General features: G+C 38.7%; 1 protein-coding gene and 1 long non-coding RNA gene across 3 annotated transcripts; both read left to right on the forward strand.

Annotated features, from left to right (window-relative positions):
* The first annotated feature begins 7058 nt into the window (after nt 1-7058).
* Nucleotides 7059-101964, forward strand: col5a3a (collagen, type V, alpha 3a). 2 transcript variants are annotated; one of them, XM_073856982.1, is made up of 67 exons: nt 7059-7301; nt 27022-27189; nt 27313-27526; nt 29125-29287; nt 45705-45827; nt 48326-48805; nt 50647-50766; nt 50850-50975; nt 51084-51134; nt 51220-51261; nt 51453-51512; nt 52266-52343; nt 52575-52658; nt 54609-54665; nt 54788-54841; nt 54953-55006; nt 55154-55207; nt 57850-57903; nt 58067-58120; nt 58482-58526; nt 59144-59197; nt 59317-59361; nt 61009-61062; nt 61183-61227; nt 61810-61863; nt 66463-66507; nt 66958-67011; nt 67916-67960; nt 68183-68236; nt 72603-72710; nt 72796-72849; nt 73121-73174; nt 73287-73331; nt 73657-73710; nt 74747-74791; nt 74915-74968; nt 75047-75100; nt 75485-75538; nt 75635-75742; nt 75936-76025; nt 76240-76293; nt 76383-76490; nt 76585-76692; nt 76785-76838; nt 76939-76992; nt 77088-77195; nt 77449-77502; nt 87220-87273; nt 88120-88173; nt 88345-88398; nt 88482-88589; nt 88672-88725; nt 89192-89245; nt 89319-89372; nt 89454-89507; nt 89590-89697; nt 89843-89896; nt 90052-90105; nt 91426-91533; nt 91886-91939; nt 92027-92062; nt 92272-92325; nt 92405-92714; nt 94961-95073; nt 95192-95260; nt 95809-96042; nt 100876-101964. In XM_073856982.1, exons 1-67 carry the CDS (start codon nt 7241-7243, stop codon nt 101020-101022), a joined length of 5679 nt encoding a protein of 1892 aa, XP_073713083.1. In that variant the 5' UTR covers nt 7059-7240; the 3' UTR covers nt 101023-101964. The 2 variants fall into 2 exon arrangements, with proteins under 2 accessions (XP_073713083.1, XP_073713084.1); XM_073856983.1 differs by lacking the exon at nt 48326-48805.
* Nucleotides 11016-12210, forward strand: LOC129438422 (uncharacterized). The gene is made up of 4 exons (XR_012358963.1): nt 11016-11288; nt 11359-11417; nt 11484-11551; nt 11615-12210. It is a non-coding gene; the product is annotated as an uncharacterized lncRNA (long non-coding RNA).
* Nucleotides 101965-144179: the final 42215 nt, after the last annotated feature.

Here is a 144179-nt window from a genome sequence, read left to right on the forward strand (position 1 = left end):
AGTTGAAATACATTTTTACAAATCGATTTTTTACATTGAGTTTCAGACACAGCTGAGGTCTAATGCTGTGTTCACACCAGCCGCGGTAGAGGCGTCAAGCGCAAGTGATTTCATTGTTAAGTCAATGTGAAGAAGCGTTGATGCGCATCTGGAGGTCTCGCAGCGTGAATGAGGCGTTTAGCGCGGCGCGGTAGACGCAATTCCGTCTCATTCGCGCGTCTAGTTCGCCTGAATGGCGCAAATTGAGCGTCTGCCGCGGTACGCGTGAATGGTGCTTTTTGTGCATTTTGTGTTTGACACGAATTTGCAGCTAACGCCCGAGTTGAAAAATGTGAACTTTGGCGGATTTTTGCGACGCGTTAACCAATCAGGAGCCTGCTTGCTGCTGTGGTGGCAGCCCCGCCCGGAGTCACTCATTCAACCAACACTTGATATTGTCCGTAAGCAGTCACCCGGAGCTATACGACACATATTCTTATTTCTATAGAGACAGGAATAAAAAGGACCTCGCTTGGAAGAGTGTCAATGAGGACATCCTGGTAAGGTGTAAATGCACATTTCACTTTTGAGTCACGTGACGTTTATCGACCCGCGACATTCCCGCCATTTTTTTAAACTATTTTCCCCCTATAGTAAGGTTACCAAATACAAACCGGTAACTTTCTTGATGAATGCATGATCAACATCAGCCATCTTGCAAACAGACAACCGCATAGCACTTGCTCCTCCTACAGTGGATTTCGCCTCTGACGCGCGTCAAATGCTTGCTTTTTTGTGCATTCAAAATGTTAAAGCGGCAAACTAGACGTGGTAGACGTGATTTTGACACCTCAAACGTGGCTGGTGTGAACCCACAGTAACAGTTGCTGTGCTATGTTGTAAAGATAGCATGGCTGTTGATCTATCAGCATCCAGGATTGTAACTACTGCATGTATCTATTTTATAAATATCAGGATTCATTGTCTGATCTGGCTCCTCTGCTGTCAAAATAATCATCTTACTCAAAAATTGAAAAGTGAAGGTATAGTATAAACTATTCATAAAGTATAGTTGGTAAAACTCAGGGAACTACAATGAATTGGTCTGATTTAAATGGTTTTAGATGAAGTGAGAGAACTGACAGTATACAGTTTAGAGGTAGGTTACAAACTCACTGTAGGCCTATTTGGAATTTCTCACTTTGTGCTTAAATCTCCAACTTCATTCTTAGTAACTATCTGCCAAAACCACAAAGAATGCAGGTTTGATTTATAAGAGCCCAGAGTGAATTAGGGAGAAACTATGTATGTGTGTGTGTGTGTGTATAGAGTACACAACAAATCAGTTAAGACCTTCCCATGTTTGTCTGTATGCTTGCAAGGGTGGATTATCACTTCAAGTCCGTTTCTATGAGAAAAGTGTGAGAAAAATCTGAACATAGCTTTTTTCATTATATTGTGGTATTGGCATGGTGGTATTTTAGTCTGACTGAGATTCACCCACAAATTAAAACTCTGTCATTGTTTACTCACCCACATGTTCTTTCTGTATTTATTTAAAGTGGTCTGTGTGCCTCATTTGTCATATATTGATTTTGCTATGTAATGTACTGTGAATCATCTGAAATTATACACTGTCGAAATATGCTGTTGTTGGGATGTTACCCTTCAGAAAGATCCTAATATACACTGAACAAAATTATAAATGCAACACTCTTGTTTTTGCCCCTATTTTTCATGAGGGGGCGATTGGATGTACTGCCAAATTCTCTGAAACGCCTTTAGAGACGGCTTATGGTAGGGAAATGAACATTCAATTCATGGGCAACAGCTAGGGGGGGCATTTCTGCAGTCTTCATGCCAATTGCACGCTCGCTTAAAACTTGTGACATCTGTGGCATTGTGCTGTGTGATAAAACTGCACATTTTAGAGTGGCCTTTTATTGTGGCCAGCCTAAGGCACACCTGTGCAATAATCAAGCTGTCTAATTAGCATCTTTATATGTCACACCTGTGAGGTGGATGGATTACCTGGCAAAGAAGAAGTGCTCACTAACACATTTAGACAAATTTGTGAACAATATTTGACAGAAATAGGCCTTTTGTGTATATAGAAAAAAACATAGTTCACACTTTCAGTCTAAATCCGTTTTTGGTGCATATCCGATTTGACAGACTCACTGTCAACATTGTATCACAACTGTTAACATCAGATTTGTGCTGTTTAGCGGATTATCTGTTTTTTTTTGGCCATTTTTGCCTTTTTTATTTGAAAGTGATTAAGGAGAGGACAGGAAAGTACAGGGAGGAGTATGGGATCGGCAAATGACCACGAGCCAGGAATCAAACTCGGGTCGCTGAAAGTGCGAAAGCACCACATGTCGGAGCGCTGCCCACTACACCATCGGCTCCGACGGATTATCTGTTTCTATGGCAATGACGTTGCGCTGGCATGACAATCTGCCTCGACGTCTGACGTGTTTATGTTTTATGTGACGTGACAGCATGACGTAAACAAAAAGCTACACAAATGTGATCAGACTGAAATGGATTTCCGGAAATGCGATTTGAAAAGGACTTCAAACCACCTGTAGCCTGAAACGGATTAGAAAAAAAAACGTATTTAATGTGGTTTTAGGCAGGATATGGACCAAAATGGTCAGTATGAACAAGGTATTAGATCTTTGAGTTCAGCTAATGAAAAATGAGGGCAAAAACAAAAGTGTTGCGTTTATAATTTTGTTCAGTATAGGTACAGGTATACATTTGGTACCAATTTGTCCCTTAAGGTATATGAGCTGTTTAGGTGCAAAGCTGTACCTTTTGAAAGGATGTCATCGCAGTGACAGCGATTGTACTGTGTACTGTTTACGTGAGAAAAAGTTAAAATTTAAGTTGTCTTTCATGTTTATGAAGTCATATGAAGTAGCAGTGTCTGAGTTGTGAATGAATTATTTATACCAGTTATGAATGAACTGATTGATTCAACTGAACTGGATTTAATTAAGGAGCAAGTGAACAAATAAACTGAGTCAACTGGATTGAAGTGACCCAAAGATCCAATTAGAGTTGTTGTCAGTGGTCAACTTTTATTATATTTTTGTGGTGCTTTTGAACTTTTTTTTAAAAGTCTCTATTCATTGTAACTAATCAGTATTCTTTACATTTTTGTGTGATACATAGTTTTAAATGACATGACTTTTAAGCATTTAGCAGACGCTTTTTAGCAAAGTGATTCATACACTCACCTAAAGGATTATTAGGAACACCATACAAATACTGTGTTTGACCCCCTTTCGCCTTCAGAACTCCCTTAATTCTACGTGGCATTAATTCAACAAGGTGCTGAAAGCTTTTTTGAGAAATGTTGGCCCAAATTGATAGGATAGCATCTTGTAGTTAATGGAGATTTGTGGGATGGACATCAAGGGCATGAAGCTCCCGTTCCACCACATCCCAAAGATGCTCTATTGGGTTGAGATCTGGTGACTGTGGGTGCCATTTTAGTACAGTAGCCATCAGAGGATGGGTACATGGTGGTCATAAAGGGATGAACATGGTCAGAAACAATGCTCAGGTAGGCCGTGGCATTTAAACAATGCCCATTTGGCACTAAGGGGCCTTAAGTGTGCCAAGAAAACATCCCCCACACCATTACACCACCACCACCAGCCTGCACAGTGGGAACAAGGCATGATGGATCCATGTTCTCATTCTGTTTACGCCAAATTCTGACTCTCCATCTGAATGTCTCAACAGAAATCAAGACTCATCAGTTCAGTCTTCAACTGTCCAATTATGGTGAGCTCGTGCAAATTGTAGCCTCTTTTTCCTATTTGTAGTTGAGATGAGTGGTACCCGGTGGGGTCTTCTGCTGTTGTAGCCCATCTGCCTCAAGGTTGTGCGTGTTGTGGCTTCACAAATGCTTTGCTGCATACCTCGGTTGTAATGAGTGGTTATTTCAGTCAAAGTTGCTCTTCTATCAGCTTGAATTAGTCGGCCCATTCTCCTCTGACCTCTAGCATCAACAAGGCATTTTCACACACAGGACTGCCGCATACTGAATGTTTTTCCCTTTTACACCATTCTTTGTAAACCCTAGAAATGGTTGTGCGAGAAAATCCCAGTAACTGAGCAGACTGTGAAATACTCAGACTGGCCCGTCTGCCACCAACAACCATGCCATACTCAAAAATGCTTAAATCACCTTTCTTTCCCATTCTGACATTCAGTTTGGAGTTCAGGAGATTGTCTTTACCAGAACCACACCCCTAAATGCATTGAAGCAACTGCCATGTGATTGGTTGATTAGATAATTGCATTAATGAGAAATTGAACAGGTGTTCCTAATAATCCTTTAGGTGAGTGTATACTGTAGGAGGCAATAAAATGAAAAGTGCTAACATAACATTGTTGTAATGTATGTACCTGTGAAAAGTAAAAAGAGGGGAAAAAGTCTAGCTTTCTAAGCGTGAGTAAATCATGACTGTATTAATCCTTTAACTACTTTGAATGTAGATTATATGTTTATTCTCAAAAGCAATCAGAAGCTATACACAGTAACAATATGCTCTTTATGCTCATTAACTCTCTGTATTAATATAAATCAAAGAGGCCCACAAACAAGGTGACCTGACAGTAATAAGTATTAGCTGTGATGTGATATGTACAGGGACATGCTGTTAGGGGGATGCAGAGACACTGAAGAATAAAGAGATGTTATATTTGTTAGGATGTCTCAGTCCCACACTTTCCTCGTGTTGCATGTTGTGTTTTAGATCTTTTCCCTAAAGGATGAGGCTGTGAGAGGAGAGGCACGGCATCACTTTATCTGCTTAATCTTCTTTCCGTTTAAATTTAGAAGATCGCTGGCTCACGCATAAAGGCCTGTCACACGCTGGGCCATCATGATGTCAGCTCTATCAATTATTGCCGATTAGAGGAATCCGTCTCGTAAAGGCTTGTCAGTCTGCGTGTCCAAACCGCACCAGAACTTTGGCCAAGTTCTTCGTTGGGACTCCAAAGAGATATTGCGTCAAACGAAAACCCTGGTGGGCTTTCCCTTTTCGCAAATATCTTATACTCTGTTTGAACATGTGATCTGCAGGGTGGAATTTTGATATGTAAGATGGATAATGAAAGACTATGAGGGTAATATGGTCCAAATACTCTCAAGACTCATTTAGTCCAGCAAGCCTATAGGGCCACCATCCACCATCGAGCAGGAATGCTCGGGGTGCATTGTTCGTTGGAGAGGAGAGATAAGGAGATGACCTTCACTAAATTAGGCTACACATAACTACTCTTTACTGGCCTGAGGTGCTCAAGTTCTCATTCTTTTACTACTATGAAGTTCAAAGTTTGGGCACCTTTCAAAATTTCACCTGTTAATGCATTAAATATTCCAATCTTAAAGCAATGCATGTGCATGATAACATTTTATTATGTAGTCTACATTTATGCATTTGACAGACACTATTTAAAGTGATTTACTGTACATTTAAATGATATATTTATTTTATCAGTAGGAGTGAACAGGGGACAAACTAATGTGAGGTACACCGCTACTTTACATATTTATACAGGGGTGAGCAATCTGTGCCTTTGGTCATTTTCTCTTACTGTCAGAAGATGATCTCTTGTGATTTTGTGAAAAGTTTTGATGTGTTTTTGTTAAGATCTTATGTGTTAGGCATGTAATTAAATTTCTTCATCTTGTGTTTTTTTATTTCTGAGTTGGGTATGTAAGTCACCAAACCCAACCTTATATTATTTTAATCACTGTCTTGTTACCTAAAACATAACAACATTTTGAAACAAGTCAGCAACTACTTGTAACTGATAGCTGGGATTGAAAAAAAATTTACACAGTAAAAGTTACAATTAAGCCTCAGGTATACAATGATAATGAAATGAAAACAATGTAAATACTATTAATCAAGATGATAACTGATAACTGTTAAAGGTGCAGTGTGTAAATTTTAGCAGCCTCTAGTGGTGAGGTTGCAAATTGCAACCAACAGCTCAGTCCACTGCTCACCCCTTGCTTTTGAAACGCATAGAGAAGCTACGGTAGCCAACACAGGACAAACATTTCATCATTGGAGACAACTTAATAAAAAGTTTGTCTGTTAAGAGCTTTTGTAGAAACATGGGGGCACAAAATGGCGTCTTCCATGTACGGTGTATGTAGATAAAAATGTCTCATTCTAAGGTAATAAAAACATAATGGTTCATTTTGAAAGGCCTTTATACACCACTGATAATATAGTTTTGTATATTATTTTTGCATTTCTGTCAAGAGATCCTTCTAAAAATTACACTGCACCTTTAATATAATATATGGGGAAATAACTCCCAATTATGATTTTTTGTCTTAATTGTGCAAAATCTATTGATCCATGACACAAGGATGGTTAGATGAAGGATCGCAGATGGATGGATGTGTGGATATCTATCTATTATAGGCAGATATATAAACAATATCCACCTTTAGTATAAAGACAGATTTTTTTATTATTATTTGTGTTCAAACTAAATTTTCTAGCAGGTGTTACAACAAACCCTTTGTGTGTTACAATGAAGTTGAACCCCGCCTATGCGGTAAGTTGTAAAGTTTGCAGTCCTGTCACTTTCGTCGTAAATGTACGAAATTGTTTATTTGTAGCAGAGAGATGTGTATGTTGATTGTGTATTAAAAATATTTTTTGAATGATAGAGCCAAAGCCAAAAAGTGTTACTTTGTGCAACCCTCTCCCCATATGTGTGTTCCTTGGGAATGGAACCCATGACCTTAACACAATTTGAGCCACGTGATTATTAGTGAGTGAATGCTTTGGTAAACAAATTTATAAAAATATAGTTTTCTTCTCCTTTGTCAACATTAACGTGTGTATATAAAAGTATATGCGTGCGTTTAATAAACGAGAGCCTTCAAAACCGCTAATCACATCAACGTGTTTAGAGCATCATGTAATTTCTGACACGTGTCCTCTGGAGGCATCATCATCACAGTTAAGCATCACAGTCTGGAGATAAACGCACCATGGGAGGGGAGAGGAGGGGACGGGGAGAAAGTTTTGGAGGAGTGAGGAGGCAGAAACTGCATGAGAGGGAAACAGCTCGGAGGTTACTCAAGTCTCTCCATCTCGTGCAGTAGACCGGGACTCGTGCAGCATTTGCAGCTCTGCCTGTGCATATGGCTTCGGCTGTATGATATTTGTATGATAAAGCACTGAAGTGGAGATAACGGGTGAGAAACATGAACGCGCTGCGCGTTATAGTGCCGCTGTTTATTCTCTGCACCGCGACGACGCAAGCAGGTAAAGTATATTCAAAACTTTAATTTAGTTTCCCTTTTAATTAAATTGCGTATTTATAATCGAAAAAAAGAAACATTGCTTATATTTCCGCCGTGACCGATACGGTATTGAGTCAATAATACCCTAAATGTTTTAAAAGTTCAGCAAAGTTTTTTTTAAATTTCTGTTGCTTGCTGGCATTTGAGTTATTTAATCAGTTTTGTTCTTAAACATTATATAATGAAGATTTATAACTGCGGGGGATATAAATGTTTAATATTCAGTATTCCGGTTTGAACTTGTTCAGTGGTTTCATAATGGCATATAATTATACTTAAAGAGCTATGCCATATTGTTGTCAGTCATCTTTCACCTATGCTTTGCCCGATTTATTCAATTGCTTTCCAGTAATGTTAATTTTTTTCAATATATATGAGTATTTATGAATAAAATATGTAATGTGCATAGTATATATCCTTTAATGCAGCAGTATATTATCCTAACAGGCTATTATTGATCAGGTGTTATAGTTAACTTGGCTCGCATAGTTTTAATAATGGGGCGGAAGTGCTTGCACAGCAGACTATGATGTCATGTTAGAGTTTGCTCGTGACCCATGTCGGTTTGCTGTGAAACAGTTTAACATGGGTTTGAGACATAGGTGAATAGTGCTTACTGACCTACTCAACTAGATTAAAATTCCTGTCAGGCAGTTGGCCAACTTTGCTATGTTGCAATAGTGTATATTAGCCTATGTAAGGACCATAAGCCCAAAACCAGGATTTGAAATGTATGGCCAAAGTCATTTCAGTTAAAAGCCCATTGTGAGGATAGGATTATGAGTGAACCTAAACAGTAAAATAAATCAAAATGACATTTCTTATTTTGCAACAAATTCTTTAAAAGTTAATTTAACTATCAATTATAAAATAATTGACTCACTATCATACCATCCCACATGTTTATGACTTCCTTTCTTCAGTTAAACACAAATAATTTTATATAAAAATTGTCGTCATGTTATCTTCTTATATGGAGGTCAACATTGTGAAGCTCCAATGTGGCATCTCATTGGTTTGCTGAAGCAAAATGATACGCTTGTGAGAGAAAGTGATTTAAATTTTGAGCTATTAGTGATTAATACCAAAGATATTTCATATTAACAATTACATTGCTATGAATGGGGGAGAACACAGCGGTCAATATGGCTGCTCTGCAAAGACCCAGTCATCAACCATTATGATTGGGTCTTTCCATTAAAAAGACCCAGTCATCAACCATTAAAGGATGACATCATCTGGGGGAGGGGCTCTTAACAGACTCGCCTGTTTTTAGAAAAAGTCCCTGATGATTGTTTGCGCATGCGCAGTATCTGGCAGGTCTTGCTTTTAGACTTGGAGGTGTTGCAAATATGGTGGCGCAGCGACGCGACTTCCTTTATTTATCACAAAATGACGAAATGTGCATATGACAAGTAGTCACGGTAGAACCAATGAGATTTGACATGATCATTGTGCTGCCATTTGAACTTATCATGGTGATCTCTATGTTGCCATGGATACATGATGTGTCAATGGCTTAATATGATCAAAATACTAATGAATAATTTTGTCCCACTATTGTTTTGTTTCAGAATGCAAAATTTATTATGGTGTGCATCTGTTGGTATTGTTAAACAGTTATAGTGAATTATTGAATTTACAGCAAGGGGCAGTAGTTGACTCTTTACAGCTGTGTGGATGTTGTGACTTTAGCCAAAGCAAACTCCACCAGTTATCCTTGGATTTGTAGTCATTACATGATGTTACATCTGCTGGTCAGGCCAAAACAGGTCACACTTCATCTCAGTATGAAGGACATCTGCAGAGAGACACAGCTGCAATGGCATCACTCCTCTTTGGTGCGGTCATGGCTCCTGATAGTGTGTGATCAAGCAGGATGTGGTTATTTGTGTCAGCTGTTGGGTATCCGCAGGATTGCTCTGCAAAAGTCTGGCACAAGTTTTTATGTGTGTACAGTAACTGTAGGACGCTTTGTCGTCATGTTTGACGTGAGGAACAAAGAAATTTTTTCTGTTTGTGATTCTTCTGTCTGTCTTCATCCCCGTATTTATTTCCAATCTATCTTTGCCATCTTTTTCAAAGGCCTTGAGAGTTTCAGAGCTAAAGGGGAACTATGTCTGATGTTGCATCTTCTCTTTATGGTTATCATGAGTGTCTGGTCCATGCCGGCCTCCCCCTGTTCCTCGTCGTTCACACGGCCTGATGGAGACTTGTACAAAGGAGCCGCCATAGATGTTCTGTTTGATCCCAGTACAAGTAAAGAACAAACAAGCAAATGAAACAGTATGGATGAGAATAGAGGCCAGTGAGTATATTAGCTTCCCCTTCGAGCTGCTGGAGATATGAAAAGCCTTTCCCCTCTGTAAACAGAAATGCCTCCCTGCTGCTGAGGAGCAGGGCCATCAGGGCTGCTATGATCCCCTCTGAAATCTGTCATCCATCCAGTAACAATACAAGCATCTGGCTTACAGAAGTAGATTCATGTCTTTCCTTTGTGCCCATAGCATCAGTTGGGTTTATAATCATGTTTATGTTGTTTAGAACAATAGTAATGTCAGGTCTGTTGTCTTATTTTGAAATCTGAATCCGTGGTCTGAACTATTATTTTTGTATCTAGTTTTAAAAGTTAAATGTTTAATTTCACTAAAGATCTAGCAGCGATGAAAGGCAATTGGTGTGCTGCCTTGCATCGCCTATTTAGGGCAAAAAAGTTGCATCTAAACAGCTAATGCCCATAGCACGTACGTTATTTGCGTGCATGAAAGGAAAGAGCTCTCACATACCAGCAGGTGGCAGTAGTCTGAATTCGTGAACCAAAAAGCTGAGGAGTGAAAACCGCGGATATACAAACCGCAACTAAAGCTGCACATGAATACCATTTTTAGAACATAGATAAACAAATATTTTATATTATTATTATACATATAAACATATTCTTATATCTTAAATCATTAAGGCTTATTAATACACAAATATACGTCTATATATAATTCTTACATTTGTATAGGCCTATATAACTTTTCATATATTCTTGTATATATTTAAATATATACACTCACCTAAAGGATTATTAGGAACACCTGTTCAATTCTGATTAATGCAATTATCTAATTCACCAATCACATGGCAGTTGCTTCAATGCATTTAGGGGTGTGGCCCTGGTCAAGACAATCTCCTGAACTCCAAACTGAATGTCAGAATGGGAAAGAAAGGTGATTTAAGCTTTTTGAGCGTGGCGCGGTTGTTGGTGCCAGACGGGATGGTCTGAGCAGGGCCGTGCACAGACATTTTGAGGGGCAGTGGCCCAAACCAAAAAGGGGGCACAGGGGGCACAATTTATATGGTTTTAATAATATGATGTGTTATAGATTAGTATCAAATAATGTAAGTGATTATAATGGAAAATAGACTTTATAACAAGATTTAGAGTGTGACAAAACTTCTTAATATTCTATATGATTTACATGCTGAAGCTTTGAATCCATGTTTGCAATTTTGAACAGCTTTTGCAGCCTCCCTTCCAACTCTTGTCTTTTTTTTAAAAACATTGTTTTTTATTTTTTTGTCGACAAAGTGTGCCAACAACAGCAAATTTGGTGTTACTTATATTAGATCTCATCGGGTACATTACTCATTAGACAATCACTGTAATTCTAAAATGTTTGCTAATGTGGTGGTGTGTAGCCTCACCCATTGGTTTGTTTCTGTTAAATCTGTGGACCAATCGAAGCATGTTATGATTTCGTGGTTGCTCATTGGTTGGTGCTACACAAATCTACAAACCAATGGGAGCCGGGTTTGGAGGATATAAGAATCCTAGTGGTGTAGCACCTGGAAACGTTGTCATTTACGTCATGCCCTGTATGGAAGTGCTCTTTGTGAATGAGCGGAGGGCGGCGGCGCGTCATTCATTAGCCTTGGCTTTGCGTGTTGTTGTTAATGAGCGGTAAGTGATTTGGTGGTATGTAAATCATCAGTTAACTTTAAATCACTTATAATGGCATCTATTACTGCAGGATCGGCTTTTAGCTGGTTCCCAGATGGCTGTATGTTGCAGTATTCGCAGCAGCTACAGGTGGGTTATTTTGGCGTTGGGGAAACCTAATGCGTTTAAAGGGAGATTAATTGTTTGTGTGTTTAGTTTGCTGCACAGGCAAACTGGTAATACCTCATTGATTGACCGGGCATGACGGTTTCATTAACCCCTCGGTATGTATTGTTGTTTTTACTTGTTAAAATTTTCTTGTATTAAATTGTGTTTTCGTTTGGCAGTTAAATGTAAGTTCCGTTTCGGATGAGACTACATTGCTGCTTTGCCTGGAGATTGTTTCTTTCGTGTGTGTTTGTGGATTCGTCTAGTGGCACATCCTCACCCTTTATTGGACTGCATCCATTTAGGGGCTCGGGCTGGGAGGCGTATAATCTGGGTTCAGCCTTGCCCACAACGTTTATTGGCATGCAGGAGTGGATGTCGGTGTGACGTATCGACCAGTGTTAGTTATTTTTTTTGTTAAGGTTTTTATTTGTTTAATTTGGTGTTGTATTTATTCACTTCTATAAAGTGGGAGCTTGCGCCGGAATGTGTGTAGTTTACACTATTTGCTGTGAGAATTTTTGTGGTGTTTTCACGAGTGTATTTTTATATAGTGTGGGGTGACCCCTTGACTTCCTGAAGGCGAGCTCCCCTTATTGATGTGATTTTTGTATTTTTTGTTTTTGTTTACTGTCATACATGTTTTCTATTTATTATTATAATAAACAAATTATATTTTTCATAATTCATTGTTTGTATCTTTCTCACACCACCCACGACTATTGGACCTGTGTGTCTTAGTTAAAGATTTCCCGGGTTTCCCGGGTGGCGTAGTCGGAACATTGGTATCTCAAAATTGGTAATTCACCGCTCTGCTACACTAAGTTGTTAGCACTTTGAGAAGACGGAGAGCAAATCATCCACAGAAATAAAAAAACATAGGAAAGCCGAGAGAGGTCATCCATATTTTTAGTTTTCTCATGATCTCGAGATAACAAAAGTTGTTTTCTCACTATCCAGACATAATAATCTAAATGCAATAATGTAATTTCCTGTCCATAATATTTCATTTATTTTGAAGTGGACTGCTGATGCATAAGTCTTCGCCGTTACCACGCGTAGCTAATTGTCGATAGACTTAATAAATAAATAAAGTTTGATGTTCGTGAATTTGGGGACCATCTCTAAAGTGCACTGTACACGTTTCTATCTTCAATAGTATTTAACAGTTTATTTGAATAAATATTAAACATCTAAAAATGTGTGCATTATAGTTGACAACCAAGAACACTTTACAGTTGGTTTTGTGACTGTTTGTTGACTTTAAGTTATTCCATTTTAATGCTGTTTAGAGTGGAGACGTGTATGGAGTACTTTGGAGACGGTCCCTAATTTCACCGCGCTATCAAATGGTCAATTATTGGCAAATCTGTTTCATCTTGAGCGAATCCCTGATGTAAGTAAAATCTCATTTGTTCATCCATGCTAATTTGCTAAATATGCTTTTGCTGTCTAAAAATTATGTTTTATTGAGTACACGTATGCTTTAATTACATCACAAGAATACAACTTTTGTTATGTCGAGATCACAAGAAAACAAGCTGCTGTTTTCTCGAGATAACAAGAAAATTAAGTAGTGATCACTAGAACACAAGCAAGCAAAAATAAATATAGAACACGACCTCTCTCGGCTTCAATCTACCAAATTACTAATTGAGCAGGTTAACATCTGAGGTAATGTAATCTACCTGTTAATACAACAAACTGTCGTCTCCGCCCTTCAAAGAGTGGACACGACACAAAATGTGAGAGATGCTGCGGGGCGGGCGGGAAATCACGAAGTGGATTACCAGAAACAGTGGATCTTAAGACGAGCTGTAACAGAACACTTTAACTGGGGTTGGCGAGAGGGGCACCTCAGCCGATTAGGGCAGAAGGGCAGTTGCTCTAGCCACCGGGCCACCCCCCTGTGCACGGCTCTGGGTCTGAGTATTTCACAATCTGCTCAGTTACTGGGATTTTTCACGCACAACCATTTCTAGGGTTTACAAAGAATGGTGTGAAAAGGGAAAAACATCCAGTATGCGGCAGTCGTCTGGGCGAAAATGCCTTGTTGATGCTAGAGGTCAGAGGAGAATGGGCAGACTGATTCAAGCTGAAAGCAACTTTGACTGAAATAACCACTTGTTACAACCGATGTATGCAGCAAAGCATTTGTGAAGCCACAACACACACAACCTTGAGGCGGATGGGCTACAACAGCAGAAGACCCCACCGGGAACCACTCATTTCCACTACAAATAGGAAAAAGAGGCTACAATTTGCACGAGCTCACCAAAATTGGACAGTTGAAGACTGGAAAAATGTTGCCTGGTCTGATGAGTCTCGATTTCTGTTGAGACATTCAGATGGTAGAGTCAGAATTTGGCATAAACAGAATGAGAACATGGATCATTCATGACTTGTTACCACTGTGCAGGCTGGTGGTGTAATGGTGTGGGGGATGTTTTCTTGGCACACATTAGGCCCCTTAGTGCCAAATTGGGCATTGTTTAAATGCTACGGCCTACCTGAGCATTGTTTCTGACCATGTCCATCCCTTTATGACCACCATGTACTCATCTTCTGATGGCTACTTCCAGCAGGATAATGCACCATGTCACAAAGCTCAAATCATTTCAAATTAGTTTCTTGAACATGACAATGAGCGACGCATGCTGAATTGTCTAATAATCTGCATCTATTGACTGAAAATGGTGCATAACCAAGGCTCGAAAACAGCTAGATGTTTGCCAGTGTATGAATGTCGGCTCGGTGTGTCCCGGGTTTTAAACTGGTAGGGTTTGTGTGTTTAATGCGTGTATGTTTGTGGAACCATCAGTGTTAAGCTTTGGATGGAGAGATGATGCAGGTGTTTCCTTTGTAGACCCAGTTACAGTGGATGTCTCACAGTGAGTAAATATCACAGAACAAACATTACAGACTGAGGAATGCGAGAGTGATGTGTAATGATGCTCAGATCCCTGGCACAGAAGACTGTCTACTCAGCAGTTCACAGACTTTGGATACAGTATCCAACGGTGCTCAAAGGCACCATCCCAAAGTCCACCTGCTGCTCACAATACCAAAACCTTTGGTGTAGATTGCACAGTAACACATTAGAAGAACCAAATTCCCCATTTGGTTCTTCTAATGTGTTACTGCATTCACAAGCCAATGGTGCCCGAGATTTGCTTGGTTAAAGTTTTTTTTTAAATATCGTTATTTGTGTTCAGCAGAACAAGGGAATTATGGAACAACTTGAGGTTGGGTAAATGATGACAAAATTTTCATTTTTAGGTGGACTATCCCTTTCACTTTAGCAATTAAAACTGGTTGTGTGTTGTGAGAAATTAGGTCATATTAAATATATTATATGTTTTGTCTTGATCTTATAAACTTAAACTAAATTAGTTTTGTGGGAGAAATAGTTATAATTTAAATGTACAGTAATTGTTCCAACCTGTTAATTTATTTCATTACAAAATAAAAATGTTTTTAATAAATGGAGTCAGACAAAGTAACGAAGAAAAGCATCCAAAAAGAGTCCAGAATAAGCCAATAGGAGTCCTGTTTAATAAAATGACAACAGATTTTTTTTTTCTTTTTTTAAATTTTAGACAAAGGGTGACATTGTTGTGTCATTGAATAAATAACATAATTCCCATAGTTACCTTTTTGTTATTCCATATTTTTTTTTAAAATATTAATGGTAGAATTAATTAAGCGACCTTACATTTTTAAACATTGTCTACTAAACAGTATATTAAGATTGAAAAAAATTAATTTCCATTAACATTACCGGTTATCTCGAGTGTCATTCCATACAGGGCAAGAATTCACTGATAAAATTGGGAAGATTCCAGGTTCCTCATGACATGCAGCCACAATTCTGAATGACTTCAAAACATGAATTAAAGATAAGATGAAACAGATCCAACCTAAAATCTCAATCAGGTTTATAATCTAAGCTCAAAAGGTTTGTATAGGCTATCTGTTTTTTAAGGACATCAATTGGAAAGCACTCACTTAATGTCTTAAAGGCATATAATTAGCAGAATATACAATTTCTTGGGAAAGTGATGAAAGATGAAATATGTTAGGATCCAATTCAACACAACAGAAATTCAGACTTAGTAAAAGTGTTTAACTAAAGCTTAACCATGACTGAGGTTTGGCGAACTGGGAAAGTGTTTCTAGAGAGCCTTTGGGCGTGTCTAAGATGCATTGTCTCTTCTGTCCTCGCTTCATTGCGTCTGCTGTCTAAAGGGTTTGGCTCCGGGCCCCTCAAGGTCAGGGGTCAGGGCCAATGTAATTTGATTATATCCAACCTCAAGGGTGTTAAATGCTGTTTTTCGCAAATCCTACAGATATCTGATGCAATTGTTTTAAGAAGTCACAAAATACGTTTTGATTCTGTACACAACTAAAAGTTGCCAAAGAATGGTGTTAAATCTGTTAAATTGTTCTCTGATATCTACATAGAAGTTATGTGGCTTTATTAAGTGCAAAAAATATCCAGAGACGGTCCATTTACACCACTAGGATTTGCCCTTAGTCTATTACTACCTTATTTGAAGGGGTCATGAATAATAATGTTGAGCTCAGCTCTGATTGGCTGTTTCTCAGAGCAGCTCATTTCATGTGTGTAAACCATAGACTGTAAAAACAGATAGACGATGCCCGTTCGCTCCCTTCCATTGGTGAAAAATGAAGCCGTCAGAGTCCCGATATGGCGCTAACATCTTGGGTCTTGAGTCTGCGCAGTAGCGATTTCAGGACCAGTCCTGCGCAGTAGTGAGCAGGAAGTAAAGCCGCGAAAGCAAGGCCCCACCCTCACTTTCGCAGAATGCGCATATCACAGCTGTCAAATCATGACGTGACACCACAGTTTTTATAGCATTAAATATCTAACTAAAACAAACTTATTTTAAAAACAAACACTTGAATTTATATCAGCGTGATAAAAACTAAAGTAAATGACAGAAACCAGCTTCGGAAAAAAGATAATTGAAGTGTAATCAAATTGTTAAGTTGGTCTCAAGTCCCATTGAATAACATGGCGAGGCGGGTTTACTTTTCAGGGCTTGTGCGGCAGGCTTAGTGTAAACAGACCTTATCTTTGAGTCTGTATCAGATGAAGATACAGCATTTGAGGAATAATCAATTGTTTGGAGATTGTTCATGGACGTTTGTGGCTCATCAAAACGTAACTGTAACATCAATATTAGAACTTTAGTCTAAATGCTAGCATATAGCGCTAAGTCACAAGTTTGTTTTTAGTATTGTACTTAATTTAATGTGTAATTTAATGTTGGGGTCGTGACTGTAACGTCGAGCCCAGTCTCCTGAAGATGATGAAGATAAATAGCACAAAGTGTAAAACTCGTGCAATACATACGCCAAATTCCACTTTGGCGTGCATATGATACGCAAGTCCTTCCCATTCACTTCTTTTTTTGTCATTTTATTTATTGGTTTCTCAATTTTTTTGCTATTTTTACTTGGGTTTAGGGTTAGAACAACTTTTTGTTATATAAAAATGACATCCTAACCCAAACCCCAACTCTAACCCCAACTCCAAGCGACCATGGCTTAAATATGGACAAAAACATGGAGAAACCTGTATATAAAATAACCTCATTAAGCATCTTCTAAAATCTAACCCTAAACCCAAGCGAAAATGGTTTAAAAAACAGAAAAAAATTGAGAAACCATTAAATAAAACAACAAAAAAAGATGCCCCGTTTAAGTGAATGGGAAGGACTTGCGTATCATATGCACGCCAAAGTGGAATTTGGCGTATATGTATTGCACAAGTTTTACACTTTGTGCTATTTATACGCATCCTCAGGAGATTGGGTAGGTAACGTCACAGTCGGTGTTATGTTAAGATTGGCCTGTTTTTCAGTGGTCTTGCATAAGAAGGAGGAAACAATCGCACTTGAGGCTCACGATATGTCATTACCATATACAGAGCTCGTATTATTCATCTATAAATACAGTTTTACATTCTATGGCACCAAAAACATTTTGCTTTAGACTAGAGACGTGTGGTACATTTTGGTGTTGTCTTACATCTTAATTGTGGGAGGATGTGCACTGTTTTATGAACACTAAAGGGAGTTCTCTAAAATTATAGTTTATTTTACAGCTAATAATTTACCCAAACACTCATCCCCAGTAACTCAAATACCGTGAATACAGACACACAACATTATGAAATCTGTGGAAAAAGAAGGAAAACAAACTTGATTCGATTACGGCCATTGCAAACAACGCATAATTTAGAATTGTAAATATTCGAATCCCAGTGCATTCAGAGTTTAATTTGGTCGATTTTTTTATTGCTTTCCGGAAAAGCAAGCTTATAATACTCTCTCAGAAATGCTTGCAAAATGTGTTTGTAATGCAACTTGACTGCTGGACATAAATCTTTAATTCATTTAGTGGTTATTTAGGGTGATGTTGGAAAGCAGCCTCTATTGTAGATGAAGACTTCTCAGATCTGCCAGATGGCCGCACCCAGTCAGGTGTACAGTACTGTATGTGATGTAGCTACAGGATCTGGGAGAGCAGCATTTGGCTGAATAAACAGGTGAATCAAATGCACAGGTAGCACAGCCTTGGGATACAAAGTTATTGATGAATGTAATTTGTAAACTTGGCTTCGGTTTGTTGTTGGCTGATGCACAGAGTGCACAACGCATCAGCAAGTTTCTTCTGGAGCGGCTCCGGATCTTTAACATATGGCATCCAGCCATCTGCCTCAAGCTCCTTTATGATGCTGAGGAAAAAACTTTCTTTATACTTAACTTGAGGAAAGGCCCAGTTTTGTTAATTTTGTGGAGTTTATTTTGGGCACGTTGTGTCCATTTTTAGCCAACATAGTTTTTTCCCTAGAAGTAGGCTATTTGCACGCATAACAGTCGGTTTATTTCTTCAGTCACTCTTGCTTGGGTTGGGATGTTATTGGTTTAATGTCATAAATGTGGTTACATTGCAGTCTGTGTCTGGGATGCTTTGTTTTGAGAATTGACTGGGAATTGTTGAGTATCCTGGGAATGTGCTGAAGGAATTCACACTCAGAAGAGGTTTCTGTTCTCAAACTGCCATGCCATTGTTATTATCATGTGAATGTTTCTGAGGTCAGAGGGCAGATATTTTAAAGTGCTGTTCCCTCTAGAGTTTCAGTTTCTCTGTTTGGTAAACAAGTACCTGTAACAAATAACTCTGTATTATAAGTGGGTCGTTGACATGACATATACACTAATAAAGAGTGAAGTCACATTTATTTGCTTTATTTTAACAATGTTTTTAAACTTAATGTTTTTAAAGGTAAGGTAAAGAAAAAAACAGAAAGATAAATATGAATTCACAAAAACTTATAAGAATTAAACATGTTGTTAATTTTTTACTACAGTGCACCATTTCATTACATTATAATCTATTCATAAGGATTAAAGGATTAGTCCATTTTCTTAAAAGAAAAACCCAGATAATTTACTCACCACCATGTCATCCAAAATGTTGATGTCTTTCTTTGTTCAGTCGAGAAGAAATTATGTTTTTTGAGGAAAACATTGCAGGATTTTTCTAATTTTAATGGACTTTAATAGAGCCCAACATTTAATACTTAACTCAACACTTGGCAGTTTTTTTCAACGGAGTTTCAAAGGACTGTAAACGGTCCCAAACGAGGCGTGGGGGTCTTGTCTAGCGAAGCGATTGTCATTTTTGACAGTGAAAGTAACAAGTGTACACTTTTATAGCACAACTTTTCGTCATGTAGATCCGGTCGTGATGCGCCAGCTGACCCCACACAATACGTCATCACGTCAAGAGGTCACAGAGGACGAACGCGAAACTCCGCCCCAGTGTTTACAAGCATCTTGAGAGAGGACCGTTCCTACACTGTTGTATGTCAACTGATACTAATTAAGGTCTTTGTGGCAGTTTATTGTTTAAAATGGTCCGCAAATTTGCGGGTTATATATGTAACACGTGACCTCTCTACGTCACTACGCATTTACGTTAGGTCGCGCTGGACCGGATCTAGACGAAAAGTTGTGGTTTAAAAGTACATATTTTTTATTTTTTTTGTCAAAAATGACAATCGTTTGGGATAGTTTATAGTCCTTTGAAACTCCGTTGAAAAAAACTGTTAAGTGTTGAGTTAAGTATTAAATGTTGGGCTCTATTAAAGTCCATTAAAATTAGAAAAATCCTGCAATGTTTTCCTCAAAAAACATAATTTCTTCTGGACTGAACAAAGAAAGACATCAACATTTTGGATGACATGGTGGTGAGTAAATTATCTGGATTTTTCTTTTAAGAAAATGGACTAATCCTTTAAGAATTTTTGTGACTCTGTGTGACCACAATTGTGACCCTGCCTGTAAAAACCTAGTTTAAAGGGACACTTCAATTTTAAAAAAAATATGCTAATTTTCCAGCTCCCCTGGAGTTGGATATTTGATTTTTGCCGTTTTGGAGTCCATTCAGCTGATTTCCGGGGCTGGGGCTACCACTTTTGGCATGGCTTGGCGTAGTCCATTGAATCTGATTAGACCATTAACATCGCACTCAAAAATGACCAAAGAGTTTTGATATTTTTCCTATTTGAAACTTGACTCTTCTGTAGTTACATTGTGTACTAAGACTGACAGAAAATTAAAAGTTGCGATTTTCTAGGTCGATATGGTTAGGAACTATACTCTCATTCTGGCGTAATAATCAAGGACTTTGCTGCTGTAACATGGCTGCAGGAGGCGCAATAATATTACGCAGCAGCCAAAATAGTCCCCTGCTATTGAAAGTTACCAAGGGGACTATTTTTGGCCACTGGGTAATATCGAGTCAAGTTTTAAATAGAAAAATATCGTAACTCTTTGGTTATTTTGAGCGTGATGCTAATGGTCTAATCAGATTCAATTAATTATGCTAAGCTAAGCTAAAAGTGGTACCGCCAGACCCAGAGATCAGCTGAATGGATTCCAAAATTGTAAAAATCAAATATTTAACTCTAGGGGAGCTGGAAAATGAGCATATTTTACCCTTTAAGAAAGGTGAAGAAACAAACACAAAATATGAATATGAATTCACAAAAATGTATAAGGGCACAATTTCATTACATTATAATCTATTATTAAGGATTAAGAATTTTTGTGACTCTGTGTGACCACAATTGTGATCCTGCCTGTGAAAACCCAGTTAATTTTTTTTTGTGATTTACTGTTTTTCTCATCATCATGTAAAATTACAAAGTCACTACATTTGTGAAAATATAACCTTGATATCTTTAATATTGACTGATATTGACATATCAAAGATTGAAATCAATGTAAAATCAAACTTTGATGCTCCTTATCTCATCATTAGATAATGAGACTTTTATCTGGATTTCACTGACAGGGCCACAATTACTTTCCTTAATCCATATCAGTATTACTTGTCAACTCAATGTACATCTTGAATAGTTTGCTGTGCTTGCATATTGTTTTGATCACATTTAACTTTATGAGTCTTTTGTATGTAACATTGTGGTTGTCAGTACTGTATGCAATATTTGTTTTGTTAGACTTGAGTCTGGTTCTGGATTAAAGAGCAGTCATGTAATGGTTTTGGATCAGATGTGACTGACAGATGTGATGTCTGATGATAATTCAGTCTGTCCTGTCACAGATTACATGCCTGCTTTGTTTCTGCATGTGCCTATATGTGTACTGTATGTCTATGAATGTATATGTGTGCATTTAAAAACATTGTATAAAAGGTGTAAACTAGACATTGACTAACTTGATTGGCTACATATCTCTTGCTACAGTTTGCATTTGCTTACATAGAGACAAACCATTGAGGACATAATGGTCCCAAGCTGTCACTAGGGCAGTACCCTTTAAGAAGGTACTAATATGAACTCTTTAGGTACAAAGGTTTACTTTTTGCCCCAGTGACAGCTCGAGACCATTTTTTGAATTTTTTTCCTGACAGTTTATTCTACCTCATAGTGTCTGGTGGCAGCATTTACATATGTTTGTAAAAAAAATGGCCACTGAAAGGTTTATTCATTTACAGTATCTTTATAATGTATGGACGTTGAATTGACACAGCCCTGTCTAAAAAACCTTTATATGAGTATCTGAATGTTTTCTATTGTGTTTGAGTCTCGCCTGTATACCAGCGTTGTCTTTTTACAAGTCTGTTGCCATGCTTTCGCTCCGCCCAGTATAAAGGCATCTGCTAAACAAATAAATAATGCCATAAAATGCAGTATATTCTTTATTCAGCAGGCAGCTGGCTGGCACAGACAAACTCTTCCCACATGTTTAATTAACAGAAAAGAGAAAGGGCGCTGTGAAAACAGGAGGGCAATTGAAATTTAGGATCGTCGTTTCAGACCCAAATTGCTGCACATGCCAAGGGTTGTGGTTAGGTGAATCTCAGTAATTCATTCAATTCATTAGGTGAAAAGATACATCCCCCTCCGCAGTTCCTTTTTGCATCCACTGATAAATCCCGCTTTTCCAATTTATCGATTCATTAAACAGTAATTTGTTTAACTCGACAATAAATGCAGTTTATTGCTACAACTCAGAGGCAAATTCACAAAACACAAAGAACTGAAAGCAGTGGCTAATGGAATTTCATGTAACAAATGTTGTAATGGCAGCATATATTTATCACATGATGATGTAATAATAGAGAACAGATATGTAACCAATACCTGATTAATATTAATATGGACGATTTTTTACATTAAATTATCCAAAAACTACTAGCACAGTGCTAGATTTTTTTTAAATGTGTACTTACATTATCCCAAATTTTCCACATTGTTTGAATCCAGAGAATTTGCTGCTTAAAGGTTTTAGGGTTGCTTGTTAATGCTGTGTCATGTACAGGTTATCTTTTTGCAGAAGCCATAGGTGTGCTTGACCTTATGTGACACTGTGCAGAATGATGACATATGACATCAAACTTTCATGAGAATATGCTTTTTATTTAGGCCATTATTTGGGATGCACTGAAATGAAAATTCTTGGCCGAAACCGAAAACCGAAAAAGAGGAAACCAAGGCCGAAAACCGAAACACTGAAAGAAATTAGTATGGCAATTATTAGTACCACTGCATTTATGGCCATCACCATGTACTAACTTTACTAGGGGTGTGACACATCACATTACAGTTTTTGAGGCACGGATCGGATTATTTTTCGGATCAGCAAAAAGGGGTGGAAAAATCTAATAAGAAATAAAGAAATTGCAAACATTTATAAAAAAGAACAAAGTTGCACACATAAAGTAAGGTCTGAAATTAGCATTAGGTACAGCAATCGAATTACATGAATCATAAAACTGTCTTAATTGTATAAATTAAATATAATTATTATTCTTTTTAGAGCTACAGAAGTGATTTTCTCTTTGTCTTGGGTTGTTTGATTAACATTAATGACACAGATTTAAGTAGGTTAATTGAGGTTACTGCCTCTTTAAGACCAAATAAGCACAGACTGTTTTCTGACTCTAATCTATAAATACACTTAAGAGTAGGAAAACGAATACTGTGGAGATCATTCTGTTTGTATGCACCCTGTCAATAACACATAGATTTTATGTTCGCTTGCTTTTTAAAACGCGTCTCTCGTATGCACTACTGAGTGCCCTTAAACGCGCGCGCACACACAGAGACCAAGGGTGAATCCCAAACAGCGCAGCATAAACAGTCACTCCACATAAAAACGTTACATTGTTTTTCATTGCTTTATTCGCCAAATGTATGTTAATGGACTACAGTATGAGACACATTAGTGCAACTCTCTCTAAAGTTTACGCATCAAGAGTTCTGATCGATCACGTCTGACACATTCAACCGCATGTGCCTCTGTGCCTACAGAAAGCTGCTCAATTTAGCACCTTTTTGTGGTTAAATACATCCACACCACAGACATGTTGCTTCAGACAAGCACGTGCAGGTCGCGGTTTCTGTTTGCGTCATCAGAACATTTCTGCCATGTTGTTTCGGTGATAAAAGTCTTTCGGCCGAAAAAAACGAAAATGCTCTTTTGGCCCATTTTCGCAGAAATTTTCTGTGGCCGAATATTCGGTGCATCCCTAGCCATTATGGATACATTGTAAACCAGTGGTGTCCAATACGTCGATCGCGATCGACCAGTCGGTCGCAATGGCGGTAGATCGCACATAAGTTAACTGCTGCTCTACGCACGAAATTGGCATTATGGTCTTAAAATACTTGCGTGTTTCACAATTACTCTGAGTTGCTGCGACTTTCTTCTCAAATGTGTTTTTATAAATCTTATGCCAGGCCGCTGCAGCTCAGTCGTCTAACTTCCGCAAATCACCAGGATGCACATTCTTGCCTTCACCCAGGAGCTGATCCACGCGCATGGTTATATGCTTCTTATACTGTTGTCATTTTCTAGTTTGTTTCACTAAACCACATCTCCACTATTTTAAGGAATACTCAACATTTACTCAATGATTTTTTTTAACTCCTCAAAAAGAATAGAGTAATGGTAACAGCCCTAAATTCAATGTAGAGGTATAGTCCTAACAAGCATTTTAAGTATTAAATGATTTTAAAAGTAGATCGCCACACAAAAAAGTCTGGACACCCCTGTTGTAAACAATATTTAACTTTTTCCCCACCATTGACGAGTTTTTACGCCAATTCATATTTTAGCTATTATCCACTAGGCATCGATCTTACCCATCTTATAAAACACTGAAACATCCACTGTTCCAAAAAAGGCAAAAACTCTGTATGTTTTTATCGTTGTTCTGAATCGGATCTCTAACAAAAGTCCTTTACAAAAATGCAATTATCTCAGCTTTTTGTTCAACATTTGGTATTTTTGAAGAAACCTACCCATTAGTGTTGTCACGATACCAAAAATTATTGTTTCGATACCGATACCATGTCAAGGATTTCGATTCCGATACTTTTTCGATACTTTCCTGAAAAGGGAGAAACACTCTCAAATCTCATTGTTGTGCTTTATTTTATAAACGGTCTAATCATACAACACACTTACAAATGAACATATGAACAGCAGATATATTAAACATTTAAGCAAAATATGAAATATATCAAAATATAACAAATAAATTAGAGCAATGGCATTCAAGGTAAAAATGGCATTCATTATCTCAGTTTTCTCTAGTGAGCATTAGCATAGTGAAAAAAAAGATAAACAAGTACTTAAACAAATGTATTGCTTTTTGTTTGTTAATGTTAGTTAATACATAAACATTTATATGATAAACAGATTATAGTGCAAATGTGAAAATATACCTCACTGAACGACATGAGGGTTAATAAATGACATGTTTTTGTGAACTTAAAGCACAACAGTATCTGGGTTCATTTACTTTTTACCACAGTAAAAGTATTTTCTTGTCAGCTAAAATGCTGTCTAATTTCCTAAGTCTGATAACTGTGAGGCGATTGTATTAACTTGGATCATTACAGGCAAAAAACGTGACAACACGCATATCAACAACAATTTGGTAAGTCTAGAATTAATACTTTGGGATGATTAGCAATCTTTCGTCGGATTATTGGATGTTTTAAAGCTGAAGGTCTCTTCTTTGATTTGATATATTGAATGTTTATATATTTTTAAAGAAGAATGGCGAGAAAAGAGTCAAACAGCCCTTACAAATGTACAAATAACATTATGAAGTAAAAACGGAATACAATCGAATAAAGAAAGAATAAAAAAGAGTTTTTGCTTTGAATAGCTCTTGCGATAGTTTGTTGTCATAGGTTGATCGATCTGCGCAGTAGTAGTAGTTTGCATGCGGAAGTGTGTGGAAGTAACTAGAGGTCTTCTCGGGTCCAAGGAAATGTACCTGACCCGAAATGACCCGAATCACTTTTAACCCAAACCTGACATGCATAAATATTTTTTTTTTAAAGAAAGACCCGACCCGAGACAAACCCAATAAAATTAGAGACCGAGTCCAACCCGACCCAGTGGCATTTTTTAACCCGAATGTAAACAGCACCGATGTGTGTGCAGTCATCAGCTCCACACGCACCAGTAAGAAACCCCGGTGGACTCGCAACCAAATTGGCCCATTGCTCCATTTATTTATTTTTTTGTTATCTGACGACGACACCAAGGTAATCGCTAAAATGTCCATTCAAAATTGATTGACAGGTCTGGCTCAACGAAAATTAACCTACCGTCAGCCACACGATGTTCTAAGTGTTCTTGGCAAACAGATGAGGGGTTGGAAAAGGTAAATGGACTGCATTTATATAGCGCTTTCAACAGACCCATGGCCATCCAAAGCACTTTACATGTTACCTTACATTCACCCATTCACTCACACATTTATACACCAACGGCGGTGTCAGCCATGCAAGGCGCCTTCTAGCTCATCCGTAGCAGCTGGGCTTAGGTGCTTGCTTATGCACACCTCGACACTTTGTGTCAGGTGGAACCGGGGATTGAACCACCCACCTTCTGATTTGTAGACAACCTACATGAACCACTTCTGCCACTTCAGATGCACACACGCGAGACAGTTTGGGTCTTCTCTGCTCCGTCTGGCAAAAACACGTACAATTTTTAATGACCCAAGGCTGCTAATATTATACATGAGACGGCACACATGAAACTTGTCTCTTGTCTCGGGTCAGACTTGTTTCGGATCTAAGTGGACCCGTGATGACCTCTAGTAGGAACGTCTAGTGCACATCGCTCTGTTGTTAAAAAATTACTGTCGACATTGAAGGTGAAGACTACAACCCCCATTGTTCCACGCTCTTAATAACGTCTTCACGCTGCAGTCATTGTATAGCGATTTCTAACTTTGAAAGTTTCATATTATGCCTTTAAACCCACACAAACAGCTCGTAAATAAAGCTATTAGCCAGCACAATATATTCTTAGTGAACTACTCCTCAAGTGTCTTAGTTTTACAGTAACTTAACTGTGAATCCTTTTATTGTGCTTATAAACAAGAGGCAGTAAAATGAAGGTCAGAACCTTTTTGAAGAGGTGTTGGCAGGTGTCAGCTGTCAGGTGTTTGTTTAACTATCTCAGACTAGACTGTGTCATAACTCAATCCCATAATGACAGCCCGTTGATAACCACCTGTGGACTTGACTTTAACCCGGCTGCATCTTGGAGCTTTCATGCAGACATTGATGAACTGGCTTCATATCGACAACAATCAGCCAAAATCTCAGCCTGTTGTTCATTCTTGCTATAACCCAAAGGGGATTGGCTTAGTGAATAAAACAGCTGTGAAACCATCAGACTCTAGAGACTATGAATTTAATTTCCTAACTGTTCCTAACTGATATTATTTTATTAGAGAGACACAATCTTTACTAAGTAATAGTTAATTGTATGACATCAGTGTTCAGTGGAAAAGTAATGCATCACTATCCAATCTCTTTGCTATCTGTATTGACCTAAAACATAGATGTTTAAAGTTTAAAAAAGTCCATTAAGTTATTGCAAACCATTGCACTATACACACTGGCAATGCTCAATAATTTTAATATATTTTGCATCCCTAACATATAGAGCAGTAATGTATATATCAACCACCTTTCTGTTTTGTACAGCCAATGTTGTTGATGTCTTGCGGATACTGGAGCTGTCTGAAGACATGGAGGGCGTGTCGATAGAAGCCGGCTTGTGTACTCAAAGAAATGACACAGGAGAGACAGACGTGGCTTACAGGATAAACAAAAAGATTCAACTAAGTGCCCCAACCAAACAGCTTTTTCCAGGTATGGACACTTTGAAGCATGTTTACACAATCTTTCAGTCCGTAGGGTCTTCAATAGAGTGTAAATACCACAGAGACAGTGATGTATATGACGGATGACTCTTTGTTGTTGTCGTCATTGTAGATTCAGAGTTCCCGGAGAACTTCTCTCTGATGACCACGGTGAAGGCTAAGAAGAACTCGCAGTTCTTTCTGCTGTCACTGTATGATGAGCAGGGAGTTCAGCAGCTGGGTCTGGAGATGGGAAGATCACCTGTATTCCTCTATGAGGACCACGAAGGCCAACCATCTCCAGAGCTTTACCCCCTTTTTAAGAAGATTAACCTGGCTGATGGAAAGTAAGTGCTAAAGTTTTAGTAGCCTTTAAGTGGAAATCAAAATGGTGTAACGGTACACATTCACACGGGGCGAAAACGTTAACGCTTGATGGAAGGCTTGTCAATCACAGTGGCGCAACACACGCTCCGGTCTTGCATAAACGTAATTGGCTGGCTCGCACTTGGTTATTTCAGCCCAGTCTCATGAAATGACGTACCTATAGGCAAATTTTTAAATTCTTTTCCGTGATACTGTCACGAATTTCCGTGTTTTTTCTTGACCGTATCACAAATTTCTGTTTATGTGTCATTGTCACGTATTGGTTACTCAACTGTTTTTCCTATTTTCAAACCATTGTCACTTCGGTTCAGGGTTAGATTTACATAAAATGACGTCCTTTCCCAAACCCAACTCTAACCTTAACGCCAGGCGACAATGGTTTAAAATTAGAAAATATTAAAAAATATATAAAAAAATGTATAAACCAATACTTAAAGTGACATCTTAACGCAAACACCAAATCTAACCCTAAACCGAAGCGACAATGGTTTGAATATAGGAAAAACAGTTGAGTAACCAGTACGTGACAATGACACGTAAACAAAAATTTTTGATACGATCACGAAAAAACGTGGAAATTCAGCAATATCACCATAGATACGTAATTTTATGAGACTGGTTAGGTTATTTGCATAAGGTGATCTGATTGACTGACGCAAGCTTTGGCGCTTAAAAAGTTGAGATGTTCAACTTCTGCCGAGAGCAACTGCAGTGACGCGACGTTGATGGATCAATTCAGTTCAGCAACGCATGACATCACCCATTACAGGTAAATGAGAAGTGATAACGCTTACGCCCCGTGTGAATGTACCGTAAATAAACCACAGAAAACTTAAACAATAGGAATTTATAGAAGTTTACAGGAATTATGGGGATTATTTTATAATTTAGGGAAATTTAAATAAACTATATCATATACAAACATAAATAAAAATTTTATTTGGTCATAAGTAGACATGCATGCAAGGTACAAATTATAAAAATTACATCTTGACTGATTTAATTGCAAGTCGAACTTTAATTGTTTCTTTCATTGAGTAACACAAAAGCATAATAAACATTATTATGCTTGTAATAAACGTAATAACTTAACGATTGTGTGTCCAAAAAATTGGCTAGCAGAATGTAGAAGAAAGAGCATCACAGCTTGAGCTAGCTACATGATAACTAGCCTCAAAAACTCCTAGTTTATTCCCATTAATTCCCATATATTCCCATACATTCCCATTGATGCCCATAGAACGTTTCCAGCCTTGAAAATTTAACCACCCAAGTGTGTTACAATGCAATGATTGTGAGTTTGGTTTGTAATGTTTACAATACGAATGTACTGTGACCAAATGTGTATCTGTTTGATAACCTCAAACCAACCATATGTTTTATTTGATAACCACAAACCAAGTGCATAAAGATTTCAGCTCATAATCCACCTGTTCTTACCATACCCTTGAGTTACCACACTGTTCTTACCATACCCTTTGAAATAAATGTGATATTTTATGACATTAAATAAATTTGACATTTGACATTGATGAACCCTCCTGTCATCTCTTTTCAGATGGCATCGGATAGCCTACAGCGTGGAGGACAAGTCTGTAACATTATATCTGGATTGTAATAAAGTGCAGACCCTAGAGCTGATGCGAGGTGACGCACCTGTCGTCAGCACGAAAGGAGTTGTCGTGTTTGGGACTCGATTGCTAGATGAGGAAGTATTTGAGGTACGTAATATTACTATTTAGGTTTTTGAAAGAATTTGCAATGGTGTGATATGATCGGTCAGTTATTGTTCATGCATAGATTTTCCAAGGACTTAATAACAGGAGTTTGGTCACATGCACATTCATACTTTAAAATCTATATCAAGTCTTACCGATCAGGGAGCCTTCCCTGATGCCATAAACAGTGGCGCCCCCAGGATTGTTTTCATGGGGGGGCACAAAGGGGCCAGTACAAATCTTAGGGTGGCACAATTAAAAAAATTATTATGCCTGAATCTAATGGTCAACAGTTTTCCCATTGCTTTTAATGCTACTTGTACGGTATAGTTGTTCTTATTTATTACTAGTATATGATTTACTAGAGACAAATAAAAATTGCAAATAATTTAAAGATCAGATGGTGGAATAGTATTAATCTATCAAAGATGAGTATCGACCGATCATCGTTTGATTTGTGTATTTAAAATACATTATTTTATTACAATGAGTTATATCCAGTGTTATCCAGTTAACATACTGTAATTAAACGAGTGACATACTTTAGTCCTTAACACGTTTCTAGTCTTCTATAAAGTTTTCTCGACGTGGGCACCAATCTTACCTCTCTCTCTGTCTCTCTCTCTCTCTCTCACACACACACACACACACACACACACACACACACACACACACACACACACACACACATACACACACACACACACATACACATACACACAAAGACGCGTTTGAAGGGAAAAGCGCGTGTTTTCGGCAATTGCGCAGCCCAATTCGCGTCATTGGCATTTCGCATCGCCCCTTGCGAGGACGCGTCTGTCTGATTGCGTCTTTGCATTGACTTTGTATGTAATCTACTCGCGCAAATCGTTGAACTTGCGTTTGGTGAGTATGCCCCATAATGAATGGAAACACATTATTCCCTTCGCGGCACCGCAGGCAGTGAGTGCACATGCACAAGTGCAGCGGGTACACTGGCAAGAGTGGAGCGAGACCTTCAGCATATGTGCCGGGCACGGGCGTCATGCACCATTTTTTTAAGGGGGCACAGTGTGCACAGCTCACAGAAATGTGTGCATACACAGACATCAAACGAAATATTATAGATTCTTCAGTCTTTTCTATGGCACTTACATTTGTAACAAGCTGAGCGCCCCAGTCTTCATGCAAAAACCTCCAAAACAAAAGTGTTGACTAACTTTTATATCAAATACTATTCAATCGGATTAATGACATATTGGCATCATATTTACATCTGAAACGGCATGTTTTGTTTATTTACGTTTTGTTTAATGACTTCTAATTGTGTCATTAATGCATTTTGCAAAACAACTGCATTATCCTATAAAAATAATGTAATTTTAAATCCATAAAGTACATAAACAACGAAAATGACATAAGCTATAGCCACGTGATTGATTTTAATGTTCAATAACGATTTGCAACAAATTGTTTAGATAAAATTATTAGAGTAACAGACTTTTTTTTATTAAATGTTACCTCGTATGTGAGCATGTGTGATTCTGCGCCCCCGTGAACTCTGGCGAACTTTGGCGTTGTGCCAAGAAGATAAATCTGGAAATCTCTACTAATATAAAGTCCAGACGTTCACATTTTAAACTATACATTTTCTACACAGAGGAGGTTAACTGCACATTACCGTCCTGGGGTTTGGAAATGTTGTGAGCGTTTCTTAGACGTTTTAATTCCTCAGATAGCCAAATGCAACAGCAAAGCTTGTGAGCGCGCTCCGACGCTGATGAAGCCAGAATAAAGAAATTTAACAGGATCAAAGCAGCGAAAATGACAAGTGAAAATGACAATGATGCAGCACAGAATTTATAATATTGCGCATATTAAACAGATTAAAAGACAAGTAACAGATTAATGGATGCTTCTTTGATTTTGAGGTTGCATGCAAAATCCAGTTGGCTCAAAAACCGAGGATCAGTTTGAATGGGCATGACGTCTCTGGTGCCGGGGTTTAGCCCCGGGTGGCCCCAGCCCAATTTAAACCCTGACAGTGATTATCTAAGTTGAAACAATATGCTTTATATAACCTAGAATTAACTGAGTTTTACTTACTAGTTTGTGAGTTTCTTCTGTAATGCATGCAATGGCTGAACAGGAGCGAACAGGACGTCACGTGTACGTCACATGGATGGTAGTGCGGCTGCGCGTAATCGCGGGTAAAGGAGAGGGAAGGGGTTAAGGTTGTATTCTATTTAACACATTATAAAAATTTTTTTTATTTTTTTACATAGATTTTAGTGTAAATTTTAATGAATACATATTACTACTTTTATTTCAATCTAAAAATCTAAAAAAAAAAAAAAAAAAATTTTTTTTAAATCTCATTCTGTTTGGGGGGGCCAGTGGGGGGGCCAGTGACTTTTATGCCCTTGGGGGCGCCACTGGCCATAAACACAAAAGATTTTTTCCAGTTTTGTAAAAATGTCTCCACTTTTTGGTTTAGTAAAAATTTAATTTTCTCCATACTTTTCTGGCTGCATCTGGGTTCAAAGTTGCCCTGGCACACTGAACAAATGGTGGTCAACTACACACCAACTGTGACAGTCCTTTAATTAACTTTTTTATAAAATTCAATGTAAAATTCTGTAAAGCAGTAGACGGTTTCAGCTGGTACAACATAAACAAACAGCTTTTTTGGAACAAACATAACTTCCGGTAAACTCTTCTAAGAATCAATAACAACAAAGTCCTTTTAGATTAGTTTATTTCTGATAGCAAGTAGATAACCTTAGGCTATGTTTACATTAATGCGTTTACCTTAAAAAAAATCGCATTACTTTTGCCACGTTTACGCCTTTAATTTACACTACGCCACCGTTTTCGACCCTCATAAATGGAGTCGTTCGTAAACGCTGCAGACCCTGATGTTAACGTGACTGTGCATCATTTTCAGTAAAGTAAAAATTATTTTTATTCAGGTAAATGGAGGTTTGCTACAGAGGTTTTGCCAAAAAACATCTACCAACCAGCTATTACAAATGCTATATCAGATGTCCTTATAGATAAGGTTTGTTTTATATTTATGTTTGAGTATTGTTGGGTTTGAATATTGTTGTAATGTTGTTTATGTTTTGTTTAAATTTAGTTAGCTTATTACGAAAGATAGACTGTAATTTTAAACGCCATATAGGGCGTTGTAAAGGCCAATATGAAGGGAGAATTGTAATGGGTCAGACATTATTTCCGAGTTTAATTTAAGTTTTGTTTGCTACTTTAAAATAAATTTCGTTTCATATAATTTGTCTCTTAATTTGAATCGATGTTTTGTTAATATAAGTAACAAAAAACAATAAAATCAACGTCATTAATATTTAATGCTTATTAAGCCGATTGCGCTTTTTGCTATTTCTGTGTGTTGCTAGCGGAGGACGTGCACGGACCTCACACACTTTTAAAAATTAATGCAATAAGCATTTCTGTAGGCTAAAGCTATACTTCACCTCTTATTATGTTTGATTGAAGTTTGCATTTGCTGAAATTTATTTTTGCTTTAAGTTCGTATACTGTTTAGTACGGTTCACTTGAATGCTTCCTTTTTAGATCATAAAGACCTTTCTGTTTGGTTAAAACATCAAAATTAACTTATTAATCTAGAACAATATAAGACTTTCCCAAACACATTTTTATAGGTTCAAAAATAGTGTCTGTTGTAGTTGCCGGCAAAGGATACAGGTATGAACTTTTGTCAATATCGCACATCCCTAGGCTGCATAAATGCACAAAGGTAAGCTATTGTTAGAGTAATAAGTTATTTTACACTTTTATGCGCATGCCCAGTTACGTGATTGGTCATGTTTCATGCGTTTATGGTCGTGTATAGTTTGGATGAAGATTCTTTTTAAAATGGCAGTATAAACGAGGATCATTTTCTTTTTTAAATGCCGTTTTAAAACGCAAATGCTCTTATGTAAACAGGGCCTTAGTTTAAATCATAGCTAAAGCGTATCAAAAACTACACTGCGCTAATGTTACTGTGTAAAATGTGTACTATATAATGCATACAATGTTAACTACAGAGCGGCTTCCAAACCTCCCATCAAATAGGGGTAAATCATGATCGCCGTCTCCCCTCGTCTTTACGAAACCAAAACATTTGTTATTTTTGAAGAGGTATTTGTTCAAGAGTTCAGTTTAGACACTAGCCAGACCATTAACCACTTGCCTGTCACTCCACCCTTTAGAGTGGGGGGTGAAAAGTTGATGTGCAGGTTCAAATTAATATAACTTTGGCATTTTTTGGTCTAAAAGACTAATCTTGGTCTTGTTTTAAAGAAGACAATGTAAGGTTTTTCACTGATGTTTCTGGAGGTGAAAATATTTAACAGAAAAATTGTTATAGCAGTTTAAATTTATTATAATAATTAAAAATAATGCAATAACATATTAATGTGATAAATAAAATTATAAAAATGAAAATGTTTCACAAAAGTAATAATGTAAACATGAGGCCATATGTCTCAAGCAGTTGTGATCCAAATTTTAAGGTAAAATCACAAAAAATGAGGTTTGTGTAACACTTTTAGTGGTTTTACCAACAACGGCCACTAGATGTCAACGGTTTGATGCATACTCTTGTCACAAATTGATAAAATACTGTCACTGAATTATTATAACTGCTAAAACGTTTTGAAATATGAAAACTACATTCTTGGAGCTTTCCAATGATATATAGTTTGTCAACATTTTTGAAGATTTGTAATATGATATTAGAATTATGAATATATAAAATTAATATGCATTCCTATGGGGGGTGGGGTCATGTAACTAAAAACTGTCACTACATTATTTCTATCATCAGATGACCTTGAAATATAAAAACTACATTCTGAGAGCTTTCCAGTGATATATAGTTTATCAAGATTTTTTAGGTTTAGAGTAGGGGTTTAGTGTTAGACATATGTAAAAACAAATTGGGCCTACATGTTGGCCTGTGACCTTTTAGAAATTGACTCTCACTACGTCATTTCTTTCCCAAAATTTTGATGAAATATGAAAACTACACTCTAAGAGCTTTCCAAAGATATATAGTTTGACAAGATTTTTTAGGTTTAGAACAGGGTATTAGTGCTATACATATGTAAAAACAAATTGGGTCCACCTGTGGCCCGTGACGTTTTAGAAACTGACTCTCACTACGTCATAATTTTCCAAAAATTGTGATGAAATATGAAAACTACACTCTTAGAGCTTTCCAAAGATATATAGTTTGTCAAGATTTTTAGGTTTAGCATAGGGTATTAGTATTATAAATATGTAAAAACAATGTGGGCCCGCTTGAGGGCCTGTGACCTTTTAGAAAATGACTCACACTATGTCAATATTTTCCCAAAATGATGATGACAAATGAAAACTACACTCTTAGAGCTTTCCATTGATATACAGTTTGTCATGATTGGATAAGAATTCATATGCAAAACACTGAAGTAATTGTAGGCATCCCACCAGTGGGACAATGACATTTAGCAGGACATAAATGTTTTGAGGCGCACTCTCTTCATAAAGTAATCAATTACTCTCCCTACATAATTTATTTTATAAAACACTGCTGAAATATGTATTCTAGAGGCTTAGACCTTTCCAAAAATATATAGTTTGTCATGATTCAATAAACATTTACATCCAAAATATTGAAGTAAACCTAGGTGTTCCTCTACAGGAACAGTGACAGTTAAGTGGTTTTAAACAAACAGAAACCGGAAGAAAAGTTCTGACCAGATGCGTAATCGGTCTAAGTACACGATGTAACTACAGAGAGTCAAGTTTAAAAAAGGGGGGAAAAAAATCGAAACTATTTGGTCATTTTTGAGCGTGATGCTAAATGGTCTAATCAAATTCAATGGATTATGCTAAGCTATGCTAAAAGTGGAAGCGCCAGCCCCAGAAATCAGCTGAATGGATTCCAAAACTGTAAAAATCAAAGGCGCTCATCTAGAAAATGAGTGGAGTGGCCCTTTAAAGTCATTTTTGTAACAGTAGGCCAACTGACACATACAGTAATAAACTAAGCATGGAATTCCAAATCCATTTTTTTCATTATAGAAAACACTTATTGTGCAGATTCACATTTCCCCCCCTAATAAACCCTAGTGCTTATACTTCCCTGTCATTCTTCCAAAACAGCAAATAACACATTTCTCCTGGGAGGTGACAGTAACTCTCAAATCAGCATATTTTAATTTCATAGCAGATCATATGTTGTTTATGCATCTCTCGCTCTGCTGGAATGTGCAGGTGGTTTTATGTTTAATTGAACAGTTTGAAGCAGAGCGAATTGGGGTCCTGGCTCTAGAGAGGAACATTGCGCTGCCCAGACTTGTTGAGAATATTTGGAAATGGCACTCAGCTCACCTCTGAATACTTGCATTAATGTTGTCTGACTGAACACACATACATTCGCAAATATTTGGATTTTGAAAATATCCATCGAGTCTTTGTGCTGTCTAAAGAAGATGAGTTCATTGTTGGTTTATCCCAGCATCAGTGCACCTAAAGACTTCTGTCCATTATCTTCACAGCACGGGGTCAAAGGGTAAAAGTTGGTCGAGCTTCAGTTTTATTAACTTTGGGTGTTTTTTTCATTGTTCAAGGAGGATTTGGGTGCTTCCGTCTATACGATTCTGTGTGTTTATGTAACAGACTGACAATCGGTTTGAACAGGCACTCCATGATCTGTTGTTATTGCTTGTGTTTTTCTATAAAGAAATGGTTTGACCTGAAAGTCTTTTGGATTACATTTGAATGACAGTCAACTTTACCCTCAGGCTTTTTGGAGAGGTGGGTTGGCCATCAGTCCAACCTTCCAGTCATTTAGATGGACGTTTATTGTCAGGCTAATTGACATTTAAGGCTCCTCCGTCTGCTTTCAGGACAGAAACCAGATGTTTTTCCAACCAATATAGGACGTGCCACATCTCCTGCAGCCACCCACTGCAATAACCTCACACTCCCCATCTCCTCCCATTCAATTTGTTTCCCAAACCTTTTCCACCTTCAGCTTTTATTGACCCTCCCACAGACACATTATAGCTTTAGTGCCCATCCCATTATGTGTTTCGTGCAACCCCTGAAACCATTACAATATCCTATTGTTCACCGAATCCTGTTTCAAAGAATAAACTCCCATGAGTTTTCTTTACGAGGGAACTTGAAAAATGCAGCATTTTTGGGAAGTATAAGGATGTAGGAAGGCCTCAAGGCGTGTCCCAATCCAATTCTTTTGTAATACCTCTACACTAAACAAATGCAGCATGAAGTAAAACAACTTGACTTTCAAGTCAATTCCACCTACTGTTTTAAGTTTTGGCTTGTGAAAAGTTGACATAACTTATAAAATCAAGTTGAAATTGCTTAACTTAATAAAAAAGTTAAAAGCAACAAAAAATTGTTCATTTGACAAAAATTTTGTTGATTTTTTAAATGCGGCACAAGGTCTATCCTGCATGATTTATTTAATGTATGAATTGGTGTTTATATTGATGTTTAGTTTAAAAGTAACTAAGTTAAAGCCGCTCTATGCAATTCTGCGTTTTTGTCAAACAGCGACCCCTAGAGTCGCTGGAGAATACTTGCAACTGTCGTAATTTCCCACTCTAGTACTCCAAAGATAATGACCAGGTAATGTTTCACAATTTCATACAAATATTAGCCTACTGCATGTCTACTAAACTACAGATGATGGTAATAGGATAATAAGAAGTTTATTCCAAGTGTAGAGTGCATATAATAATAAAGTACCGCGTTTGCTAGCTTATAACGTTTTAACATGATTGCAGCTAAATCACAATTAAACATTACAAAATGCCATGACAAAGTTAATTGTGTACGTTGCATTATCTCATAACATTGTTCGTTATAATGTCACTATACATGATTATTGCTATTTATCATAATAGTTTGCAAATTTGCAAGTGCCGTCTCCGATCATTCTCGCAGTACTTTGACGTCATCCGGCGGTCGGTTCTTGCAGCGCCACACGAAGTCGAACAAGCCTAACGTGTGTGACGTTGTTGCCGTAAAGCAAGTCGTGATTCTCGTGAGATTTGTCAGGGGCGGTTCTCTCAAGCTTGCATTGCTGGTTTTGGTAGCGGCGTCCTCCCCGAGCTTCAACAGGAGGATGATTCGCCTTACTATGACTTTGTTTACCACCGAAATAACTTTGAAGCTGTTATATTAAGGTAAAATAACTGCATAGTGTGTCTTTAAGTAAAGTAACTAAGCACATAAATAAGACATGCTTGCCTATGTGTCGTTTTGTGCCGTTTGTTACTTATTTATAGTCATATGCGCGCAAATGTGCGGCATGCCTATAGGTACATTCACATTATAAGCGATTTTGTCGCTGTGTGTCTCTCGTCTCTTTCAAAAGAGGCGTTTCTAAATCTGGTTGTCATAAACAAAGGAGTAACGTCCACTCCAGTAACTGAGGAGAGACGGATGACGTGAACTCCACTGCTTCGTTCTCATTGGTAGCAGTGTTAATTTTGGCAGCAAATTCTGATTTAGTCTTAGTCTTTTGAATAACACACCATTTAGTTTTAGTCTTATTTTAGTCATCTGAAATCTTTTAGTCTTAGTCTAGTTTTAGTCGACTAAATATCATAAGAGTTTTAGTCTTAGTCTAGTCTTAAAGCTCCACTGTGTAGGATCTACTCCCATCAAGCGGTGAAAGTCTAGATGACAACCAACTGAATTTTACTTTCTAGCCCCCCCCATTCGGAACGCGTTTTAACTCGTACGGTGGCCCGGCCGTGTCATGCCAAGGTTAACATGGCTTCCAGTAGTTACAAAGCAAAAGCAATGAAAAAAAAAATGAACAATTTGCAATGTCATTTGCCTGTGATCAGTCAAAGCACACAGATTTATGTTTAACATGGAAAAAGTCTGATTGTCATGATATGTCCGCTTAAAATCACATACAAAAAGCAACCATAAACGTAGCTTAGACACTTCTTTTTTCATCGACGCGAGGAAAATATCACACGGGCTGTTAAACTTGGTATTAAGATGTGTTTTCATTGATCAGATCACAAGTGGACGAGAGAGACACATTACGTTTACACTTGGTGTTTAAATCCGTCTCTTTTTGTCCATTTTCGACCGCTTCTCTTCAGATTACTGAGGAGATGGTTTGTGGACGAGTCCCTCTCCTGTCATTTACTCATGAGCTGGAGTAATGACAGGTTTAAATGGACACGAACTAATATGTCAGAGTCCAATGCTTATGTTTAAGTAAACATTACATGTCTGTGTATATGTAAGAGCTTTCTCTGATATTGGTGAAATAAGATCGCTCAACTTTCACACGCTTGTAAAATGAAACGAAAGACGCGCAGATCAGACGCTTTTATCAATGAAAGGCTAAAAATAGCGCTGTACACCGTGTGTTTGTGTTAGAGGTCAGAAAAGATGAAAAACATTTATCTCAGTACCTCAGATTACATAAATGTGCGGAGAGACGGCGTGTGGCTGTTCCAAGACATTAAACCACATGCATGTTTACACTAACAAGTGTTACGCATACCCATGTTCAAGTTTACAACATAAACTGTATAGATGTAAACGAATATGCTGAATTACCTGTGGTGAAGTAACCTAGCAACTTCATTGTCCAATGAGCCCCATCTTGGAAAACTAACTCCAATATTGACTTTGGTCTTGATGTTTTTCCTGTCGCGTTGTCGTTTAAAATCCATGTTTCGCTTCCTTGGCGTCTTGTTTTAATGTCCTCGAGATTAGTTCTTCAACAGGCTTTCAAATCAAAGCATTAGATCGCAGGTTTATCACGGCGTGCGGCCGAAGGATTCAGTCTAACGCAGGTCGCATATCCGGGCTGCATACGTCATCAAGCCTGGTTTATTTAAATTAACTGAGCATTACATTCGCAAGTCATAAGCATATTACATCAATTTACAATTAACTAAGAATAAATGTCAGCTTTATAATTGTTAATATTCTGAAATAAGACTGTCTTGATGACGTATACCGCCTACACATGCAACCTCCGTAGGCTTCAGCTCGCGGCCAGCTTGAGTGTACTCTGAAAGCGCGAAAGGTGGAGCTTGAATTTCAGGAATGTCCCTCGTCGGCGAATGTATTTCAAAGATGGAGGCACAACATGGATTCAGCCAGAGAGCGACTCGATCGTATGTATTTTAAATAGCAGATTCTACACTTACGAGAATACTTTGATTAGTGGGGTGGAAGGAATTACACATGAATGAGCACATACTTTTGGAAGAAAACATGGGTTTTTGCTAAGAATTAACTAAAAAAAGTACACACTGGAGCTTTAAGTTTTTTAGTCATTGGAAGTATCCTTAGTCTGTTATGGAATGGTAAGGTTTGAATATGCAATACAGACACAGATTTAAAGGAATAGTCTACTCATTTTCAATATTAAACTATGTTATTACCTTAACTAAGCATTGTTGATACATCCCTCTATCATCTGTGTGCGTGCACGTAAGCGCTGGAGCGCGCTGCGACACTTCGATAGCCTTTAGCTTAGCCCCATTCATTCAATGGTACAATTCAGAGATAAAGTTAGAAGTGACCAAACACACCAAATTTTTCCTATTGGATTTCTTCCCAACTTGTCCCACAAAATGAGTAGCTCTGATTGGATCTCTTCTCCATTCATCCCTCCCTAACATTTTCGTCTTATTGTTATTCGTTGACTAAAGTGTCAGTTATATTTCGTTACAGTCTTTGTCATCATATCTGACTTTCATGAAGTTTTTATTTAGTTTTCGTCCGTGAAAAAGGTTCATTGACGAAAATTTTTCGTCATCGTCTTCGTCAACGAAATTAACACTGATTGGTAGTCTCTCCCAAAAGTCGCTCATAATTTGCATAAAGTTAAACATTTCTCAACTTTGTCGCGCAACTGGACATGCCCCAACAGTCACTGTCGCTCGTGTCGCCGGAAGTCGCCAAGCTTCCATTGAAATCAATGAGATCGCTCTGCTACTGCTAGTAGCTGCTAGTCTGAATGCATTAAGTGTCTTACGCTGTCCTTGCAGTTTAATTTTAATACAAGTGTACACAAGTTCGTGTCATTCCTCATCCGAACACGATTAATCCTGACAGTAAGACTTCAGATCTGCCACAGTCACACAAACATGATCTGATGAATATTCTCCAGTAATGTTCAGTATTGTCTGCTTTGTAACCTTAAAAGAACCCGCATCAAAACAGAGAAAAACAAGCGCCTACAGTGCCTCTAGTGGACACTACCAGCAACAGCGTATTTCAGGTTATGCAGAAATGTAGGCATAATTACCTTGAGCCTGTGTAGAAAATCTTTATGTCTCAGTGGTGAGTTTGTTCAGTTTGGACCCTCACTGATGGACGGGTGATTCTCACGAAAACTTGGTTTTAAAAATGTCAAGCATGAAAATGTAAAAATTGCTTAAATTTACTTTTTTTCCCACCAGACATTGAAAAACAAAGTCTGGAGTAAATTTGAACATTAATTTAAAAACTTTTACTTATCATTTAACACTTTGTAACATAATTTAAAAAATTTGTCCTAAAAAATCTCATTACCGCAACAGTCAGAAAACATCAACACTGACATATTTTCAAAATGACATGACAAACCTGAAAGAACATAATTTGGAGATTCTGCACATGCATTTAAAATCAAAGTATTATGCTTCTATTAAGTAAATTAACATTTAATAAGCATCTGTTGCGGTAATGATAATCAAAATGTCGTGTAAGCATTCTGACAAGACAATATTTCAAATTAATTAAAAAAATGATCTTACCTGGTAGCCATCTTGAAGTAACTGGTCCATGTGCTTGGTCACTCAAAATCAAACTTTATTAAAATTCTGTATGTGTGCTTAAACTGTTCTCAAAAAGTGTAGCGGAGGATGAGAACATCAGGCATGGACACATCATTTTCCAAATTTTTCTTCATTATTATTATACATGAATATTCAGTAAATATTTTTTCTGTCATCTAAAGTAGTCTTAATATTTTTGTGTTAATTTGATTAAATTACAACATAACGCATGTTCAAACACAGCCGGACACATTGCGGTAATGAGAATTTCAGCAGAAAATGAGATTAAATTTCCAATTATAAATTCTTATGTTGAAATCACACATTGTGCAAGGTAGAACACATTATTGTGTTAATTCTGATGCTTTTTAATGTTACTATATTACACATTTTAAAGCTAAAATCATTAGTGGCGTGGTGTTTCAATGGTTTCGTGAGAATCACCCGGACGCTTATGATATCCCACAATCCTGTGCTCGTAAACAGGCAGGTTGGTGGAAAAAGAGCATCTGATATTAGTCAATGTTGGCATTTTACATTTCAGTTTGATTTTTCTACCAAGACAAAGCATTTATGTTGAAAAAAAATTGCTATATTTTCAGCTCATCTGTCCATCAGCAATATGTTATTATGACTTGATACGAAAGCAGGCCTTTTTACTGGGCAGTAAGGCAGCAGCCTTTGGACCCTCCAGATGTTTAAAGTGTGACTTTTGTATATGTCCCAAAATTAAGATCCTCTACCACATGTGCTCTTGAAGATTAAATACAAAATCTAATCATCTACAGAACACACTGTCATAGCTCATGACTATATTTTTGTTTCCTCTGGGTCCACATTTAAACTCAAGGTCCTGAATGAGCTGTCCTGGGCCAGGGGTCACACTTAACTGGGTTAGGCTGGTACTGGAGTATGTGAATGTTCAACCTGATCTCAGGCCAGTTCCCAGGGCTTGGATCCGGGGGAATCCAGAGGGCTTATGTTCTGACCCAGATCCCTCAGCGTGGGAGGGCTGCTCGGGAGCATGGGGACTCCAGTCATGCATCTATTACTTCCAGATTCCTACAAATTGCTAAGAGTTGGGGAAGTTTGGGGGAACTGAATACAAACACAAAACAAACAGCAGACTTTCCGCATCTGAAGCTGTTTTGTGGCTTTAGTCAGTTGTTTTTGTTTATACAGTAAAGCACTTAGGCACAAGATTTAAAAGGATCCATCCATAACCACTGCAAGTCTGTAATGGTGGTCTGCAAACAAAACCACTGTGTTAAGTAGTTTGTTGTGTCTTGGGTTAGGCTTGTTTTAGCCAGCAGATAGGTAGTATAGATACTGAATTTCCCCCTTTATTTTCTTGTAACATCTGTCTTACTAATATGAGAAATCCTGCGGTCTGGCTGTGTTATTTGCTGTGGATCTTGGGTATTGCCAGTTCTTGACCTTATGTTATTCCACCCACTGGTGTACTGGACTGGTTCCAGTCATGAGTACAGATTGTACATTGACCCACTGATGAAAGATCTCTATAGTGGATATAAATATTCTGTGTTAATATAAAACATTAGTTTGGCGTCTAATCAAGATGTTTCACAAATATAGTAAATACACTGTTGTATTAGCTGCCTTTCAATAGGGGGCGTTCTCCTCCATGGAAATTAATCTTGTTTTTATTTAAGATGTTGTATGCATGTCTATGTGTTGCATCCTGCAGCTTATTTTTGTATTTGAAGCCATAGAAAGTAACACTTTATTTTACAGTGTTTTGTTAGACATTACATGTAATATTATTAATAACAGGAAGCTATGCATAATTACATGCAACTACAGTATTAAGAACATATTTTTAATTTTATGTATTCTGTACTTAAATGTACACTGTAAAACTTTTACTATGATCTACTCCTATCACAAAAAATTGAGTGGATGCAATTAAAAATATTAAAGCAAATAAATAGTCACTATTAGTGAAGTCCACAAAAATTTGAGTAGATATCATCAAAGATCTTAAAGTAATGCAATAGAAATTAAAGTGAAAACAATTGAGTAAATATAATTAAAAAATGTTACTTAGATGACGCTGAACATTTTGTAAATATTATTTAAGTCAATTAATTAGTTGTATTTACTTATTACATGGCTCTCTAAAATGCTAGATTCTGATTGGCCAGTTGCGACATTCCAATTTTCGTTCTTTTTAGATAACTACCTCTTAAAACTAATAACACACGGTAACCTGGATCCTGCTAATCATTTTGGCATGTACAGTTTAATATTATAAATATAAATATGTATTTTAATAACATATTCGCCATTATATTTACAAATAATTAAACTAAATAGTCTGTTTGTGACATTTGAACGCCTTGTCTCAAATTCAAGACTCAATGTAACATTGTGCAATACTGCTGCTTCATTTTTATTTAAATGTTTCAAACAGACATTTTTAGTTAGTCAGCACAAAAATTCAAAATGAAATTTAAGGTGTAACTTTGGACAATGCAGGTGCAACTTTGTGCAAATTCATGTTGCTCAGCAAGTCACTCTTTACGGCAAGTTAACGTCCGTGTTGGTATTGGATCGGATTGTACTCACCGACATCTACAATATTCGATCCAGCAATTTTCGCCAGTATCGGACTAATATCGATACGGAATATCGGAACAGCCCACCACTAGAACAAACCCGAGGTCCTGGCTCTGGACCGCCTGTCACCCTGCATTACAGACCCACTTAAACTTGTGTTTGTTATATTACCAACATAAACATACATGACTTATATAATACCATACACAGGCACGTTGTGCAGTAATAAAATGATCAGAAATGGATTCTTTTACACACATTTCAAATAGCAGAGCTGTATTACCTCTCATTTCATCACACAAGTTATTCTTCATTTTAATTTCCTGCTTTGGCTCAGCATGTTCTCGGCATATGTTAAATAAGGTTATTTGTGTTTCTCTTGAAACACCAAGAGTTTCACCAGTATGTGGATATTACACAATAAGGAAAATGGTTCATTGGGAGCTCACTGGCCTAGTCTCAAAGGTTATTTTTATTTATTACGTCTGACTTTATAAACTACTTTTCAAACATTAAGGGTCACATACTTAATCTTTATTAATTTTTTCCACATTTTAGAATCAGTAAACTATGGGATTTGTGGCACAAAAATATATCAAAACTATTGCAATGCACTTTTAAGCACACACACATTTACTGTACAGACCAGCCTGATCTCATGAATTTCAGTGTTATAGTCACAGAATATTTTGCTCATTTATCCATGTCATTGTCACAGATCTCCTCATTTTTCTGTGTCCATATCACAGACTTTCCTTTCCGTGTCAGTTTCACATATTGGTTACTCAGTTGTTTTTCCTATTTTCTTACCATTGTCGCTTGGATTTGGGGTTAGAACGACTTTCTGTTACATAAAATTACATACTAACCCAAACCCAACTCTAACCCTAACGTCAGGCGACAATTGTTTAAAAATCCGGAAATAAAATAGTATAAACCAATAGTTAAAGTGACATCCTAACCCAAACCCAAATCTAACCCAAACCAAAGCGAAAATAAAAATAGGAAAAACAGTTGAGTAACCAATACGTGAAACTGACACGGAAAAATGCGGAGATCCGTGACAATAGCCTCTTTCACACAGTAATTCTGGTTAATTACCATGAATTTACCAGAATGAATTTACCAGTAAATACAAAAATGTGCTGTTCACACACGCAGTGGCGTTCCGTTATTTTACCAGTAAGACATCATTCACACATCAGTATCAAAATACCGGTAAATTTGTTGAGAAAGCGGAAGTACCTGTAGCACGCGGCGAGCTCAGTGTTGTATTTGTAAACAATCCACGTCGTTCATAACCACGGTCCGTATTTTGTTGTTTTCACGTCTGTGGTAAACAGTCGCGAAGTTGCTCATGACCAAACAACATTGAATGAGACGACATCAAACCGAAAATGCATTTTTAACAACAGTACTGTTTGCACTTTAGGCTTCACAGAGGGCGTGCTAAGGACGTCGGCAATTCGGCGGTAAGCTGTTTTAAACAACTTTGGTGAAGAAATGTGGACGTAAACTTCAGGTGTGCTCAACTTTCAAGCAGCATGTGTGTGGAAACGTCAGTAAACACTGCGGGGGGTAAACGCGTCATCTGTATTAAAACGCTATGATTGGCCCGAAGCTGTCAGCACGGTCTGACGTCGTCCGTTCTAAATGCCGGTAATCCTATAATTTTCGTTCACACACAGCGCTTACCGGTAAATTATTGGTAATCTTACAACCTGTCTTACTGGTAAATTGGGAGCACTGATTTACCGGAAAGGTTTTGTTCACACATGACATGTTAACGGCAATTTACCAGTAAATTACCAGTAAAGACTGTATGTGTGAAAGGGACTAATGACACGGATAAATGAGCAAAATATTCTGTGACTATTACACGGAAATTTGTGAGATCAGGTTGTTACAGACACTTACACAGATAACTTAATCTTTGTTATCTGCATACACTGCTTCTGAAAACTTATTGAGAAATAGTAGATTTGTAATGTGAGGGTTATGTGTGTGTATTACAGGGTGAGATCCAGCAGCTATTGTTTGTGGATGATCCTCAGACTGCAGCCGACTATTGCCAACACTATATTCCTGATTGTGACAGTCCACTGCCATACAAAACACAGAGTCTGGAGCCTGAAGAGGTTTGTGTTTCCTCTATACATTCACCTCACACTGATAAAAACACAGATACAAACTTTTTAATTCCTTTTTAATCTCTCCTGCTCCAGACGCCTTGCGTTTCAGCATTTAAGCATCATTTGCAGGGAGACGCCTGTATATCCAGTGAACCCTGTGCGGCCCACTTCACAGTTTCCACAAAATTGCTAAACTTTATGAAGACATAATTTGTTCCAGCTTGGCCAAACATGTTTTTCTCACAGTCTCTCTCTCTCTCAGATGTGCGCTGTCGAAAAGATATTGGGTGTCTGAGCTGCGTTGGCTTTACCCATCCGCATTTACATTTATCTGTTTGCATTTATTACTATTCTGGCTTATGGGCTCTGCTCCCAGAGATCTCATTTCAGTCAGCCAATAAACAAGACAGGGGTGCAAATAAAGAAGGTGTTCATTCCCAAGCCCTGAAGCACCACCTGAATGAATGAAAAATTACTGTAGCACATGTTTGTGACCTTTATGAACCTCGTAGGGATGCGGGTTCAAGTCCAGACCCTGTTTCATCATATTACATCCTGTGAAATACAATCCAACAGATTTGAAATGTTACTTGCCAGGGCTCCAGACTGCCACCAAATGGTGGCATTTTGCCACCAACATTTGAGAATGTGGCACTGAATTTTACATCCAGTCGCACATGTGCGACCAGTAAATTTGACCTTTTTGTGATGTGACACTGAATTTGAAACAGCACATTGTACTTTCTGCTTCTATCATCAAATCAATTATTATTAATACAGTGGAAATTAGTAGAAATGTGAATATTTGGTTAGCATGTTGATTTACGGTGTGTGCCCCTAAATTTTCTGGTTGCGCCCCTAAAATTTTCAGTTGGGGGCCACTGTGCTCCTAGTGAAAAAAGTTAGTCTGGAGCCCTGCTTGCAATAGCCATGCCAGAGATTTTAAAAGTAGATCTGTTCTTTTATGTAATTTCCCCACCAGTACCAGATGAAATTGCAAAGATTTCTGTCATTGGTTAAGCAAACAGGTAGTTCCACACCAAACTTATGCTGTTGGTTGAATTAATAATGCTGCTGTACAGTATGTTGTTCAAACAGAGCAATGTTTTGTGTCTGACTCAATTTGTCCGTGAGATTTTATTGTGCGGAGAACATGTTTTTGTGATTTATATTTGTTGTGAGCGCACACATGCGAGTGAGTCAGCGCGATGAATAAGCATGTCAGTGGGTTAGCATTTTTCGCAGCCTTCTGGGAGGAACGCTTAAGGTCAGCGGTAACATTCATTTCCACACACAGCTCCCACGCCCAGTTGCATATGCGAATGCGGTGTCCGCGCAGGTCTCACTCGAACTTGGCCTCGGAAAAAGTGCGTATCGGCAGCCGCTCGGTGACAGAGCCAGTTGGCCTTCTGTTCCCACTACAGCTGAGAGAACAGGGAGTAATGGCAGAATTCATCAGCATTGCTCACATTATTGACCCATTACCATTCCTCGCACTGATCCAAATCTTTCCTGCCCGACTTGGCATTTCAATGCTTTGCTTGGTTCTCACATTATTCATATAATCTCCCTCCGACAGGCCTAATCAAGTTCATTCAGTCAGGGCGTTTGGTAATGGCGTGTAAGGAGCTCAACTCTAGCCACTTGAATTGTGCGCTGATAATGCAGCGAATATCTGAATTGTAAACAAGTTGAACTTCGACCTAATTTGCAAAGAGAATAATTCATTTTCTTGATGGAATCTGCCATTCATGTTCATTGTTAACTAGTTTCCTTTTAGGGAAGTCGTGCCACTAGGTGGCCATGTTTGTAACGCCTCCGGGCAGTTATTTTCAGTCATGCCATGTAAAGACTACCTTTCTGGACATGGACAGTATACCGTACGTTGATTTTCAATGAAGGGTCAACAAGCTCTCGGACTGGATTTTAAACGTCTTGGACTGTGTCTTACGAGTTTGGAACATTTTGGAACATTGGTGACATTGTTTTCATTTTTGGGTGAACTATCCCTTTAAAATGGTCCGCGAGTGTGTGTTTCACATATGTAACGTGAACCTTTTGTTGTGATTACGTAATGTGTAAGGTCGGCTTGGCGTGTCATATGGCTAGTGCAAGACGAGAAGTTGGATTTTAAAGTACTTAAAGTAAAACAATAATTTCGACCCTTATGTCTCGTCTGGTATCGCATGCGCACAGTGCCTAGGTGACTCAGTACAAAGCCCCTCCCCTAGAGAATTGCCAGTCTTTATCGATTGATAATTGGTTCTTTGGGTATTCTGTCACCACAGCGGCCATATTGAGTGTTGCATTGCCCCCTTTAATAGTAATAGGAGTGGTCAATCGTGGTAAATCCAATATCTTTAGTTTAACCACCACATAAAAATTATACTGAACTTGCCAGCATTAAACTTGTGTGTTGGTAGCATTTACATCTTTGTTTAATAAAGAATATCTCAAATGTTTTAATTTTGCTCACCTTTGCCCTCCTGCCCTGTCCATAAAAGGCCAATCCTATTCATAACCTTGATGGCGTCATGCAAAGCGACGAGCCTGAGGAACCAAAGAAACGCTCCAAAAAGAAGGGAAAGGGCAAAAAGAACAAGAAAAAAAGGGACAAATCTTCTAAGAAAGGGGGCAAAAAGGAATCCCGCAAGAAGAAGACCCAGTCAGAACCACTTGAAGAAGGTTTCCTCGAGGTGTCCTCTAAACTGCCCGAGTACTTGGCCCAGGAAAGTAAACGTGAAGTCTTAACAGCTACATCAGAGACGCCCACGGCACCTGCAACGGAGCAGCCCAAAGTATCAGTAGAAACTCCAGCAATAACCGTCGATCAGATGGCCTCCATTCCCGAGATGCCCACACATGAACCAGACACCTATGAGGAGCAACCCACCGGACTGCCCGTTACAGTGCCTGAGTCAAATCTTGAAGAATTTTCTGTATCACCTCCTGCACTTCCCGAGTCCCCAAAGATGGAGGTGGAGGTAGATCATAAAGTGCCAATGTGGTTCCCCATGCTTTCCCCATCCCTCCCCATCATCATCCTGATCCCCCCTCACATATTTTAACCATGAGATTGCCTCCTTCCCATCACTCATCATACTAACCCGCCTGTGCCAACTAACATAAAATTCTGTCTGTGTATGAAATGGCTCCCTATACACTTAAAAAGTGCACAGCCATTTTGTAGTGCTGTCCGAAATTATACTGGACATTATGTAGTGTACTTATTCAGTCCCATAATGCACCACAGTAATGAGTGTACAACCTAACCCCCACCCCTTCACTGTAGGCCTCATGCCAAATAAACTCTTCCGTCTCGATACAAGTTTGTGCCCGCAATGCTTTCGACACTTAGGCCGTTTCTCGATGTCAATGATACTTCACGTAAATAGAACAGGCTAGTGAGTGCACGTCATTGCGTCATTACGTTAATGAAAATGTGTGGTTTTGTCCCTGCACGCATAGGATTGTGGGTGATTTTAGCGCGCGAAGAGCGTAAAGGATACACATATGCATAATTTCCTTTATATGGGATATTTCTCGAACGAAGGACTCAGTCCATGGTTGCAATTCCAAGGATCCTCGACATTGGAACAGTCCTTCGACGGATGTCGATAACGTAGCAACTCGAAATTCTGGCTTCCGAGGATCCATCCTTGGCATTGAGAAATGGCTTTAGTGTCCGAATTCACTCACTTGTTTTTATTCACTCATTCAGGTGGACTATATTAGCACACTAATTTAGGGAATAGCGAATGAGGGTATAGGGGGTTATTTCGGACACAGCCATATTTGTGGTCACAAAAGAATTGCTAACAATTTAGTGGTACGTGTAGCTTTGGTGAGATGAGACGATGATATGTTAATGAATCTATTAATGAATGAATTATTCTGTTGATTAATCACAAATAACAATATTTACTGATAAACTGAAAATAATTCGCCATGTCGAGTTAAAATGTAATTTAAATTGAAAAAACTTTATTTTTAATGCCCCATCTAGCTAAACTGTGTCTATATAGTGAGAATAGCTCAGTAGGGTGTGATTAATACCATAGATTTTTTTTAAACTTTATTTTTATATAGTTAATCACACCAAATAAACAAGCTGAATTGACAGTCCTACTTAAAAAATGCATATGGACTATAGCTCATTTCAACAGCGGCACTTGGACGCGAATGACATCCGGGTTGACTAAGAGCTATGATTCATACAAAGTTGTGGCACAGAGTTAGTGGCCATCAAACCTCAGAGTGTACTTTTATATGCTCACTTGGCATGCTTTATAGATCGAAACTGAAAGATGCGCTCCGAGACAAAATGACAAATAGGGCCGACCCGGGCTGAGTTTTACTCCATTTTCATACATCTTTTTGATACATTAATCTACGACAGGTCTGATCGATGCAGCTTCACGCTGTGAATCACAAGCTTTCGCCGAGACAAACCTCATACGCCGATATCAGCGTGCTTCACCTTGCCCTCACGCTGTTATGGCTGCCACCAGAACATACGGCTTTCGTGCTGACATCATCATCATCATTTGTTAATAAAACCTCCTAAGCTGTTACTACCCCACACTCACCTTCCCAGCACTCCATGTTTGATTTATGAATGTTTCTATAACCCTGTGAACTCATTACGCTAACACTGTTATCCAGCAATGACCTGGAGATCTGAAGCACAGTTCATTTTTCTAAAGCTCATATGCCCGTGTTGGGCGCAGCCAGAGTAATGCAGAATGGAAATGATTGACTGTGCTTGGCATCTCCATGGTTACATTGGGGAATAACTAACTAACTCCTCTGTGTCGATGTGCAGGAGGAGAGGCCAATTAAAACGCCGGAGGTCGAGGAGTTTAGCGACGACCTTTACCGCGATCAGCACGATGAACTTTCGGTCTCCACGGTGACGGTCGGCCACAATATCACGGATTATGAGGTATGTGCCGCGGTTTTCAGACAGAGCTCAGAGTCGGCGTATTCGGACAATAACCCTGTACAATATGTTTTTTTCATTCAAAGACCTTCGAGTACGATGATTTTAAAAACGACTCGGACAGCACCGAGCGGGAATATGAGGAGTACGAGGTTTACGAGGACCGTTTTGGACCTGCACAGAGAGAGAGGGCCATTACATGGGATGGAGAGGTAGAGTTTTGCTCTGTGTTACAATCAGTTAACCACCCATAACTGAGGATTTCCTCAAACAGCTGTGACCTAGAACTGATCTTTCGCTTGTTCTTCCTCTTTTTTCAGGGCAGAAGATTCGAAAAGGGGCAGAAGGGAGAGCCAGCTGTTGTTGAACCAGTGAGTGTTGAAGTGTGAAGGCAAACACATACAACTACTAATCTGTTGTGTGGCTGATGCATATCTTTATTATGTGTTTCATAAGGGCGCATATTTTTACGGACCTATTGGCCCACCAGGACCAACAGTAAGTGGTGTTGACTATCTAATGCTATTAAGAATGTAAAACAGTCATGCTTAAAAAATGTCAGTTAGTTTTAAATGGCAAAGAACTCCAAGTCTGATGAATAATACTTTGAGAATAATTGAGGAAAATGTCTTATGTAGTATAATATTAGCTTTCTATCAGGAAATCTTAATTTTTATATCATTTCTCAGGGCCTTCCTGGCATTCCTGGCATCACAGGGCCCCCAGGACCCAGCGGAGACCCCGGTGACACGGTGAGTGTTCCCATCATCACATGACCCATTCGACCCAACATGAACTTGGAGTCGAGGACAAGCAGGACACATCCACAGGGACGTGAGAGGATATGACTGGACTCTTGCACAGATCCAATAAACTTCACATGTGATTCATAGCAGCTCCAAGGGACCACCAACCTCCTCCGGCACAGGGGAGCCGTGACTCATCTCACAGTTTGACCTAATTTGCTCTGGACAGTGTGTCTGTTCATATAGTCTGACTCGCACTTTATACACGTTCCCTTAGCGGGGTAAACAGACTGCTGACTTCCAACTGCTGTAAAGAGCCTAAATTTATCAATTACCTCTGACAGTGGGGATGAAGATAGATTTTTTGCTCTGTCTCTGTTCAGTTTAAAGCCTCTGGCCGGTTATGAATCAACTTCTTTACAGTGTCAGCTTCACAAAAGAGTTGCATTTAAGGAAAAACATCAAAGCATATCCACTTGCGATATAATCCTGCAGAGGGCTTATAACATTTTAGAAGCTGAAAGGCAAGAGAAAAGTCACAGGGTTTGAAAATTGAAGCGCTGTGCTCTTCAGATGACTGACAGCTTTTGATTTGCTGAGTTTTTAAACGTTTTACGCAGGCATGTGAGCACATTACGGTTTAATACAAAGCACAACACATTGTTAAGCATGCTGATTAAAGCAGCGCTGTTAAAAATATTAATAATGACGTTTTACTGGCACTATCAATGAATTGTGCAAATTGTCTTCTGTCATACGGGTCCTCAGGGGCGTCCAGGCCTGCCTGGTGCTGATGGGATACCAGGTCCTCCCGGCACTTTGCTGATGTTACCCGTAAGTTATTCTATCTTGTGTGGTAATGCATATGAACTACTTGCATAGGACTTGTTTGTCAGAGGAAAAACAGGCTTCAATATCTTATTTTGGCCACATGGGGGAGCTGTGATGTAATCAGACTCAATGGCATCCAATGCATGTCCATACTGTAGATTAATTTGTGTACACTGTCGTCTTAATAGCGTATTTAATATGTAGTTAAATTATAATTCTCTTGTTCTTTCACAGTTTCAGTATGGAGGAGACTCTCAGAAGGGTCCTTCGGTGTCTGCTCAAGAGGCACAAGCTCAAGCCATTTTGCAACAGACCAAAGTAAGACCCGAATTAATATTTGGAACTTCAGCTGTCACTGGGAAAAAGTCCCAATATGTAATATGTCATAATATATAGGGCTGGGTATTGGCAAGGGCCTCACAATACAATACATATCACGATACATGATGCATGATACAATTGCATGTTGCGATACAATATGCGATACATAATAATTTTTTTATCAAAAATATAAAAAATAGAGCTAAATAATAATAATAAAAAATGTTAAAGCCAAAGTGCTTCCACACGTCAGCTTTGAAAGCTGCAGGCGTTTTTACATTTTCTGCCATTTTTTCACTCCTTTTAACTTCTGAGACATTGGCCGAATGGCCGTATATGACAGACAACTGGACAGCGACAACTACAGCAGCGGCGGAGGAGGTCGTTTGACGCACACAGAGGGATTTTATGTTTTTTTTTTTTTTTAAATATCGATAGTAGAGATTGAAATATGGAAATATTATCACGATAGTTAGCTGTATCGATATTTTTGCACAGCGCTAATAATATGTGATCTTAATGGATTTTTCACACCAGAATTAAAAATTGTCATAAATCACCCACATGTCCTTCCAAACCCGTAATTCTTTAGATTGTCTTCGGATTTTATTTTTAGATAGTCTTGACGAACCAGACTGCTATTCAACGGACACTATTCAAGCCCAGACAAGAATGAAAGACATCGCAAAAAAGTGCCATTAGTGGTTTAATAAGAATATTATGAAGCGATGAGAACACTTTTATGTGCAATGAAAACAAAACTTTATTCGACTTTATTCAACTATTTGTTTTCCTCGTTCGCGTGTTCACAGGTATGCTACTAGTTCACAGTGTGACCCCTGAGGTAGTTTCTTGGCGTAAACTCGTAGTCTGCTCGTGAACGTGTGAGCGAGGGAAACAAATTGTTGAATAAAGTCTTTAGTCTTGATTTCTTTGCAGAATTACACCAGGGTAAGCGATTTATAATCAAATTTTCATTCTGGGGTGAACTATCCCTTTAACTTATAGAGGAGCCATATCTAGGGATATAAATGTCTTAGTAACTTAAAGGGGATGTGTCATGAGTGCTATAATTGGGTCCCCAGTGCTTCTATCAACCGAGAAAATGTGAATAAGATCAACCCAGTAATTTAGTTTTGGTGAGCCATTCTCTGCAGGCCTGTGAAAAAATAGGTAATTGAAATGTGGCTCCCCTTGTGATGTCAGAAGGGGATAATACGGCCTCTTAATCTGCACTATCCAACCACGGCACTGCCATTTAGTGCAGAGATCAGCTCATTTGCATTTTAAAGGACACAACCAAAAACAGCACATTTGAGCTCACACCTAAAAAGTTGCAATTTTAACATGCTATAATCAATTATCTATATGATATTTTAAGCTAAAACTTCATATACATACTCTGGGGACACCAAAGATTTAAGTCTTTTGAAATGTCTCCTTTAAGGATGTTTTTTTTTTTTTGCCAATAAGTACTGTAAGCCACACAAAACACCTTAACAACCACTGAAAATGCCTTAGCAACCACATAGCAATCAAATGAAAAGCTACTGTAATAGTGTTCCCGTAGCTCAACTGATAGAGGCTTTTGTTAGCAACACGAGGGTCATGGTTTTTTTTTCCATAAAGAACATGAATTTTACTAACTTACTGTATATAGTCTGAATGCACTGTAAGTCTCTGTGGAGTAAAGCATCTGCTAAACGCATAAAAATATTAATGTACCGTTTAAAAAAACACTTAGTATATCATAGTAACTGATTAGGTGTTGTGGTGGTTTGTTTGGCATGGCCAAGCAAATCTAATGATTAAAAAATATATAAAAATCTATTACTGAATTTACTGAATTTGAAATTAGTATAATATAAATGAACGAGTTCAAATGCATGTGTAGTTTGAGAAGTCTGAACTTTTTTTCTTGTCTTTTTCTCTCATCTTTGCTTTCAGCTATCATTGAGGGGCCCTACGGGTCCATTAGGTCTCACCGGGAGACCCGGCCCAATGGTGAGAAACCTTCTGCATTTCACTTCCAGTTTGTTTAACGTTTGCGCTCTGCTTTGAATTCAGATCGTTGGGTTCAGTGAAAAGTCGGTCTTTGAAACTGTAAAAATATGTATTTGTTCCAGGGTCTTCCAGGTCCCAGTGGGCAAAAAGGTGACAGTGGAGAAAGTGGGCCTCCGGTAAAAAAAAAAATCCTTTCATATTTCCGCTTTACATTCAGCACCCTTATAAACACTCGTAGCCAGTGTGCAATGGACAATCACCATCTTTTCTTATTTATCTTTTTTAAGGGTTCACGTGGGTTGCCAGGCCCTCCAGGTCCTAATGGGAGAACAGGAAAGATGGTGAGACTGAACAAAATTGATCTTAAATGAATAATCTTCATGAATATGAAACGCAGATCAGTTTCCTATTGAAGTGTTGTTTTTGTTTATGAATATTGCATAGGCAGTGCAATAGGTAGAATAGGCTGTCTGTTTTTCACCATACAGGGCCGGTCAGGGGCAGATGGAGGTCGAGGGGCTCCTGGAGAGACTGGAGCAAAGGTGGGTAAAAATACTCTACTACGACAAGCAATGCATCATGAAAAAAGCTGTGACTATATTTGAACATATGCAACAGTCGTCGCTGTGTTTAATGTATGATAGTTAGTAATACTTGCTATTTATCAGACTTTCACCTTGACTATGACAAAGCAGGCAAAAAACCCAAAAGAGCTAAGTCATACAGTTTTAAACTTTAATGTTGGCTCCATTCATACATGTATATATATATAACCTAGCAACCAACTAGCAATCTATAGCAATGCTCTAGCATCCACCCACAACGATGCTGAATTTTGCATGTGCAAAAAAAAGAAAAGTCCAAATATCAATTTGTGTTTGGTTAACCTGTGTGCATATGCACTCAAATCATAGATGTAACCGTCAGAGCTAGCATCTTAAATGGCAACTGCGAATTCCCATTAAAAACGCTGAATTTGAACCAAATGGTTTCCGTTGTTGAAGGAACTCGAAGGCATTGTGTGCACTGGACAATAGTGAGCATTCATCCCTGTCCAGCTGCAGGACTCGTCTGTAAATAAATCACACTGAGCTATTTAGCACAACAGCAGCGTGTTTGATGAGAAAGTGTGAGGTCTTCCCGTGGCTCTCCGAATCCCAGCTCCGGATGCAGCAGATGGGAAGGTACCTCTGAGGCGGCTTGTCAAACCTTGCCGCATGCCACACAAACACCTCTGCCATATAGTCACCGGTTGCATCTGTGTGTGCACCGCTGTATGTATTTTTACAACCCGCCTCACACCCGCGATCGTTAAATAGACATACTATGCATTGTAATGTAAATGAAAACAGGCTTTATTGCGGCCTGAAAGTGCTTGGAAACTGGCAACAACATACGCTAATGAACCATAGAACCAGCATGGTTGTATTAATAACAAGATAGGATAATGATAAACATTTTCAACATTTACAAAGCAACGTTTTATTATCTATTCATAAATTCCCAACCGAAATTAATCAAATTTTAATCACATATAAATATTTGACCTGAGAACATTGAGAAGTTATTTTTTCACATGGATTTTTAGTACACCATGAATAATGACTGAATACATGAGCTTAAGCAACAAAATATTGTTTATTTTTGTTCAACCAAGTCGCTGTACTCGGAGTCGGGCCAACGTCCACGCTAGCTGCTATATGTTTTGCATTGAGATGATACTTGAGGCTCGATGTGCTGCGGTGATATGTGAATTCCTTGTTGCATAGCTTACACACAACCATGCTCTTATCGACGCTTCCATCCGTTCGTTTTTTATAAAAAAAATTCCCATCCACGGGGCCAACCAAAGCGATCTCATCATCTTCTTCGTTCATGTTCACTGTGGTTTGTTGTTGTCTGAAGTCATGATGAATGCTAGTTGGTGCTCCAGTATATTCGGTCCGCCGAAACTCATCCAATGAGAAATGTTCCGCGGTGCAAAAATAAGTGTGATTAAAATGCGTTAAAAATGTTTAAAGCGTTATTTTTTGTGTAATTAATTAATCTTAATTAACGCGTTAAAGTCCCGGCCCTAGAAAATATATATTCCCTAATATTTAACAGTGGTGGCCGGTGACTTCTTTTTTCGAGGGCGCTCGATGCGAAGTTCGTCACAACATGTATGTAGCCCGTCATGTGTGTGGTTCGTAAGTTCAAAATATGTGTTCTGCACGTCAAGTTATCCTATGTGCATCACGTGTCCTGTCGGGGTAGGTGCCTGCTGCAGACGCGTGACACACATGACACTCCGAACACTCATTTTGAATTTGTGCCCCTCGGATGAGCCGCCACTGACATTTTATATAGGCTATAAAGAATTGTACGCAGCATACATGATTTTTTATGTTGTTTTTAATGACCCGCTTCAACCCGCCACACAAATAAAGTGACAATTTCTTTACCCACCCCAACCCGACCTGCGGGTTACGAGACAACCCGAATAAAACTACACTTCAGTGTAGTCACCCTTTTTTTATCAAGCAGCTTCTTGAGGTCTCACCATGAGATGCTTTCTATTCTGATCTGTTCTGCACTTCTATTGACAGTGTTTTGTTTATTATATTAAAGTTTAAATGAAATTGAAATTAAAAATAGAAGTCGTATCACTCGGATATACATCACGACAGGAAAAATAAGACAATCGCTACTTCCATTTCATTGTGACTTTAAAGAATGTAATACAATTTGCACAAATATATTTTTGTCTATATAAAGAAAAACACCTTCAGATTTAAAGATTTTTACTTTTCAATTGTTTCAAAACTTTTGAACAGTATTGTGTGCTGATATTCCCAAAAAACAAAGCTTTGCTCTTTATTATCCATCTGTTCTCTTTGGGACATATCGGAGATTTATTACTCGACATTTTGGCAATTCTGCGTTGTAATTTTGTGAAATGATAAATTATCATTCACATACCTCGCATTATGCTAAAATATGTGCACAAGCTGCCTTGAGTATATGGAGAAATTGATGGATCAGTGAGAGACTTGCAATAAGATCCATTATGCGTCAAAAAATCTGTATTGGTTTATGGTTGAACATCACATACGGCCTTCGAGGACAGGCCTGAGTTTAGGTGATGAAGTGTGCTGGGCCATTGTGTGTTTAAACATGGTGTCGATCTTTGTCTCTTTTGCAGGGTGACAGGGGCTTTGATGGACTACCTGGACTTCCGGGGGACAAAGGACATCGAGTGCGTAGAGAACAGAAAATTGCTTAATCGAATCATTGCTCTTGAATGTGTTTAAATGCTTTGCTTTGACTTTAAAAGATCCTGTGATCTAATCCAAACTTTATATGATGTTGTCTATCTTGTATGTAATTTATTAAAAATAAATACAATAAATATTCCACAGGGAGACAGAGGAAAACCTGGACCCCATGGTCCAGCCGGAGAGCCTGGTCAGAAGGTAAAACATTATTCGCTTTTTGTTCTTTCCTTTCTTCAGAGCTTAGTCCTAAATGACTCGTTTATCAGATTACTAATAATCCATTTTAAGATCCCCTGCACTGCCCCAGGTGCGTACTGATAAATCGCAGGAAAGAGTCAAGTCGAGCATTGGGTGGGATGTTCTCATTATGCAAAGTTGAAAAATGTATGCAGCAGCGATTCGCATTGATCACAGCTTTCAAGAATGACACAGAACGGGAATATTTTTGCATACATAACTCTCCTGACATCCCGCCTAACAGATAAAGCCTCTTTTCTCGGCAATTATATCGTGCAAGCGGTCCGACAACTACAATGCTGATTTCCCTTTTCTATAACAGGGCTCGGACGGACCCGTAGGACCGAGTGGACAAGCGGGAGAACCTGTGAGTGACACAAGCGAACCCACATACACACGCACGCACACAAACTCAAACACACATACAGGCCTTTGACATCCCATGGGCAGCTCCGTGTCCCTGCTTGGAACAGGCTGATTAACGGTGGCTCAAGCTCCATTTAAGACTCGGCAGGTGAGTTGTGATCCATCGGGGCCCCGGCTGTTTAAATGGATCACCAAGAGCTGTAAGGGACTTAGCGCGGAGTGAGCACTATTACAAAGCGGTTCCTGCAGAGCCGAGAGGGAAGAGAGAGAGAGAGAGATAAATGTGGGGATGGAGATAGATGAGCTGGGAGATTGGTGAAGGGAAAAGATGAAATTCTGGCCCGCGTGATTATATTTCCATATCAATCATCTCCCCGGAGATCACAGATGTGCCGGTGGAACAGGTGGCTTGGCCCGTGTACAAAGACCAAAGCTGAGAAAAACAAAAAACACACAAATATACCAGAGGAAAACGGATTGATGATGCAAACAACTCATATACCATCGCTAACAAAGGTCTCACCTGTAGTGGTTTACAGTTATACAGTCATTAACACTCTTGACCTTGGTTAGGTTAATGGGAGTTTAAAATGAGTTTCTGATTGTTTTTCTTTACAGGGGCCAAGAGGACTTGTGGGACCGAGGGGGCCGCCAGGTCCACCTGGGCACCAGGTAAGACAATTATTTATTCATTAAACTTTCATAATAGGTAGTTTGCATGCACGACACGCATAGAGGAGTTGTTATTTTTTCGATGCTTGATTTGTGAAAAGCTTTTCTTGTGCTTTTAGGGAGTTCAAGGCATGGATGGAATGCAAGGAGCAAAGGGCGACTTGGTGGGTCTATTGAGCTATTGAGCTTTTTATGAGATGCCAGATGTGTACTGTGTGATTTGAGCACTTATGAACACCAGCACAATGATGGTACAAATACCTGTCGAGAAACTACTTTATTTCAGTCCTGACGACTTTGTAAGTTGCCAGGTTTCAAATGAAGACTGAAGCTAATTGAGATGCAAAACCCTCCAAGTGCCTGAAATGTTTTCTTGAAAATGCACATTTTTATCAGGCTCTTATGTTTAGGTTTAGTAATTTCACTTTAATGCCAATGAAAAGTTTATTAATTAATAATTGAAATTATTTCATTGGTATTTAACACATTTTACTGTCTTTCACTGCAAAACCCTCTAATGGTGCATTCATACCAGACACAAATGAAGCGTTAAGCGCCATTGATTTACGTATGCAACTGTTGTTCCCTGAGAAGGGAGCAAGACGCTGCATCTCCCTTGCCATACTTCCTGCGTCCCTGTAAACCCGTCTTTGGCAATATTTCAGATAGCAATATACTTCCTGGCTCCCGTGTCACCTTATCTTTGTCGTTAAGCGTCACCATTGGTTGAATTTGATGTACACATTCAGACGCACTTACCCCTGGAGGCGTCCCCAAAGTGTCATCGCAGTGACCCAGCGCGAGTTCCTTCGAAAGGGAACTGTAACAATGTATCTTAAAACATAATACGATGTAACCTTGCTCTCACTTAAAATGTGTTCCCACATTTAGTCCTTGAATTTGAAGGTATTAGACCTGGAAAGTCATTGAAAGGTCCTTAAATTTGTAGTTAACTAACGTGTGGGAACCCTGATAGGTTGCGGCCACTGTGATTGGCTGATGGCCACGCTTCAGACAAGCCTTCCGTCAAGCGTTAAAGCTTTCACCCCATGTGAATGTACCGTTAAGGGGCGCTGTGATTCATATGGCAACCACATTTTCAAGTACTTTCAGGTCCAAGTACTCACAAGGGACACGGTATTGAATACATGGTAGTTTTGCGCTCCATCGCTCATCCAATTTATCTTCTGTGCACTTAGAGGACTTTGCTATAAAATTGATGTTGTGTTTAGCAGATCTTGCCAACAAAGCAGTATTTCTGGATGGCCAAAGGCTAGGATTTAAAGGGAAGGTATTTGATAAACACATAATGGTGTCGTTTAGCGGCTTTTGCATCTGAGCTCCTCAATTGTTATTGGTCACGACTACTACAAAGATTAACAACATCTAGGCCACGCTAAAAATAATTTCAAACAAACCAAAAATATGTTTACATACAGTAAAACCACTTACAGTAGGAGTTTATTGGCAAGTGTGTGGGTGCGGCGCTGCATAGGCTTCTATTGTGAGCGTGTAAATGAATTTGATGGAAAATAGCTTTGAAGCTTGCTATAATTTGCTTTTCATTTAGCTGGTTTATGAAGCGTCAGGCTTATGTGACAAAACTGTATTTCCTAGCAGTGGCAGTACAATAATGCCGAGATGTAGCATCAATTATGCACCTAATGTACATTCTTTACTCCTGATTTTGTTGTGTTAGTGCCACATTACTTCCTTTTGCCAGGATATAGAGGTATAGAGAGAAAGACATGTCCGTTTTACCCCATATCTTGATGTAAGAGTGACAACTCACATATTTCATAATTTCACAGGGACCACAAGGTGAACCTGGACCTCCGGGTCAACAGGGGAACCCAGGCGTACAGGTATACATTCATTTTTACTTCATTACAAGCTTATAAAAGCACACCAGCCAAACAGATGTACACTGTCACAGTCTCACAACCCAACACACATTCCCATCATTTTTTTATTCTTTATTTTAGGGCTTCCCTGGTCCACAAGGTCCGATAGGACTGCCAGGAGAGAAGGTAAACACATCTTTATTTTTTATATTAATGCACCGACCTGTGACCCTTTATTAGATGAACATCTAAAAGAAGTGTTGAGCGTGGCCAAGTGAGCGTCATACTCCCGGTTCTTTCATTTAGATCTCTATTGGAAGTTAGACAGATAATCAATAGTGAAACTCAGCATACACACACAGATCTTCAATTAAATGTGCGTGAGCATATTATGGATATGGATTGCAGTTAACAAGCTGGGTATGCTGGGTATAAAAGAGGCTTTGCGGCTTGGATCAGAGAGAGAAAGAGAGAGAGAGAGAGATGTCTACAATATTGGCCAAAAAGTCCTCAATATAGTGAAATATGCTGAGAACTGACTTCTGGGGATATGTAAAGAAACCCTCACTATTTGAAATGCTCGACCAAATCAAATTTTGCCTTTACAATAATCAAATAATGTCAGCGGGTTTACATGAAGGTTAGGAAATTGTTAGGGTTTAGGTATTGTAAATATCAATATTATTTTCATGAAAACCATTGCAAACCATTGCTGTATTTACTAATGTCACTTCTAAGACCTTTGTGTGTGTTTTCTTTTATAAACAGGGCCCTCAGGGGAAAGCTGGAATGCAGGGACTTCCAGGGATTGATGGTCCTCCAGTAAGTACATAAAATTTACATTTATGCACCTGGTGGATGCTTTTATCCAAAGCGACTGCACTTAAGCTATACAGTATGTGTATTTATCAGTATGTGTGTATTCCCTGAAGTCAAACCCATGATGTTTTCGCAATGCTGTACTAGCAATTAAATTACCTTTCCCTCAAAAAGTAAAGTAAGGGATTACTTTTGAAGTAATTTAACTCTTTCCCCGCCAGCGTTTAAAAAAAAGTTGCTCGTCAGCATTTATTATGATTTTCCAAAAGTTTAATGCCTTCCAGAAATTGTTCTTTAAATATATAAACAAACAATATATCAAATGAAAGAACAGACCTTTCCTTTAAAAAAAAACTTTCATCCTATCTTCATTCATTTTATCACCTCTCAAATATAGGTATGTTTTTTCAAAAATAACAAATTTTGAGCAAAAAGCTGAGATAATTGTATTTTGGTAAAGGACTTTTGTAAGAGATCAGATTCAGAATGACGATCAAAACATACACATGGTTTTTACAGTTTTTGGATCAGTGAACGATTCAGTGTTTTATAAGATGGGTAAGAGCGCCACCTAGTGGATAATATCGGAAATATGGATTGCCGTAAAAACTCGTCATTGGCAGGGAAGCGTTTTCTCTTAATTCTGATGAGGAATAAGATAATTGCAGTTCCTTATTATGTAGTGTACTTGCATTACATACAGTAGAATATGTAACAATACTTTAACAATACTATATGAAACAATATTGAATTTAAAGTCTTAATTTATGTGAGTTCGCTTTAAAATATTTTTAGTTAATTATCATCAGGTTAATCTCATTAGGTTCAATTTGATTGTCAATGTGGTGAAGATTCCTATGGATTTATCTAAACACATAGGGCTCTATCTTACACCCGGCGCAATGCAGCGCAATGCGCGACGCAAGTGTCTTTCGCTAGTTTCCACCCTTATTTTCACGTTTAGCGCCACGTTGTTTAAATAGCAAATGCATTTGCGCCCCCTTTTGCGCCCATGGGCGTTCTGGTCTAAAAACGAGGTGTGTTCAGGCGCAATGTTGGCGCGTTGCTATTTTGAGGCAACTAAAATAGACTACTCCATTGACCAACAAAAACCTGGTCTAAAGTCTAAAGTCAATGGCGCAATGTGTTTTATGTTATTTAAAGAGCGCATTAGTAATATGCGCCTATAAACGGGAGGACAACGCGGGGTTGCTTATCACAAAGTACTACATGAATGCGCAGCAGCACAAAAATGCTTTTAAATATGAACGATTAAAAGGATTGAATGTAAGAGATTATTATTGAGTCTCTTGGACATAAATGAGGACTAATTATGAGACGTTAGAAGGCGCAAAGAGCTGCTTCACCTGCAGCCTGGTAAGTAAATAAATGCTTTGCTTTAAACAAATGCATCTGTTTCTAAATGTTTTTTTTAATGCTACCTCACGGATTTATTGTATATGATGTAGCTGTGGATATGGTGAGATGAGAAACAATTTTAAGTAATGCTTAAAAAAACTCTTTGCTAAAAAAAAACCCGCTGTCCAAAGTGCTGAAACGTGAGGAGAGCCGTTTGTAAATTCTTTATGTCCTGTTTGTTACAAATAAAGTATTTTTAGAGTACAAACCTTATCTTACATACTGGTAAATTATTTTTTGATGATATTGGATAGCTATACATTTAAAGCAACTATAAGCCTGCTTTTTACTTCCATGACTAAAAGAAGAGGGGTTTTTAAGGTTTTAATAAAAAAATAACAATTTCAATACAAGTGAAAAACAACACAATTATTTAACATTAATCTTAAACTGGGGATCTTCTTCCTCCGCTTAGTTTTTCAGTTTATAAAGTCCGTCATCTAAATAGGGATTAGACATAGCGCCAGCGCAACTTGCTTTTAAAGGGGATGAGAGCTGAGACTCTCATTGGTTTATTGCACGTTACGCCCAAAATACTTAATTACAATAGGACCAACCCTTTTCGTCCATGCGCTCGACGCACAAACCATTTTTCCCGTTGTTAAATTAGCAAAAGTGGATTCGGACAGGCCCATTTAGACGTTGCGCTGTGCGCTTTAGACAATGCGCTTAGATCGTTAAAATAGAGCCCATATTGTTAAACACAATGTTGTATAATTAGTAATGAGTAATGTTTTTTTTAATAACCCAACACTGAACTACAGAGACTTTAGTGCAGGGCTAGTCAACTGGCAGCCCCCAGTCATTTTGTCTGATTTAAATCAGCGTGGTGACTTTAATCTTTCCACTGTACGTGACAAATGATGGTCGATAAACTGGAGGGAGTCAAAAAAGGGCTGCGTGGGGTGCCAATCATCTGTGGGTATATAATTATCAGATCCAATTTGAGCTTTGAAAGCATAAAAAATAAACACTGCATGCATCACGCCGACCGAAGGTGATATATTTCAGTGTGTACCAATCAAAACACTGTGTTCATGGTGAAAATTATTAAACTTTCTTTAACTTTATCAATGACATCTGAATCCTTTAAAAATGATTAATTACTGATAAGTAAATTATTAACTATAAATATATTCGTAGATTAAAGGCTCTTGAGCTTCTCACCACGTTGACACGGATTTACGATTAAACTGAAATGTCATTGCGACTGCCGCTAGGGGGCAAACTCCGACAGTCACATCCGAATGTAGTGTACAATGAAAAGCTGGTTTAGCCTATATATCTTTAAAATATTAATACTATATGTTGTGAATACTTAAAATGTAACAATTTATGAAAGTTAAACTGTTATAAACCAAAGAAGTTTAAGAGCTCTGCATTACAGTTAGTCCTATACAAAATACATGTGCTTAACTCATTCACCGCCAGCCTTTTTGAGAAAAGTTGCCCACCTGCATTTTTGTGATTTTAACAAAATTTTCACAAAATTCCTTGCAGGAAAAATTATTTTCTATAAATATATAAACATACAAATTATATCAAATTAAAGAACACACCCTCTGCTTTCAAACAAACAATAAACAAACAAACAAACAAACAAAATGGGGAAAAAACGTTTCATTATATATTTACTTTTTCTACATAATTTAACCACTGAAATATGGATATTTCTCGTCAAAAATACAACATTTTGAACAAAAAGCTTAAAAAATTGAGTTTTTGTAAAGGAATTTATGTTAGAGATCAGACTCAGAATGACTATCAAACATAAAGGCAGTTAAAATAAATCATTAAATCTTTTTAACTTCCGTTTTTGATAAATTCGTTTTATAAAAGCGGTATTACACTTTCACTTTGAAAATTGTCCGGAAAGGCATATTTATTAGTTAAATATGAACTCATAAATGACGAGATAACTCATCAATGGCGGTGAATGAGTTAAAGGCGAAGTGCACGATTTCTGAAAACGCTTTAGAAAAGGGAGTGGAGCTGACTACCAAAACACACTTGTAGCCAATCAGCAGTAAGGGGTGTGTCTACTAACCGACATCGTTGCCTGGGTTGCGTAAATATGTGGGCTGGGTTTATCAAAAGAAGGTCCAGATTCTATTGGGGTAGGGGCGTGTTTGTTTAGGTGATTTCAAATGTCAACATTTTAGAGGGCTCTATGTGGGCTTTTAGAGATCATGCACCCCACCTTTAATTTTTACACTTGCACTTTTTTGTGCAATGTTCATAGTTAAACTATTACCATTTGGCTCTTGCAATGTTAAACTGCGATTGTTTTTAAAATATTAATAAAAGAAAATATGAGTTTTCAGTAATTCAAAGGCAAAATACTGGAAACAAGATGTGTGCATTTTTTTTATTTTTTTATACAAAGCGTAACAAAAACAACATAAGTTATAACATATATAATATATATATATAATAGGTAACAGTAAAAAATATATAAAAGGTAAAAATAGGGGTAAAAAGTTGGCCCGCCTTATATTTACAATTTTAAAATCTGGCCCTCGAAGAAGAGTAGTTGAAGACCCCTGCTCTAGTGTTAAAAGTAGTGTGATGTTTTATGCAAACCAGAAGAGTATTCGTTATCCAACGACGCTAATAAACATGCACAGGCAATGTTTAAAAAATTTTAACTTGAAGTGGAAATTTGCATGATGAGTTGTAACGCAAGCCAATCAGCAAAGAGCTTATTCACATGTCCGGTTTGAAAGGAGGAGAGCACTATTGAGCATAAAGACGCAATAGAAAATGTTTCAATTATTTGCGCACATTTTTATTGCGAAAACAAGTAATCCAACGAGTAACGCGATTCGTATATTTGTTTTGCTTTTGGTGTGCACACACCCTTAAAGTCACTCTGAAATCATCACAGAACTATGGTTTTAAAGATTTTTAATCTATTTTAATTTATTCATCAGCCAGTAGAAAGCACAAGGAAGCATGTGGACATGCATGAGCCAATTTCGTTTGTGACCAACACCACAAACATTTAGAATAAAGTTTCACGGCACCATTTTTAATTGGACTTCTGTTGGAAAAGTGATAATCCAAAGTCCTTAGACCAGACTTGGCCTTCCATGTTGCCTCATTAGCTCTCTCATCGAAACAGGATGTCTCCTAATCAGCCCGCTGTCATGCTAACACCTGCTTATTCTGTTCAAATCACAGGGTCACCCAGGAAGAGAGGGACCCCCGGGAGAAAAGGGACACCAGGTGGGTTACAATCACACGCACACACACTCACACACACACTGCTGCTCCACTGACCTGAATAAGCTGTGAAAATCTGAAGAGGAAGCAGAGTGTGCCAAGACTTTAAATGCGGCAGCACGCGGAAAGCGGCGCCCTGACAGTTCCCGCCGTCTAAAGCCTTTTGTCATAGCCGCTCCAGCTGCACTCGCTGAATTATCACCGTTCACAAAGCACCACGGCGTGATTTTATGTGCCAAGCCATCGTGGTAATAGCGCACTTGAATCAAGTCGTCGGCATTGTGCGCTCATTGTTTCATTTTCCCTCACGCCACGTCATCATCACTGAGCATTCATGATAACGTATTGTTGTCGGCACTCCGTAATTGTTCAGCCGTAAACGAATAATATAGTAATTTAATGGTTTTCGCTTTACTGCGTGAACATTAAACTAACAAAATCTCTTCCATTTAGGGTTTATCGGGAGCGCAGGGGCCGGTTGGATATCCGGGGCCTCGTGGAGTTAAGGTAAGAGTGATTTGAAAATCACAGGTTGTCCGTTTTAGCTTCAAAGGCACGCAAGGACGTTTGGTCTGGTGCGGTGGACTTTTTGATTGACAGCCCGAGTGTGGGAGAATGACAGCTGACTGGCTCAGGTAGATCCGTTCAATTCTCCCTGGAAAAACCTTGACAGGGCGAGCAGCTCGTGACGGACAGTAGAAACTGTTACGAGGAGGAAACGAAACCTGTCTGGGCTTGTTTGTGTGTGGTGTCTTTGCTTGTTGGACTAAGAAGAACAACTAGCACATAAATCTAGCACGATGGTGGCCTTCGGTTTGCTGTACTGGGTTTGTTTTGATGTTCTAAGTTAATGCAAATAGTGAAATGCAACAAACCATATAATCATGCATAGTTAGGGTTATTAACTTTTTAAAGGCAGTTGGGTAAATCCCATAGTCGATTAAAATCCTGGTACCAATTCATCAGTCATTTGGTACGGATGGGTTTTATATGCACTCCTCTTGAAAAACCATTAACAAAACTAATATAAAATACAAGCCAGACTGCATTAAATACGAGTTTGCTTGCAATGGGGATAAGGATGGTTGGTGCTGACTACATGTGAATTATTGGTTAAATAAATTCGTAAATACGATCATAACATTTTTAGGACATTTTTGTTTGTTTTCGTAGAGCAAATAAATGGCGTACTGTGTCGGGTGACCGTGCAAGTGAGACATTTGGGTCCTGAAGCAAAACCCAATAAAATCCCTTGATCTATATTCTCCCTTACCTTTATTTATTCATATTTCCTCCAGCTCTTTGCAAGCGATGACTTTTATTACTTTATACAGTCGACGTCGATATCTAAAAGGGTGTTTTTCAGGTAAACATTCCTTACCTGAGGATTAAATATGTTCTTTTCTAACAGGGTGCAGATGGTGTGAGAGGACTGAAGGGTAGCAAGGGGGAAAAGGTGAGAGATAATCCTTAGGTTTTCTCATAAAAAGCCAAAGGAGAAGTCAACCCATTCATTCATCATCAGTCTGTAGACCTGGTGCTTTACTCAATGATGCCATCACAAGATGTATGCTTTTCTATAGTGCGCCTCAAGTGTATTTTCGCTTTTACCTGAGGACTGCTGCACAAATGAAGAAAAGTGTGTTTTTAGGTTAATTCAATTTACTTTTTATAACAGGGCGAAGATGGTTTCCCAGGGGCAAAGGGTGACATGGGCACCAAAGGAGACAGAGTGAGTCTTTAATGGTCCTTAACAATCCGAATAAACCTAAATAAATCATTAACAGTGGCTAGTAAGGCACACATCGCTATTGTATTTGTTTAGAGAATTGAACAAATCCCTAACCATGAATGAAATTTGGCTCATCATAACTTATCATGCACCATTTGTGTTACGGATAAGAAATACCTCACATAATGGGGTTTGTTGAGGAAGGTGTATTGCTGTTTTTCCAAGCGATCAGACTCTCAAATTACGTTTGGGGAATGATATAACTTACAAAATTTGTGACCCAAATCATTTTTTTCCACAAATGTGTCCTTGTACTAAAGTGTTCCTGTAGCTCAAATGGTAGAGCATTGGATTAACAGCACAAAAGGTCAAAGATTCGATCCCCAGGAGTAGTGCTGGGCGATAATTCGATAACGGTAATTTTGTCGATATAAATTTTTTGCGATAAAACGATAATGGCCATTCGATAATGTTTACGCACTGTGCGTAATGTTGCGCAAGCACTTCCGGATGCGGCGCGCACTCTTGGTTTACAAGCACAGTTTCAATTAGACTTGAAGGAGTGGAGTAAGATGAGGCAAGTTATTAATTTATTAGTAGAGCCCTATGATTTGCGCGATGCGGATAACGCGGACGGAGTCACGGAATCCAAATGCGTTATCCGCGTCCAACATTACACATTTTCCTTCTGTGTAATGTTGGACACGCAAAAAGGGTTCATCAAACCCCGACAGCAGACAAAATAGGTACAGTATACTGTACTTTCTTACAGCGTCCCCCTTGCGCGCGCACGTCCGCATAGCTTTAAAAGTATATTTACAGGACATTCACAAATTCAGGAATCCGAGGAAAAACAGCAGATCCACCACTGCAGTGAATAAACTGTATGAGTGTGCGCTCTCATAGCAACGTGACGCTCTTGACATCCATTTATCAGCGTGAATAGCTCGTATAACATACGCGTGATCACTGAACTAAGTTTTCTTTCTTGTTTAAGTGAACATAAACAGCTGGATGTTTATCAGTATATTGAAACTTAAAGCAGTCTGTCTTGGGTCTTAGAGTGACAGTAGCCTGCTGCTTTCTGTGTCAGAAATATGTTGGTTTCATAACAAATATATTTACATTTAATACAGATGCCTGAACATTAAAACAAGATTTTAGTATTTGTATTTGTCATGTTCTGAATAAAAAGTAGTTTAAAACCATTATTAACTGTATGGTTTTTACAACTTTCATTCAGGAGCAAAAATTTGCCTTTAAATTTGAAATAAAGATTTGTTATTTATCATGATTAACTTGTTTGACTCTGTGGACCCTGTACCGGGTCCAGAATTATCTTATTTTGACTTAATATAAAATATTCCTTTCATTTCAGGGAGCTACACTGCGACCAAAATGGTCGCATATGCGACCTTTTGAACTGCCGTTGCGACCCTAATTTTTAATGGGTCGCAAATGTGCTACCTAATGTTTTAGACAATATGCTATGATTTACTATGAGCATTTATTAAAACATAAATGTGGATTTTACGAATACGTTTTATAACGTGCTCTGAGCCATCAACACGTTGGCTTCATTTTGCGTGAAAGCACGTCGTGTCTCTCCCTATCAGTGTGCGTTTGCGTGCTCAGCTGTTTCTCAATGAATTGGGTGCGACGCGACGCAAGCGCAGTGTCTTCCATGTTTCTGAACTTGAGCAGAGGTCTTTCTTCACTGAGGACGCGGGACCCGTATGGTTCCGGGTTTATATTTTAAATGGTCTGTCGGGTCCGGTTAGGTCCTAGTTTAATTACTTTGGGTCCCAAGTCTGATTAATATTGAGTTTATAACCCGAGTCGATCGGAAAACGGCCATGAGCGCTACCGCGCTAAAGCTCGAGTGCAGTTTAGCGTGCCTTCGGTTTCTATGGCGATGGTTCTTGTTACGACCACGCGCTGCGTTTTCTTTCTCACATGTTTTTAATAATCTTATTATTAATAAACCATATATTTTCTAAAACCATATCCATATTAAGTTTGCACAGATTGTAGCAAAAAAGCAGTGCTAATGTCAAGCCCATTGCACTAAACGACCAAAGCAATGTAAAGTTTGTCACCGGGACAGCAAGTAGATTTGAAAATAAAATAAGTGGAATAATATTATTGAAATAATAAGTGGATTAAGATTTTTAAATCGGCAAGAGAGAAATAGAAAGATAGAGCAGAATCAGTAAAAGTGCCTATTTAATAGAAATTATTACCATTATAACATCAGTCATAACATCAGTCACATTTATAATCTATAGACCTGCACTGTCTATTAATATACTATACATAGTATTGTATTATATTGAGTTTGATAAAAGGGGTCTAATTGCTTCATATATCAGTGCAAAAACAGTAAGTGTTTTCGTGGTGCTTTGACAAACAGTGTCAGCTTTGTTAATGGCAAAGAAAGTTTGGAGTGTTTAGATTAATGAAATATAATGTGAAATTAATATTAATTTTCAATAAATCAAAGTATTGTGTTGTGTCACACATTATTAGTTCTTCGTCATATGTATAGTAGACCATTATTTGTCAGTGGGTAATGATTGCCCTTTTTACCGGTTACCACCACCAAGTAAATTTCAGATCTGTGGGAAACACTGACTGCAACGTTTAAGAAAACAAGGCGGCATGTGGTTTAAAAGATGGCAGGTAAAATAAAAAGCATATCTGTATGCAATACAGTTTCATTATTGTTCATTATTAACCAGAGCGCCTTAATATAACTTGAAAAAAATATGTGCGACCAAATCATATTTTGCGCCAGTGACTGAAAAAGTTGGTAGCGCAAGTGCCACCAGTGGAAAAGGTTAGTGTAGTTCCCTGCATTTTTAATGGTCTGTCGTGGACCCAGTACCACATATGAGATACTGTTTGAAAGCTTAGACTCTCTAGTTTCTGCAGATATGCATCACTTTGAGATATGTTTTACTGTAAGAAAGTTAGTTACACTTAATTTACACTATCACCCCCCCATATTTTTGAATATCATTTAATATTCACATATTTCATATTTTTCAAGTATGACAAACATGGGCAAGTCTTATATCAAATGAAAGCTCTCATTCTCAGGAATAAAACTGCAGTGTTATTTTCGTCCTATTATTATCACATATCCTACAATCGTCGAATGAATAATGAGGTAAAAAATCGTCTTTTGTAAACATATGGGAAACTTGGGTGTGGACTGCCTCAGAAAGCACATATAGCCACAAATGATACATCATCTTTTCTCTTAGGTCCTACACTAAAAAATGAGCCCATTCACAGCATTTTCTTTGTTTGTGTGCATGAATATTATAATCCCTTGCTATTTATGTGCAAAACAAAAAAATAATATTTATATGAAAAATTTATTTTCGCACCCTTCAGTAAAATGAGAATAACTTTTGAATGCAACATGCTAAAGAGTTCATTCTTTTTTTGGATGTTTACTGTCTGCTGCTGGCAACAACCAGAACTTTCTGCAGTCTGCTAGAGCACCTAGAACCAGAGTTATACACTATCAGAGACAGTATTTATGACATAAAAAAATAAAATTTGGTGTTTTATCATATGAAAAACAACATAAATAACACTATTTGTCACAAACAGCAGCTTTTTATGTAACTTCAAAGTGTTTTCTTTAAAATGATATAAAGCAATTGCATTTATTCCACTGTATGTGGTTATGGGAGCACTTCAAATGTTTTTAGGCAGAAATATATATACAAAGTATACAAAAAGCTTATTATTACTCCCATCAGTTGGAGTAAAATAACTTTTGCATTTATAATGATAGAGAAAAAATTCCTTTGTCCTCTGTAAGCTGGCAATTTCTGGAATCAAACAAAACTGTCTGCAGGTTTCGTTCCCACTCAGGGCCAGAGTTATACACTTTTAAATACAGACTTTAGAAAAAAAACACCAAAAAGCGCCTATTTATTTTTGTGTTTATTAGAGGACTGACAACACATACAACCATGTTGAGCACTTTTAACAGTGTTTTGTGTAATTTCAAAGGGTTTCCTGTAAAATGATACCAAACTTTTGTATGTGCACCTCTGCTTGTGGGTATGAGAAGCTTTTGAAATTGGGTAGGCCAAATCCATGCGAAAATCCCCAAAATAGCCTCAGAGTGTAAGAGGTTAATTATCGATATCGACTGATATGGAAAACATTTTCTTGATAATTTTTTTTGGCCATATCGCCCAGCCCTACCCAGGGGACACACATTGCCTAAAAGTGTATGACAAATGTAAATGACTTGGTCCAGCAACAACCCACAACACCCTAGCAATGTCACAGCAAGAATTGTATTTCTGAAATATTGATATTTGTGTGTGCACATGCTTAGGGTGATAATGGTCCTCCTGGAAATCGTGGTGAAGATGGGCCAGAGGGGCTGAAGGGTCAGTCAGGGCCTCTCGGAGAGGCTGGATCTGCGGGCATTGCCGGAGAAAAAGTAATTGTGACAGTCCACAGGATGTTGTTTGCATTTAGATTATTTTCGTTGTCTCATTCTCCCCGTCTTCTCATCACATTCGCAGGGAAAACTCGGCGTTCCGGGATTGCCTGGATATCCGGGCAGGCAGGGCACCAAGGTAGCGCACCATCACCAAAATAACAATAAGCTGCACTGAAATCTGAGAGCTTGAGAGTCACGGCACATTAATATTTCACTGTAAAATTTTAAATAAGGATGATTAATGGCCGTTTAGCAGCTGTTTTATTAATAGCTTATCTGAGGCTACAATTAATATTTGGCTTATTTATGGTAATGGGACTTCAGAGGTTAATTTGTGGTTAATTAAATGTAGTGGTTGATTAATGGAGGGAATGTGGTAATTGATTAGCCTTCGTGTTGGCCCGCAGGGATCGGTGGGCTTTCCTGGAACAGCTGGGTTGCCGGGAGAGAAAGGAAAGCGGGTGAGAGAACTGTGCCACAGTACATCATCTGAGGGATTACACACATCCTACTGCATGACTCTGTGTGTGTGTGTGAATACAATATGCACTCATTTCTTTGCTTTCTTTGTAGGGGCCTGCTGGACAATCTGGTCCCGAGGGTGAAAGAGGTCCAAATGTAAGTATTGCACATGCTACAGGACATGCTGGTACTGTAGGACAATAGGTTCACTGCATGCACATGCATAGAGAAACAGCCAATAATAATCGATTGGGCAATCATTTTAATTATGCATTCCTGTCAGAGCTGTGGTGCAGTGGGGAATCGAGATCAATAAAGATTTTACATATTTAACATAAAAGCTACTGTATATGACCGAATACTGTTTTGTTTTTTAGTATTGTGTTATTCCATTTGATTTAATGCGTGCACCTGTCCACACCCAGATGTTTGTTGACTCTAAATAAAGCAAAAAGTGAAATCCATGTTGTTTTACATAAAGGGTTCACGTGGAGGAAGAGGAGCCAGAGGACCAACAGGGAAGCCTGGACCCAAGGTCAGAAATCTTTCCTGTACAGTCCCTTTGACTTGATATATAATGTAGTGTTGTCAAATGCATTTCTACCTTTGTATTAACTCAATACTACTATACCAGTCAGCCTATAGTAGAGGTCTTCTCGGGTCCAAATAAATGTACCCGACCTGAAAAGACCTGAATCACTTTCTATCCGAACCCAATGTGCATAAATACATTTTTTAAAAGAAAGACCCGACACGAGACAAACTCGAGAAAATTAGACCCGAGTCCGACCTGAACCAGTGGCATTTTTTTTTACCCGACTGGTCCTGTACGACGTGTGTGCAGTTTGCAGCCCCGCATGCAGAAGTCAGACAGAAACCCCGCTGGTCTCGCAACCAATTTGGCGAGCTGCTCTATTTGTTTTACTTTGTTATCTGAAAACGACACCCAGGTAACCGCTAAAATGTATACATTTAAAATTGACGGACATGTCTGTCTCAACGAAAGTTAACCTATCACCAGCCACACAATGTTGCAAGCGCTCTTGGCAAACAGATGAGAGGTTTGAAAAGGACATTGACACACACACGCGAGGGAGATTTCGGGTTTTCGGGTACGTTCGTCAAAAACACATTAATTTTAAATTACCTGAGACCCGATGCTGCTAATATTAACCCGATCTTTGTCCAATACAAACTTTTAGACCCGACCCCGATCGGGTCTCGGGTCGGACCTCGGGTTTTCGGATCTAAGTGGACCCGTGAAGACCTCTAGCTTATAGTATGGGTGATACCTATCACAGATTTAGTCCAGTACCAGATTGCCTTTTGATTGACAGGTGGCTGCTTTCACTGCTCAGATGGAGAGCTCACCCTTTGTGATAAAGTGGCCATGAGCATGAATGTCAAATGCAACAATTCTCACTTAATGTTCTGGTCTTAAAACTGTATATTACATATAATAGAAATAATTGACGACGGGCCTTTGAATTATTCGAAAATAACTCACACCCAAGGTTTTAAAGCGTCTGCCAGATGCGTAAATGTAAAGTGTCCATTTCTCTTGTGTTTAGGGCTCTTCTGGTCATGACGGCTCACAGGGTCCTTCAGGAGAGAGGGTATGTGTAATTGTTTCCATTTTCCTCAAATTACACGGTCAATCTAACTAACTAATATGACATTTCACATTTATATTCATTGTTGGAGATAAATGAATAATAACATTTCTCTCTGTGTTTCAGGGCCCCCAAGGGCCTCAGGGACGCGAAGGGGAGGCTGGGCCAAAGGGACCAAATGTAAGTGTAATAATTGCAAAATCAATTTTCATGTACAGTAAGAACGAAAGAAAATTTAAAGTCTTGCTTTGCTTTTAGGGCCCTCCAGGAAAGGATGGGTTGCCAGGTCATCCAGGCCAGCGTGGAGAGCCAGTGAGTTGTGTTTTTGTACAAAACTAGTTCAGAGAGAGAGAGAAGCTCTGTACAGAATGGTGCCAAATGATTTGTGAAACACCTTATAAATCATTAAATGACACCTTAAGCTCTAATGGATTGCAAAGACCTGCATTAGCAAAAGACCACAAGATCGTCGGTTTTCCCATTTGTTATGCAATCACTTAGAAGGAATCTGGTGAGACAGCATCTCCTTTTGACATTGTACAGACTTCATAATGGACTGTACCTTTCCAACAACCTACAGTATGCCAAAGCGTGGACTGAAGTTTTGGGCTGATAATAGGATTTACTGTAGGACAGGACTCTTGTGAGGCAGTTTAATGTTTTGTTGTGCATTTACATTTAAGCTTTATCACATAGGGATTTCAAGGAAAGACCGGTCCTCCCGGCCCTGCTGGAGTGGTTGGACCACAGGTGAGTTGATCATAAAGGCTGGGATGATCAATGCCGGTTAAATTCTAAAATAAAAGTGTTTGATCTGACCTAATAATGCTGTCTCACATGTCACAGGGAAAAACTGGTGAAACCGGTCCCATGGGTGAAAGAGGACACCCAGGTGCCCCGGGACCCCCTGGAGAGCAAGGTCTGCCAGGATCGGCCGGCAAAGAGGGATCCAAGGTTGGATATTAGACCATCATCATCTTTTGCATCATGAAACACATTTATTTAGATACATTTCCATTACGCCCCATATGTTTCTGCTTATTCAGTATAGTATAAAGTTCCCAGCATGACTCTATGCCTATAAAGCATAATGGATGACTCTTAATGAATGGGAGAATTGTGATCCATTGTGTTTTCTGGTCTCTAGGGAGATCCGGGTCCTGCAGGGGTACCTGGGAAGAGCGGTCCTGCAGGCCGGCGTGGATTCGGAGGAGAAAGAGGCTTACCTGGCACTACGGTAACACGCATCAGCATTTCTGATTCAGCCTTCAGTGGGAATAGCTTATATCCCCTTTGCATTGACTGCAGTATTTACAGTGCTGTATAGTTGTTTTTGTATGAAAGCAACTATAAATTAAAACCTTTACAACAATATGTAGACAGCTACTGCTTTAGGCTTTTATCATATGTGGGTTTTCATACCCTCATTCTCTTTGATTGTGGTTTAATAGGGTGCTGCCGGTCTAAAGGGTGGAGAGGGCCCTCCTGGTGTTGCAGGACAGATTGTAAGTACAGTACTTTAAATTTTTTGCTGCAAATCAGAAAATAATGTAGTTCCCTTAACTATAAATCATTGCATTTCTCTTGCATACAGGGTGCCACAGGAGAGAGAGGACCCGCCGGTCCTGCAGGTGCCATTGGTCAGCCCGGTCGCGCGGGAGGCGTCGGCCCACACGGTCCAATGGGAGAGAAGGGCGAACCGGTGAGTCGATAGGACATTGTACCCTCTGAAATGAGAGTTTTTACTGCTGTGCTAGCTTCAAGAGTAATTACCAATTACCTCTGTTCCTCTTCAGGGTGAGAAAGGTCCTATTGGGCCTGCCGGAAGAGATGGAGAACAGGGACCTGTGGGATTACCTGGAGCTGCAGGACCACCTGGACCACCTGGAGAGGACGGTGATAAGGTATTACCCATCTAAGGTATTTTTTCGGCAGTTTTAAGAGTGTAGTTGCTCACGGTATTGGTTATTTATGGGCTGAGTTTTTTTTTTTCTAGGGTGAGCCTGGAGGACCAGGACAGAAAGGCAGCAAGGGAGACAAGGGAGAATTGGTGAGTATGTCTTCACACTGTATCTTGTCATAAGCACTAAATTTAGTATGAACATTTATTAGAGGTTTGAAACACTATATCTTCTTGTCTTATCTATCAGGGACCCCCAGGGCCAACCGGGATCCAAGGCCCACCCGGACAGCCAGGATTACAGGTACCGTATGTATGAGTGTGAAAAGTGAGAACATTTGAATTCTGTGCGTGCAGTGTTTCTGTGTTCACACTCCGGCACTGATTTCTTTCTTTCAGGGTCAAGATGGAGAGCCAGGGCCCCGGGGACAGCAAGGAATGTTTGGACCGAAAGGAGATGAAGGGCCACGAGGTTTTAAGGGGGCTGATGGGCCACCAGGGTTACAGGTAAACAGATACAAAAGAAGACAATGAAAAAAATCTATATCAGAAAGTTACTGTACATTTTTTACTCTAAACCCTATTTTTGAGTTTTTGCAAATATTCTTATCTGTTTACTTCATGCATGGATGCACTGTGTTTGTGAAATCTCAGTTCATCTTTATCCAGATGTTACATACTTTTCACAGTTCAATGAAGAGGTAAATCCCCCTTAATTCTGCAAAATCTGCTCTAAGTTTATATGTGTGTGTGTCTTCAGGGAATGCCAGGACCTCCTGGAGAGAAGGGAGAGAGCGGCCATGTTGGATCTTTGGTAAGCTTGTCATATTAATAGTCTGCCACTAGAATATGGTATTTCATTACAGCTGTACACAATATGTGGAGCTTTAACTAAGTCAGTTGCTACTACAATGGTTTGTACTTTATTTGAACAAACCCCTAAACCCAAGTATTGCATTCAGTTTTTGAATCAAGGAGGCTGGCCATAAGCATAGATGGACCCCCATCTACTTTTATTCTAATAAAAGTAGAATACTAGGAACTAGTTTTTGTCCAATCACTGCACTATAGTGACATTGTTTGTTATTTGTCTCAATCTCATAAAACAATTATCCAAATAAGATTTTCATTGGAAAGACAATCTTCTTCATGTTCATGACACGTGTCAAGTCATGATTATTAAGGTGACGTGTCAGTCTTATGAACATCCAAGTAAAGTAAAGTGTTACCAAAAAAGCAGTGGCCAGCTATCCCTGCAACACCCGGAGAGCAATTGGGGTTAAGGTCCCTTGCTCAAGCCCAACCTGCCAGCCATGAGACTCGATCTGGCAACTATTGGGTTACAAGCCACTAAGCTACGCCTGCCCCATATATACTTTTGGGTAGGGATGTCCCGATCAGGTTTTTTTGCCCTTGAGTCCGAGTCATTTGATTTTGAGTATCTGCCAATACCGAGTCCCGATCCGATACTTCTATAATACATAAAAACAGAATAAAAAAGAGCGAAAAACAGACCCAGCACGTTCCTTATGTCATGCCGCACACATTGCTGTTTCTGTGTGTAGTCAAAAGGGTCTAACTCGGTGCCAGCGCATAACTATTGATGTGTTTAAAACAATGAGAATATATATATAGTATATATGTTCAGGGGTTAAATTGGGGTTTGTTTTTTGGGGAGGCTCTGTTAGGAGGGAGAGTTCGAGGGGTAACATGTTTAATCCTGATGACAGCAAAGCCCCTGGTGTGTTTCAGTGACATTTTGGACCTCTGATAGGATTTTATAACTTTCAGTTTTAAAGCTGTGCCACATGTTGACCCAAACTTTAAAACCTGAACTTTAAATTATGCAAATCTATGAGTCTGACACTCTATATGCATTTGTTGCACATGTCATTATGCACTATTAATCAAACTTTGAAGGAAGTTATAAGACTCAATCTCCTTGACTAATTCTAGGCATAAGATAGGCTACCCAAAAGACTCAATTAACAAGAAAAACAACATAGGCTACTGTTTCATCAATATATCTTATAAATTAGCCATAGATATTCCCTAAGCTGGTCAACAGTTAGTTTAAAAATCACAATAGTTAGATCGTAATTGATTTGTATAATCAAAATACATTATTTTATTAAACTATACAATAAGTTGTATCCAGTTATCTAGTTAACATATTGTAATGAGATGAGTGACATGGCTATACATACTTTAATACTTTGTTTCTAGACTTTTATTAAGTTTTTTTCGACATGTGCACCATTCTTACCTCTCTCTCTCTCTCTATCTGTCATCTCTACAATGTGTAATGTGATCCTTCTGCGCAAATGCGCGTTCTTGAGGTTCTGAGTGAGACACGGAGCTGCGTACTGATGTAGATTAACTGAGCACATAGTGACAAAAACGATCGACGCGTCGTTAAAATGAGCGGTAAAAACCCGGTTTTGACGTGGGTGCACCGCAGGCACGAGTGTGTGAAGCCTATGAATGAAAACACGTAATTATTCGCAGTTCACACGCACCGGCGCAGCGCGTACATTGGCGTGGAGCAGAGCGAGACCTTCAGTATGTGTCCTGGCCCAATTTAAACCCTGCATATGTATCCGAGTCCTGATCGGAAGGTAATGTCCAATTCCGATCGAGTCTGAAACCACGTGATCGGGGCCGATTTCCGATCATGTGATCGGATCGGGACATCCCTACTTTTGGGTATATACTTTCCCCTTACCCCTTAATGTACTTTATTCAATGAACTTGTTTGTCTCACTGCAGATGGATGAAACATCATCTATGTTTATCACATGCACACTTTATTCAGATTGGAATAGATGAGATGAATGTGTTTATTGATTAAAAAGGGCATACTTCACATATTTTACTACGATTGATGCTTGTTACGATTATGAGCTTAATTGCATTTTGATTGAAGTACCGTGTTTACATGAGGTCAAGTTTTTTCAGGCAGAGCGCAGATCTTCAGTATGATATTGAATGAGTGTTTATCGTAAACTGAACTGTCACTAGGTTATTATAATTTTGATATGCAAGTAGCCTTTATCTTGTGCATTGTTATCAGACAATTGTATTTAGCCTACTAACCAACCCATTCTATATTAAACAACCATGTCATTTTAAATCTTATAACCTACTCATTCACAGTATAAATATTACTCACCTGGCTTTTTTATTTTGGAATAAAATACGGAAATATGTATCATTGTGATAATAATACAATTTTAATAAAACAAGGTGACATAAAAATGGAGATACAAATGAGATTTCCACACGAAAGATGTATTTTAGCCTGTAGTCCCCTCAGGCTCTAAGAGGGAAGAGAAAAGAGGTATCAAGTGAATTTAAATGCTTTTCTGTGCAGTTATGTAAAAAAATTCAAGATAAATTACATTTAAACCAAAATAAAATGCATGTAAATGAAAATGAATATCTGTGAGCAAGAATTTCATAAAAAAATAACATTAATATTATATTATATAATACTGAATTCAGTGTTGACATGGATTGCTTTTCTAAATATATTTACTGTAATAACAACATACCAGTGGTGGCTCATGACAATATATTTAAAATATGTGTTCGGAGTGTCATGTGTGTTGCTTATAAAATATGTGTTTGTTGTGTCATGTGAATCATCTGCATCATGTGTTTTGTCAAAATAAGTGCCTGCTGCACACGCGTCAAAACCGTTTAGGATAAAAGAGACGCTCACGTTCACAAAATACACGCAAGACACTCCCTTAACAGTAAAGTCTGATTACGATGAGATTATGCGAGTATCTGGCAAACGCGAGCGTCTCTTTTATCATAAACCCTTTAGACGCATCTGCAGCAGGCACTTATTTTGACAAGACACGTGATGCACACAGGATCGCTTGACGCGCAGAACACATATTTTGAAATTATGAACCACACACATGACGAGCTACATACATGTTGTGACGAACTAGCATCAAGTGCCCTCGAAAAAGAAGGTCACCGGCCGCCACTGCAACATAGCAGATGTTCTCTAAACAACACTATGAATATAGGATGAGGATTGGTTAGAGATAACTTTGAAAGCCTGTGTAAGACTGGAGTATTGTTTATGTGATGTATAAGTGTCAGGGCCGTGCGAGGAGAGAATGACATGAGAGAGGGAGCGTAGTGCTGGTTCTAAAGTCGAAGGCATGACAGCTGCTAATCAGATTACCGTGAGCCGGGGCTGCCTAATGAGCATGCTGCTTTGTGACAGTTTTCCAGCGGCTCCGTCAACCATGAAGGAATGCAAAACATGATTTTCAACAGCTCCACACACTTGCACGATTAGATGAAGTGCTTCAAAACTGAGAGGATACAAAGCCACGGGTCTTATCCATGTGTGAATGCATGGATCATGAGATTGCAGGACCTAATGCATAACCAGCCCATTTGCAATTTACCAGTACCAGTTTGTTTCAAAGTAATAGTCCACCAAAATAAGAACCATTCTGCCATTCTTACCCTTATACAACTACTTTTCTTTCTGCAGAACTCAAAAGGAGAACATTCAGTATTATGTTGTTAAATGAGTTAGGTACAATGGCAGTACATTATGACAACCTTAAATGCCTGATAAATCACCAAAATATGTGTTGCTCACTGATTCTTTCCCAAGTAAAATGATTAGCTGAATCTTTAAACAATTTCAAAGTAAAATCAGTGATGCATTGTTTTTGCTACATCGTGAAGCATAGCTTAATTAATGCATTGTAGCGAAAATAGAAGTGACATCATTAGGTGTCATGGTGGCTGGTAGGCATGTACATTTTTGTCAGTTTTTCATTTCAAGTACTACATAGGTCTGAAAAATTAGTACATAAATACTTGGGGGCGCGGCATGCACAGGGGGGGGGGGGGCGTACACTTCATGGAGATATTAAAGGTGCAATTTGTAAGATATTTGCAGTAAGATATCCAAAAATCACTAAGTCAGTGTGTTATATTTTGTCCAGCTGATTACTATCAATACAGTGTTGTTTTCGTTGTTTTCGTTTGCCTATTTTGCGTGAAATCTGTCTGTTTTTAGCTCAAAAGTATATGCAATGCTGCCGCTTTCTATCCTTGTCTTGGGTCAACACGGTCTCACTCACGCTCACGCCCACCACCCGGCTGCCGCCATGCCGCGCACGCGCACCAGATTTCAAACAACAAAAACAACACACCTGCGGCTGTGGCGAGTTCGAAGGACCGTAGCGGTGACGCCAATAAACGGAAACGACAAGATGATTTATGGACATACTTTCAGTATAATCCATCAGACAGAAAAACGGAATGCATATTGGGAGACGACGGTTAATGTGGCCACAAACTAGGTGGGAAGAATACCACCAATCTCAAGCGGCACCTGAAGGCTCATCACACCATGAAGGCTTGTGACACATTTCATGGTAAGCTTAAGGTTTTACATGTATCTACTTGTCAAACCTAAGCCCATTTCCAATACTTTTTGTGGTGTATTTAAATAAGCCAAGGCACGCGTTTCTCAACTTTATAAGCGAGGTCTCAGCGTAACACACAAACTCAACATGATGGTTTATTAGGCTAAACTTTTTTATTCATAACTTTTTGTTATGACATGCGCAGAAGGCACACCGACTAAAACAACGGCAAGCCCTCAGGGACAACCTTAATGCACATTTTAATTGTATTAAATACATCACACTTTTTAACCTAAATTCATTGGTTAAAAAATACTTTTTTACTAAAATTGACTTAAACTTGACTAAAACCTCTTTGCGTTTTCGTTGACTAAAACTTGACTAAAACCTTTTTGCGTTTTCGTCGACTAAAACTTGACTAAAACTATAAATTTGACAAGTGACTAAAATGTGACTAAAACTAAAAGCATTTTCGTCCAAAAGACTAAGACTAAAACGAAAACTAAAAGGGCTGCCAAAAACAACACTGTATCAATATCTATAATGTTTTCAACTACTTGTAAATCGTGAGAAAATTGCCATTCTATACAGTGACACGGGGCAGTGTAGTCTCCTGTCAACGACGTTAATATCCACGTAGTCTTCAATACTGAAGGTCTGGTGTTTTTGCGTTGCTTTTTCTGGACAAACCCGCCCACGAGCTGTTTGACCGACATGTGAAACAACCAATCACAGTTTGTTTCGTCTAGCGTCACGCTTCGGACTACCCGCAATAACGAGCCGGCTGGCAACAAGTCAGTTATTGAAATAACCAGCCGCAACCAAATAGCATCTAAATAAACAACATTACTCACCAAAGAACAACGTTGTGCACTTCATCAACACCCACACCAATGAAACGCTCCCGTTAAACATCTGTTTGAAGCATATCTCTCCACTTTTTAACACGTACAAGCAATTCAGGAGAACCAAACTTTTTGACTCCACTAACTACCTCAAGCAAAACTCTTGGACGTCTTTTAGAGAGTCTATGCTGCGAACTTTGCATATTTTTGAGAATCCAATGTTTAGCTGATCATGATACCTGCTCATTATTATCCACGTGAACACGACTGATTTTCTTCCTCAATGGAGCGTCAGAGCTTTGTATTCCAGGGACCGAAACTAATCGCGACACTCGCGTCTCCTGGAAATCCGGTTTATTTCAACCAATCAAAAGACGACTTTAGACATTCTCACAGGGTTTCCAGAAAAGTGTACGAAAAACATCAGACGTTCAGCCAACAGTTTGTGGGTGTGACGTCTGAGGCTAAGACTAATATCCACGTGACTCTTTGTTACCGCCAAAGTTTTATACCGCAAAAATTTTATACTGTAAGATTATAATAAAAAAGATTTTACATGAACAGGAATAACTCAAAAAAAGTAAACACAAGTGCTTCAGATAACCTAGATATGCAATATACTGTAAATGCTATATTACAATCTACACAAAATGCAAGAGAACTTAAACTAAGTTACATGCCGGGCAGAAAGCTTAAATACCATTGTGGATGCCCTCCATAACCAAAAACATCATTTCTAACTGACAGTAAATGATATAAGGTTCATATGGCTCTCTATCGCTTGACATATGATGTTGAAATATGATAACACATTGAAATTGTGATGCTGGTCCTCATTTTGCACCTTGTATTTTGCACCTTGTAGATTGTATTTTGATCTTATCAAAGTGTAGCCGAACAGTGAAGCGTTTCAGAGTGAGGCTTTTAAAACCATAGTGCCTCAGTAGCTAGGTTTCCAGCCCCTAAGTATTGCATATGAAACGAATGATGGAAGCACAGATTTTCGCAAAAAACGTTTTAACGTTTGCTTGAGGTGGTATTTAGCTTATGCAAAAAAAGGAAAATGCAAATAATGTATTTGCCGCATACATTCTGACTTTGCGAACATTAAACCCACGTGAATGATCGTCTAGCTGTATCAGCTGACGTTGTCTTTGCCATATATGTGGATAGACGTCATCATAATTCTGCTAAGTGCCTGCATCAAAACTTTTGCATTTCTTCTTCTGTGCAAAGCATTCAGTTTGGCAATTACAAGCTCCACTGCTAGTAAATGTATGACAAAATTTTTAAAAACCCCGAAGCTCAAAATTTATCATTGTGATTTACAAAGATACCTGGATTGTAAAAATCTGTTGAGGATTGAGAAAGAATTATAAAAAAAGAAATATAAAGGAAAAAATAAGGAAAAGGTAATATATGGATGTCAATGGAAGGTGTGTGACCGAAAATGCTGCATATTCACATGTTTTTGCTTGTAACTTTCTCATTTTATCAGATATCTGCATGAAATTTGAACAGAAGGTAGAATTTTGTTAGTTCTTTCATGAACATTGACTGTTTTAGTTGGAATGGGCCATTTAGTTGGAATAAGTTTGTCATTATTCAGACTCAGACCCATGGTTTTTAGAACGATGCCTGCAGTTCTGGTGTCCTGACAGGACGTTTGCTACTCTACCACCACAAACGTGACTACCAAATTTTCGCGATTTATTTAAATAGCTTCTCCTCCATAGGTTTCGATGAAATTTCACACCTCATGACTGAAAGCTTAAAATATCAAACGCTTCCGGTGGTTCTTCTTCACGTATTTATTGTAGTATTTAGTAAAAAAAATACTACAACCATGCGGCGAGAAGTGGATATTGCGTGAAACGCATCTTAGGCTATGTTTACATTAATGCGTTTATCCTTTAAAATGCGTGACTTTTACTACGTTTACGCCTTTCATTTACACTACACCACCTTTTCGACCCTCATAAACGGACTCGTTCGCAGACGCTGCATACCCTGTTTTAGTTTGAGAACTCAGACGTTGCGCTGCAGTGTAAATGGACGTAGACGGAGTCTTATGTAAACAAACAGCTGATGTTAACGTGACAGCGCATAATTTTCAAAGTAAAAATGATTTTTATTCATGTAAATGGAGGTTTGCAGCAGAGGTTTGCCAAAAATAGTAAACATCTAGCAACCAGCTATTATAAACGCTAGATTGTTTTAACATGTATCCTTATAGATAATGTCTGTTTTATATTTATGTTTGAGTATTGTTGGGTTTGAATATTGTTGTAATGTTGTTTATGTTTTGTTTAAATTTAGTTAATTACGAAAGATAGATAATTTTAAACGCCATATAGGGCGTTGTAAAGGCCAATATGAAGGGAGAATTGTAATGGGTCAGACATTATTTTCGAGTTTAATTTAAGTTTTGTTTGCTACTTTAAAATGAATTTCGTTTCATAATTTGTCTCTTAATTTTAATCGATGTTTTGTTGATAAGTTTTGTGAATATAAATTAATAAAAACAATAAAATCTATGTCATATTAATATTTAATGCTCGTTTAGCCGATTGCGCTTTTTGCTATTTCTGTGTTGCTAGCGGAGGACGTGCACGGACCTCGCATACTTTTAAAATTAACACCATATTAATTTTTATTAATTTATTGCACACTGAACAGCGACAGGTAAGGGAAGATAAGTTATTTGGTGTTTACCTCTTATTATGTTTGATTGAAGTTTGCATTTGCTGAAATTGATTTTTGCTTCAAGTTCGCTACTGTTTAGTACTGTTTACTTGAATGCTTGATTTTAAATCATAAAGACCTTTCTGTTTGGTTTATAACATCAACATTAACCTATTAATCATATTAATATGTTGTGGGGGGAGCTAGAACAATATAAGACTTTCCCAAACACATTTTTATAGGTTCAAAAATAGTGTTTGTTGTAGTTGCCGGCAAAGTATCCAGGTATGATTTTTTTGTCAATATCGCACACCCCTAGGCTGCATAAATGAGCAACGGTAAGCTATTATTAGAGTAATAAGTTATTTTAAATTTTTATGCGCATGCCCAGTTATGTGATTGCTCATGTTTCGTGCGTTTAAGGTCGTGTATAGAGTGGATGAAGATTCTTTTTAAAATGCCAGTATAAGCGAGGATCGTTTTCATTTTAAAATGCCGTTTTAAAAAGCAAATGCTCTTATGTAAACAGGGCCTTAAAGTAACAAGCCAGATGAAACCCAGAAGTTCGACCCAGAATTTCGACGCACGTGCCCGCGATGTCAGCATTGCTAGTCAATGTCTCTATTTTCTAAGGGCTCAGTCACACCAAAAGCGCTTTAAACGCTTGCAAACGCAAGGCGCGACGCACTGCCTTTTTTAAAAAAGAGCAGTGCAGCGCGGCTTTTCATATTGCTAAGCAACCACCGAGTCAGCTGTCTTGTCAATCAAATATTGAAGCGTCGCAGCGCGCTCCAGCGCTTACGTGCACGCACACAGATGATAGAGGGATGTATCAACAATTCTTAGTTAAGGTAATAACATATTTTAATATTGAAAATGAGTAGACTATTCCTTTAATGTAATTGAGTATTTGGGTAACTGTGTCCATTCCTAATGCTGGTACAATGTTTTGTCACTACAACAATCTGAGTACATTGATAACGATCATTAAGTTGAGTGATGTTTTACTGCCAATGTATTGAATCCACTCAATTCACAGGATATTTATTACATAATCTCTTTTTGTATCGAATCCGAAAAAAGCAATACACGTTTTGAACGACATTAGATTGTGTAAATGATGACAGAATTTTAATTTTGGGTAACCTAATCCATTGATTGATTTGGGGATTGTGGGGTGTTATTGAGATTACCCCAGCAGTCCTCTGTGTTGATTTTCACTCTTTCCATCTGGATGCCTTGCACGGCACTAATATCTCAGCGGAGACCACGTAAAGCTCGCTACCTCCACAAACATCGAGTTTTGGCCAGTTTGATTAATTGCTCGGGTTCCGCCTCACGCAACAGCTCAGGAGTTGCAAATTCATTGGGTGTAACCGGAGAATGGAGAAGTGAGATGATCCTCATTAAAACCCAGACACAGAACGCTGAAAGGAAATCAGGCCGCCCGTAATAGCCTGTCAGCGACATCAGGGATGTACAGGAAAACACCCCCACTGACACAGAGAATGGTGCTGATTGTACAAGAGGTAGAGAGAGACTACGACTAATGATCAGTGACCAATGCTTAATCTTTCTCCGTCTCATCAGGGCCCTCCAGGACAACACGGTCCACGCGGCCCCCAGGGAGCGATCGGTGGACAGGTAAGTGTCTTTATGTTTTTCCTCCTGTCTGTCAGCCTGCAGTGCCGTAGGGTTCAAGTACAGGACACTAGATTAACAATGATTAGATGCTGTGCTGTGGTTAAGCATCCCAGCACTGCTGAGTCATAATGAGAAGTGTTTGTTTCACAGCCCCAAAGGCGTCTGAGAATCTGCCAGGTATATTAACGCTTAGCCGGACTGGATCTTTTCTGTGGTCGCATGCGTACACATTTATCTTTCAGCAGTCTTTCATCTTTCACATATCTCTTTAACCTCCACCTCCTGCTGATTTTCAGCTCTAAATTATTTATAACTAGTGGGATATGATCCCACAAGAGTTATATTTACTTCTCCATAAATGATTAAGGCACATTAGACTATCATCCTTGAGTGCGAGTTATATTTACCTCCATTAATGGCCGCCTTTGAACATCTCCCATGTGTTAATAATTGAAAAAGTGGAAGGAGGCAGACAAGCACTGCGGTGACCCGAGAAGAGATGCACGTTGGGGGCCGATCATGACTTGTGGTTTTAAGAGCACAGCAGAAGTAAATGGAAAGAAGGTCTGGTATTATGTGTGCGGGTGTCATCCATGCCCTGTTACTTAAAGGCACTTTTCGGAGAAGAGGGAAGCCACTACAGAGTCACTATTAACCGTAGTATGCCTCAGCCAGGAGAAAGTGGAGCAATATGGTGTTTCAGCTTAAAGAAATGTGATTACAGTACATATACGTGGAAACCAGTAGTTTGTAATCGAATCACTAACGTCAACAGTCTGCAAGTAGAGGAGACAGTCTTGCATGCATTATATATGAAGCTGAGTTTTGTTTTGTGTGCACATACAGGGTCCTCAAGGCATGCCGGGCGGAGTAGGCCAGCCGGGAGTGGTGGGAGAAAAGGTAGACCACTCTCTCTCTCTCTATGCATTGTGTTTGTGTGATTTATGGGGAACGATTGTGTTTATTTGTTCGAGGGTGCTGCCTTTGTAACTACGCAAACATGTATGTCAAAGTAAGATAGATGATCACTTTCTTCGCTCTCAATCGCCCCCTCTCTTGTGCTCTCTTTAGGGTGAAGATGGAGAGGCAGGGAGCCCTGGAAATCCGGGCGAAACTGGTCCCCCTGTATGTACTCAAACCTTTCTTAATTCCCTCTCTTCATCATTTGCATTCACACATGCATCGCTAACCATTGCCTGTTATTTAAGGGAGGGAAAGGTGAGGTTGGGGAGAAAGGTGATACTGGTCCTCCTGGTGCCTCAGGACCACCGGGAATCCGAGGTGTACCTGGAGCGGATGGATCCAAAGGACTCCCGGTGAGTGCTGTTAAATCCCATTGCTAAAGCAGAGTTAATCTGAGGATGATTTTACTCTAACCCCACCACTTTCTGTCATCAGGGTCCCATTGGATTCCCTGGAGACCTAGGAGCCCCTGGAGAGCCGGGTGCTAATGTAAGTGGACCTAGTTTTAGGATTTAAGGGCTCGTTATAGTTGTGCGTAGGTCCTACGGCATAGGTTCTGCGTTGGTTTTCATTTATACCTTTGCGTCGTCGTCCGCGTCGACGTGCAAACACATGGCAGACCGCTGGTAGGCAGTATCCACGTGTGCAACCACAGAAGCAGCACGACCGTCAGTGAAGAAGCAGCTTGGCAAGTTAACCCACAAACGAAGAAGAAACAGCAACTTGTTGTGTATGATTTGAGAAGACCAGCAACGATGGAAGTAAATAAACAGCGACTTTTGCCTCAACTCGGCCCATCTTTGTTTTCACCGTCGCAAATGGAAATACCTATGACGAAGCATTTTTACCTGACGGGAGCACCATTCTCTAGCTACGCCGTTGAGCTTGCGCATGACTATGAATCGGGCTTAAGCCTTTCTTTATTGTAAATTTACATTATAATGGTTCTTTATAGGGTATTGATGGTGAACCTGGAGCCAAAGGAGATAATGGAGAGCCTGGTAAACCTGTAAGTAGCCTTCTAGAGTGTTCAGTGATATTGAGTTAACAACACATAAACTAACTATATTCTTTTTTAACAGGGACCCGAAGGAGCATCAGGAGAGCCTGGCCCTCCAGGACCACCTGGACGGAGAGTGCGTTTAAGAACTTTTTTGTTTCAGTCGCCAGTGTCTTTAAAGTTTATACAAATGTAACCATCTGTTGATTCCACACAGGGTCATGTAGGTCCTGAGGGAAAAGAAGGAAAACAGGGAAAGAAAGGAGCAAAGGTAAAATAATAACTTAATCCCTAACACATATTATGCGTTTACAAGTGGACAACTATCATCTCCATACATCTTTTTTCTCCAGGGTACTGGTGGTACTGAAGGTCCAATGGGTAAGACGGGACCTGTGGGGCCTCAAGGACGCCCTGGAAATGCCGGTCCAGAGGGACTACCTGGAATTCCAGGCCCTGCTGTGAGTCCAAGCAAATCTGTTCACAGTACATCACCGAGCTGTAGATAACTGATATCTAACCATGCGATCCGAATCCAGCTTATTATCGACCGTTCTGACCACTTCATTTATCTTAAACTGATTACTCCACCTGCTTCTTTTCCAGGGGGAGCAAGGGTTAAACGGGCCCCCGGGCCAAACGGGACCTCCCGGACCTATGGTAGAGTTTTCACCACTTCTTTCTCTCTCGTATTGATCTACTGTATCAAAAACACTTCTAAGAGAAGAAGATTAATGATATGGGCTTGCAAAGCGTTAAATTCAGTCTCGCAATGAAATTGGACTGACTGTTTGACGGGCTCTTCTTTTTTGTAGGGGCCAGCTGGATTACCTGGACTGAAAGGAGATCATGGCACTAAGGGGGATAAGGTATAAGAGGATAAATTTCTGATGATGTAAAGTATGATTTCTAGTATAGATTTTTAATGTAGTAAAGCAGACCTGCACATAGGGCTGTGCAATAATCATTTTTATTTTTAAAGGATTAGTTCATTTTCTTAAAAAAAAAAAATCCAGATAATTTACTCACCACAATGTCATCCAAAATGTTGGTGTCTTTCTTTGTTCCGTCGTGAGGAGGTTGTGTTTTTTTGAGGAGAACATTCCAGGATTTTTCTCGTTTTGAGGGACTTTGGTGGACCCCAACACTGAACAGTTTTAATGCAGTTTAAAATTGAAGTTTCAAAGGACTCTTAGGATAAGGGTCTTATCTAGCAAAACGATTGTCATTTTTGGCAAGGAAATAAAAATATGCACTTTTAAACCACAACTTCTCGTCTTTCTCCGGTCGTGTGACGAGCCACCGCGACCTCACATAATGCATTATCACGTCAAGAGGTCACGGATGGCATATGCGAAACTCCGCCCCAGTGTTTACAAGTGTGGAGAAAGAGGACCGTTCCGACGTTATTGTATGTGGAATGATACTAATTAACTTCTTTGTGTCAGTTTATTGTTTAAAATGGTCTGCAAATGTGCATTTCATGTAACACGTGACCTTTCGACGTCATTACGCAATTACATGAGGTCGCACTGGGGCATCACACGACCGGAGGAAGACGAGAAGTTGTGGTTTAAAAGTAAAATTTTCTTTTTCGCTAGATAAGACCAATATGCCTCGTTTGGGGTCATTTAGAGTCCTTTGAAGCTGCGTTGAAGCTGCAATTTTGAACTGAATTAAAACTGTTAAGTTTTGGGGTCCATTAGAGTCCATTAAAATGAGAAAAATCCTGGAATGTTTTCTTAAAAAAACATAATTTCTTCTTGACTGAACAAAGAAAGACATCAACATTTTGGATGACATGGTGGTGAGTAAATTGTCTGGATTTTTTGTTTAAAGAAAATTACAAATTACAAAATTACAAAAATTACAATTACAAAAACAAGATAATCGAGGTAAATCAATTATTAATGCGCAATCATAAATTGCGTGCTGCTGTACTAAAGTCACTTCACAGGCACCAAAACACTTTATTTTTAACACTAAAAGGTTAAGTAAATGCATATTTTCAAAGTCACTAAGTAATCGTGTTAAATAACCATGATAATCGAGCAGCCCTAGCTAATTTAATAAACTTGAACTAATGCTGGCAGTGACACCTTTCACTAAAACCGAGTAAAAATGTGGGTAGTAGTTGTGATGGTTCGATGCCCCGGCCATTGATCTTAACTCCTTCCTTTACTCTCCAGGGTCACGGTGGACTGATTGGATTAATTGGACATCCAGGAGAAATGGGAGAAAAAGGCGATCGGGGTCTGCCAGGACTTCAGGGAGTACAGGGCCCTAAAGGAGACGGTGTATGTTTAAGCCTATTTTATATACACTATAATCATAGGGGATGCACCAGAGGTTGCGAATGATAAATTTAGCTTGTATAACTATAAATGAATAAATGTTTAGTAGTTTTGGTTTGCTGTGTTTATCTACAGTAGTTTAGCTCTAGGTTGTTGTATATTTTTATAGGCATTTATAATGGTTGATGTAATAGGGATAATTACAACTTTCTAAGCTCTTAGATTCAATATTATCTAATCTTGCTCAATATAAATGTTTAATGGCTACACTTTTGTACTTTTCTTAAGCTAATAGAAAGTTTATAGATTTAGGAGAAAATGCACATGAATTAATGATCTTAATGAAAACTTTTAGGGTGTTTCTGGTCCTCCTGGTCCTAATGGCCCTCCTGGAACCCCTGGATTAGCTGTGAGTTGCTTTTATGTATTTCTTTTTCATCGTTTTCTCCATCATAATGTCTGTTTTTCATTGCTTATTTTTTGTATTCACTGCTAGGGTGCGATTGGTGAGAAAGGATCTAAAGGAGATGAGGTCTGGTATACTTTTCATTGCAGTCGTCTTATTTTCATCCTTTTGTGATGTTTATGTGTACTGCACGTTTTTTAATATAATAAGTGAGACCTTGCCAGTGAAATCTGCTGTACTTGGATAATCCCTGTGAATGAAGTGCTGTGCTGGCTTTGGCCTTTGAGAGAAATATCAAGCTTGGCTCTGAAGGTTTAAATCTCTCCTGTCCATAGGGAGTCGTCGGTCCGAGAGGAGATCCAGGACTTGCTGGACCACCCGGACCACCCGTGAGTTATCACTGCCTCTCCTAGTCTCTTATCATTTACCTCTTACGTCTCCTCACGTCCCATCTCTCTGTACCTTCAGGGTCCTCCAGCCACCATAATCGAACCACTGCCAATCAGAGAGGGCCGTAAAAAGCGAAGGAGAAACTCAAACAGACAGGGCGGCGGAGCCAGAGCAGAGTCCGAGGAGGAAGAAGCGGTTCAGCTGAACATGGAGGACTACCTACAGGCAGATGAACCTCTGGATGACCCAGAGGGCATGGAGGAGGTGTTCGCTTCACTCAACTCCATGAAAACAGAGGTGGAGCTCATGAGGAAACCGCTCGGCACTTTCGAGAGTCCCGCCCGCACTTGCAAAGAGCTCATGGTGTGTCATCCGGAATATAAAGATGGTGAGGATGTCTATTGTTACAAACACCATCTCGCATTATAATGAATCAGATATATACCTTTTTAATGTATATTATAATGTTATGATATATGAGTATTAGGGGCCATTCACAGGCGCGTCCACACCGCATCGAGTTGAAAACATCAGAATGCCGCAAGCGCACCGCTGGTCATGTGACAAGAACCTACGCGCTTAGCGTTTCCGACTTGTTTTAGGCACGACATGTGAACGGCCCCTTAAGTTGTTGAATTTAAAAGTATTTAAAAGGTCCCGTTCTTTCTGTGTTTTTGAAGCGTTGATTGTGTTTACAGTGCACAATATAAAAATGTGTTCATGTTTCACGTGTAAAAAAACACTGTATTTTTCACACAATTTACTTATCTGTATAGCGCTGTATTCACTGTCCTAAAAACGTGCTGATGTCTTCCTTGTTCTACGAAGTCCCTCCTTCAGAAATACGTAACAAGTTCTGATTGTGTAGTTTGTTTAGTGTGTTGTGATTCGATAGCAGCTTAGCTTGCCGTTAGCTTAGCGGGCGACTGACGTATTCCTGTGGGCGGAGTTTAGTCAAAATACTGTTCTAGTGACGTCATTAAAGCAGGAAGTAGAGGGCTGTAGTCCAAACCGGCCATTCGCTGGCCATTATAGCAACATTACACACTAACTAGTGTTTAAAAAATGTGACCTTTAAAATTAGTGGTGGGCAAAGATTAATTGCGATTAATCGCATACAAAATAAAAATGAGTTTTTGGATAATATGTGAGTTTGTGTAATTTTGTATATATAAATACACACACATTCATGAATGTATTTAAGAAACATATACATATGTATATATATTTATTTATTTGTATTTTTAGGGCTGTCAATCGATTAAAATATTTAATCTAGATTAATCACATGATTGTCATGAGTTAACTCGTGATCGCAACTTAATCGCACATTTTTATCTGTTCTACATTTACCTTAATGTAACACTTCTCAAGTTTTTAATACTCTAATCAACATTAGCATGGACACATATGGATGCTTTATGCAAATGTATGTTTATTATTAGTGAAAGGTTCCAGTTAAAGATTTTTTAAGTTTTAAAAACAAAATCACTGCATCCATTTCTTAAAAATCACTGGTGTGATTCAATCAATGAACGACCAATGTCGCACACCTGTATGTTCCGGTTAGGTGCGTTGGATAAAGAGACAATAATAGTCCACCAATATGCCTGAAGAAGATCTTACGATCGAAACGTCACAATAAATTAATTTAATATTTTGCAAGTTATTAGTGTGCGGGATATCTCTTGTGTAAACATATGCCTGAAGAAGATCTTACAATCGAAACGTCGCAATAAATTAATTTAATATTTTGCAAGTTATTAGTGGGCGGGATATCTCTTAAAAATCACTGGTAAAATTAATAGATTTGGCACACATAAAGTCAAAAACAATATCTACATATGTTAAACTTTTTTCTTTCTTTTATTATTTGATTGATAACGAGCCCCTAAGGGGACATTGAAGTAAAAAAATCTAAAGTTTAGTTTCATGTGCTCACGTAAAACTTTCGCGTGCTCACGTGAAACTTTCGCGTGCTCACGTGAAACTTTCGCGTGCTCACGTGAAACTATCATGTGCTCACGCGAAACCTTCATGTGCAGAATTTTTTTAAAGTTTAGCTTCACGTGCGCAAGTGAAACTATCGCGTGCGCACGTGAAACTATCGCGTACGCAAGTGAAACTATCACGTGCGCACGTGAAACTTTTGTGTGCGCACGTGAAACTTTCGCTTTCACGTGCGCGCACTTAAGTTTCACATGCGCATGAGAAACTAACCTTTTTTTTCCTCATGCCCCCTTAGGGGGCTCCGTAGATTGACATTGAGACACAGGCAGTTTTAAGATCTACTGTAATGCAAGGATCTAATATAATGTTACACATCAGATATTTTCCCCCAATAGTTAGAGTTAGGGTTAGACTGAATTACTCACTTTTATTTTGTATGCGATTAATCTTTGCCCACCACTTATTAAAATAGTTTTTTTTATTATGAGAAATACATCAGATATTGGCCATAACACGGAAGTAATTATTGAAACATTATTATCAGAATTGTAACATCATGCCCTAGGAAGTTGATTTTCATTTGTCGAAATATCATCCTAAAAATAGCTTACTAGTCGTTTGTGCACAACATCAGCTTTATACAGACATTAACCTTAAAGAGTTTCTACAATCCACCCCTCTTAGGTGAATATTGGATCGATCCGAATCAAGGCTGCCATCGAGACTCCATCAGGGTGTTTTGCAACTTCACCTCAGAGGGGGAGACCTGCCTGCACCCCGACAAGCGATTTGAAACGGTGAATCCTACAGCACGTTTAGAGAAACTACACACGTCTTCCTGCAGTCTCACTTCAACAGGCTTTCGGGAGTCTGGAGAAAAACATGTCTGATCTGTCTCTTCATCTCTCTGTACAGGTGAAGCTGGCTGCTTGGAACAAAGAAAAACCGGGCAGTTGGTACAGCCAGTATAGAAAGGGCAAGCAGGTGCCGTTCTCTTCAAATGCTTTCCTCTTATTTTTAATGTCTGACTGTCAACATGTCTGCACAGCTAAGTTTGGATCTTAGATCACTTTTTTGTATCGCAGCTCTTCTTTATTGTGTCTATAGTAGGTTCAAATGGGAATGTGTTGCCTGGTGCAATAAGTAGACTGGTCGTTTTACTCTTAAATTAGTGGTGAAAAGAGGTGTCAAGTGTGTCTCTGATAAAAATAAAGAAATGAATGATACGTCTTGACTAGTAAAGAGATGTGATGGAATTTATATGCGGCTCTGCGCGAGACGCCCCGGGCTAAACTCTCTTGGGTGCGTATGGGCGACCTCCATCCGTCTTGACTCATTAAGTCATGACTGAGATCAACAGCTAAGGCCCGTGTCGCAATCGTAAGGTGTGACATGTGACCTTGTTATAAAGATTCAGTCAGACAGATGTCACTCTCTCCCACCTTCATTAAATATTAAAACGGTTGTTGCATGGATGTTGTGTCCGTGAAGTCATCCTTGATTAAGTTGAATGTTTCTCCACGTTGCTGCAGTTCTCCTACATCGATGCTGACGGAAACCCTGTGCCCGTGGTCCAGCTGACCTTCCTGAAGCTCCTGAGTGCCACAGGCAGGCAGACCTTCACCTACACCTGCCAGAACTCCATCGGCTGGTACGACCTGACGAGTCACGGCCACCAGCATGCCGTACGCTTCCGTGGAAGCAACGACGAGGAGATGACGCAAGCCAAATCCCCCTTCATCACATCACTATACGATGGTTGTCAGGTAAGATGACTTCTGTATGAAATTGCGTACGTGCGCTTGATGCTCAGTTGGTTGAGCAGCTGCATTAAGAATGCAAAGGTCGATTTCCAGGAAACGCATACTGAGAAAATGTGAATGTATTGCATTTATGCATTTGACACATGCAAGCTATATATTGACTAATTCCCCGCCCGCCTTTTTTTGATAAGTTGCCCACCAGCATTTTGCCCACAAGCAAGATTCACAAAAAGGCCTTCCAGGAAAAAATTTCTTTTAAAATATATAAACATACAAATGAAAAAACAGACCCTCTGTTTCATCCTATCTATATGTTTTTATCTGCTTAAACTCTTAAAGAAATATTCAATTTTCTTAAAAGAAAAATCCAGATAATTTGGTCGCCACCATGTCATCCAGGATGTTGGTGTCTTTCTTTGTTCAGTCGAGAGGAAGTTTTGTTTTTTGAGGGGAGCATTGCGGGATTTTTCTCATTTTGATGGACTTTAATAGACACCAACAATTGACACTTAACTCAACACTTAACAGTTTTTTTCAACGGAGTTTCGGAGGACTATAAACGGTCCCGGGCGAGGCACGGGGGTCTTGTCTGGCGAAACGATTGTCATTTTTGACAATAAAAATAACAAATACTTTTAAAGCACAACTTCTCGTTTAGATCCGGTCCAGCGCAACCTAACGTAAAAGCGTAGTGACGTAGGGAGGTCACGTGTTACATATAAAACGCACATTTGCGGACCATTGTAAACAATAAACTGACACAAAGACATTAATTAGTATCATTTGACATACAACAACGTAGGAACGGTCCTCTTTCAACACACTTGTAAAAACTGAGTTTCGCGTTCGTCCTCTGTGACCTCTTGACGTGATGACGTATTGCGTGCGGTCACGCTGGCGCATCACGACCGGATCTAGACGAGAAGTTGTGCTTTAAAAGTGTATATTTGTTATTTTTCTTGTCAAAAATGACAATCGTTTTGCTAGTTAAGACCCTTATGCCTCGTTTGGAATCGTTTATAGACCTTTGAAACTCAGTTGAAAAAAACTGTTACATTTAAAGTCCATTAAAATGAGAAAAATCCTGCAATGTTTTCCTCAAAAAACATAATTTCTTCTCGACTGAACAAAGAAAGACATCAACATTTTGGATGACATGGTGGTGAGTAAATTATCTGGATTTTTCTTTTAAGAAAATGGAATATTGCTTTAAATATGTTTTTGTTTCTTCAAAAAAAAATATATATATAGCAAAAAACTGAAATAATTGAATTTTTGTAAAGGAATTTTGTTAGAAATTAGATTCAGAATGATTATCAAAACATACAAGGAGTGTACAATTAATAAAAAAAAATTGCTTCAGTTTTTTTATAAATTGGGTAAGAATATCCATCTAGTGGATAATCGTGGTATTACAGATAACCAAAAACTCATCAGAACACGGTTTTTCATGCAAATGTTTTCTTTTAATTGACGTGATAACTCGTTAATATGTACTGTACGTGATCCCTGGGAATCAAACCCACAATATTTAAGCTGTTAACGCAATGCTCTACCAACTAAACTACAGGAACACCTCATAACACTACATCATACAGGGCAGAATGATTCATTAAGTTTAGTGTAGAAGAACTTGACCGGCCTGCACAAAGCCCAGACTTGAACACCTTTGGGATGAATTGAAATGCAAACTGTGAGCCAGACCCCATCGCCCCACATCAGTGCCTGACCTCACTGATGCTCTTGTGTCTGAATGGGAACAAATGCCCACAGCAATGTTTAAATATCCAGTGGAAAGCTTTTCCAGAACAGCAAGAAGCTGTTTTGGCAGAATGACTATTATAGTCAATAGTTTTGAAAATATATACCCAACAAGCACATTTGGCAGAGATGTTTGGGTGTCCTCATATATAACGCATTAGTTTCTTATAACCACATTATTTATTTTGTAGTAAACATGGCTGTGTTCGAAATAGGCCCCTATACATGATTGGCACATGATTGAATTAAGTTTTCTTAAAATTATTTTTCTTTAAAAAAAATGTGTTGGATCTATGTAATTAAAATTATGTACACCAGTTCAACATGATTGAATCAAGTTTTCTTAAAATGGAATTAATTTTCATTAATGTTAATTTCATTTTATGAAAACATAATTTAATCATGTGCAACCAATGTCCAGAAGTTTTTTTTCAGTGTGGTTTTCAAACTTTTTAAAGAGCGACTCTAAAAAAAAGATTACGCGACCCATATAGCTTTCTCTCTCGTGCGCGCCATCGGGACGACCTGGAAAGTTCCCTCTGTTGCCCGGTGGATATTATTAAAGTTACTATTGAATTATTAAATTTGTTGTATCATCAAGCTAACGCGAGCTGCAAGACTCACAGGCAGGCCTTGACATTAACTTTTTTGCTCACCAGCCAAAGTGGCTAGTTGTTTTTTTTACTGGCCACAATTTTGCTGTTGATAAAATACATTTTATATGATTAAACCAACCCGTTGTAAACATGAATTTGGCATCCTAAAATGACTTTAATTTGAGTAATTTTACATGATTTAGCTAAATTAGATGCAGATTCACTTTCAAATGCAGTCTGACCACCCACATTAAAGGGGACAGAGAATGAAAAAACATTTTTACCTTTGTCTTTGTTGAATAATGGTAGTCTACCCACATTCACAAACATACAAAAAGTGCTAAACATGCTAAACATCTCAGTCTCATAGAAATTCCTCTTTTAGAAATGTCAGCCAGAAAACAGCCCAATCTGAAAAACTGATGCTTATGACATCACAGGCATCTCACTGGCCTTCCACTTTAAAATAATTGGCTACATTTTTTGAGTGGCAGCAAAGTCAGCCAATCAGTAATGAGATTGCAAGTTAAGCCAGTAGGGGGAGCCAAATAGGTGCAAAACCACTTGTTTAAAATTCCCTCACCCTAATAGAGCTATCTGAGAGAAGTTTTTAGGAAGCTTTTAAGGCATTACAGACCCAAACAAAAAACACTTTGTCTACATGTCACATCACAGAACAAGGATAAATACTCCATTCAATCATTCTATGTCACCTTTAAGACTACATTTATTAGCTGCTATATACACAGTATATCAGTATAGATAATAATATATATTTAGGTGCATGAAAACATGCTAGTAAGGCATAAAAAGATTAACTTCTAATGAATATATTAACTCTTTCACCGCCAGCGTTTTTTTAAGTTGCCAGCCAGCGCCAGCATTTTTCATGATTTTCATAAAAGTTTAATTCCTTCCAGAAAATGTTCTTCTTTAAATATATAAACAAACAATATATCAAATAAAAGAACAGACCCTTTGCTTAAAAAAAAGTTTAATCCTACCTTCATTAGTTTTCTTTTTATCACCTCTCAAATATGGGTAGGTTTCTTCAAAAACACCCAATTTTGAGCAAAAAGCTGCGATAATTAAATTTTTGTGACGGACTTTTGATAGAGATCAGATGCAGAACGATCTTTAAAACATACACTGAGTTGTTTCTCTTTCATGTGAGGCGTTACTTCCGGGTTGTGTAAGTTGGTGGATAATAGCTGTACTGCGGAAAGCCGAAAATTCTCATCATTGGCAGGGAAGCGTTTTCTCTTAATTGACGAGTTATCTCGTCAATAGTGGGGAAAGAGTTAAAAGTGGTGCAGGGGTATATAAGATTAACTGAAAAGATAAACATAAAAACCCTAGACAAACACTTTAATAGCCTACATTAATATGATGCACGAACCTCTTCGCTCGCAGGTTTCCCTTTACTTCGGACAAAACGGGGACGTGTGCATTCAGGTACGCGCGTCCCGTGCATTCCAAATCCATCAGCGGTCGAGCTTTCTATGGTCAATAACTCCTACTGTACGGTGCGCTGGGTGCAGGAAGTGCTCATGGGAGTTGTAGTTTCCCAGTGTCGCATTACGCATTGTTTATCATTTCGCATAACTTTTAAGAAAACTAAATAAAAATTATATTCAACCTGCCAAAGTCCCTAGTGGGATTGGCTGTCTTACCCGTAATCTACCCACATGGTTGGCGGGTGTTAATGTCAAGCCCTGCTCACAGGTAAACAAGCGTGTTGAGCACATGACTTGTGCATGGTGCACTGGCCAATCAGAATCACGTTATTACAAACAGTAGGTGCTTCTTTACGTTATAGTTTATGTGATCGACCTATGATCTCAGAGAACAATTCAAAAGCTATGACTTCATCCTGCGACCCATTTTAAAATTTTAGCGGCCCACCTGAAGGTCGTGACCCAAGTTTGAAAACCACTGCCCTTTACTATACGGCGCACTATTTGAAGGAGCAGACATTTTGTAGTGGACATTATTGAGTGCACTCGACAACAGATGTACACTCAACGGCTAGCCACTGTTAAGTGGGCTATATTAGTGAACTAATGTAGGGAATGATCGTGTAGTGGGCTATTCCGGACACAGGTCATGTATGTTTGCCGTATCCAATACCATTGCATCATTGGTTTAACTATAGTAACTATGTTAGTAAAAAAACATGGTTAATTTCGTAAGCGCCCAACACTCATGAGAAAGAACACTCACATTAAGTTTGTTTTGGTTTTAATGAATCATCCAATTAGCCAAATGTCTAAGGAGGATCAGAAAAGGGTATTTTTAAAATAGCAGCACAGTAAGCCTGCTTCAGCAGCAGTTTAATGCATTATCCAGTAGCAAAGCATCTCAGGGGATACACTCAGCAATTCATCCCACGGCAAAAATACACTATAAAAGCCTTTTCTCTCAAACTGTGTATTCAGAGCCATCAACCTTCTTTAAGCTCTTTTCTAATTTCTCACAGACGCGAAAGGGTCAAGAAAGGACAGTGCTGCAGATCGACTCTCCTCGATCAGAGCTGCTGCCGGTCGTGGATGTGGCCGTATCAGACTTTGGGAGTAACAACCAGAAATTTGGATTCCATCTTGGACCAGTGTGTTTTAATGGGTAACACCAAACACCTCATCACAGGACTGAAGAATGAAAGCCATGAGCTACAGTATATTTATTATGTATGTAATAAGTGGGTGTTTATAATGACTTTTGAACATCAAATTGAACCCACTATTAACCCACGTGGCTATTCAAGGGTGCTAGCCTCACATTTCTCAAAGGGAAGTCTTTCATCTTTTTAATTTTTCTTTTGTTATCATTTTTTTGCTTTATACTCACCTGTGGATTCATTTACGAGGCGTGAACCCACCACAGTTCAAAGAACTGCTTCGAGCACGACGTGGAAAAACACGGCGGCTCAATTTTTTTATCTGTGCTACAGACCTTTTTAGCCCACGGCGTAGTTGTTGGATTTCCACGCATATCTTGTTTATTTGTCTTATTCGATAGCGATGATTTTGAATTAATTTGCCACTCGAGGGATCGGCATCACCACTGAAGAGTAGATATTTTCTAAACCCCATTTTCCTGCCTCGACTGCAACAAGATGCCAGCGGAGGCAAACTTATACCTCTTCACCAGTTTTGACAAGAAAATACGCCCGGTCTGTTTGTAATTCTCAGCTCGAATATTTTGTGTCACATCAAACTTGCAGTGTTACTCATCTTTAATCAGTGTACGCGCATGCATAAACAATGCTAAATAAGGCCGCAGCTTCTCGAAACGCAGGACTCTAATGGAGCCCAGCTGCTTATTAATATGTAAAGTAGTGCGCTCACTTAAGCTGTTTGTCTTGTTAGCGGGCCGTCTAGTATGTTTGCTTGTCAGTAATCCATGTTTTGGTGGTGCTAGCCTATCAACTGTACTGAGTTGCTTCATATGTATCTGGTAATGAATGCGAATTACATTGTTGGATGTGAGCAACGGGTGTCATACTAACATTAGGCGCCAATCACACCAAATGCGTTTTAAACGCAGAAACTTTAAAAAGAGGACGCTTGCTCTGACCTTAATCGAGGGTGAGAGGTGCACAAACACACAGGAGAAAGCGAGTGAGTGCACTGTCCGGTTGGTCCAAACAACTTTAAACTTCTGTCACCACAACGGAAAAGCCAGCCTCTCCCTTCATTCAATTGGACAATGAAAAGACGCAAATGACGTCGGGTCGTTTTTCCGCTCTTAACGCTCCTTCAAAAACGTGTGCTACGGCAGGTAGCAAAAAACGCATGCCGTTTGGCGCACATGCACAGCACGCATAATGTTCACTGCCCATAGGAAATCATTCAAAAAAGGCGCCTGCAACTGCCTTAAACGCGTTTGGTGTGATCGGACCCTTAAACTAATGATGACCCTACTATGAAACAGCTTGAACCAGCCTAAGCTGGTTTGATTGGTCTAGCTGGTCTCCGACCCTTTTCAGACTGACCTTTTGTCAGGTTTTAAAGGGGTTTTAGGCACTTGGTAACACAACATTATTGGTAGACCAGCTGAGCCAATCTGAGTAAATCAAGCTTTATTTTTTGTACAAGCTTATTTACATGACTTCGCCATTAGTTTGAAATCTTAGGCCGGTGACACACTGGATGCGTGGCGTAAGCGTCTCAGCTGCGTGGCGTGTCCGTTTTTAATTCGGCTCCCATGCTAACAGGTTAAAGCTTGCAGACTTCCTGCGTGAGACGCGCGTCACGCGTGCTTGCTAGAAATAGAACCAACGCCTATTTTTCACGCGAGACGCAAGCGTGTTGGAAGCATTTCCAGGCAAAATAGAATAGGAAAATATGTTTATATGTCATTTTGTACACAAATACATTTAAATGAATGACATTTTGATGTTTGAAAGTCTATAGGTTGACATACATTCAGATATAAATGTAATTTAAAATATACATAAATAAATAAATAATGATCGATTTTCAAATATGCACCTGTCAAACATAGTCCATTTTGCCATCAACACTGTTGAATGTCTCCTTTATCAGCTTTATATTTATGCTATAACATGAAGTTGAAATTGTTGTTGTGAAGACAAGAGCCTGGTCTCTCGGCGGGTTCCCTCTGTGTCACCTACAGCAGCAGCAGCGCGCCGGCTCCGCGTCAGACACGGTTCTGGTGTGTAAAGTTACAGAAAACGCGATGCAGCCGCCACGCAACTGACACGCCATGCTCACGCCACGCAGCCAGTGTGTCGTCGGCCTTAGTCATTAAATCCACAATATGTAAGACTTTTGCAATAAATTTTCCAAAAAACACTTGCACGGTCTGATTTATTGAAATCAGTGACCATACGTGGCATTTTTCTGGGACGCGTCCTGGCCAGGATTTCGGGTGCTTCTTCCGGGAGTCATATTTGTTGAAGAATAAAACTACAATGATTGTTTTGCGGTCGACGGGTACAACTTCCGGGAGGACGCACCCGAAATCCTGGCCAGGAGGCAATGAGGGATGGCACATATGGTCACCCTAATATTTTATGCAGTTGTGTACATTATCCCAAAAGTTCCCAAGCGTTTGTCAATACAAACAAGTTCCTGTTGTAAATATTTTCTTTGTCCCTTGTCTTCCTTGTAATTCATTACGATGACATCAAATAATGTGATCAAACGTTCAGGTAAAAAAACATGAATTCATTACCTCATTCATTAAAATGATTATCGAACTCCATACGTCTGTGGATGGTGAAAACAACATCTCCCATTCTCTTTCATAACGCCATTAAAGGGACACTCCACTTTTTTTTGAAAATATGCTCATTTTCCAGCTCCCATAGAGTTAAACATTTGATTCTTACCGTTTTGGAATCCATTCAGCTAATCTCTGTGTCTGGCGTTACCACTTTTAGCATAGCTTAGCACAATCCATTGAATCTGATTAGACCATTAGCATCACGCTAAAAAATAACCAAAGTGTTTTGATATTTTTCCTATTTAAAACTTGACTCTTCTGTAGTTACATTGTGTACTAAGACCGACGGAAAATTAAAAGTTGTGATTTTCTAGGCAGATATGGCTAGGACTATACTCTTATACTTGCGTAATAATCAAGGACTTTGCTTCCATAGCATGGCTGCAGCAGGCGCAATGATATTACGCACTGCCTGAAAATAGTCCCTAGCTATTGAAAGTTACAAAGTTACCCGCCTTTGTTATTGTGTAATAGCGGCCTCTATAAGTGAAAATCTTACATATTGTGGCTTTAACCTCCGATTGTTCCCAATTCTGTTTTGCAGTGTACATGTGTTGATATGTTGTCTTGTTTATTGTGTTCAAAATGTGTTATATTGTGGTGCTAAAGAGATATTTTTGTGTTGCTGTGTTTATTGTTAAATTGTCTTCTCAGGAGCAGGTAAAGGGAAGAGGACACCTGTGGTGCTTAAAAGTTATACAAAACGAAAGAGAAAAACAAATGCTGTCATGTACAGCCATTATGGTGCTTATCTAGTGGTAACCGATATATCTTTCAACTAGCAAATACAATAGCACAGTAAACACAAATTGTTTCCCAATGGCAGCAGTGATGACATCAAATCTGCCATGTGGGGAGTTGTGGGCCACCCAAAAAGCCGATATATTTATATATCGGTTTATCACTAGTCTTATTTTTATATAAACTTCAATCTCTCCCGACCTCTGACCTCTCTTGTGTACAGTGTCTTTGCTACAAATTTTTACATAGTGTACAGTTATTCTAAGGTATGAATGTTAGTAATAATCTGTTGCCTGTCTATTGTATTTGTGAAAAAAGCGATGAGTGAATTAAAAAGAACAATTCTTTTAAAGAGACTTTTTTGTTGTCCTTGTGCAAGCAATTTTTCGGAGAAACCGTGTTGTCTTCCGTAAAAGCAACAGACAAGCTTGTCTCTTCATTAGGCAGAGCCCCAATCTCTCGCTCTCTCTCCGCTTGTAATCAACATCACTTCCTACCTCGCAGATGTAATCAACTCTGATTCACTCCCCAGTTCATTTATTTCAATTAACTTTTGTTTCCGTCCCCGGGAGAAGGAACCGGGCGCAGAAGAGGAAGCAGACAGCCCTTTATGTGTACGTGTGCGTGCGTGCGTGTGCGTAAATAATGAAATGACTCTGGATTAGAAAGTGAGCCAAGGAGAATTAAGCATATCTGTGGAGGGACACAATGAAATAAGGGAGGGAATTGGCAAACCCGCTCACCTCCCGTTCGTCCGTCCCCATCTGCGGCGTGTTTTGCTAATGCGCACTCCTTTTCTCCTCTCAACCTCTGCAATTATTTATGAGCACACAAACGATGGAAACCAGGAAAAGATACCGGCTCACCTCTTCAAAGTGAATAAATTGCCTTCGTGCTGTTGGCACAACAAGTGCGTCTCCGTGAAGCACCTTATTATCGCATTTGAACTACAACCGGTATTCAAAAGTAAAACGCAATTTCTCACCTGTGATTGAAAATAGAAAATAGATGGTTTTCATCTCTCGCTCAATTTTTGGGACTGGAAATTAATTTTAGGCAAATTCGTGAACGTTAACAATGCAAGTTCATTTTTTTGTGATGGTGCGTTCGTGTGTCACGTGCAGTCTAGACGCTGCACCGTTCACTGGCTTAAACAAATCTAAAGATCGTGCATGGATAACAGTGTGGCAGGAAAACTGCAGACAGTATATTGTAACATTTGAAGTGTAATATTATTTATTACTAGTGGTTTATTATTCAGCAAGGCCTTTGGCGTGACCTCATATAATGCTGCTGATATTTGTTGCAAAAAGTAATTGTAAATTTTTTAGCCTGATATGACTGCACCTTTAGACAGCAAAGCATGCATTGCATTTCAGCGGTGTGGCATAATGAACATTAGAGTAATTGTGTATTATTTAAAATTATATCAGTGGTCTCCAACAGGTTGCCCGAACAGTCTTTGAGTTGCCACAGCACATTCTATTAATAGCCTCATTTTTGATATTTATTTATTACATATTTTTGTATTAGCTTGACTTTTATGTATGTTAAGATTTTAAACAATAATAAAAACAAGTAAAAAAAAGAAAAGTAAAGTGAAAGAAAAGCGTTTTGAGTAGACTATCAAAAAAGTAGCTCTACAGATTGTTTTATCCATTATGGTAGCCCATACTCACAAAAAGGTTGAAGACCCCTGATTTATACAGTATATTACGGTAGTATTTGTCGCAATGCCGTTCATTAATGCCGAAAAATAAGAAATGCAAATATTTACTAGTAACAATCGTACACTTTATGGTAGTGGTTCTCAAACTTTTTGCCATGCGCCCCCCCCCAAAAGAAAATTCATAAAAACAATCTCAAACTCAGAATTTCAATTAAACAAAATATCAAATTATACAATGTAGTGCTTTTGTTTAGCAGTCTTATTTTTCTGATGTTTAACTACACAGAATTTCTGATAAATTCATTTATATAATAAATTGTCATAAAACTGAGCATATTGCGTCAGTTGTACGGCAATACATTGTTTTCAGGGTTTGAAATTAACTTTTTCACTCACCAGCCAATTAAAAGGCTATTCAATTTTTACGTTACCGACCATTCAGAATGTCTACTAGCCAACAAAGAGAAAGAAAATTACTATGAAAAACCAGATTAACATTTACTAAACATTTCATTATTATTTATTATAAAATCTAAATTAAAGCAGTAAGCCCTAAGAAGCAGTGGGTTACCAGTGCATTTTATAACAGCTAAGGGGCGTTGTTATAAAATGCACTGTAACACCACTGCTTCGCGGGGCTTATTGCTTTTATAAAACGGTTACTTCATATGCATAGCAGAATTTAATAAAATAAAACGCAAATAAGTTCAAATAGTACAAATATTACTCTTCCGCCAAACAAAGTAGTTTCTCAGAATCAAGTGTGGCTGAAACAGAGCGCAGTTCCCAACCAACACAGACGCAGCAAAGACACAATGAAAATATGATTTAAGGCTGTAGTGTGTATTTTCATAAATCAACATTCATATAATTTATACATTAACATTTATATCGTGCAACTGTTGAAGTGATGATCAAATATGCTTGGAAGCATGCTCAACTCTTTCCCCGTCAGCGTTTTTTTTTTTATAGTTGCCACCCAGTTTTAGTTCAATGCCTTACAGAAAAATGATCTTCTTTATATAAACATAAAACATCAAATGAAAGAACAGACCATCCGCTTTCAAACAACAGCAAAAAAAAAAAAAAACGTTTCATCCTACCTTCATTTGTTCTCTTATCACCTCTCAAATTTTCAGCTTAACGCTGAGATAATTCCATTTTTGTGAAGATCTTTTGTAAGAGATCAGATTCAGAGCCATCAAAACTTACACTGTGTTTTTAGTGTTAAGTAAATGCGTCAGTGTTTAAGTTGAGTAAGATCGCCATCTAGTGCATAATAGCGGAAATATAAATTTGAGGTAGAAACTCCTCAGGGAACGTTCTCTCTTTATTGACGAAATGACTCAACGATATTTATTGTCATTTATCTGGATATCACCATTAATTGTGCAATTGTAGACAAATTAAAATATGATTAAAGAGTGTGATGTTTATTTTCATAAATCAGTACGCAGCAACAGTGGTGCAGTAATACTTATGTAATGCGGTCTGAACCGTAAGGTTACCGGTGTATTTTATCACGGCTTAGAACGCGTTTCAACCAATCAGAATAAAGAACCAGTACGGGGCCGTTTTATAATGCATATTTTTTAAACAAAATTCTGTCATCCTGCCATCTCCTCCCTTCCTCACCCTTGTCATTTTCACCAAAACGGTCTTTTAGGTAAGTAAACAATAAACATCCAGAAACATAAAAAAAATGCCTTGAATAAAATATATTTATATACTAAATAGATTAGCTGTACTAGCACTGTCTTTGGGAACAGAAGTGGGAACTGTCTTTGGGAATACCTACAGTACAGCGTGACGGCATCTGAGTATGTATATCAAATTCAACCAATGGTTAGGTGTGACATCACAGGTGGAACCCAGAGAGCATAAAAGGACGAAAAGGAACGCCCACTATAGCTAACATATGCCGAAGTGGATGTACAGGTACAGCGTCTCGTTCCCTTCTTTGGGAACAGAGGTTACATACATAACCTGAGATGTTTTTCATACTGTTCTTTAACCATTCTTTAAAATAATTAAAAGTCATGTTGTTTCTGCATGATGGTTATACTGTAAATATCAGTGGTGATATCTTGTTTTAATAAGCACGTCACCAGAAAATAAGTCATCAAGCATCCCTATGTATAGTGAGCCAGTGTCCTAACCAGTCCCCGAGCCCCTGTACACGAGGAAGCGATTGAGACACATGGATAGATGAGCCATTCATGCCCATTTGCCACCGGGTATTAAATCTTCTGCTTTTCTTGCTTTCTTCTCTCTTGGTCGCCTTGGTTGTTTGGAGCGACTTTTCTTTTAATGCTGGGGTAAGTAATCCCAGCTAAATATTACCACATTGTTATATTCGATAACGCTGGTGACTTGACAACATTACCCACCACAGCTCCTTTTTAACCGCATTTGACAGGTGTTCATTTCAAACCTTGATTGTTTCTCTTAAAATAATAATGTTTTTGATAAAATGGCCATCTATATGTTCACTTGCATATGAACTTCCCAGTTGTTGATATATCATTCACATGCCCTCCGACTCCTCCCACTCTTTCCTTTCTCCTCATCTCTTAAGGGAAAAAGGCCACTTATCCTCATGGGACACAGCTCAAGGTCAGCATCAATAAGAGAAAACGGCTCTATTTTCTCCTCTTTTAGCTTCCCTCAATCCAATCAAATTTTAACTATCCTAAGCACTCCGCCTGCAAAAGGTCACTCCCCGCAACTGCCGTTGAATAGCGATGAAGTGGAGTTGCCTCTCCACACGATCACTTTTAGCTATGCATTAACCCGTCTGAATATGAGCACAGTATTTTAGCACAGGCTGATAGCTGGAAGACCCCTTTACGCTGTAAAAAATAATGATCACTTATCGGTGGGTGGCACGCAGTTTCTACATAGCTGATGTGCAGACCTCTGGCTCAAAGACATTATGATATTCAGTCTTGATGCTATCTCTACATCTAATGCTGTTATCATGTGGCCTCTCACTGACGTACTGTGATCTGAGCGTACGGAGATCCTCTAGTATAAATTCAGCTAATTTCTACCTTAAACCCGTTCAATGCAATGTCAGGCGCGACGCAAGTATTTTTTGCGTTATCATTTTCACTTCCCGGTGCCACGTTGTTTAAATAGAAAATGCACTTGTGCCCATCTGCTGGTCTGAAAATGAGGTGTTGGCTTATTGACACATTGCTATTTTGAGGCAACTGAAAATGATTACACCATTGACCAACTAAAACCTGGTCTAAAATCAATTGTGCAGTTTTTCTTTATTTATTTAAAAAGTGTGTTAGTAATATATGTCTAAAGGCGGGTGCACAATGCGTGTTTTATGTATTGTGTAAGATTTACATGTCATAATGGATAGTCATTGCATGTATCAAATTACCTATTGGTATCAATGCCAAATAAAATTGTTTTCCTCTTTGGACAAGTGTTCAGTATTTGCTTTTGCAAATTTCTGCCATGTATATGGCGAATCCGACATGGTGCAAGCACAACTGAATTTAAAGGTAACGGAATAAGAGACTCTGGTTTATTGCACATTACGCCCCAAACACACCCGTGTCTCATTAAGTGAATAAAATCCTTTTATGGCCTGGTATGTCGACTTTTTTCTGTCGTTAAACTAGCTTTAGACCTTGCGCTTAGGGCCCTAAGGGCCAGATTTCCCTAAAGAGGCAAATTAGCACAAGAGCGCAATTCCCAAAAACCGCAGATGGAGTGGTAATATCTGCGGGTTATTTACTGTACTAAAAAGGCACTAATTAAATAACACAGGTGCAACAGCTGATTTCTATAATGACCAACGCAATCTACTAAGAACAGCGCAAATTAGTTGAGGGTCACAAATAAGCAGAGCTGTGAAAAATTTGGGGTGTGTAATGAAGCTATCGAAGCCATAGTACACTGAAAGGAATTGGAGGACAAAAAATGAAGGTTTACAAGAAGTTTTGAAATGTCTGGTATTGTGTGACTTCTCCTAGTGACTCTTCTTTTATTTACTTCCGCAAATAATAAATAACATGGCTATTGTTTGCCAAGCAATGTTATTTATAATACATATTATGTTCCTCTGGCATTCCATATAAACTGTTATGAACCACGCAGAAAAGTGCAGCGCAAAGGAAAACCGGTATCGTGAGCACACGCTTGACTGAAACGCAGAATAAAATGAGCTTTGCAAATGATTTGGTATGTTTGAGCATTAAAAAATGTGTGAGAAAGATAAAATAGCATTATAGCTGTCATTGGTTTTTGTAATTGATTATATTTTTATTTTTGCACTACTTTATTTTATTTTGCAATTTATTATTTTTGCTTGCAAAACTTATTTTTTTCTCCTCAATGCTTTATCATATCTTTGCAATTCTTTATTTTTGTTCACGAAACATTTTTTTATTGCTCAATTCTATATGCATTAAATTGTCTCCGTAGTTATATATTAAAACAATCCTATGTATTGTATCACACATTTTTTATTGCTCAATTCATTTTTGTGCAAAACTATACGCATTAAATTGTCTCCGTAGTTATTTATTAAACCAATCCTATGCATTGTATCACGTGTTCTCTGCTCTCTGTGATGCCTCTTTTTTGCAATAATTTCAGCCATTTCAAGCACAAAGTAATTTAAGACATGTTTTTGGCGTTAAATTATCACACAAATACCAGTCATAACATGCAAACATTAGTAAATTGTGTTGCGTAAATCATTTAAATAATCACCTCCCAAAAATGTTGTGTCTGAAAGAGAAACTCCTAGAAATTCATATGCAATAAGGTCAGTCGCAAAAATAACTAGACCACACCTTTTCAGTGCTAATGATCCACTGCACGTCATTATTTAACGACAAAATGATGATTTGCGCTGGGGCAAGCTGTTAGTAAATCTGGGCCTGGAGTGTAACAATAGATAGATTGTATCAATGCCTCAGAAAAATATTGATATGAGGTATTTTGACACACTCCACGTTCACGTAACGTCTATTTATGCATTTCTGCCAAAGCAGACCTTTTTTTGTTAACTGAAAATACTGTCTGCCTGTGCGTCAGATCATGAACAAATTGGTGGTAGCAAGAAAAGACGGATGCAGAAAACATTGATTAATTTACCCCTGAATCAAAATCGTATCACAGATTTTTTTTCGAGATATTGGCCAACACCGTACACTGAAAAAATGATTCATTGAATTTAATCCATTTTTTAAGGTAAGTGGTTGCAATCAATTTATTTAAACAAAAGTTTTATATTTTATTTTACGTTACTATTACTAATCTTTTTTGTTTAAATGTAGCTTAAATAAATTGATTGCAACTGCTTACCTTAAAAAATGTATTAAATTCAATGAATAATTTTTTTCAGTGTATCGTTGGAGGAGAGTATCGATATCATATCGTATTGTGACATGATGTAATATTTACACCCCTAGAATCTGGTGACTGGCTTAAAAATCCTGAACACAGATGGCAAATATGCTTCAATTACCGAAGTGCAGTAGTTTTTTGTCAATGCAAAAATGTTGCGCTATTACCACAGAATGCATGAAGCAAATCTATTTTTTTTTGCATTGAAAGCGATACGTGTATGTTTGTGTACGTTTGTTAGCAATCATGGCAGCAGTAATTCATCAAACAGTGATCAAATGATGTAGAAGAGCGTTATAACCAGGCATATACTGTAGCCAGATGTTTGGTGTTGTTAAGCGCACTTTCAGCATTTTAAAGAGCTGATTCAAGTGCTTGGTTTGCAGTGTTGAAGCATTGTTGTACAATCTGCAACATTACACATAAATTATAACTCGGAACCATCACAGGAGATAGAAATGGCACTTTTTAATTTACCTCAACTTCGAGAGTTATCGCCAATAAACAGTAAGTTACGTTTACAATACATTTTCATGAATTCAAAATAACTTAAATGAAAAAGCACATTATATTACTATTTATTATCTGTTACTGTTTATGCCACTAGAAATGTTTTGCAATTTTGCTAAACAACTAAAGGAGCTCAAATGAAAGCTAAATATACAGAAACATAAAAAATGAAACTATAGTAACCCTAGCACTGTCTTGCAAAGTGACGTTGATTCTAATCGGACTGAACTTTTCATCATAGCACACTGAAAAATGAATGAATTAAACAGACATTTAGATTAATGAGACAGAGAGAGTTTAGGGGGTGTAGTGTTAGAAGAAGCATCTGCGGTCTGAAAAAAACCCAGAAGTTTGTCTCTCAGAACCACAGGCTCCTGTGTCACCATCAATAATAGAGGAGATTATATGTTTCTTCCACACAATTGTGTAAAGGCCTTTACAGATTTCTGAAACTGAAGAGCAATGCGTATTTATATTCAGAGCTACCGTTGCTGCTGTGGAAGGTCTCAACCCATCTGTCCAAATGGCACCGACATACTATTGCACAAGCAATTTCCATACTTGATACTGAGAAGCCAGCGGAGAACAAAAACGCATGTATTCCCTTACTGCCGTGTGCAGACTGCTACACAGCCCGGTGTATCTATTATCCTGTATTCTTTGGCGGAGAGAAATGATTTCTCTGACTTTGTGCCATGTGAAGTGATTATCAATAAACCAAACATGAGTTGAAGAGAGGAAGTGAGGTGGAGATGAAATTAGCTCCGTGACACTGGCGGATTATTACCTCTGAGAAGAGTCTGGGCGCTTGTCTGTCTATCTGAGTTCACACGGCAAGTCGTCTATGTGTCTTTTTCACTTTCTGTACTTAAACACAAAGCCTGAACGGCACAGTTTAAGTCTGTGCAGATTTCACCACGCACTCATTTATAAACTTGACATGTTGGCATGTACAGTACTGCACTGTAAAAAATGTAGTTGGTTCAACTTAACAAAGTAAGTTACCTATTTGCCTTAAAATTTGGAATTCATTCAACTTAACAATTTTTACACAACTTGTCAACTAATATTTTTAAGTTAAATGCACCTATTTTCTGATTCACAATTTTATACATCCTTTGGTGTGTAAGTGTGTATTAGTACATGTTAAAGGCGCTCTATGCAGTTTCCGTTTTTGTCAAAGAGCGACCCTTAAGGGGGTCGCACACCGGCCGCGAAGCTCAGCCCCGCGTCACATCTAGGACAACTCGGAAGTATCGTACACCGGAAGTGCACATTAAATAGCGCGAGCTTCGTCAGATAGCGTCTACTTCACAATGCAAAATATACGTTAGCAGCCAATGTTAATCATTAATGATTTGGGACAAATATGATGTTATTTAATGTTAAACTATGTGAGTGGCGCTGTGTGGCACGACAGGGATTTGAGCAACTTCCTGAGTGACAGCTGGGCGGCGCCGGTGTGCGTATACTCATAGAAAACAATGTGTTCGATTTTTTTTATAATGTCACTATACATGATTATTGCTATTTATCATAATAGTTTGCAAATTGTGCATATTTACACTATTAACAACCTCTAGGCTTATTTATGCCCTGATAATTATGTGAGATATTGACAACTGTTGTCATGATAATCGCAAGACATACTACAAGCAAGCGCAACAACATACAACATACACTGAAAAAAAATGATTCTTTGAATTTAAAGATTAGTAAAGTAAAATGAAATATAAAACTTTTATTTAAATGTAGCTTAAATAAATTGATTGCAACCACTTACCTTAAAAAAATGATTAAATTCAATGAATAATTTTTTTCAGTGTAGACCGCAAACAAGTTTACAAATAAGAGATTTACTTACTAGTCCATCAACAATCTCGCCAGATCAGCATCCCATCCAGTGCTGTCGTTTAGGTCACGCCGAGTAAAAACCTGACCGAGTGGGACTCTTGTCCGATTCCTAACAAAGTCAGATTCTCTTTTCCTTTTCCTACTCTCTTCCAAACGCGCTTTCTTAACTTTTCCATCGTTGAGCATCACTCTCAAATTCGCGCTTGCAGTTGTTGTTTATAGGCTTGTTCGACTTCATGCGGCGCTGCAAGAACCGAGAAGAACCAGCAATGCAAGCTTGAGAGGATTGCCCCTGACAAATCTCGCGAGAATCACGACTTGCTATACGGCAACGACAGGACACACGTTAGGCTTGTTCGACTTCGTGTGGCGCCGCTAGAACTGCCAGACGGATGACGTCAAAGTGCCATCTCGGTTCGAACAAGCCTCACGTGTGTCCTATCGTTGCCCTAAAGCAAGTCGTGATTCTCGCGAGATTTGTCAGGGGCGGTTCTCTCAAGCTTCCATTGCTGGTTTTCTAGCGGCGTCCTCCCCGAGCTTCAACAGGATGATTATTCGCCCTACTATGACTTTGTTTACTACCGAAATAACTTTGAAGCTGTTATATTAAGGTAAAATAACTGCATAGTGTGTCTTTAATGATATGCAAAAGTACAAATCTCAAAGTAAACGATGACCCAAGTTATCATCTCCAATTTAAATCTCTTTTCTTGGACTACAACAAACACGGATTATAGGCAACAGTTTCCTTCTTTGGCCTGTTGACGTGGACATGACGGTCATTATTATAATTCCTCCCGCTTGTACTCACAGCCTGTAAGTAGTCTATGTGTTCATATTTAAAGAATTTACTACTCACTAAACCATGATTCAAACACAAGTTTTGAGAAGTGCAGAGTAACGCTTGTTGTTTGTCGTTGCTACGATCACAAATGCAGACATGTTTTTACTGTTTTAGTAACCTTACCAATCTGTTACGTCCTGCTCAAGCCTCTCTGGTAAAGTTGATCAATCAGCTTGGTCATCTGCATTTTCTGGATCAGATTCGGCTCGTATTGATAAGAGAGTAAAGACGATATGAACTCCTGTCAGTATTGCATTGGGAGAAAATATTAGAAAATACATTAAGAAGCGTCAGATTTCCGGTGATATTCAGGCCAATCACAACCTACTGGTTAGCTGGCCAATCGGTGGACACTGCACTTTTCAAAATGATGAGCTTTGTACTAAATCAACGCGTTTCAGGGAGGCAGGGCATAGAGGAGAAACAATAATGTTGCATACGGTATGTGGAAAATAATGTTTTTTTACCACAAACCACATGAACACATTTGCATTATACATTTATTGTTTCCTAATCAAAGTTGCTTCGGACAAAAGCGTCTGCTAAATGCCTAAATGTAAATGTAATGTAAATGTATTACAGCAAATACACAAAATAATGTGTTTTTAGCAATGCACTGTAATAGGTGCTCTTTAACTCAAAATTTAAAGGCAACCAGGTAACTTACTTTTTTAAGTTGATACCAACTTTTTTTAAAGTGTGTATTAGCCAATACAGTACAACAGGGCTCCGGTGGGAAGAAATCCAGAAGTTAAGGTAAACAACAATGCTTTGGACTACCAGCCTGAAGCAGGGCCGGAGTGGGACTCATTTTCAGCCCTGGAGTTTCATGCCTTAGACCGGCCCACTTTAGTTCACGACTGAGTATTAAAATAATATCTTTAAACCCTCAGTAGTATAAGTCTGCAGTAGTGCACTGTTCTCTGCAGCCTTGCAATTCACTGTATTTTTCAAATATATAATTTCATATTCTGTGCAAATGCAGTAAACCATTATAATTTTTGCCATAATCATGCAGCCCTACCATAAGACCATAATATTACTAAAGTAAACTTATTCAAAAACTAAAGGAAACAAATGGGTTTGTGTTTTCCTCTATATTTCTATTTCTAAAAAACGGTGAGTCTTGAGATTAACTGTTGGGTTGATAACGTTTGGAAACCCCTGATATACAATACACAAGCAAGATTTATCAAGTATGCATTGGAAACAAATGGAAAAAATCTGTATCTTTTTTTAGTACTTAGATCATGTCTATTGCTAAATAACGTAGGCCTACATTGTGTTAAAAAAAAGAAAACATCATGGATATACTTTTGAAACTACTTTTTTCAAATAAACTAATGAGTTTTGCATCAAATAGATTTTTGTTCCTCTTGCAATAAACGATGAATAATGACTATTCATAGAGAATTCATCTATGACTTGGATAAAAAAACACGTTTTGTAAATTCTTTTCCTTTTAGAGGCCAGCCCGTTTGTATTAAGACGCGCTCAAGTTTATTTAAATTATAATAGACTCGCGGCCGGCAAGCGCACTCAAAAGACGCGCTCAAGTTTATTTTAAATATAGACGCGCGGCCGGCAAGCGCACTCAAAAGACGCGCTCAAGTTTATTTTAAATATAGACGCGCGGCCGGCAAGCGCACTCAATATAGACGCGTCTGAAACAAAACTCGTGTTCAAATAAGCGCTTTGAAAACCAGAAGACAGCGGCACGTCCTGCGTTTCCCATGCGTTTTAGATGTCAATGAACCCTAATGCAAGAATTCTTCCAATAAGTGGTCGGGACTCGGGACACAATCAACTTGTGCATAAAGCGGCGGGGACATCTCTCACCCGCAAATACGCGTCATCCCGGTGGCATGACAACACCGGCCCTCGTGGCCAAAAAAACAGACCGGCCCACCGACAATCCTCCCGGTTCTCCCTATGGCCAATCCGGGCCTGGCCTGAAGCTACTAATGTGATTTTTTTTATGTGAAAAAATCGTCCAGAGGAATTTTAAATCCCTATTGCTGTTTTATTTAAATACAAAAAATGCTAAATGCTTTCCTTAGTTTTCATTCAATTTCCATATCTGAGCTCCTGCGTGAGCTTTAACTGCAAGACACGGATGTGGCAATATTGCGCTGATAAAGTGTCCGCTAAAAACTGGCCTCTAAATTGGAATAAATTTAGTGAAAGTAAGCAGACTAGGAAGCGGAGCTCTGTTTTAAAGACTAACTGTGAATTGTGTCAACAGACTCAGCAATCATTAGTAATTCATTTATATGTTTCCCATTAGTGGCCATTATGAAATTTAATCCTAATTGTGTAAAGTACAGTATGTGACATGACTGTGGCTGGCGTCACACTTGTTCTCAAATCATTAAAATGTATCGAGTCGCTATGGATTGCTTAACCATCAAAAATATTACTGTATGGCCGAGGTGGTTTAGTAAAGCAACTCGTGTAATGTAGACATTTGTAGCTCAGGTTAGTAGTCCAAAGCATTGTTCTTTACAGTACCTTTACTTCGGGGTTTCTTGACACCGGAGCCTGGCTATTGATTTAAACATGGCAGTGGACTGAAATCAGTCCATAGCCGTCATTTCACCTTGTAGGTTAACTATACAGGCGATAATATGGTCAAGCTTTGAGTAACCAACTCAGTGGCGGTCGGTGACTTCTTTTTCGGAGGCGCTCTATGCGAAGTTCGTCACAACATGTATTTAGCCCGTCATGAGTGTGGCTCGTCATTTCAAAATATGCGTTCGGCCCGTTGAGTAAACCGATGTGCATTGCGTGTTTAGTCAAAATAAGTGCCTGCTGCAGACGCATCTAAAGGGTTTATGATTAAAGAGACGCTCGCGTTTGCCAGATACTCGCATAATCTCATGCGTACTGAGAGTTTACTTTTAAGGGAGTGTCTAGCGTGTATTTTGTGAACACGAGGGTCTCTTTTATCATAAACGGTTTTGAAGCGTGTGCAGCAGGCACTTATTTTGACAAAACACGTGATGCACATGGTTCACTCATGTGTCATGGTGACACTCCAAATTTGAATTTGCGCCCCTCGGATGAGCAGTCACGAGCTGCCACTGAACCAACTTCTAGCAAAAATAATTGAATTTACATGTTACATGCTTTATACAGTGCATCGTGAATGTGTTAGCATTTAGCCTAGCCCGATTCATTTATTAGGATCCAAACAGGGATGAATTTAGAAGCCACCAAACACTTCCATGTTTTCCCTATTTAAAGACTGTTAGTAGTTTCACGAGTAAGTATGGTGGCACAAAATAAAACATGGCGATTTTTTTAGGCTAATAAAAAATGAGAACTATATTGTATGGCGGAAGAGCACTTACTTTGCAGCACTTCGACCTCGGGGCATTTATATTAGGGATGTCAATTTATGCAATTCCCCATATTCGATGATTGTTTAAATTAACGATCAATCAATCTTTAACTGTAATAATGCAATAAGCCTTTACTGCAGTGGCATATAGCCAATGACATAAAAGTGTGCGTAAAAACTCCAGCTTCCTCACGCAAATTAAAATATTTTATTTTGACTTAATAACATGCTAGTGGGATTGTAAAATGAGAACATTTTAAAATGATCTCGTAATGAAATATAATGACTAATAGACACAGTGTATAACTCCGCCTCACATGCGCACTCTGCAACAGTCGCATATCCATGCGTCCATGACATGTCGAAATAAGTTTCATTATCATCAAGGGTTATTTCTTTAGTTGTTCACCTCGCTTTTGAGGTCGTTGATACACCGTTTGTTGTAATTATATCCAAGAAGCACACAAAGAGCACTTTTCCTGTCATCAACTTACCTGCAGCGTACTTTCAGCAAAGATGCTTATATTATGGAGATGGCAACCTTCCATTAAAAACACGGTCACATATGGCTAGCATGCAGCACCTCAGCCAGTCAATAATGATCAGTGTCAGTGATATATGTCTCGGGCGTTCAGAGTGTAACGACTTGCCGGAATTTAAGATTTTATTTTAATCTGTTCATTAAAACTGCTTCTGGTCTCTTTCTGCGTGTATAGCAGCGTTAGTAGCGTTGCTATGCTAATCTTGCAGGATTCCCTGAAGAGGGTCTTTGCTTTCAGTATGCTAACCGTATTTGCATTTTCTGTATCGGACCCTCTCAGATTCACTGCGGATGCCATTTCATTGCGTTGGCAGCCAGCCTCGTCTCGCATGACGTTAAAAAGCCCAGGTGTGTGTTTGGCATCAAGCATCGATGTGATCACGTGCGTTCGACAATCATGAAGGTTTATCGATTTAATTCTTATCGACAATTAATCGAATATTGATTAATTGTTAACATCCCTATTTTATATTGACAGAAGTTTGAGCGAGGGGGGAGCGTTCAGGACGGATGATGTTACTGCGCACCAAGGTCGAAGTGCTGCAAACTAAGTGCTCTTCCGCTTTTTAGATTTTATTGTGTGCCGCCATACTGGTGTAACTACTCATGTAAAATTCTTTAAATAGAGAAAACATGGAAGTGTTTAGTGGCTTCTAAATTCATCCCTGTTTGGATCCTAAGGAATGAATGGGGCTAGGCTAAATGCTAACACATTCACAACGCACTGTATAAAGATTAAGTGCATGCATTGAAAAATAATAGGTATGTATTAATTTATCTAAGTTAAGGTAAGAACATAGTAAAATATTGAAAAACTGTGGTGTTTTCCTTTAATTTTCACTGACAGCCTTATAGACTAGACGTCTGGGCTGTGTTTGGACGACTATTGGATGTCTTTTAAACCCAAAATTGCTTGCTGGGTACATGCTGGAACAGAAACGTATTTAATTTATAATTTAATTCAGGATAAATCATGTCTGTGTATCTTTAATTTCTATACAAGTACCGGACAACATTTTCTATTAGTACAACTAATGTGATAAATAGTCAAGGGTAAGGACTCGTCCATTTAGTAATGAAATGGCAAGCTGACATGTTTTCTGTAAAATGATGTGGCAACAAAATATTTAATGATAATGGATATTTCAATAATGGAGTGGAGCTTCGTTCAGAATGTTAGCATCCAGAAGATTAGCTGCACAGAAAGATGACATTTGCCCACTTACATTAAATCAGAGGTGGGAAAATGCCACAGATACACCAAAAAGCCATTTTATCTGTTTAAAAAAAAAATGTTTCTTTCGCCTCAATGTAGCTACCTCCTTATTTACCTCCATCTCACATCAAACCCATACTGTAATTTAGCCCGAACGAATGCCAACATGCGGTTTCCTATCAGAAGGAATCAGGCACGATTGCTTTTCAGGAGAACACGGACACTTCCCATAAATCATTAAATGCCAAGAAAGAGCGAGAGAGTGAGAGGGAGGCTTTGTGTCTTGGGTTACCTCTGATCTTCAGGGAGAATTTAAACTACCCACACTACTCCCTTTGATTCCCATTTACATGCGGTAAGTCATTTAATCAGAGAGATCTGCTGCGTTCGGCGCTACAGGAGGATGAAACAGACAGAATGTGGTGTGAAACAGGACGTAAATTAACTAAAATCTGTGCTTTCTGTCAGGACCAAGAAAAGACTCAACAGTGTATTAATGTCGTTTCTTCTGCTCACAATAATTGTAATGTCAACTGCAAAGGTTCAACTTGTATAACTAGATTTCGGTAAAAAACACAATTCACCCTCTACATCATAACGTTGCCCTGAGGCAAGAAATACATTTCTTGATATATTGGGATTTTATCAGAGAACTTATATTGCTTCCAATCCTTTATGTAAGAATTATTGTGAGAATGAGAAATAGTTATTAAAATGTTTAAGTTTAAAGAGTAACTAAACCCTAAACCAACTTTTTTTTAGTTAATGATCTGTAAGAATGATGCTTTATTAGTGCTGTTCATTGATTTTAGTAAGTTTTTTGACATTTGTATATAAAGTGTTTCAATACTACAATATATGGTGTAAAAACGTCTGAGTGCTGCCCTCTTCAGGTTGAACGGTGGCTACTGCAGTTGAATTTTCCTATTGGATGTTGGGTCCAAAAAATAACTCGTGACGTAAGCAGGTTCAAGCTCACCACGCCCTTGTTACGATCTTACCACACACTTGGTACAAGCTTAGATCTCCGTTGGGATCTGCCCACTTTTCTTCCATTTTTCAAATATTGCCAGTGGGTGGAGTCAGGCTCTGACCAGGGGTTTAGTTACGCTTTAAGGAACCAAGATCTGGAACAGTGTTGTTTTCGTCAACGATAACGAAATGATTTCGTTGACGCACCTGTTTTTAACGCGACGATGACTATCTAAAAATGGTTCTAAGGTGACTAAAACATGACGAGACGCTTTAGAGTTTCCGTTGACAAGACGGAACGAAAATGATTATAAGTCTGACGTTCACAATGCATGTCATTTCTGCCTATTTTGCATGAAATCTGTCTGTTTTTAGCTAAAAAGTATCAGCAATGCTGCCGCTTCCAATCCTTGTTTTGGTACGCCCACCACCCGGCTGCCGCCATGCCGAACACCAGATTTCACACAACAACAACACATCTGCGGCTGTGGCAAGTTCGAAGAACCGTGGCGGTGATGCCAATACACAGAAACAACGAGATGATTTATGGACATACTTTCAGTATAATCCATCAGAAAGAAAAACGTAATGCATATTGGGGGACGACGGTAAATGTGGCCACAAACTAGGTGGGAAGAATACCACCAACCTCAAGCGGCACCTGAAGGCTCATCACGCTGATATTTTTTTAAATGTAACTAACAAGTCACGCTGTTAACATATCATATACATTTAATTTTACTCGACAATCGGCTTGTGACACATTTCATGGTAAGCTTAAGGTTTGCAGGCTATCTACTTGTCAAACACAAGTCCATTTCCAATACTTATTAACCAAAATTAATTTATTAAAGATTACTTTTTTACTAAAATTGACTTAAACTTGACTAAAACCTTTTTGCGTTTTCATCGACTAAAACTTGACTAAAACCTTTTTGTGTTTTCGTCACCTAAAACACGACTAAAACTATCAAGTTTATAAGTCACTAAAATGTGACTAAAACTAAAAAGCATTTTTGTCCAAAAGACTAAGGGTGCGTCTCATTTCTCTGTCTTATCCCTACCCCTCGGTTTTGTGCGTTCATGTGCGGCGAAGTGGTGTCTCAGTTTGATCGAGGGCTAGGGCCAACGCGTAGGGATACATAGCCCTTGAAACGAAGTGTGATAAGGACCACACTTGAAAGAGAGGGGTAAACGTAAACGTAGGAATTTCTCAGGAGAGCCGGCATCAAGATGTTTTATGGCTAAACATTGAACTGTCAAGGAGTCGCACAAATGAAAGTAAGGTTATTTTCGGCAGTTTAATTGAGATTATATTATGACACGCATGTTTTATGATACTTGTAATAAAATGTTCAAGCGGTTTAAATTGTAATGTTTTTGTTTTTTATCGCTATAATGCGCTAGCTAGCAGCTAAGTTATGCACTATTTGTTGAGCTCAGCTCAGGCAATTGATACCACACCTGAGACGACGGTATCTTCTTTGTTTATGTCAACGCTTGTCTGTTTACGTAGCAGCCAGTTAGCGGCAAGGGAAGGTGACGCAAACGGTAATCGAGTGGTGTCTCATTTTTTAGACGAACGATCTGTCTTACCCCTTACCCTTCACTCGGTTTCGAGGGGCAAGGGTAAGACGAAGACAAAGGGGAAGGGGTAAGACAGAGAAATGAGATTGGCCCTAAGACTAACTAAAAGGGCTGCCAAAAACAACACTGATCTGGAAACTAAGCTGGTATCTAGGATGGTGTATATAAATGTCCACTGGAACCGATGCTAGCCATCCAGATATTGGCCTGGAGTCTGGATGGAGAGTACATGATAAAATAGCAGATTGAAAATGTAATTTGTAGGATGATTTTCTGTGCCTCTTTAGAGATACTGCCTTAAATGACTACACTAATGCATCATTATTACCAGGCCGCAGTGAACAGTGGATTGAATCCAAAATCTAATTTCCCCCAACTTTGTTTGTGAAAGGAGTGCATATTGGAAAATCTGCTCATATTTAGCTCAATTAATGGACGGTTGATCTTGCGGACTCATCATGCAGAACAGGTTAACTAATAAAGTTTGAAAGTGAGTATTTGAGTTCCCTACTAAAAATTAAACAGCTTTAACCTTCCTAAGCTTAATGGCTGGTTTAAGAGGGGTTTTGCTCACCTTTTTGCTGGAAGACCAGCTGACCCACTGGCTACGAGAACCAGTTTAACTACTTCCATTGTTTTAGCTGGTCTCCCAGTCTGATTTTAGCTGGTGTAGCAGGCTGGTTTTGGAGGGGCTTTGACCAGCTAAGACCCATTCGGACTTCTTTTTCGAGGGGTGCACGAATGTGAAGCTGGTCAAAACATGTATTAACCCCATCATGTGTGTGGCTCGTCATGTCAAAATATGTGTTTATTCATGTCATGAGTGTGTTGCAAGGATTTTGTCTCTTTTATCCATAGATATGTACACTAGAAGTCGCTTAGGCTACGGCAGTTCATTGGAACGAATGCGTCAAACAGACCCGCCATCTTGAAACAGGGGAGCCCTGCATCAGCATCATTGTAGGCAAAGGTGTAACGGAAATAAAATCACCATAAATCGTCATGAATCCATTTTTATTTTTTTATTTTTTTTCATTCCTATGGTCAGACATGTATTTAGCATTGAGTCCAGAGAAAATTCAAAGTTTTGATATTAAGAAAATCTACTTTTTCTAAATATAATGCATAGTGCTAGTAGGCCTTACTTCCACACGCAGCACAAAAGTCTGGCATCGTTCATGAATTCGAAGTACAGGCGGAGATAGCAGCGTTACCTAGCTACTTCCCATGACAAGACCCCTGTTCTAAGATGGCAGAGGTTTTGACACATGCTTAGAACCTCAAGGCGTTGTGTACATATCAATACATATCTATGTCTTTTATCATAAACTTTTTTATCATTTTGATGCGTGCGGAGCAGGCCCGTATTTTGACATGGCGAATGATGCATATACAGTAGGTTCACATGTCGCACCTAACACATATTTTGACATGAAGAGCCAGACACATGACATGCCGAACACATATATTGAACTCCCGCCCCTTGGCTGGTCTTAGCTGGTGGGTCAGCTGAGACCTCATTTATAAAGCATGCATATGCACAGATTTGATCGTAAAGTGTGGGTACACGGCAAACTTCATATTTATAAAAATGGTCTTTGATGTGTAAAAGTGCTTAGCGCCACATCAGGGTCTGAGCAGACGTACTTTTCCGAACTATAACTGTCAAAAGTCAAAGTGTCCGGAAGTCATTCTTTTTCAATGAGAGCTGGCGGCGAGCAGCGGCGCAGCGCGTCATGTACAGCGTGAGCGTCGAGGAGAGTTGAAATCAGCTCAACTTTATGGTAATGAGATATGACGTGGTTCGGCGGCAACCAATCGGAAGGCGGAAATATTCTGCGGCAACCAATCGGAAGGTGGAAACCTCCGCCTGAGAGGAGTTCAGAGAATGCATTCGAGCGTCAGAGCATCCACTACACCTTTTCTTTAGCGTCGTTGGCAGGGCAGCCAGAACTTTTATTGACGCTTTTGCCGCTGGCGGTCTGAATGCACAGTAAGTCACTCCGGAATGTAAGTCGCATTAGTCAAAAATGCATTTTGAAGAGGAAAAACGTATATAAGTCGCAGTGGATTATATGTCGCATTTATTTAGAACATGATTTCACAAAATCTAAGCCAAGGAACAGGCAAGTTTTTTAACTAAACAAAAGCATGGAACAGCAGGCTGAATAGATGTCCATACATGTTAAAGAAACATTAACAGTTATTTACATGATACACAACAGTATACAGAACATACCTGGGAGGCTGAATAGGCTAAATTAACATCATAAGCCAAATCAAGTTCAAAAAGGGTCCGCATAAATCAATAAAGGAGTAGCATAGAGCGGACTCTCGCAGCTGTAGACGGTAATGGTTTCTCTTGGTTCATATAAAATAATTATGACGTATGAGTTGCACCTGACTATAAGTTCCAGGACCTGCCAAACTATAAAACAGTGCCACTTATAGTCTGGAAAATACGGTACACACTTTTGCATGTCCGATTGCTGCAGGTTTTTGGAAATATAAGCCATTCTTGCTCCTGGAAAATGATTTAAACATTGACACGCGCTCTTTTAAATGTCTATGACATTAATTAGGCATCGTTTAAATGAGGAGATCTGAAACTGCTCAGCTGCACACAAGTTCAAGATCATTTGCTATTTATAAATTTCACATCTGAAAGAAAGGAGTACGCGCGTTTTCTGTACATACGTTCGGTTTATGAATCACACGTATGCATTTGTGATAAATTATCTTAAGATCAAATGTAGGATGGTTTCTACACAACATTTTATAAATGAGGCCCCTGGGGCCTCATTTATCTACATTGCGTAGAAAATGTTCTATATTTGTACCTACGAATGAAATTTAGAATGTGCCTAAGTGCAAAAAAAATCGGGATTTATCAAACGTGCGCACGTGGTTCGTACGCACATCAGTAAGTAATCCTTGATGATAAATCTCACTTGTTCTTAAGCACCATGCTCGTGCACGTTCATAGTCATTTGCATTCCGAAACGCCTCCAATGAACCATATATGGTGACAACACCTCCCGTTATATGTCACGTGGTTGTGCTTTTTCCCTCATCGCAATAAACACAAAGAAAGCGTAAAAGAGGAATTTTACAGACACAGAAATTGAGTTACTGGTGGATGAGGTTAAATCCTAATAACACATCCTGTTTGGTTTACTTAGTGCGGGAGGAATGACTAACAAAAGAAAACAAATCTACATGGGAACATGTTACCAATGTGTTTAATTCCGTTGGGTATGAGAACACTTTTAGAAATAAAAAAAGTCGTTTGACATTAAATTATCAGCAAAAAAAAAAAAAAAAAAAAGCGTCACAGCACACCGACGTGAAACGAGTGCAACTGGAGGAGGACAGACAACTTTCCACCTTGGACAGCAGCATATAAACAGCATCATTGGCGCGATCTTTGAAAACGCGCTACCGGCGGAATGGATTATTTGCCAAGTCTTCCAATAACGCAAGATAAGGCATTGCACTGTGTCAAGCATTTGACGGAGACTTCATTAATACAAATCACATGTGCTTTCACAGATACAGATACATATCACAAATAAATCATTATACTTATTTGCTGTTACCATACTGACATTAATCATTTTAACACCTGCTTGTGGATAATAAATAGACACTTCTTTATACTCACTGGAACAGGGTCCTGTGTAGTATCGCTATTCTACCACTAGATGCTCTGCGTACGCATACTCCGAGGTGTGCGTATATTTACACACATTTCTAAGTATAAGTGCAATTTGATAAATTCCACACTTTGCGTAAAACTGTTCCTACGCACACTTTACGCACACTTCTGTGCGTACGCACGCTTGATAAATGAGGCCCCTGGTCTTTCCAAAGCCAGCCTACTAAACCAGCTAAAACAATCCAGCCAGTTTAGGCAAGTTTCCCTTTTTTTGTGGGGTTGGAAAAGATGTCTATTAATTAACCCTCATAAGCCCCGATTTTCCTGTTTACATTAGAGTTCAGTGGGGGTAAAAATGACCAGAGAAATTAAAGAGTGATTACAAAAAATATATACATTTTCAATGTTACAAATAATATATATTTTTTTACTTCCCATCTATACATTAATGCTGTGTTTTGGGAGATATGAAGTACTTTTGAACCTGTTTACCACTAAAATTTTTAAAAAATTCACATAAATTATGATCTAAATTTGATTTAAATTGTTTTTAGATATTGATCTAGATGTTATGTTTCGAATTTTGCCATCAGGAGTTTAGAAAAAAAAAAACATAAAAGAACTACAGTTTAGGAAATAAATCATTTCCTCAGCAGAGGCCCATAGAGACCCATTCATTTTACTGGATGTGGCCAACTGCTCAACATCACTACAGTACTTTAGTGATACATTTTGTGAATTTATGTTTATATAAACATTAGAAAGGACATTAAAAATAAATATTATTTTAAATAGTAGAATTTTTTTGTAGTTTTTGATGCATTTTGAAATTTCTGTTTTCACAAAATGCCACAGAAATTTGACTGTATGTTAGTGTGTTTGTGTGTGTGTGTGTGTGTGTGTGTGTGTGTGTGTGTGTGTGCGTGCGTGCGTGCGTGCGTGTGTTAGGTTTTTTTATATGAATAAGGACAGATAGTCTAGAAAAGTTCTTATTCCACTGAGATGAAGGGAACCATGTTTTTAACTAAAGAAAAGTGGCTTGGGGGTAAGATTGACGGAGTAAAGAGCACATTCAATGTCAAGGTCAGCTTTATTTGTATATCACTATTCAATGTGCTTTACAACATCTCAGTATAAAAAGAAATAAATACAATATTAATAAAAAACAACAATACACACATTAAAAAAGTCAGCAAGACGGATACGCCATGGCAAACAAGTGTGTCTTAAGTTGTATTTTAAAATATGTGTAAGGTGTCAACATCCCTGACAGACATGGTTAAAGGATTAGTCAATTTTCTTAAAAGAAAAATCCAGATAATTTACTCACCACCATGTCATCCAAAATGTTGATGTCTTTCTTTGTTCAGTCGAGAAGAAATTATGTTTTTTTGAGGAAAACATTGCAGGATTTTTCTAATTTTAATGGACTTTAATAGAGCCCAACATTTAATACTTAACTCAACACATAACAGTTTTTTTTAACGGAGTTTCAAAGGACTATAAACGATCCCAAACGAGGCATAAGGGTCTTATCTAGTGAAACGATTGTCATGTAGATCCGGTCGTGATGCGCCAGCTGACCCCACGCAATACGTCATGAAGTCAAGAGGTCACAGAGGACGAACGCGAAACTCCGCCCCAGTGTTTACAAGTGGTTGAAAGTGGACCGTTCCTACGTTGTTGTATGTCAACTGATACTAATTAATGTCTTTGTATCAGTTTATTGTTTAAAATGGTCCGCAAATGTGCGTTTTATATTATGTAACACGTGACCTCCCTACGTCACTACGCATTTACGTTAGGTCGCGCTGGACCGGACCTAGACGAAAAGTTGTGGTTTAAAAGTACATATTTGTTATTTTTCTTGTCAAAAATGACAATCGTTTCGCTAGATAAGACACTTATGCCTCGTTTGGGATCGTTTGTAGTCCTTTGAAACTTCGTTGAAAAAAACTGTTGAGTGTTGAGTTGGGTATTGGATGTTGGGCTCTATTGGAGTCCATTGGGATTGGAAAGGTCCTGCAATGTTTTCCTCAAAAAACATAATTTCTTCTCAACTGAACAAAGATCAACATTTTGGATGACATGGTGGTGAGTAAATTATCTGGATTTTTCTTTTAAGAAAATGGACTAATCCTTTAAGTTACCAATGTGCTTTATAACATCTCGGTATAAAAAGAAATAAATACAATATTAATAAAAACAATAATACACACATTAAAAAAGTCAGCAAGATGGATACGCCATGGCAAACAAGTGTGTCTTAAGTTAAAATGTGTAAGGTGTCAACATCCCTGACAGACATGGTTAAGTTGTTCCAGAGTCTTTTGGTTGTACTGCCACAAATGCATGATCCCCTTTTCAGTCTTTGGAGTTTTTTATTTTTTATTCTGTGTTCTCAGTTGATCTCATTCAGTTCTGTATTGTGTTACTGGAAAAAAAAACAATTTTAGATGTTATATAACCATTTTGGTGAACATGGTGACTAATGGCAAGTTACTACAGTTTTATTAACAGTAACAGTTACATTAGTGTCTAGCATTTCAGTTAAAACTATTGTTGCTATGGTAACTGTTTGTGAGGGAAGAGGCAGATAGGCAAATTGACTAATTATTTTGTTATGCTAATGTATTTTTATACATGAAAAACTGTTTTGCATTATTATACAGTTGGGCACCACTAAGCATTTCCAAATACAGACTTCCATATTACACATTGTATACATATTATATATACTGAGATATAGTACATATTTTCCATTTACACTAAAGCATGTCGGGCAGTTGTGGCCTAGTGGTTAGTCGTAACCCGAAAGTGTCTGGTTTTGTTTTTCATGACTGGCCAAAAAGCTTCTCCAATCGCACTAACAATTACAGTCTTCCTACAGGTCCACACTTTTACGATGTAAAGCTGCTTTGACTGTTGGAAAAAAGTCTGCTTTGAAGCTCGCACAAGTGATAAAAAAGGATGAACATACTTTACAATCAAGTAACTTTTAATTGATGGACACCTGTGTCCAAAACATGGCCTATAGGGAATGTTGATATGGGTGCATCTGTTGGGACCCACCGAGCAATTCCCTGACAATTACACATAATGTCTTTGCAACATCCTGGCAAACGCCCTTGAAATCCCTGCAGCAACTTTTTGCACAGACAAGCACCACTCGAATTTTCTTCAGTAAAATGTAAACATCCAGTTAATCAGAATTCATGGAAGATGCGTCACCCTGCAATCTGTAATTGTTCTCAGTATAACTGTGACCTAAATTGCTGCTAACAGGAAAGCAGGATAGACCGCATTGTCTTTATCCTTTTCTCTATAGCCCTTTCTTCTGTCTTTAAAGTGTCTCCATGCAGTGCATTGATTTTGAAGCAGCTTATTTAAATGGTGACAGAGTGTCAAGAGCTGCCAGACAAACATTGTTAAATTCATTCACCAGTACTCCAGCAAATGATGCTGCAATGTTATGACAGGAAATAGACTTTTAACCTAAATTGTTTTGAAAAGTTTTAAAAGCAATGGAAAATAAAACTATAAACTGTGCTTTTTTCATAAGCTTTTGGTTTTATTTGATTATATATTTATTCGTGTTTGCCTTTATGCCTTTTAGTCGCTTTTGTGTGCACGCTCAACTCAATTAGAGCTGAATGTGGCTTTAAATAAAGCAGTCTGTGTGTGACAGCTTGTGTTCGCCCCATTAAAACGGCTCTGTGCGTTTTATTTAATACAGGGTACACGTCAGTCACACTCGCAGACACTTATACAGTACGTACTTGTTGTCGCGTGGGGCGAAATGCAGACTGCCATCTGTCCCCTTATGGACATCAGAAAAAATAGCTTCAGTGAAGTCTCTAGAGCTTGACTGGATCTTAAGATAAAAACGTAGTGGTCCTGAGAGGGATGTCAGATGCAGTTTTGGGTTTTATCTGCATCAGTGATGTTGGGTCGGGCGTCTGAAACACTGTCTTGTTTATTAAAGGGTGATTAACATTCTGACCCAATTATTTATAGTACAGCAGTGTACCAAAAGAATGCATCGCTCCGCCCCACATCAGCTCGTATAAATGTATACTGTGCAAACCTGATTATGTTTTTTTATACCACAGGGCTGTCGAATGCTTTATTCTGATTGGTTGAGAAATGTTTTACGGTTATACATTATTTTTCAATAAACGCACACCTGTCCAGCCAAATATCAATATTACCCCATGATTTTCTCACCCTCAAGCAATCTGAGATAAACATGTCCATTATCTTTCAGATGAGCACATTTGGAGTTATTTTAGGGAATGTCCTCTTACAAGCTTATTATGGGAGAAAACTGGGATCAGGGAACAACTTCTGACTTTAAACCCAAAAAAGAACATTCGTTCTTATTCACACAGCTTTAGAGACTGCGTTAATAAAGGTCTTCTGTGAGTTATAAATGTGATTTTGTAGGAAAAATATCCGTATTTCAAACTTTATAAAATGTAATAACTACCTTTCAATAACAATACCATCTTGGACTCACGTGCGAGTTTTAGCATAGTGAGCGTTAAGGCCAGGGTATACTTTTTCCCACGTCCGCGCAGCTTTCCAAGTATACTCCCCGCGGCTACACGCGAATGGTCGCGTTCGACACTACAAATGATTTCTTATTCAAATTATAAGTCTAACAGGCCGTCAGTGCAGCACTGATTTGGCGACATTTACAGCACATTAAAACATTAGGATAGGTGAAGAAAAGTAACCGATGCACCATTGCAAACACATAGTACAAACAACAAGACAACAAAGAACAGGAATCAAACATTGTGGTAACAAACATGCCCCACAGCTTTCTGTTCTTGGAAGAAGTAAAAGTTAAAGAAGAAAAATGATAGTGTGCATGCAAATGCTGTCTATTTCCTTTTTTTATAATTGTTTATAGTGGAATGTCCTGTCTAAATATTTTCACGCGCATGTGCTGTTGTTTGCGGACTGTACGCGCACCCGCGGACCCTCCTGATGACGAAAATGACGTAATGCGGACGGACGCATACGCTGACGTCCCTGGTATACTTTCGGCTTAAGTTGCCATAGGTAGGTTTCACAGTGACTATCCTGAATCGCGTGTGTCCAAGATAGCATCGTAACTGGAAATGAGTTATTATAGTTTAATAAGATTCAAATATTTTTCTTCATGTGGATTACCTGCTCTGCGAAGGATGAATGCACTTTTTGGGGGTTTAAAGTCAAAATTTGTTTCATGATCCCTGTTTTCTACCATTATAAAGACATTTACTAAAATAACTCTACATGTGTTCGTCTAAAAGATGATGGACATATGAAGAGTTTGGTTCCAAAATGCATTAATTCCATTTTGGTTATTTCGGTAAAAATGTGTGAAAAAAAGATGAAAACCACTATTTTCTGTTAGAAACTTTCACATAGCATCTTTAGGTTAAAATAACATAAAAAATTCAAATCCAGAATTAGAATTTCAAAGATTTATTATAAAAACTGAGGATTTTTTTCGCAAAATGCAATAAATCTTTTTTTTAAATGCTATAAATCTATTGAATCAATATATATAAATGTGCATTCATCTTTATAATCATTTAGTTGATTAGTGGTATACACTGATTAAAAATTAAAACATTAATGGCATTAATCAAAATACTTTTTTTTATTAAGAACACTGTCATTGCTGCGGTTATACTTGGGACGTCGGCCGGCGCTGAACTTTTTTGACAGCGATCAGCTGTGAAATGTTTTGGTCCTGCTCGATTTTCGTTGACTTCGAGTAAAATAATGTAAAGTTTTTCATAAGATCCCCTGGGGTCAATGTGTTAGCATGACAGAAGCTTGATGCTGTCGTGTTATAACAAGCAACAGCCGACATTTTTCCGAGTGCCTCTCACGTAAATTATTCGATTTTGATGGCTTACTTTTCTTCCCCGCCACAGAAAACCACCACAGGTTTATCAACTATTTTGTTTTTGTTTGTTTGTTGATCACGAAGTACAATGTAGATGAGGAAAACTAGGATTCCTGTCTATTCAAAGCACCGCCTTATTGTTTACAATGTGTGGAATGGTGCGCTGTGATTGGTTGAGCAGATTTATTGCATTCTGCAGAGAAGGAGGACTGGGAAAAAAGATGACAAAATAACGCAACAGAGATGGGATTTTGTGTAAAATTAAGAATTAACTTTTTAATACTGACCCAATACAATACTGATTTTGGCAGCAACTAATTTTTTTAATGGCGTTTATTGCGTTTTGGAAACCAAACTCTTAGTATATTGGATTGCTTAAGGGTGTGTAAATCATGAGGTAATTTTGATATTAAAATAACCACTAGAGAAATGTCTGTGGTAACCGCGGTATAAGCAGAATAACTGAATCCGGTCCTAATGCATCGAGCCACATTACCACCTTGAGTGTGCATTATTTTTGAATAATTCAATGGCAAGTCATCAATTATTCCTTATATATATATCATAGAACTGTTTGACATAACACACAAGGTGACACTTGCCGTAATACCTACTGTATATCACTTAAACACAATTAAATGTTTGTCACAGGAAAAAGAAATATGGAGCATGTGCCAGGTAACATGTATTAAAAACACAGAAATTGTACAATACGATTTTGGGCTGTTGTAAAATGTAAAACAGACATAAATGCTCTGATTGGACCTATATAGACCTATGTCTATAAAAACGCTTGCAAAAATGTTTGCCCATTCACATAATGTAAAATTTTCAATCCTCCAGATGCAGGGTCCTATGAAATGTGAGACAGTAATGGGATATTTACTATTTTAAAGTGTGTGTGTTTGTGCGTGTGTGTGTTTGCGTGTGTGTTGCTCAAGTGCTCCAGTAATAAGAGCCAAGAGGGTTGGTGTGGTTCTGCCGTGAGTGAGAGGTGTGACAGCCAGGTCTCATGAATAGTGATGCTAGACAGCTGCTCATTAACAGGAAGCCTGTCAGCCAACAGACTGGAACTGCCAACACACACACACATCTGTTCATAATCCCTTCATCTCGCTAACCTGTGACATCTTTCAAGATGGATCCAGGCTGACTTTGACTCTGAACTGACCCTGCACCGAGATCGGCACTGATACCAGCCATCCGCACCTTCTCAACCCCAGTCTAGCTAGGTTAGAGATAAACTCTTTCTAACATTCAAGAATTCAAGTCCATGGGCATCAAACTCTATACCGTCCAGCTGACTTTATCTCCAGCCTAAATGAAACACACAGAGTAATGTTAAATGTTGTTCCTGTAGCTCACTTGGTCGAGTGCTGCGTTAGGAGCCTAAATGTTGTAGGTTTGATCCCAGGGAACATGCACTGCTTGTAATGCACTGTAAGTCGCTTTGGATAAAAGCATGCATGAATGTAAATCATAGTGTTGGACCAGAGATTGAACTAAACTATTTTATACTGATACAGATACCCAAGCATAAAGGACTAACCAATCAGTTCTTATATAAACAGTACTGACAGGAACCTCCTATATTTGGTTTATTGACTGAGACATCCAGAGCATAACTACAGCTCGGTTTCATTCTCAATAAAGCATGGGGCGCACTGGAAACAGCACAGGATGAGTCGCTATGAGGATTCATGGTGCTAGAAAATTGTTTAGTGGTGCATCTGTAAGTGATGTAGTCTGCAATGTGTGACTCTTTTAACAAGAGGAACGACTTTGTTGATGGGGCGACAAGCCATTTATTCTGATGGAAAAACATTTAAGTAAAGCGTGTGTGGTTTATGCATTTATTTCCTGACTGGGGAAACAAATTAAAAGGGAAAAGGTGAAGCAACGACAGAAAGTTATTATGAGGCTTACAACAAATAGGTCAGCTATTTAAAGGGACAGACACACACTACACTGTAAAAAAATGGTGATAAATAGCACAAAACTCTAGCCTAACACCAGACCAGTCTCATAGAGAAGAGGCGTGGTTTACGAATGCCCAGAGCCATTTATTGGGCGCTACGAATGTCTATCAAATGCGTATGTACTTAGCTCATAGCCAATCGTTTCAATTATACCAGATGACGTATGCAGAGCGACATCAATTCAGACGTAAACAAACTTTTATCGGGTACGTGTGCACATAGCTGAAAGCTATGCAATTAAACCGGTAACTGTATATTGATATTGAAAAACAACCTAGTGGCACTATGACAACCACAGTACAGGCTAATGACAATATGATATTAATAAATACCACTTACCATGTTTAACGCCAAAAGTTGCTCTTTTTTTAAAATAAACCTGCGTTCAAAACTACTTCAAACACTATCTAAGGCTGCATCGAAAAGTAACTTTGCGTCTGCTGCCATGTTGGATAAACAAAACTGCTTTGGTGTGTCGCATAGACGTCGTCATCGTCTTGCTGCCCCCTCCCCGTTCTGTAATTGGTTCCCTATTTCAGGGGCAAAAAAGGTCCATGTTAGATTTGCAGCATGAATACATTTGTGTGTAAGGCAGCATGGGAAAACCCAGGCTACTAAAACTAGGGGAAACATTTTTTGCGCTATATAGCACCTATGAAAAACAATGGGGGGGGGTGATATAGCACCACATATGGTTCTACATAGCACAATATGGTGCTACACAGGTACAACCCCAAAACAGAAAAAGTTGGGACACTGTAGGAATTGTGAGTAAAAAAGGAATGGAATAATTTACAAATCTCATAAGCTTATATTTTATTCACAGTAGAATATAGATAACATATCAAATGTTGAAAGTAAGATATTTTGAAATGTCATGCCAAATATTGGCTCATTTTGGATTTCATGAGAGCTACACATTCCAAAAAAAGTTGGGACAGGTAGCAATAAGAGGCCAGAAAATTTAAATGTACATATAAGGAACAGTTGAAAGACTAATTTGCAACGTATTAGGTCAATTGGCAACATGATTGGCTATAAAAGAGCCTGTCAGAGTGGCAGTGTCTCTCAGAGGTCAAGATGGACAGAGAATCACCAATTCCCCCAATGCTGCAGCGAAAAACAGTTTTCTGAGCTTCTCTGAGAAAAATTGCAATGAGATTGAAGTTATCATCATATACAGTGCAAAATATCATTTAAAGGTTTAGAGAATCTGGAGCAATCTCTGTGCGTAAGGGTCAAGACCGGAAAACCATACTTGATGCCCGTGATCTTCGGGCTCTTAGACGGCACTGCATCACATACAGGAATGCTACTGTAATGAAAATCACAACATGGGCTCTGGAATACTTCCAGAAAACATTGTCGGTGAACACAATCCACCGTGTCATTCGCTGTTGCCAGCTAAAACTCTATAGGTCAAAAAAGAAGCCATATCTAAACATGATCCAGAAGCACAGGCGTTTTCTCTGGGCGAGGCTCATTTAAAATGGACTGTGGCAAAGTGGAAAACTGTTCTGTGGTCCAACGAATTAAAATTTGAAGTTCTTTTTGAAAAACTGGGATGCCATTTCATCCGGACTAAAGAGGACAATGACAACCCAAGTTGTTATTAGCGCTCAGTTCAGAAGCCTGCATCTCTGACGGTTTGGGGTTGCATGAGTGCGTGTGGCATGGGCAGCTTACGCATCTGGAAAGGCACCATCAATGCTGAAAGGTTTATCCAAGTTCTAGATACATATGATCCCATTCAGACGTCGTCTCTTTCAGGGAAGACCTTGCATTTTCCATCATGACAATGCCAGACCACATACTGCATCAATAACAACATCAAGACTGCATAGAAGAAGGATCTGAGTACTGCAATGGCCAGCCTGCAGTCCAGATCTTTCACCCATAGAAAAGATTTGGTGCATCATTAAGAGGAAGATGCGACAAAGAAGACCTAAGACAGTTGAGCAACTAGAAGTCTGTATTAGACAAAAATAGGACAACATTCCTATTCCTAAACATTGGTCCTCCTCCAGCTGTTCCTTATATGTACATTTAACTTTTCCGGCCTCTTATTGCTACCTGTCCCAACTTATTTTGGAATGTGTAGCTCTCATGAAATCCAAAATGAGCCAATATTTGGCATGACATTTCAACATATCTTACTTTCAACATTTGATATGTTATCTATATTCTACTGTGAATAAAATATAAGTTTATGAGATTTGTAAATTATTCCATTCCTTTTTTACTCACAATTTCTACTGTGTCCCAACTTTTTCTGTTTTGGGGTTGTACTATATGGCACTTAAAATGGTTCCCCTATGATAACGAGCCAGTGAACCACTTTTAGTGCTATTTAATTTTCATATGCACTACAGTAAATAGTGAATGATAAGACTTCAGACCACTACTACTACTACTACACTACGGTTTCATTGGACCCACACACGCTGTCACAGTTACGCGCCTGAACCGAAGTAAACTTATGGTCTGTATTTATTCTTTGGTCTGGCTAGGGTCTAAACCGATCTTGTAGGAAATAAAATGTTTTGGTTTGCTAAAGAGGACGGGAGACAACAAGCATGGATTACAACTGTGCAGATAGGTTGGAAGCCAGGAAAGAATTCAAGGACCCCAAGCTAACATTGTATACATTAATTTTACACAATAACATAAGCACAGTATAATAGTTAAAACAGATTAGATATGATATATGAAAGAAGGTAATTTACATCATATAGTTATTGATTCTATGTGGAAATCTACCGGAAGTTGTTTAATCCACAAAAGCCATTTGTTTATGTTGTTACTGCTGAAACCATCTATAGCACTGCAAAACACTTTCTATATTAATAGGCTTGTTTTAGAGACTGTAGATTTAGTTTTCATTTACATGAGTGCGTTTTTAGTTTCCTGTAAAACAGCATTTTAAAATGAAAACGATCCTCCTCTGTACTCCTGTTTCTGATAAGATATCGGTCCAGACTGCACATACAAGTGTTAAAGTGCATCTATTTCATTGCTAAAAACGTTATTTTGTGTATTTGGTATAATATAATGTGTTCTCGTGGTTTATGGTTCAAAAACACATTATTTTCCACATACCATACATTTTTGTAGCTCCAAATTTCATCCTCTTCCTGAAACGCACGGATTTGAAAAGCTGTGTCCCTGATTGGCCAGCTAATCTGTACGTTGTGATTGGTCTGAATACCTCTGACGTCAGCCGGAAATGTGGCGCTCCTTACCATGTTTGAAAGATTCGGTTGGTAACAGAAATTAACTTACAGGATGTGAGTCCGAAGCAGGAGGAATTGTGATAATGTCGGTCTTGTCTACGTCAACAATCCCAGGAAGTAAACTGTTGCCTACAATCCGTGTGTTTGTTGTAGTCCAAGAAAAGAGATTTACGTTGGAGGCGATAACTTGCATCATCATTTACTTTGGGGTTTGTACCTTTTACATATCGTTAACATGTACTAATAAACACCTATAGTACACACCGAAGAAAATGTAAAATCATGAATCTGACAATACGTGCTCTTTAAAGAGCTTATTGCTTGAAAGCTCCCTAAAGCCATCCACAATGTATATGATTATCTTTTTCAGACGAACACAATCTGAGTTATATTAGAAAATGTTTTGGCTATTCCAAGCTTTTCAATGGGAGTACATGGTGCCTTTTCTCCAAAACAACGGAGTACTGTGGAAGCCAGGCGGAACCGTAGCAAAACTAATGCGTTTTAAAATGAAAACAGACTAATGTACACATAGCATTTATAGCTTAGCGCAGTCCAATAGCTGGTACAAATATATGTTGCACTTTACAACATGTGGAAAGCAGATGAACTGTGTTTTATTAAATTATTTGTTTTCATTTTCTACGGATCATGGCTGTAATTCATCAAATAGTGAAAAAGAGCACCATTACTGGTTATATGCAGACTCACAATATAGTCAAGAGCACTTTTACCTGGATCCTAATGGAGCGGTGCGTGCTGTACAGCCTTCACAACTCTCTTGCAAGACAGGGAAATGTGCTGTGCAAACGGCACACAGCTATAATTTTGTGAATGTGTTTGCGACCGTGTCACCTGATTTGCATTCGTGAATCAGGCACTAAATGCAGACAGCCGGTGCAAAAAACGCCACATTTCATTCTTAGTGAATTCCCCATTGTGTATAATTCCACATGAAAAATGATACATTTGAATACATATGTAAAATCTAACAATTTTATACCACTTACACTACTTTTCATACACCCTGTCGTACTTTCCATTTGTTTACTTGCACGCACAACACACAGATGTTCTCAGACTGACTGCAGTCACAGACAAAAAGGCGAGGCAAACAGTCCCTTTGACCGGACCTGGCTGTCGAATAAGATATGAATGTCAGCAGAATAATTGAAGAAGGTGTTTTATATGTAGAAGACAGAGAGGAATGAAGTGGAATTGAATCTGGGAGAAAATGAGAAGGGGAGCGAATCTCAGGAGACAAACGCACAAAGGCTCTGCCATGTTTGAAGAAAATAGAGGATAATTAGAGTGGTCAGTACCTTCCTCAGACTCAAACACACACACACATATGCAATTACACAACAGTACATAACACATTCTGCACACACACACACTGACAGGTATAAATCAGACAGCTTTTGAAGCTCCCACGAGCGCTTTATGAATACATATTACTTTGAGGAGCAGCCAGAAGGTCCTGTTCCAAAAAAAGAAATCACTTAGAGCCTTCACTTCTCTTTTTGACTTTCTCTTCAAGAGGGCCAATTTTAGACAATTTTGCTAAAACAGGAGAGCTTACGCACATACCCCCCAGTTCAGCTGTTGTGGGAACTAAAATAGTCTCTAGTAGTTCTTCCGTCAAAATTGGAGGAGAGCGTAGAGAGGAGGGAGAGAGAGCGCTGCACCTGCACTCGCTCTGAAACGAGAGAAAACGCTCTCTCTTCAGATCGCCTATTGATCCCAACACCGGTCCCCACCAGCCTGTCCACATGACAGCAGCTGGTCTCCATGACAACAGCATTTCAGATGCATATTCTGGTGGGTTTTTACCTTCGAGGATAATACCCCACCTTTTTAGCATATGCCCACTCGAGGGGATTACAGTGTCTAGCATAAATAACCTAAGATTTATGGAAATTTATGGGCCTGTTCTTAATTATTTATTCGTATATTTAGAGCCTCTGATCAGTCATATGTAAAACTGTACCGCTCACTTTAAAAAAGTAAAGGTTCTTAAATGGTGCCTTCCACAACCTGAACACTTTCTTGCTATATAGGGTTGTTTAAAGTTTTTCAAAGCTTTTGGAGACTGAACAGCTTCCAGGTGTTTTCAGTAAATGTGAGATTAGAGATTTTTGGAGGGTTTGTGATAGTCTCTAAAACCTCATGAAATGTTTGAAGCGCCATGAAACATTTTCCACATAAACACACTTTAAAATGGTTCTTCCTTGGTAACTTCTTCCACACCATCAAACTACACTTTTAGAAAATTCCTTTAAATTTTTTTTTAAAGGTTCTCTGTTATGGCGCTTTTCCATTGCCTAGTACCCCACGGGTCAGGTCCTGTCAGCTCACCTTACTTTGGCTGGGTTAGCTTTTCCATCGACTTTAGTACCACTTCAGAGTGGTTCAAGTACTCGCGCATGTGCGGACATTTGTGACAAAAATACGGAATAAGCAATCAGATTTTTTTTCTTTTTTTTTTTTTTTGGAAGGGGCACTTTTAATGTGCGCTGCCTACTGCTGTGACATCATACAAAAAGTGCCACCTTAGAATGCAATGTTTCCCATACATTAATTTATTTATCAGAAAATCTAAATTGACCAGCACAAATACATGTTTGCACATTGCATTTATATCTATATCCCTCTGTATCACATGGCAGTTTTTGCACAAACACTCGTGGCGTAAATTGCAAAAATGCCCGGTGTACATGCGGACATGCGGTCGCAGATGTGCTGCCACAAACTGGAAGGAATTTTTTTACTGATTCTCTGTCTGTGTATGTTTTAACCGCTAAAAGAGTTTGGGAATTTACAACAAAACAAAGATGACAACAGGTTTGCTTGAGAAAGCGCAAGCATTAGGGTACGCTAATCTTGCGTTTAGCAATGACACTGGTAGTGACGATTCTCTCAGACCAATCAGTGATCTACAGTGTTTTCACATCACGTCATCAGCTCAGCTCGCTTGAAAACCCAACCGAGGTGGTACTAAAAAAAAGTAGCATACCCAAGTGGAAAAGCCCCCAAAAGTAAGCTGACCCAACCCAACCCGTGGGATACTATGCATTGGAAAAGCGCTATTAGTCCTACCCAGTCTCATGTAGATGCGTATTAATAGAACGAAGTGTGAAAATCGTGCAATACATACGGCAAATTCCAATTTGGTGTGGATATGATACGCCAGTCCTTCCCATTCACAAACCGCGCATCTTTTTTGTCATTATTTATTGATTTCGTTTTTTTAACCATTTTCGCTTGGGTTTAGGGTTAGATTTCAGATTTGCTTATTGAGTTTATTTAATATACAAGTTTCTCCATGTTTTTGTCTATATTAAAGCCATGGTCGCTTGGAGTTGGGGTTAGAATTGAGGTTTGGGTTAGGATGTCATTTTTATATAACAAAAAGTTGTTCTAACACTAAACCCAAGCGAAAATGGAAAAAAATTGAGAAACCAATAAATAAACGACAAAAAAAGATGCGCCGTTTAAGTGAATAGGAAGTACTGGCGTATCATATGCACGCCAAATTGGAATTCATTAACCATCGAAGTTCAATTCCAATTCTCAAGAACGCAAATACAAAGGACACATGAAAATACCCGGATGTGTTCGTGATATCGAGGATGCATCAAGTGCAGACTTGCACGTTGAAATCGCTTTACACCCCAGAAGTCATTGCGGCAAAACTATGGTGGAGGTCAGGTGACCAACAGGAAGATCGCACGCATCTAAATTCTCACAAATGCGTTCTGTGTTCTCGCAACCTTTTGAGTTCGTTCTTCCAAGGTCGCCCGGCAAGACCGATCTCTATGAGAACGCAAGTCCGTTCTTTGCGTTCTTGGAATTGAGAAACAGCCAATGACAGAATTTTCATTTGTGGGTGAACTATCACTTTAAAAACCTTTAACATCCATATCTATTAGCTTTCTGTTATCATACACTGTTAAAAAAGATGCTTTACTGCGCCAATTCTGGCTGAATGGTTCAATTAAAAACCTTTCTGTTTCAGAAAGGTTTTTGTAGTTATAAAGGGTTCTTTAGATTAGAAAAAGGTTTGAAGGAAGGTTCTTTGAGGAACCAAAAAGGGTTCTTCTATGGCTTTGCAGTAAAAAGCTTTAAAGCACTTTTATTTTTAAGAGCTTAAAAAGAAATTGTTCTTGTGATCAAACCCTGATTCTTGGAATCAAAAAATGGTTTATCTATAGCACGGCTGTGAGGAACTTATAGCACATTTACTTGTAAGAGTGCATGAAACCAGTTTGATACCATGTTGACCTTTCACTGAACAGAGAGACAGCAAGGGTGGAAATGGAGTCCTGTGGTCCTCCATCATTACCCCTCCAACTCCCTTGGCCTAAATCCAGTTGTATCGATTATGCGGGGAGACTTGAGGTATAAGAGAAAAGAAATAAGAAGTCACTGGGCATGAACGTTTCTCTCACTCATAATCACAACAGCAGTGAAAGAAAATTTTTCCTGCTCCAACAGCCTCCCGCTGCTCTGAGCTTTAACACTCCAGAACTTGACCTTGAAGAAGCTCTCATCACCACAGACAGATGTTCCCCAGCAAGATCTCGGCTGGATAAGACATTCCTTCAACCCCACCATGGTGTTCAACACTCGAAGACCTCGAGCACAGGGTTGATCAGCAGTCACAGGACCACACGCCACACCAGACACAAGGTAAATAACGTCTTATAGCTCACTGCGCTGCGGGCACTCAACCGGCGCGCTCGCTCTTTCCATCTTTCTCTGGCTGATTTTTCAAACCATCTGTATCTGAAACAGCAAACTGAAAAGGAAAATTGCTTTGTCACACCAGGACATGCTTGAGAACACTGAATAATTGCACTGCAGTTCTGGAAAGAGCTGTTTTCCTTTTATCTAATGAAGCCCTTAAGGGGAGGGAGGGGGAGTTTGTGTACAAAAACAGAGCATTTGTGTCCGGATCCATGGTTAAGATTTCTGGGTGTCCTACTGCACTGAGCCTTGGTCTCTTTTTAATTACATGTAAGGCTGGGATAACATCTTGGAAAGTGTACAGATGTGTTGGATGTATTGGTGTGTGGGCAACTCAAGTTTTGGGTCAGTTGTGCCATTTACGTTTGTTCATTTAGCAAATGCTTTCATCCAGTGAGATACAAATTAGGGAGTATTTAGCTATCACAGCTGTCTGTACTTAACCTACTGTATATATTATCTTTTAAAGCCACAATATGTAAGATTTTTGTAATGAAATATCCAAAAACATTTCATGCTGTGTACCTACATTATCCCAGAAGTCCCCATTTTAAAATAATGAATTTATTTTAAATAATGGCTCATCCCTTGTCAGTGAAGTAATAACTGCATCTTGGGTTCAATCTCCCATTATTCCACTTTCCTTCGTAACGTCATTAAATGGATAGTTCACCCAAAAATGAAAATTGCTGCATGATTTTCTCACACTCAAGCCATTCGTATATGATTATCTTTTTCAGACGAACACAATCAGGGTTATATTAGAAGAAAATGTGACCGATCACGGAAAGTAGGGACACAAGTCGGATCTGGGGTATTTGGAGTTATTCATAGATTCTGAAAGTGTAGTCTCTAAGCTTTCCAACGATGTGAATCACGTGGAAATCTGAAAATATTTGGAGAAGTTGTGGCCATTTGAATGTACGAACTCAAAAAAGTCAAACCGGTTAAATTAGCCTCTAAAGTATCAGCTTTCTCCTGCTGGAAGTGACAATAGGGCTCATTTACATCTCATTTAGCTAAGCCATACCCCATGTAAAGCCGTTTTGAGATACAGATGCTCTAGCATTATGTAGTATATTGTGACAGAAGTCCGGATGACAACATGCAAAAAATAAACATGACTTTTTACCTTTGTGTTAATTAGTGATAGACCGATATATCATCCAGCCGATATATCGGGCCGGTTTTTGCGAGTTGTATGCGTATCGGCATCGGCCGATGCGTGGCTGCTGTGTTCGCTGATTTTTTTTATCGCCATTATTTACAGACAGAGTGCTGGAAGCCGCAAGCGATTGCAGGTCATGTGACTAAAAACAACCAACCTTTCCATGACAACATCGAAAGCTCGGCCTAACAGTTGATCATAGCTGCACAAAGTGGGTTTTGATTTCTCATCTCTCTATATATATTTGTAGTAGTAAAGTGCTAGAAATCAATATCTTTTGCTGATAGTTTTTCGTCATTGTGGAGAGTGCAGTTCATGGATCCATAGCAGCTTCTTGTTTGTACTATTTTGTAGCTGTCCGATGAAAACCACGTATGTCCTTTTGGCCGATTTTGAGATTTTTCGACGGATTGAATGTCCAGGTTCATTTCCGTATACAGTATGCGTCACATACCTGGCCAATGAAAAGTTGTGAAATCATGTCATCTGATTTTCACATATATCCATTTGGTGTCAAAGCTGTCAATCACGCCGCGTATCTCCCGCCTGTGAAGCGTCTCGCCGGTCTGACATAAAGTTTCATCGAAGCTCAGCACTGGATATAGCCAAATAAACATAGCCTGTGAGACAATATATTTCCTTCATTGAGTAAAGATGCCTTACCAAGTATGACAACGTTACATTTAACTGCTTTTGATATACAGTGTTTTTTTTTACTTCCTGAAAAGTAACTGTTTTGGACATACGTGAGTTTCATCAGGCAGCGACGATTTGTTAAATATAGTTTTTTAAGTTCAATAAATGTTACTTTTTTAAATTGACTTTTTTATGATGTAAATTGAGTGAGTAAAAGCAGTACCGGCTCCAAATATCGGCTCAAGAAAATCATCAGCCTGTATCGGTCATCGGCTTAGGCTGATGAAACAAAAATCGGTATCAGCATTAAAAAATCCATATCGGTCGATCCCTAGTGTTAATCACAAGTCGAATCCAGTCTGTTTCAGATGTGTGAATCATTCAATGACCATTTTTGTCCACAAATGCGTATAATCCATGAAATATAAATATTTAGTCTATTGTTTACATCAGATTTCGCATGAACGTCTGGTAATAGAATATAATATACAATCTGAGGACTATTTACGTTGTAACACTGTATATGAGATTACACTTTAGGTTCCGCTA

Source organism: Misgurnus anguillicaudatus, chromosome 19, assembly GCF_027580225.2.
Source record: "Misgurnus anguillicaudatus chromosome 19, ASM2758022v2, whole genome shotgun sequence".
Taxonomy (NCBI): domain Eukaryota; kingdom Metazoa; phylum Chordata; class Actinopteri; order Cypriniformes; family Cobitidae; genus Misgurnus; species Misgurnus anguillicaudatus.

Excerpts from the sequence above, each read along its gene's own strand:
- col5a3a (XM_073856982.1), top strand. The coding sequence starts at position 7,241 with ATGAACGCGCTGCGCGTTATAGTGCCGCTGTTTATTCTCTGCACCGCG. Across the intron at positions 76,491-76,584 it reads TGGGAGAGAAGGGCGAACCG|GGTGAGAAAGGTCCTATTGG; the intron begins GTGAGTCGATAG and ends GTTCCTCTTCAG. Across the intron at positions 90,106-91,425 it reads ATGGCACTAAGGGGGATAAG|GGTCACGGTGGACTGATTGG; the intron begins GTATAAGAGGAT and ends TTTACTCTCCAG.